This window comes from Manduca sexta, chromosome 1 (assembly GCF_014839805.1).
Source record: "Manduca sexta isolate Smith_Timp_Sample1 chromosome 1, JHU_Msex_v1.0, whole genome shotgun sequence".
Lineage (NCBI taxonomy): Eukaryota > Metazoa > Arthropoda > Insecta > Lepidoptera > Sphingidae > Manduca > Manduca sexta.
The window spans coordinates 4,847,859-4,985,848 of record NC_051115.1 but is presented as its reverse complement, the minus strand read 5'-3'; the positions used below and the strand labels follow the sequence as shown (position 1 = coordinate 4,985,848).

Below are 137,990 nucleotides of genomic sequence, written 5' to 3'. Positions count from 1 at the left end.
AAATACTTAGTCTGGCCATAAATACTGTTACACTTAATTATAAAAAATATTACATTTGAATTTCGAATCTGTCATTTTTATACGATTGTTCATTGTGTTTCTCATTTTGGCGCCAATACATTGTAAAATATTTTGCGATATTAAAATGGTGTGGGGTGATAAAGAGAACCGAATCGCTGTGATAGCATTACACAAAAGTAGGTATGGAGCCAAATGCAATTTTAAAACTCTCCATACACTTGGTATTAGTAAAATGTTTGTGTAGGGCTATTAATAGGTACAATGAGACCTCCTCTGTTTGTGACAGAAAAGATCTGGCCATCACGTAGTGTTCATTACGAAAAGGTGGTCAAAGCAGTAAGGGAAAGAATTCGAAGAAATCCTGTCCGAAAGCAAAAGATTTTATCTCGGGAAATGAAGATAGCACCTAGAACCATGTCGCGTATTTTAAAATATGACTTAGGACTTTGAGCTATAAGAGACGCACTGGCCATTTCTTAACTGATAATTTAAAGAAGAATAGGGTGGTAAAATCGAAACAACTACTGAAGCGGTACAAGGGAGGTCCTGAAAAATTTTGTTTACGGATGAGAAAATTTTACAATTGAGCAACATTTTAACAAACAAAATGACCGTATTTATGCTCAAAGCTCTAAGGAAGCTTCCCAATTAGTCGACAGAGTGCAACGTGGACATTATCCGACTTCAGTGATGGTTTGGTGGGGTGTTAGCTATGAAGGAGTGACTGAGCCATATTTTTGTGAAAAGGTATCAAACATCGGCACAAGTGTATCAAGATACCATTCTTGAGAAGGTAGTTAAGCCCCTTAACATCACCATGTTCAATAACCAAGTATGGTCCTTCCAGCAAGACTCGGCGCCGGGTCATAAAGCTCGGTCCACGCAGTCTTGGTTGGAATCGAACGTTTCGGACTTCATCAGAGCTGAAGACTGGCCGTCGTCTAGTATCTTAATCCGCTGGATTATGATTTGTGGTCAGTTTAGAGTACAGCTTGCTCTAAACGCCATGATAATTTGGAGTCCCTAAAACAATCTATACGATTGGCAGTGAAGAATTTTCCCATGGAAGAGTGCGTGCTTCTATTGATAACTGGCCTCATCGTTTAAAGGACTGTATTGCAGCCAATGGAGACCACTTCGAATAAGCTTTTTATATTTTTAATTGTTTTATATTTATGTATTAAACTGACACACTGTAAAAGTAATAAATGTTATTTGCAGTTAACAATTTTCTTTTTTCTTTATTACAATATTTATGGCAAGACTAGGTAAATCCCATGCCTAAGTTTTCCTAGATATATTTTATTTACAAATATCTTTGTAGTTTCCATCTCTGTTTTACCCCTCTAAGAAAACTTGAGCATACTTGTGTAATAATAAATTTTCGGAAATTAGCAAGGACAGATTAATGAATTTTTTCGTACAGAATATTTAAAATCATTGCCAGATATGTCTTTAAATACTTTTGTATTTATATTTTATTGTAATTGGGTCCACTGTATCGCATTTTTTAATATTTAAAATTTTTACATGTTAGCTAGATTAATTATTTTATTTGGATATATTTTTCTATGTACAATCAGCAAAGTTGGCGGTCGACCACCCTAAGGGTCAAAATAACTTGGCAAATTTGTTTTACTACGTTTGGGAGGCGGGGCTTGGGATCAATTGCATAGATCGATATTAGTCGTTGGCCTGCTGGCTACTTGCAATGACGTTACGTAACACCACCGAACCGCTGCTGAGTGTATAATAGAAAACGAAATTAAAATTGATGCGCGCACGTCTATGCTATGACGATAATTCCTATACTTGTAAGATGCATATCGTCGACGTAAGGAACGTAATAACAAAAATTTATAGTTTGGAGACAATCGCGATTTACAGTGTTTTTATTGTTGTTGAATTTTTGGCATTATTTTTAATAAATGAGAAACGACATTACGTTAATTATTTTATATCATATTATGTGCCTGATTACCTTCTTTTTAACTTTTAACAAACCAAACTTTATGTTGTATTCAAAAATAATCATTTTAAAGCAATTTCCGCCATATTTGTCACAACTATATTTTGTAAGTAAATTATGATTAGCTACTTTTTAAGCCGTTTTTTAGTTTTCGGTCTCTTTAAACCCATAGTCTATAATTAATTTATTCAATGGCTGCATAATATTATGATTGAATTTTGAATCGTAAAATTTAAACTGTTCAGTTTATTCAATTCGTTCAATAATTCATATTATAATAATAAATCATAGTATAATAGATTTCATTATTTGAATTGTTATTTTATTTAATTTCAAAAACTTAGACGGTAACATTTTATTCCAATCTCTGTATTTACAAATATGTATTAACATTAAAGTTAAAATAATTGACCTAAAATTATTAGCTTCTTGGAGATATTGTTTTTTATTTCCTCTTAATGATCTTTTTTTATCTTAAATATGAATAGTTTTTGAGTTAATAACGAAATACCTTTTTTTCATCCTAATTTGAACTATTTAACACCTTTTTGAAGTAGTTAATTGGACTACTTATCGGTATGCAGCGATTATTATTTATTGAATTTGAGGCGAGTTTAAAGATTTTATGTGTAGGCGGTAATATGCTTTTATTAGAGTAATATTGAAAGGCCAACATTTTTATTGCTGCAGATGTTGTTTGAAAAGAATAAATATATCACATAAAAATGGTTTGTTAAAGAGCGCATTTTTATGAATGTTTGTATTGACGCCGGTCTTACGTGGACGCATTTATCGTTAAACTGAGTCTATTGTTATGCTATTGAATTTAGAGGCATTTAAAGATTATAAGTGTAGGCGTTGATTTGAATTCTTATTACAGTAATATTTGCAAGGCTAACATTTTATTGCTGCACATGTCCAGTTTGTAAATTTTAGTTACTTTCTTTGGCAATTATTTAGTTTTCGCTCAGTTAAAACCCAAAGTCTATAATCAACTTACAGTTATTGATTTTTTACCGATTTAATAGCTGCATATTATGATTGAATTTTGAATTATAAAATTACTTAAACAGTTCAGTTTATTTCATTTGTTCAATCATTCACAAAATCATAAATTATTGTTATTCGTTTCATTATTAGAAATTATTATATTTTTTCTCAATTTTTTTATGCTTTTTGAACATTTTATTTACTTTTTAAAGGACATGTCCGTTTTTGTATGGGCGCTGGTTTTTGTTTCGAATAAATTCCAACCAACCTCAAACTTATTGAATAATAATGTGCCAAAAATTAGTAACTTGGAGTCATTACAATAATAAGTTTAGACCCTTCATTGATAAGAAAAATAAGAAAGAAAAGTCATGGCTGAGTAATTCATACAAATAATTTCACGATTCGTCAAAAGATATAACTACCTGTTTTTTTACATAAGTAAGTGTTATTATTATCATTTGCGGATATAAAGGGAAAAAATTTAAAAATAAGAAAATTTGAAAAAATGTTATTCGCAGTAATTATTTTCAGAGATAACTAAACAAGATTTTTGATTACTTAACTTATTTTCGGGATGCCTTCCAAATGTAATAACGTTTATATTTAAAGAGTTCATTTTAAGTGTAATATTTAAAGTAAATATTTTTTTTAAAATCTCACAATCAAATCTTTCAAATAAAATGATTTATTTTAATAGGCTCGTTTTGTGAACCAGTCGATGAGGCTCACGCACATATCGCTACGATATATAATTATCAAAAGTTAAAATCGAATATAGTAGATAATATATTTGCTATACCAACAAATAATGAGATACACATGTAAAATGAAATTTCGTAGAAAGTCCATGTAAATAAAACACATTTTTTTGTTACTTCAGTGATATGATTTAATTGTATTCATTACAAGTTTGATACGCTCAGCAGGCAGGTTGAGTAGAGTGTGCGCTATGGATCGGTTAGCGATGGAGCTCTCATCCGTATCCTAGTGTATCCATCGAGGGACAGTGGTTCTCTGTAATACAATTAAATTATATATTAATTACTAAAATCTATTATTCTAATAATATTTTAACGTAATGACTACAGTGCCAAAATAATAAAATTTATATGGGAGCAGAACGCCAGTGCGGCCGACACAAAATACGTGGGTCAAGTACGAAATAATCCAAATTAAGTAAAAAAAAAAATTAGCTCTGTTTTCCATAATTGCACACATTTTATTGAGATAAAAATCCCAAATTTGCATTAAATCGGATTGTAATTCTACTTTAATTCAGTGCTACATATTATGTAGTTGTAAAAGAAACAATAATAACAGAAACCTCTGGGTTAAACTGGGTGGAACTTAAACGTCTATAAGCGGATCTTACAAACGCGCCGACATAGTTAATTACTCTAGTAAGAAATCATAATACCACTTCTTAAAATCTTTAAACTCGTCTAAATTCAATAAACAATGGACGCCGCTTTCCGATAAAGGCGTCGACGTGGAACCAGGGTTAACAAAAACATAAAAAATGTCGTCCTCTAACAAAGACCCTTTTATGTGAAATCTTTACACTTTTATACTGCACATGTGCAGCAATAAAAATATTGGCTATACAATATTACTGTAATAAAAACAAATTATCGCCTATCAATAAATTATTTATACTCGTCTATATTTTTGGCATTAAATAAAAAATATTAATAAAGGAGATAGAATTTCGGGCGTCGTGACTTCTTTAAATTGGAAATTTCCTCCTTATTTCTTACATATTAATATTTTTTTTTTTTAAGTGCCAATGAACACTAAAGATTATTTTTCTAGACGTCATGTTATCCAAATCGAATGAGCTATCACTCATATTTTTGGATCTTTATAATACATAAATTGACACCTTTTTGAGCTTATTGACTGGACTAAAAGGCTTACCGGCCTGTCTTAATATATTCCCAACATTAAATTAGAGTTTACTATTAAAAGTCGACGGTAAAAGTTACGCTTAATGCTACTGCTGTTTCAATATCGAAAACTCAGAATTTTTAACTGAGATCAAGAAAAGATAGGTAACACCTATAACTATAGTGAGTATACCCGTCGAAGTAGTTTATTTTTGCATTGAGTACTTTTTAGTTTTCCAATTATAATTCTTTTCAATATTTTGACATTTGATTATACGTAAAGCAACTTAAATAACATACTACATAGATTACTACAAGTATGATTAATAGCACTATGTTAATTTTTTGGCAAAAAAAACACACCAATGACTAATCATATTTGACCCTACGATAGATAGGATAACTTAAGGATTAATATAAAATATAATAAGTAGCATATTGAAGTCTGTTTTACACAATTAAAGGAATAAGTATTCATCAAAACTCAATAATATTATAATTATATTTAAAAGAGCTTAAAAGGTGGTCTATGTTGGCTTTAAATATAATTAATTATGATGACCAATAATTAAAAAAGCCATAAACCGCGATTTTCTTAAAACTGCAAAATTTTAAGTATTAGTTCTCTGTGCTGACGATATTTTTCCCTCGCATATTAACGTCCACTAGTTAAAATTAATATTAAAATATTATATAGTATAGTATGACTGATTTACTTACTGTAATATTTAATTCCCGGAATATATAATCCATGGTGCAGTAGTCACATGACGGGTCGGCGACTAAGTAATTAAGAGTCCAGTAAACGAACATAAGTTTACGTAGTGGCAAGATATCGGTGTCCGTAAACGAAAAAATAATTGTGAGCAAAATACTACTGGTACTCAATAGTTGCGTGCGCGTCGTCAACCAGTAAAATACAACTAAAGTAAACAATAATAGTTATCTGCTGTTCCTTTCGCACATCTCCAAAACTGTCGTAATTGGTGAAATATGAGACAGGGGCGTGTCTAAATATCTCGGGACATTAGACCGGTCAAGCAAAATGTGTTTGGAAGTGTACTAGCACCAACTTGTCCGATTGTACACTGTCGCACTGCGACGCCATCTTTCAAAATGGCGTTTGACGTTAAGTTATAAGCAGTTTTCTGCACTTATACATACTTAGACGTAATGTAAAAATCTCAGTATTTTAAAATTAGTATATAAGACAATTGGATTTTTTTTTATATAAAAAAAATATAAAGCCTCTATACTTTTCGACAAAAAAGTTTCTTATTTCGACTTTAATGTTTTTGTATATCTGTTAAAAAACATTTTCGATAAAAAAAAATATGAAAATGCGGTAAAAATGTTTGAAATTAATGTTTTTCTCATATTTATTTTTGATTAATGTCAAAATTATATGATGAGATATATTTATTTTATATTCGGTGCTCATTTATTTTATCTTTAAGTTAGAGATCATGACATATTAGTTTATAATTAACTTGTAAGTATTAACGTAATTGTAAGTACAGACAGTCTCATGGACCGTCGGGGGTCAACCCCAATCTCAAATAAGCATAGGATTCTATGGATTTATTAAAGATAGTACATGTCAATTTAAAAATTGAATTTTGATGCCAGCAATTAACACTGCTAAATCGATTTTTGGCTAATTTCCGTTAGTATACAAAATTATTATTTCTTTATATTTTATAACTTTAAAAAAAGCTTACAAAATCTTTTTTTTTTTGCTGCAAAATGAAGAATTCTTAATGACAAAACGGTCATTAAGAAAGATGTATTATAATTATTATTTTTTTTTTTCACTTTAAATGTCTCTCCAGTAAAGTTGCAATTGTCAAGTTAGCGTAGTGTTAATTGCAGCTATCTATTTGACGTTGTAATTTTTTTCGTGAAAATTATAACCTTTTTAATATTTGTAGTCTTTTGAATAAACAAGACGAAAAATTTGCGGTCAAAATAAATGTATAGATGTAATCTTGTATGACGTAATGTTACGCACTGTTTTTATATATGTATTGTATATTGATATACGTCAATTAATTGTTAATAGTTTTTAAGAAAAATATGTTTTGCCAACACTGTATTATATTTTAAAATCGTATGTTTCAAGTTTTACAACTTGCATAGTAAGATGGGAGTTTTTATCAGATACTGCGCTATCATGTGGTCATTTAAGAACCAAATTTTAATTTCTGAATTCAAAATGACTTACTACCCTGACTAACAAAACTTTAGGTTATTTATTGTCATTAGATTTTTTAAAAAACATCGCCTATACAAATGACTTGCTTATAAGGCAAAAAAACATAATTAGTTTGTTTTCGTTTCACATTTCTAGTCAAGAAATGTCTTAGTATCGAAAATAAATTATTGTATAAAAAAACGATAAAATTTATCAAAATTATAAACAAAATGTGTGTTGAACTTTACGCTGAATTTTTTTTTTATTAGTCCATGAGTGCTTAAAAGTTTTTAATTATTCCATTATATATGTTATTTATGGAGAAGCATTACAGTGTTGGCAAAACGGCCCCAGTTGATTTCTATGTCTTACGAATTTACGAAATACGAATGGATCAGAAAATATTGAAAAAAAAAATGTATTCCTCTTAGATATATGGATGTGACTATTATGAAGAAGTTTCGCATATACTTTTCATCCCTCAGATCAACGATTACTTAAGTACGTGGAGGGGGATGGAAAAAAATATATTTAAGATGTTTTTAAAAAATATACTTATCACGGATCTCAGATTTCATGCGAGATCAACGACGACAGTGGAAATGTTGAAAATTGTATGAATTCATAATGATATATGTTTACGCGAAAGTTAGATATTAAAATTAGACTATTTTTCGGATTTTATCGCGGTTTTTATATTTTCATTTTCTTCCGTTTCGAAGACTTTTCAGCCTTTGTGGTCAAGGGAGAGGGGGGGGGGGGGATCTCGGATATCCGCAGTCTCAGTCAGATGTTACTTGGACAAAATAAAAAGTATGATAAAATCCGAAAAAAATCTTTTTATGTAAATTCGTTGATGAAATTCCTCTTTATTTTGACTCTTCCGTCTCAGCGTGGCGGATACGTGTTTTTCCAAGTGAATCAATGTTTTGACATATTTTGAGTGCACTGCCGTCGTGAATGCGTATGCGTTGCGTACGTGATGTACTTTATACGTTGTATGCATGTTTTTGGAATCACTTGTAATATATTATGTGTCTAAAATTTGAATTTTATTTATGTTGGGGGTGAAAATTGTTTTTTTTGGGATTGTTGTCGATTTTTTATTATTCTAAAATTGTAGAAAAAACACAGATGGTTTTTTGTGTAAAACGCGTGTTTATATATTTTTTTCCGAGATAAATTTACATTAAGCTGTTACGATGTTTCAGAAGGTAGCTTTTTTATTTTAGTCAGTGATTTTTTTTATAGAAATTACGTAAAAATGGAGATTCAATTTCAGATGCCGTTTTTTTTCAAGTTTTACGTTATAAAACTGAAAATCGACCACATTCATGTTTTTTTTTATTTATTGCATATTGAAAAATATTTTCCCCCCCAACAAATGATCCAACGCGAAAATGCAACACAGACGGTCGTTTTTTTTTTATAAAAAATCCAATTTGTATATGTATTTATATTTATTTATGGTACCGTTGTTAAGACAGTTTGTTTTTTTGTTTATTTTTTGTCTGTGCTGCCTTTTTGGCGACGGTTCTGAACATGTTTTTAGGTTTTTTTATTTCTCTATCAACGACCGTCTTCGACTAATGTGTTGCATTTTCTTCTTTTCCCGATCCCCACAACGGCTGCGGTGTCCTTCGACATTCAAACTATAAATAAAAAACACTATACATATTAATATAAAAAAAAAATCGCATATTTTGTTCGCCGATATTATAAAAAAAAACATATTAAATATGGATGATATTCAATACAAATTCGATAATATATTTTTATATTGCAATCAATTAAATAAAACAAAAATATTTCACATTTTCCTAAACATAACACAATCAAACATAACAATAAAAAAACGATATCAAAAAACAAAACCCCGTCGATACACTTGCGCGAAGCAGCTACTTCAGCGCGTCGACGCCTGCGCAGAACGACACGATCATGGACAGCGATTTGTTCGAGCAGATACGAGCCTTCGAGCCGGACGGCCTCGACGACTTCGATATATACAACAACATGAGTATGAAGTGAGGTGAGTGTATATAGGTGAAATTTTATTCATTGTTTAACCAAAACGTATGTACTTAGTGATATACAATATATTTACAGTTGAAAAAAAATACGATAAAAGAAAAATATTGCGACGTGATTTTTAGTGACATCAATAAATTTAAATTAAAAAAATACGAAAAAGGATAAAAACAATAGCGACGTGAGGTAAACTTTACGTTATAGGTAAATGATAGTAAAAATCGAACGTCACTATTTTGTACAATATATTTACAGTGAAAAAATACAAAAAAAAAAGATTAAAAAAATAGCGACGTGAGGTAAACTTCACATTAAAGAAAAAAAAATCTGACGTCGCTGTTTTTTGTATTTTTTCTTTTACTTTCTGAAAAACATGAAAAAAGATAAATCAAGTCCATCGTCGTTTCAATTGTAAACACACATAGTTATTATTTTTAAGTCATTTAAACTCCAGAAATATAACAGTCAATCAATTTTGTGTACAAAAAATCATTTTTTTAAATATTTATTTTTTTAACATTTTTTTTTCAGGTGCCTAACGCGACAAATTTCGTTTATATATGTAAAAGCTTCAGTCAATTAAATGTGCATTGCGGCCGTTTCATTATAATGAAATATAATATATAATGCAGACCCTTAGAATGTCTTAAAAACGCGACTCGCAACTCGATGGTTAATTTTGATGTTTGTGTTTGAGAGATCAATGTGTTTGGCTTCAAACAATCACAAAAACACAGTCGTGTCGTGGTTTTTCGTCACATAAGCACATAGATGTATTTCACACAAACAATATTTCGATAAGCACAATTAACACTACGCTAAACATCAATATGTATGTACTACGTACTACATTTGGCGTTCCGAACATTAACTGTGTTCAACTGATTTGAACTGATATCCATTCAAACTGACTTTAGTATGGTCAATATTGACAGTTTGTGGTTGTGTACGGAGTGGCGCTCATGATATAAAAACTCGAGTCTGAGTGTAAACCTGGATTTGAATAAAAAATATTAGTCAAATTAGTAAAATTATTTGTTGTTCAAGTGAATAAATAGGTTATAACAGTGAAGTTTTGCCATTTTAGTTCAGATTTTGAACAAATAGTTTATATGGACGTTCATATCTATAGAATATACGTCGATGACGCTGAATCGATTATTGGCTAATTTCAGTTAGAAAACAAAATTATTATTTCTTTATGTTTTATAAGCTTACAATTTTTTTTTATGCTGTAATATGAATAATTCTTGTACACAAAACACTCATTAACAAAGCTCTAGTATTATATAATTTATCTTATTTTTCACTTTAAACGTCTCTCCTTTAAAGTTGACATTTCCAAGTTAGCGTAGTGTTAATTGCAACTGTCGTTTTGTTCGTAAAGTTAGACAAACTAGTAAAATTTATATGTTCACATATATCATGACTCATGAAGGGAAACGTTCCAACCCACACGTCTTTAGTTTAAACTTAATCTAAAACGAAAACGCTATATACGTTCAGTCTTACTTATAAACTTGTTTTAGCGTTAAGATGTGGTTAAGAATTGTTTAAACAACTGTCAAAAACATCACCGGTTCCTAGTTTAAACCTTATTAAGCGGCAAGATGGCGGGTTTTGACTTACAGCTGATCGAGTAAATGTTTTAACTAAGCATAGCTTTGCTAAATTTTTATAGTAAGACTGAATATGTATTGCCGTGTTGACCTCTTTCACAATATCTGAGTGAACTTTGATCGTCAAATATACTCGTTTTTACGCGCGGTGTCGCCCACGTAGTTTTTCCGCAAGAAAATGTAGACCACAGCATTCAAATAAAAGTATTTTACAGATTTTATTGCGGTTTTTTATAGTACACCTTGTCACCATGAAGGCTGCAGTCTTCAAAACGTCAGGAGAAAATTATAAAAAACCGCAAATTAGTTTCATTTCAATGTTTTACATTCGCGTAAACATAAAAAATCATTAATCTACAGCAGTCAGGAGTAATGTTGTTTCCGTTTAGTGAAAAAATTCACAAACTACTTTCAGTGATCCTAAATATTACACCTTACAAAAAAAATTTCTTTATATTAGTATAGATAAGGCGACCAAAATAGAAATCAAGCTCCAAAGTAAATGTAATTATAAGAGTTTGTATATTTACTGTTTTATAGGTTCAAAGATGGACATTGTAAAATAGGCGCTTAGTATATTTAAAAAGGGTAGCTTATTATTTGCTATTAAACTAGAAAGTCATGCTGCGCTTGAAGCTTTATTGTTATTTTTTCCTCGTGGAAGTTTCATCGTAAACCATAAACCAATAGTTTTACGTCTGATTTTAACTTGCTACCAATGATAATATATTTATCATAAGTTGGGTTGGAGCGTTTTTTTTAAACTTCATAAAAATACTATTTACAAATTCTAGCTCTGTTTAGTATTTTAGGTATCACTTTATACTATAACGTAATATTACGTTCACAGTTTATTAGTGTTACCACTCTATTGACGTATATATAAGTCAAACTATTTACTAATAAAAAAAATGTTATATCCTACTGGATTTCTACATAGTTATGGCGGCCGCGTTTATTTTCTATGCATTTTGTGCCATAGTCGCTTTCCTTTTGTTGTGCAAACTCTGTTAATACACCGGCGTTTTTTAAATAAGAATGAAATAAAAACGCCAATTCTGTCGATTTAAAAAACGCATTCTTTTGCGTTTTTCCACCGATTTTAAAAACGCCAGTGCATATAAATATATAAAAAAGCTATTAGTTGTAACAGAACTTATGAATATATAGTAATAGTTGTAGAATCAGTCATTTTGTAGTGCTTGGTCGGTTTATTGAACGCTTGTGGTTATCGGTGATACAATTGAAAAATAATTTGAATTTGATTATATTGGGTAGTTGGAACTTATACAGGGTCATTTTGGCATTGCGTTACTAAATGAAACTACATACCTATCTACTTAGAAATAACAGTACAATAAGCTACTTGAGGCGTACATGTAGAATAAACAAGTGTAAGTTTCGAACAAAATAAATATAATACAAAAGTAATTTTAATTTTACGCGTCCTAATGCCCCTACTAATACTCTAAGAGAATTCGTTGCAGTAGCAACATCATACTTTCAATCAGAAATACACCCACACATACGCCATATTTGCATTAAATTACAAAATGATAAAAAAATCGGAAAACTAAAGCCAGGATTTTTCGTGGAAATATTAGTTATTAATGGATGATTTTTGTCACAATGTCAGCAAAAGTGAAGACGAGTATGTGGTTTAATTTAGTAACGCAGTGTCAAAATGATCTCGTATAAGTAGGTACTCCATAATATCATATTGTTTTTAATTATTACGCGGGTAGTAGTAAAACCTTTGTGGTTGATTCAGTTCCCAGTGTCATTCAGTGACTTATTTTTTATTTTTTCGGGACAGTATGTGCACTTCTTCCCGGCGCCCATGTACCTACCCTTTCATAAACATAAGCGTGAATATAAACCGACTGGTGTTAACAAAGTAGGTTTTACAATCATATATACCACGAACTACTGTACCTTGACTTAAAACGGGCATTCTTCGAACAATAATGATCGCCTCTAGACAATAATGTGATATATCGATTTTTTATGTTTTTCAACTATAAAAACAATGACTTTAGTGCCGAAACATTTTTATTTTAATTAAATATAAAAAAACACAGTTTTTGTAAAATTAATATCGAATTCATATCCCAAGGGCACACACCTCTGACTTTTCTAAAAATCATGTGTGTATTCTTTGTGAATTTATCGTTCGCTTTAACGGTGAAGGAAAACATCGTGAGGAAACCTGCACATCTGAGAAGTTCCTCTGTAGGAATTTCGAAGGTGTGTGAAGTCTACCAATCCGCGCTAGGCCAGCGTGGTGGACTAAGGCCTATTCCCTCTCAGTAGTGTCGGAGGCCCGTGCTCAGCAGTGGGCAAGTATATAATACAGGGCTGATATTATTATTATTATATCGAATACAGTTATCATTATAAAAAAAAATATCAGGACAATCATTGTTGAAGTAAAGAAGCGCTTTGATCACTGTATATTCGGTTCCAACATAATTGTGTCGACTGAGGGGTAATCATCTCTCGTCAGTCGACATTCTATTGGACTCCACTCTTACCATCAGGTGCGGTGTGGTCACTTTACCGTGAACGTAAAAAAATCCTACGTTTAAATTATACTTGATGCAGGCTTCTCAGGTACGTAGGCTTCCTCACGATGATTTCCTTCACCGTCAAATAAAAAAATAATAAAAAAAAAAATACGATACTATTATTTAGTGGAAAAATGCCCGTTTTTAAGATTTTACTTCGCAGTTAAGAGAAATATATATCTTGTATTCTTGATGTATTTTTTTTTTGTTGTAATTGCTAATTTTACAAACTTTAGTTGTGTTAATTAGATTTTATTTTACATTAAGGTGCCATGTTTACAAGAAAACTTTATTTCAGTTTCAAAGTGTTTTAGGTATTTTTTTTATACTTAATATGAAAAAAAAATGTTTGTAAAGGCATTAAAAAAGCTCTGTCTTTGCCTTATAAAAAAATCAGCCTTAATATTATTAGTACTAAATATGAAAAAAAAAATCAATTTGTAAATGATTCTTTTAAGAGGGCATTAAAAAGGTATTCTTTGCCATAAAAAATTACAAATTATGGATCTTGTTAAAAAACAACTTGACAAGTTGGTATATAATGGTAAAAAAAAAAACATATTTTTTTCTATTCCCCATTATTATTATTTTTTTACTTAAAACACTTTGAAACTGTTCGACATTGAAATATTATTATAAAAAGCTGCTATACCACAATAAAAGTATATTTTTAATTTTTATAAATTCAAAATATTGTGTCATATATTTTCATTGTACTTTATAATTAGATTTAAGACGAATTGCAATTATTAAATGTTAGAATAAGATATTGTGTAGCTGTATTATTCGGTATTATGAAAAATGCCCGGATTTTTCACATTAATTGCACCGAATTTATTTTGGGATCAGTTTGCATACATTCGGTTTCAAAAAGCAAGTTTGTATCGACCGGAGTGGTCATTTCTTATCAGTCGATAATTTAGATCATTTACCATCAGGTACAGTGGGTGCAGTTTCAAAAATATATGAAGTCTTGCAAATTATGTCGAGTTTAATATTTGCTACTTTGCCTTATTGATGTTTTGTAGCTTATAGCTTTTGCTATGATTTGATTGACAATTGTGTACTGTTTCACTTTTAAATATTGATAAAAATAGAACCAGAGATCTAAGATTATATAGAGTGGACATTGGGAAGATTTTCTTACAAAAATTTTGCGCTCATGCAATGGCAGCATTCACCGTGAAATAGCAAAACACTAATGTAAAATACATTGAATATTTCCATATCATGATTTGCACGTTTTTAGTGCGAATATTACTATGTTTTTGTATTAATATCTAAGGACGCTGTGACATTTCAAATAAGACGACTTATTAACTTGGTAATATTTGGAGCACTTTGTTCCTAATGTCCGCTCTATAACTATACTATTATGTCTTTGTTTAGAATATTCTGGTTCTTAGATGTAATATTTCGGATTTCAAAATCATTGACGAATTGTGAATCTAGTGGCCTTTAATAGTGTCCTTAAATTTTAAATTGAAATTCACGGCGTGCGAATCATAGTTCTTTGCGTAAATTGTTTGGCGAAATCAGTTTTGTAAATTTAGATCTGATATTCGACATGTAGTTTTCCCACCCATGGATAGATGGCGTTGTATATAAGTTCGCATCCGTAGACCTAAGTGACCTAACTCGAAATTTATATAATTGTTGATTTTATTAAAAAATGACCTTTCATCTCCGCCAGGTGGCGTTTTAAGGAGTAGTCGTGTGAGAATTTGCCCATTCTTTTAAATTCAAAAAATATAGTCAAAAGTGCTTAAATGACCTTCCAGAGCATGCTCTATAACCCTATGACGAGAATAAGAACTACTATCTATCTAACAGCAATTAGTACAGAAAAGAAGCCTTGCTGTGAAAATAGCATTAAAATCCGATAAGAAATGAGGCAGTAATTCTTATTTCAAATATTGCTACGTGCAAGAGTGGGGATGTCGCTCCATCTCTTTCTTTCACACGCATCGAATTTCCGATGACGTCACATGCAAGTATTTCGTCGCTTTTCTGCTGACACTCACCCCTACTACCTAATTTCATTGGCTTATAACTTGTATATTTGTCACCAGGTTTTAATGATTTCTTGTTTTAAAATTTATACGACGTACATATTTTATAAAAGTTATAAATAAAGTTACAAATACCCTATTCACGGCCGTCTATATTATTTTCATATTTTTTTTATTCGTTTCCCATAAATTATCTTTGAGTTAGGTAATCTTAGTTCTAAGGGTTGTTTTGGCGCGCGAGATAGGCACACGTCCTATCTTGCTCATTTAGATCACATTCAAGAAACACATACGACTATGTTTCGCAAACCGTCAATTATAGCTCATTTCATCCATGAAGACGCTTCCCATCCAAGAGCAGGGGTGTTGCGGGGTAAGGGGACTGATTCAATCCTCAACCCCGACAGCATCCGCCGTAGTGCGCGTGCGCACTCGCGGCACGCACACTAAGCGATTAGGGAAAGTAGCGGGGCGCTTCATAGATGAAATGATCTATAATGACTATAATTAAATATCTCGTTACATTTTGTCTTAAATACAGTAATAAAATAGATTTAAATTTCTGTAATGCTGTATAGTTTGTGACATTTACAGCCACAACACTGAAAACAAAGAATTGTCGATTGACTGTTGGATTTTGTTACAATTGAATTCTGTTAAATATTTGCACAGCTGTTTTTTATTAACGGACCCCGCAGTCAACGAGGGAAACCTAATGGGATACTGGAATCCCCCGGCTTAGCTGCAGGGCGCTGGAGGAAAGTTTGGAGGGGATATCTGGGGAAAAAAGTATGGGGGAAGGAAAAGGAACCTTCTTAAGATGGGAGGGGAGAAGACCAGGAAGTGTTCATGAGCGCTGACTTTGGGTATTAGACAAGACTAAGAGTCAATTCGTACTAGCGCAGAGTTAACGCGCATTAAAGCGTAAATTTAGGCTCTAAGCCAAATTAGACCAGCTTGGCGGATTGGTTTCCTCGAGGCGACTGACTCGCTGGGTTCAAAGGGTCGGGGGTGCCCCTTAGCCCTCGATGGCGAAGGCTTGTAGGTGCTTAAGCCGCTCCAAGCGGCTTCAGGATGGCGAGGGAAGGATTGCGCTAAAGGCTTTAAAGGGAGTATTTTATTTTTTTAATCTAAAATAGACTCGCCTTTGACCGCTATCGCATGATAAGCGATGCAGTCTAAGATGAAGCACGTTGCCCAGAAACCGATACTCGCGACATGAATAGCCCTAAATTGTATTTATGTGGAAATAGACACGGCGGTAGGGAATTTCAGCAATTTGGCTCGGAGTGCCCGAATAGCGAAAGCCGGTCCTGTTTAACCACATTAAATATATCGATGGCTCCTATGTAAACTATCGTATCTAAAAAAAAACGTGTGTCCGAACTTATGTACGCATGTAAGAAGTTATACTTTGACGCAACAAGATAAAAATCATTCAAAAAAATTATCCTTCGCGTTATCCTATGTTTGTGTAGAAAACGTCACTAGTAATATAAAAAAGTATTTAATACGTTGAAAGAAAGTTTTATTATAGCGCATTATCTAGTTAAATAAATTTTGTTTAACATCATAAAATAATTGTTTTTTCGGACTTTAATAGTTATTTGTATCTATTATTAATTTATTTGCACACTTACTACATATTAAATAATAATGTAATAATTTAACTAATGACTAGCTAATTTTATGGTTGCGGTTTTTCGTGGAGGTGTGCGCGTGTATTGTGGATATTTACTCTCATAATTTTTCCCTAACGCGCCAAAAGTATAAAATAAAATTAAATGAAGAATTTTTGTGAATGAGATTAGTAGTACTTAAATAACGAAAAACTAAAAAAGTGTAAATCGCTATTTTTTCACATACGATTCTTTACTTCGGAGTCATCGATATAGGAAATCGTAAGTAGATGCACTACGTAAAACAAATGTGTGCCGCGGCCTTTATTACGCTCTAAGGTGAATTTAATTTTGCTATTAGACATTTTAAATTTGATTTATCATAAGATGCCATAACAGTAGCGTAGCTTGCCATAGACGGGCCCTATAAATATATTTGTTGGGGGCTTTTCAGGGCCAGGGTACAGGGAATGTTTGCCGGCAAACATGACATTCCGATGCTTCAGGGGTTAATGTTAGTATGGGCCAACAGGTCCCAAAGCTCTGGGGCCTCACATCTCTGATACGGCGTTAGCTACGACCCTGCGTCGTAAATCATTTCCCATCTATACTTTAATTAGAAACTTTTTTGTTTATTTTCCACCACGATATAATTAAAATAAAATGTAAACTTTACAACTGTCGATCGACAATCCATAGTTTTCAATAAGCAATCCAATCACAATTTCCAATATGATTCCGAGAATGAACCAATCAAAATAACTCTTTTGTAATGTCAAAAAATTTCGTTCCGATTGGTTCATTTTTGAATATCGAAAAAATCGGTTGGGATATTTATTCAAAATGGCGGTTTAATGTGTGCACCGTACGCCCCGTGCTTTCAAAGCTTTGTCTACCGCTTTATAAATGTTATTGTTCGTGTAGCGATTATAATAAATATAATGATTGTTTATATTTGTTTTATTTTACATTTGTATCAACCCTTTATTATACTGGTGGAGATGAATTAATTATTTTTTTGAAAGACATAGTTGGTTAATATCTCTATAAAAAATTACATAGATGCCATCCTTATATGTATCCCATATATCGCTATATATGTACTACGTACTAGATTTGGCGTTCCGAACATTCACTGTGTTCAACTGAATTGAACTGCAATCCATTCATACTGACTTTAGTGTGGTCAATATTGACAGCTTGTGGTTGTGTACGGAGTGACGCTCATGATATAAGAACTCGAGTGTAAGTGTAAACCAGGATTTGAATAAAGAATATTAGCCAAATAAGTAAAATTATTTGTTGTTCAAGTGAATAAATAGGTTATAACAGTGACGTTTTGGTTGCCATTTTAATTCAGATTTTGAACAAATAGTTTATATGGACGTTCGTGTCTATAGAATACACGTCAATGATCTCATACCATTCATTTATATTTAATTGCAATTTACATACAGGATCATTTTGACATTGCGTTACTAAATGAAACTACATACTTATCTATTTGGAAATAACACTTTACAATAAGTTACTTGAGCCGTAGATGTAAAATAAAAAAGTGTAAGTTTCGAACAAAAAAATATTAGTACAATGAATTTTAATTTTACGCGCTCTAATGCCACTACTACTATAAAAGAATTCATTTCAGTAGCAACATCATACTTTCAGTCAGAAATAAACTCACACACACGTCATATTCGCATTAAACTACGAAATGACTAAAAAATCAGAAAACTAAATCCAGGATTTTTGGTAAAAATATTCGTTATTAAAGAATGATTTTTGGCACAATGTCAGCAAAGGTGAAGACGAATATGTGGTTTCATTTAGTAACGCAATGTCTAAATGACCCTGTATAAATATATATCGGCGGACTTAACATCGAAAGCACTGTCCCAGTCAATCCTGGGATGGTATAGAGATAACCAAGGTAGGTGCATTAAGGTAACCTGAGAGGGTTGTGCACTCATATGGAAATTTAAATTAATTTATTCCTTATTTTACGAGCATATAAATGAACTGCTCTAAACAACAATAAAAAACGAATTGTATTTTTTTTCTCCTCTCCTTGTAGTCTTTATCTTAAACTGATTTTGAAAAGAGCAACACCAGTTTCTTGCCCGTTCTATGGTGAGAACTGCACTTACTGATGGTAGAGTTAATATTGACGGAATCTTAATAATGTATAACATTTTACGGATTCAAATAAATGATTTCATTTCATTTCACAACTTGATATTTAAACGGCTTTAAGCAGAGTTCTATGCTATGGTAAGCGGTCATTAGGAAGATTGTCATTTCCTATATTAGTGTATTATCTATGATTGTCATACAAAAATTTTGCCGACCATTGACGTATATTCTATAGACATGAACGTCCATATAAACTGTTTGTTCAACTGAACTAAAATGGCAAAACGTCGCTGTTATAATCTATTTATTCACTTGAACAGCAAATAATTTTACTTATTTGACTATTGTTTATTCACATCCAGGTTTACACTTAGACCCGAGTTCTTATATCATGAGCGCTCCCCACACAACCACAAGCTGTTAATATTGACCATACTAGTCAGTTTGAATGGATTGCAGTTCAATTCAGTTGAACACAGTGAATGTTCGGAACGCCAAATCTAGCACGTAGTACATATATATCGATGGCTGTGACGAATCAAATAGAGCCTTCTAATAGGGAGTGATTTTATGGAAAATCCAATCTCTATATATCATTTCTATATATTGTTACGCGCCGCTATCCTAGCCGATGACATCAGGCATTTCCGGAAGTATTCGGTTGCTCGGCTGGCAGAAGAGAAGATATGTCACGCGGCGACTATTCTATTCTCTCTGGTTGAACGTTGTCAAAAAATGTCTAAAATTGTATTCTGTAATTATTTTGCTTATATAATGTTTACTGTAAAAAGAGCGTTTATCACTATTTTCTGTTTTCGTGCGTTGATACTTAAAAGCCATCTTAGCTACTGCTTTTGGTGCCGGTTCGTAATTGAATGTAAAACAAATAAAAAACACTTCGAGTAATAAGATTTATTAAAACAGTTACATGATTCTAATATCTACAATAACAATAAGGAATGTTAACGTACAGTCAGACACAATAACATCGAATTCAAAATTTACAAACAAAACTTTTTTTTTAAGGAGTCTAAACCTTTTGAAGTTAGATTTGATCAGATATTTTTTTGTTGACTGTACTTACATAGTCTAGGCCTGTAGTAACGGCAAGATTAATAAAAAATAACTTTAAAAACTATAGAAAGAAAGTATATCTATAAATCGAATATACATATTACAAAGATGTCAAATTAATAAAACAATATAAATTTATTAAAAAATCAGATGCAATTGTTATTTTAACTCAGTATTATGCATATCTTGACCGGGAATATAAAAAACCTCATGTTATGATTTTTTTTTACTGCTTTGAATGACGAGTTTGCCGTTCGCCTGATGGTAAGCGATACCTATAAACATTAGAAACACCAACACCTTGAATTACAAAGTGTTTGGTATTCCACTGCGCTCGCCATCCTGAGACATGAGATGTTAATTATTATATCCATTAGTTACACTGGCTACAATGCATCTGGAGCCAATTTCTAAATACAAAGCAAAAATCACAAAGCAGGATTTTTATTTTCCTGGTCAAACTATTTTTTTAAACTGAAACAAATATTAATATAATAATGGATACTAATATTTCAGAGTTAGATATTCAAAGTGATATAGGTACATAATTATTTACTTCGCATTACTGAGCGAACATATGCTAACATTTGCTATAAGTATTCGACAGTAAATACATATTAAGAATGATTTATATAAAATTATTTTTTATATAAAAACAAATGTAGGTAGATATTGTAACCAAAGAGTTTTAAGATAATAGAGCGGACATTGGGAATATTGTCATACAAAAAATTTGCACTTATGATTACTCAATCTACTGTGAAATAGCAAAACAATGTAAAATACTTCATATTTTTTCCATATTGATTTGCACGTTTTTAAATGGGAATATTAGCATATTTTCTGTAAATATGTTTTTGTATTAATATCTAAGGACGCTGACATCTTGTCACACGGACATTTCAAATAAGACGACTTATTACCAATCGGTAATAACTTTTGGTGCAAAAATTTGTTCCTGACAGGTCTATGACTATACTGTTTAATATTTTTGATTGTTTTAACTTTTCGGATTACCAACTCCTCAGTTCTTGAGACCACGAAGACTATAAAGTCTTCGAAACGTTGGGAGAAAATTTTATATAATGGACCGAATTTTTCAATTGGAACCAGTAATTCCTGACATGAGCTCATTAAAACTCTTCAGTTTTATATAATAGTATGAATTATCTAGTTGTAAACGTCCCTATCCTTGAGGTTAAAACGCCTCCTTAGATCATGATTTTGTCACCCGTATTGCTGTGGAAGGAAGTGGACAACTATTCCAACTCGTTATCTTTCTATTTGATTAATTTCGTTTCAGGATAATGACAAGTGTTCCCTGAGCCTCGGCGAGCTTCACTGCTCGGTGTCATGCGTGCCACTGCTGATCCTCACAGGAGTTGTAGTGTGAGGACAGGAATGTCACTCTTATATAATAGTATGGAAATATAAATAAATCATTGAAAAATTTCCTTATAAACTCAACAAAATTAATTAATTAATTAATTTAACAATGTACGCATTACTTTAATGAATGTTTTGTACTCCTTTAAGTTGGTTGTGCATCAGAATGTGACCATCGTTATACTACTTTTGTGAAAAATTCAATGTATAATCTGCTGGAGAACCAATCTATCAACAAAATTTATATCTACAAAATTCACTATCGAGTACTATTTCCATAATATGTTTTTACTGTCCAGTACTATCTCTATATTACTGCCGAATATTGTAATTTAGTTTACAAGTTTAGTTACATAGTTGCTCGGGAACAGCCCCGTCATGCCGCGAAGTTCACCTGAAATGACAGATGATTTAGTATTAAGAATTTTAGAAAAATAATACCAAGACACCAGCATTATTTACTTAAAAATTCAAATATTTCCTAAACAAATTGCTAGGATAAAAAGTATCCTATGTGTTAATTCAGGACATGTCTATCCGTATGTAAAATTTCATCCAAATCCGTTTAGTTGTTGTTGGTAACAAACATCCAAACATATTTTATTAGAAAGAAGAAAGAAGTTTATTGTTGGAACAAAATTAAAACTTTAAAACACAAAATTTTACATAACATAAACACTTATTGCACCAATAATTGGCCTTCCATTCAGCTATACACGGTCATTTTGACATTGCGTTACTAAATGAAACCATATACTCGTCTTCACCTTTGCTGACATTATGCCAAAAATCATCCTTTAATAACTAACATTTTCACCAAAAATCCTGGTTTTAGTTTTCTGATTTTTTGATCATTTTGTAGTTTAATGCGATGACGTGTGTGTGAGTGTATTTCTGACTGCAAGTATGATGTCCAACGAATTCTCTTAGAGTAATAGTAGTGGCATTAGGGCGCGTAAAATTAAAATCACTTTTTATTAATATTTATTGCGTTCGTTACACTTTTGATTTTACATCTACGGCTCAAGTAACTTATTGTAGTGTTATTTCCAAGTAGATAAGTATGTGGTATTATTTAGTAACGCGATGTCAAAATGACCTTGTATACTGAACACCTATGTAACACTGCAGCGCTGGTAAGTATAATATACTAGCTTGTGCTCGCGGCTTCGTCCGCGTGAAGGAGTTTTCCGGGATAAAAGTACCAATTTTCCCGGGATAGTAGCCTATAACCTTCTCTGGGTCTTATACTATCTCCATACCAAATTTTGCTTTCTTATACCACGTCTTATGTCCCGCCCCGTTCCCGTGGGAACGGGATAAAAAGTATCCTATGTCCGTCTCCTGGTTCTAAGCTACCTCTCCACAATTTTCAGCTACATCAGTTCATCTCTTCTTGAGTTATAAATAGTGTAACTAACACCACTTTCTTTTATATATGTAGATGTCATTGTTCCTTACCTTGCCACCACGCGGGGTCCTGGCTGCGGTCGGTGACTGCGATGATGTCGTCTTTGTCGAAGCTCAACTCGTCCGCGTTCTGCGCTGTGTACGGGTACAGCGCTATCACCTGCGAGCGAAATAAAATGAGGGTAACCTAAGATGTTTTTATTACATAGATACGTCGTCCGAGCTCAATACTGGCAAGACGAAAGTAAGGTAATTGCCCGACTTGACAGCCAATGAGCGTGCGGCACTAACGTTGTTACGTAACTGTCGATGTATATATCCTTTTCTAACGAATGTATGCTGCATCTTTTTGTTCCTTCTTCGAGCCAATTTGTAATTATGTATAGTAAATAGTGCGCCGTTTTTATGTGACATTTTGTTAGTGTATGACGCGTCCATTTGTAAAACGTCATTGAGGGTAACTATATTTAATGTATAAAGTGATTTCATGACATGAATAATATTACTGTACAATTCATTATTATAACATTGTAGCACCAATGTAGATAACATATAGTGTTACATAAAATTGAGCTATTTTGTGCCTGTGTAATACCTTTGTCACTTTCTGTTTATGGAGTAACTGTGTACACACGTGGGGGTCGATTTTTGTAGATCTGAATTATAATGATACCAACTATAACACAATAAAGATTTGATATGATTTTCTCACCTTATAAAATATATAAAATCATTGACGGTATATAGACATGAACGTCCATATAAACTATTTGTTCAAAAACTGAAATAAAATGGTAAAACGTCACTGTTATAACCTATTTATTCACTCGAACAACAAATCATTTTACTTATTTGACTAATATTTTTTATTCAAATCCAGGTTTACACTTAGACTCGAGTTCTTACATCATGACTCCGTACACAACCACAAGCTGTCAATATTGACCATACTAAAGTCAGTTTGAATGGATTGCAGTTCAATTCAGTTGAACACAGTGAATGTTCAGAACGTCAAATCTAGTACATAGTACATATATATCGATGTATAAAATGCTTTATTCATGACGTAGGCGAACATAATTGCACTTATGATAAGGTACATGAAAATACTTAATTATTATTTTAAATAAAGCTTATATAAATAGACACTTTATATTGGACATAAAATAAATAGTATAGTAAGTATTTGTTCAATGAAAATTTCCAAAAATTATGAAATATAAATAAAGGGAAAACCATTAATTATCTTTTCAAATTATTACCAACTTTTAAATCTTTTTTTTGCAATATAAGTTAAAATTTACATACAACAGTAAGAAAGTGATTTCCTGAAGACCGAATGTATTTTTTTTGCCCGAAGACCGAAGCCGAATTTGGTCGGACACTACAATAACTATGGTCAATAGAAATCACTAGATGACACACTTCTTACTAATTTAGTATACATATAAGAATGACGTATGCAATTTTATATTACCTTATCGATGACAGTTTCCGCCGGAAGCGTGTCCATCTTGGACAGCACGGGTGTCGTGCGACCGGAAGTCCGTCCTGATGACTGCAACACCTGTATAAATACATTGACACGGTTATTGAAGAGTAAATGTAATATTTACGATAGCATATTTAAGCTCCTGTGTCTTTTTGGTTATCGATACAGACCCTGCGGTTAACACAGGGGGGGAAAGCGAATGGCATACTAGAATCCCCCGGCTTAACGACTGCAGGGCTCTGGAGGAAAGTTGGAAGAGGAAAATAGGAAGGAAAAGTTGAGGAAGTTGACCATCTTAGGATGGGAGCGGAGAAGGAAGCGAATTGTTCGTGTGCCCTCATAGGCATCAATGTGTGAAGAGAGCAAGACAAATATTGACAGTTACTCAGTGTCCTTACAGTATTTATAATTTTAAGAAGATAAGCATAGGTTTCATTTAGTAATGAAAAGTCAAAATGACTATGTTTTATTTATGTTTTGGATTTCCAAGGTCTTATTAGTTGCTTTGGCAGCTCTTGTGATAGGCAGAAGTATATTTTACTAGCTGACCCGACAGACGTTGTCCCGTCTTAACTATGAATTTGCAGCGCGCATTCTGTCAATCGCTGACAGTTATTTCAAACAATTGACAGTTATATAAGTTATATAAGAACCGTCTCCTGACAATAACAAGCACAACAAAACAATAATAGTGAATTCGCTCCAGCCGTTCACGCGTGATGGCGTGACCAAGGGAAATAGGGATTCATTTTTATATATATATAGATTCTCCTTTTTTTATGATATAAGTAAAAATGAGTATACAATGCACCCGATAAGCATTACTGCCCATGCAATACCACATAGAAATGCCTTGTAATCCAAATTTTAAATATTGCGACGTGCACGAGTGGGGATATCGCTACATCTCTTTCTTTCATAATGCCCGCTGACGTCACATGCCAGTATTTCGTCCCTTTTCCGTTGACACTCACCCCTAACTAATTTCAATGGCTTACAACTTGTATATTTTTAAACAGATTTCAATTTCTTATGATTTCGTCTACGTACATATTTTATAAAAGTTACCTGTCAAATACCCTATTGGTTTCATAATTTTGTTTTTTTTTTGCAGAGAAACCTGAGTTAAATACTTCATCTGTACTTACCTTAACATAGCTTGCAGGGAACCACCCGACCTGTCTGTTCCGACCCTTCGCTTGCAACTCGCCTTCCCACCAACCACTATCAGCCTTCTTCCTCACCACCAACAACTGCCCTTTTTGGAGGGAAAGTTGTTCGGCACTAGAAAAACAAAATCTTAATTATTGATCCCTTACGTCGGGAGAAAACCAAAATATTAAAACCGCGATAAAATCCGATATATCATTTAATTGTAATGTCTAATTCGCGTAAACATAAGAAACCATTATGATCCCTAACTAACTGAAGTTAGGTCACGGCGGTCGATTTCAACGAGGGTCAATCAGGTACACAAGCTATTGGGTCGCTTTCTACATCATGAGACGGAAGATAGTCGAAAAGTAGGTGCCCTGGTTAAACCTCTACTTATTACTGGTAGAGGAGTAGTACGATTTTGAGGTCCCGGGTCAAGTCAAAATAATCGTGACTTGGTTTTTCCATCTTAAAAATTACTCAGTCGCAGCTCGGAGTCAGGAAGTCGGTGTGATATCCGCGTGCCTCGGCACGTAAAGCCGTTGGCCCTGATCTCTCTCCGGTCATGTCGTCTCACCGGACTATGAGAAGGAACAGAGAGTGCTTGTGTATCGCACACACTCGTGCACTATAATATCTCCTGCTGATCTCTCTCCGGTCATGTCGTCTCACCGGACTATGAGAAGGAACAGAGAGTGCTTGTGTATCGCACACACTCGTGCACTATAATATCTCCTGCTGATCTCTCTCCGGTCATGTCGTCTCACCGGACTATGAGAAGGAACAGAGAGTGCTTGTGTATTGCACACACTCGTGCACTATAATATCTCCTGCTGATCTCTCTCCGGTCATGTCGTCTCACCGGACTATGAGAAGGAACAGAGAGTGCTTGTGTATCGCACACACTCGTGCACTATAATATCTCCTGCTGATCTCTCTCCGGTCATGTCGTCTCACCGGACTATGAGAAGGAACAGAGAGTGCTTGTGTATTGCACACACTCGTGCACTATAATATCTCCTGCTGATCTCTCTCCGGTCATGTCGTCTCACCGGACTATGAGAAGGAACAGAGAGTGCTTGTGTATCGCACACACTCGTGCACTATAATATCTCCTGCTGATCTCTCTCCGGTCATGTCGTCTCACCGGACTATGAGAAGGAACAGAGAGTGCTTGTGTATCGCACACACTCGTGCACTATAATATCTCCTGTTGATCTCTCTCCGGTCATGTCGTCTCACCGGACTATGAGAAGGAACAGAGAGTGCTTGTGTATTGCACACACTCGTGCACTATAATATCTCCTGCTGATCTCTCTCCGGTCATGTCGTCTCACCGGACTATGAGAAGGAACAGAGAGTGCTTGTGTATCGCACACACTCGTGCACTATAATATCTCCTGCTGATCTCTCTCCGGTCATGTCGTCTCACCGGACTATGAGAAGGAACAGAGAGTGCTTGTGTATCGCACACACTCGTGCACTATAATATCTCCTGCTGATCTCTCTCCGGTCATGTCGTCTCACCGGACTATGAGAAAGAACAGAGAGTGCTTGTGTATTGCACACACTCGTGCACTATATTATCTCCTGCTGATCTCCGTTGAGATTGGCCGTTGCAGCCGAAAATCATTCAATCATTATGACGATTTTTTTTTTAAATTATATTTATTTAAGTCGATGCATTAAAGAAACGAATTTAAAATGGCGGCTTGTACTTGCGTTGACAGATAGTACAGTTAGCATATACAATTTCAGGTCCAAGATATTTTTAAATTTAATAATGTTTAAATACCATTCAATAATAAAAATGATTATTAATGAATATTACTTTTACTAATATATTAATATTACTTATGAGACGGTCCTTCACCGGAATCATCAAATTACAGGGGTTCTCTCGCCACATTTCTTAATTTTTAACAAAACTCAACAACAATAATAATAATATCAGCCCTGTATTATATACTGTCCCACTGTTGGGCACGGGCCTCCTCTACTGAGAGGGATTAGGCCTTAGTCCACCACGCTGGCCTAGTGCGGATTGGTAGACTTCACACACCTTCGAAATTCCTATAAAGAACTTCTCAGGTATGCAGGTTTCCTCACGATGTTTTCCTTCACCGTTAAAGCGATCGATAAATTCACAAAGAATACACACATGATTTTAGAAAAGTCAGAGGTGTGTACCCTTGGGATTTGAACCTGCGGACATTCGCCTTGGCAGTTCGTTCCACACCCAACTAGGCTATCGCCGCTATACAATAACAAACAATGGATAAATAAAAGAAAATTATAACAACTAATTTATAACAAAAATCACTGAGCGCGTCAAGAAAGCATAAAAGCAAATCAAAATTGATTATTTTTCTGCTTACGGTACACATGTGAGTGAGTGTAGACGGCACTAGTGTACAAGCGAGGGTACATGATAAGCGCCGCCATTTTAGATTCGTTTCTTTAATGAACCAAGTTATACAGTCCACCCACCTAGTAGCAGTGTAGCTGGCTATAGCCTGCGCTATCTCGTTCTTCCGACGTCCCGTGGCGGAATCCCGGCCCGAGTCCCGGCGTCCCGCGCCAGTCACGGACCCCGGGCGTGGTTGAGGCGCGGCGGCCGCGCTGTCCGTGATCGCAGCTACTTCAGACGAGATCGGGGTGGAGGACTTCTGTTCCTGTAAGTAAATAAGGGGCCGTTCAAGTATTACGTAACGCAATCTGGTTGGAAGAGGGGCCATGTAAAACGTTACGATGCATTACAGGCGCGGGAGGGGGGGTTCGTACAAAACGTTATGTAACATTGCTTTTTTATTCTAAAATAACGAAGGTATTTTAGTGTTACCATAGAACATTTTAGTGAGGGTATCTGTAACATTTTTTGCTATAAAAACACTGAGCGTTTGACAGATCGAGTTAGTTGCTCGGTTGGTTGGTGAGATATTTGCGGAAGTATTTCTGTAGTCAGTGATATTTCTTTTTATTTTAATCAAATTCGAATCAGTTTTCTAACGTTAGCTATATTCCGGTGCTTTGCGAAATAAAAATGTTATTTTTGTTGCCCCTAAGTAGGTATTTCATCTGTTTACTAATAATACTGGTTGCAGGTTTCATATGTGCGAGTCCACCTGGGTAGGTACCGACGCAATGTCTATTTCTGCCAAGCAGTGTGTAGTCACTGTTGTAGGTTTGAAGGACATTGTAGCCAGTGTAACTTCTGGACATAATAATTAACATCTCATGTCTCAGACGAGCGCAGTGGAATACCAAACACTTTGTAATTGAAGGTGTTTGTGTTTCTACTGTTTATCGTCGTATCGCTGCAGCATACGGTTCACCTAATGGTAAATTGTTCCAGAAGGCATAAACATACGTTGCCAGCATTTTATAATAATAATATCAGCCCTGTATTATATACTGTCCCACTGCTGCACGGGCCACCTCTACTACTGAGATCTAGATCTTAGTCCACCACGCTGTAGTGCGGATAGACCTCACACACACTCAAAATCCTATAGAGAACTTCTCAGGTATGTAGGTTTCCTCACGATGTTTTCCATCTCCGTTAAAGCAAGCGATAATTCACAAATACACATAACTTTAGAAAAATCATAGGTGTGTTTGAGATTTGAACTTGCGAACATACGTGTCAGCAGTCCGTTCCACAACCAACTAGGCTATTACCGCATACAAAGGCCTCTTAGGCCGACAATACATTAACTGTACTCATTAGATATAAGTATACTAAAACCTTAAGGGGTGAATAAATAGTCCGATAAGTATAATACTTTCAGGGGTGAATAAAATAAGGGGCGAATGCTGTACAGCAATACTCACTAATATCGGCGGCGATGCGGCTGACGGTGCGGGGGCGATGGGCGCGGCGGTGGCGGGGGCGGGAGACGACCACGCGGGGGTCGACACCGATTCGCTCTGTTAGGGGCCAATTGTTAATTTTAGATAGCTTTTGGGAGCAAGTAAGCAAAGGGGTCGTGAAATGTGAGGATATGTTAGTAAAACAATTTGTACAAAAATAAAATTTAGGGGCCCAATAGTTGCTTTTAGGGACGAATAAGGAAGAGTGGATCGTGTAAAGGGGTCGTGTAATGTAAGAATAGGTTAGTAAAACAATTCGTACAAAAATAAAATTTAGGGGCCCAATAGTTGCTTTTAGGGACGAATAAGGAAGAGTGGATCGTGTAAAAAAGCCGTGTCATGTAAGAATAGGTTAATAAAACAACAATTTGTACAAAAATAAAATTTAGGAGCCAATAGTTGCCTTTAGGGGCAAATTAGAAAGACTGGATCGGGTAAATAGGGACGGGTAATGTGAGAAAATATTAGTAAATAGTTTATACAATAATAAAACTTAGAGGCGAATAGCCACCTTTAGGGGCAAATTAGAAAGACTGGATCGGGTAAATAGGGACGGGTAATTTGAGAAAATATTAGTAAATAGTTTATACAATAATAAAACTTAGAGGCGAATAGCCACCTTTAGGGGCAAATTAGAAAGACTGGGTCGGGTAAATAGGGATGGGTAATGTGAGAAAATATTAGTAAAAGAGTTCATACAATAATAAAACTTAGAGGCGAAGTCACCTTTAGGGGCAAATTAGAAAGACTGGGTCGGGTAAATAGGGACGGGTAATGTGGGAAAATATGTTAATAAAACAATTTACACTAAAATGAAACTTAGGGGCAAAAACAAAAACCAGATCAGATACAAAAAGTCGGGTTAATGTGAAACTGTAGCATTGGTTACTTAATAATAACAAAATTATAAAAAAAAAATAACTTGAGCCGAAAAGTCACCTTTAGGGGTGAATAAGAAAGAACGGATACATTGAAAAGAGGCAAATTAATGAGTTAATGTAGTATTTGCTTCACAGTACACATATTTTACACAGATAACAATTTAAATACATAGTTAAAATGAGACTAAAATAAACATTAAAATAATGTGTGTAAATATTCGCACCTCCCTCGCGGCTCCGATATTATAAATAAGTCTATGATTGTCGACATGATGATTGCCACTGCCGCTGTCTACCCTCATAGTGGTTTTGAGAGATGAAAACTCCAATATCACTATGAGAATGGTCAGAGACAATGTATTTATTATTCTTTACGTTGGTTGATATGTAGATCTAAGTTGGCGCGAAGTGGCAATGTTGCTGTTGAGTTTCATAATGTCGGTGAATGGGTTGCTGTCCAATTTTGATCACCATTGCCGCTGTCTACCCTCATAGTGGTTTTGGGAGGTACAAACTGTCCAATATCACTATGAGAATGGTCAGAGACAATGTATTTCTCTCTTCTTTATGTTGGTTGATGTGTAGATCTAAGTTGGCGCGAAGTGGCAAGCTTGCTGTTGAGTTTCATAATGGCGGTGAATGGGTTGCTGTCCAATTTTGATCACCACTGCCGCTGTCTACCCTCATAGTGGTTTTGGGAGGTACAAACTGTCCAATATCACTATGAGAATGGTCAGAGACAATGTATTTCTCTCTTCTTTATGTTGGTTGATGTGTAGATCTAAATTGGCGCGAAGTGGCAAGCTTGCTGTTGAGTTTCATAATGGCGGTGAATGGGTTGCTGTCCAATTTTGATCACCACTGCCGCTGTCTACCCTCATAGTGGTTTTGGGAGGTACAAACTGTCCAATATCACTATGAGAATGGTCAGAGACAATGTATTTCTCTCTTCTTTATGTTGGTTGATGTGTAGATCTAAGTTGGCGCGAAGTGGCAAGCTTGCTGTTGAGTTTCATAATGGCGGTGAATGGGTTGCTGTCCAATTTTGATCACCACTGCCGCTGTCTACCCTCATAGTGGTTTTGGGAGGTACAAACTGTCCAATATCACTATGAGAATGGTCAAGACAATGTATTTCTCTCTTCTTTATGTTGGTTGATGTGTAGATCTAAGTTGGCGCGAAGTGGCAAGCTTGCTGTTGAGTTTCATAATGGCGGTGAATGGGTTGCTGTCCAATTTTGATCACCACTGCCGCTGTCTACCCTCATAGTGGTTTTGGGAGGTACAAACTGTCCAATATCACTATGAGAATGGTCAGAGACAATGTATTTCTCTCTTCTTTATGTTGGTTGATGTGTAGATCTAAGTTGGCGCGAAGTGGCAAGTTTGCTGTTGAGTTTCATAATGACGGTGAATGGGTTGCTGTCCAATTTTGATCACCACTGCCGCTGTCTACCCTCATAGTGGTTTTGGGAGGTACAAACTGTCCAATATCACTATGAGGATGGTCAGAGACAATGTATTTATTCTTCTTTACGTTGGCTTAAATGTAGACCTTGGTTGACGCGAAGTGGCAAGCTTGCTGTTGAGTTTCGCAATGTCGGTGAATGGGTTGCTGTCCAATTTTGATCACCACTGCCGCTGTCTACCCTCATAGTGGTTTTGGGAGGTACAAACTGTCCAATATCACTATGAGAATGGGCAGAGACAATGTGTTTATTCTTTTTTTACTAAGATCTAAAGTCTTGTTGTGTTTCGATATTTCGTTGAATAGTTTCTGTCAAATCTCTACTGCTGTTTTCCTTCAATTTTGTAGTTAAAATTATCTAATAACATTATGAAGATGGTTAGAAACAAATCATTCATTAATCCAATTTAGCGTGAAAGTTAACAAGTTATATTTTGATTATTTAAAATATTGAAGAAAATTTAATAACAGTAGGAAATGCAAACAAAAAAATCTTTCGTCCATAATAAATAAGGGGTGAAATCTGCCCTGATTTAATAAGTGGTGAAAACGAAGTATTACAGAATAATATAACGATGCCTTAAATATACTACAGTATGATGATTTTATTTATGATTTCTCAGGAGCGTATACATTTGTTAAGCATAAAAATTATGTTAAAAATATGAGGTCGATGATGGGAGAAAAGATTTTTGAACTGAATCTAACACGAAACTTGTGTGTACAGACCCTATATCTATAACCCTGTTTTAAGTCTCTATATAAGTACGCTTAGTGGCAGAATATATTTTATATCCGCCTGCATAGCGACCGTACACAAGGTGTGAAAACCCGCCATAGTGGCCACGTAAGCATTCCGGGATCAGTGTATATCCGGTTCCAACATAATTGTATCGACTTAGGGATAATCATCTCTCGTCAGTCGACATTATATTGGATCCTATATACCATCAGGCGCAGTCACTTTGCCCTACCAGTATACAGTATAGAAAATCAATAAGGGGCCGTTCAAGTATTACGTAACACAATTTTTGAAGATTTTTGACCCCTCCATGTAACGCGCCGTAACGTTTTCCTGAACACCCCCCCAAAAAGTTATGTAACTCAAAAATTTAATCGCAAAATACCGAAAAATTTCTAAAATACCATTATTGTTTTTAAATAAAAAATTCAATTTTACATAACGCGTTGTACGAACTCTCCCGCGCCTGTTACGCATCGTAACGTTTTACAAGATCCCTCCTCCAAATTGCGTTACGTAACACTCGAACGGCCCCTAAGGGAGTCCATACCTGCGCTGGGGGCGACGCGGTAGGTTCAGGAGCGGGTTGCGCTGCAGGCGGTTGCGGCGAAGTGGGTGACTGCGGCTGTGGTTCCGGAGCTTCAGGGATGGTTGCAGGAATTGAGGATGGCTGGTCTGCCGACACGGGTTCCCCTGTCGTGTCTTTAGTTACGTAGTTAGAGGGGAAGATGCCGGTCCTGCGAAGGATTATAGAGTTGAAATAAAACATGCAACTACTGAGAGGAATGACTTAGTCCACCACGCTGTAGGGCGGGCAGACTTCACACACCCACAAAATTCCTATTGATAAGTTTTCAGGTATGCAGGTTTCCTCACGATGTTTTCCGTGACCGTTAAGGCAAGCGATAATTAAGGAAGAATACACACATAATTAGAAAAGTCAGAGGTGTGTTTGGGTTTTGAACTTGCGGACAATCGTCTCGGCAGTCCATTCCACACCCATCTAAGCACTAGCTTGCAAATTTAAAAAATCATCAAAATCGGTTCATCCAGTCAAAAGTTCTGAGGTACATAAAAAAAATATAGTCGAATTGAGAACCTTCCCCCTTTTTGAAGTCGGTTAAAAATACCCATCCAATTATGTTCAACAAACCTTCCTGAATTTACGTTATTTCTTATATATTAACATAGTTTGGGTCTCGCTGTAATTCGTTTTTAGTGCTATTAAGGTAATTATAATATTGTATGAGAAGAACTTATTGTTTTTGGCATATAAATAAATAAAAAGAAATCTAAAAACAACATCCTCAAATCTGTTACCTGATGCCGATCCTGCCGGTCCACCAGTCACCATCGCGTCTCATGACCTCGATCCTCTCACCAGCCTCGAAGGTGAGGTCCCCAGGCTCCGTGGACACGTACGGATATGCTGCTATGTAGAAGTCTCCACCTTCTGGGGAAACATTTCTTCATTAATCCAACTTTTAAAGAATAGAGGCTAATTTGCAATGGCACAATAGATGCAATATCCCTAATTTCAAAATTTTCGTCTTTTAAAGAATAGAGGCTAATATGCAATGGCACAATAGATGCAACGTCCCCAATTTCCACGATTTCGTTAGATGATTTGAGACTTTCCCGCCTTCACACCACTACAACTCCTGTAAGGATCAGCAGTGGCACGCATGACACCGAGCGGTGAAGCTCGCCGAGTCTCAGGGGACACTTGTCAATGTACCGCAACGAAATTAATCAAATAGATAGGGAGGAGTTGGAAATATTAATTGTCCACTTCCCTCCATAGCAATGTGGGTGACAAAATCATTATCTAAGGAGGCGTTTTAACCTCAAGGATAGGGAAGTTTACAACTAGATAAAGAAGAAGATGATTTGTAAGATCCATTCACTATATTTCAAAATCGACTGCCACTGAAGGAAGAATACAAACCGAACGCCTTTTCACCTAGCGTGTTCCGTCCCATAACGTGATAGCGAACCTATCGCCGCCGTATCACTTCGGCAGCCCATTCAAAGCTTTTGAAATATAAATATTAATTTTTACTGCACTGCAATTAAACCTTTACCCTTTAGTTGCACTGATTTACTATTTTCCTAACGCGAATGGGCTATAGTTAAGAATAGAACCTGTAGAAACGAATTTTGCACGTTGACAACTATTGGACATATCCAAGCTAAGGCAATCACCTCATCATTATTAGCTGGTGGTAAAATATTGTATGCGCCCGAATAGTGACTAGGTAATCTAATAGGTAAACCTAGGGGCCCATGTAAGTGTATCGCGTTCCGGGATAAGCCTGTGTATATCCGGTTCCAACTGGCCGGCATAATAGTGTCGAGTGGCGAAAACAGTTGTCATCGTCATATGTGAAGGTAAATAACGCGCACATGATACGACTCCTCAATTGATTATTTTACCTACAAAACAGTTTGACGAATGAACCAAAAGCATTTTTGGAGACGATTTTGGCTATTGCCACAAGATAGGTGCCAATGATATTTTTATTTACATATAAATTAAATACGAAAAAGAAATCTTTTTTAATGTTAAATATTCTTTTTTATAATTTGGTGACGAAACGAGATCAAATATTACATATAATTATTGAATTAACGAATGAAAGCGACACAGCAATGAAGATAAGGAATGTAAATGTATGGTGTACATGGTTGCTGTCAAGTATTGATCATTGCTGTCAATCTTCTCTATAATTATAATGGCAGGTTTCACTGCCCAATATCACTATAAGAATGCAAAGTATTCTTTCATTAAATGAAAGAATGTAAAATAAAACGTAACTAAAAAAATATAAACTCGCTGAATTAATATTTGCCACTGCCGCTGTCTACCCTCATAGTGGTTTTGGGGGGTGAAAACTGTCCAATATCACTATGAGAATGGCCAGAGACAATGTATTCATTCTTCTTTACGTTTGTTGATACGTAGATCTTGATTGACGCAAAGTGGCAAGCTTGCTGTTGAGATTCGCAATGTCGCGAATGGGTTGCTGTCCAATTTTGTTCACCACTGCCGCTGTCTAGCCTCATAGTGGTTTTGGGAGGTACAAACTGTCCAATATCACTATGAGAATGGTCAGAGACAATGTATTTATTCTTCTTTACGTTGGCTGATATGTAGATCTAAATTGGCGTGAAATGACAGTCATGCTGTTGAGTTTCGTAATGTCGGTGAATGGTCGCTGTCAAATTTTGATTGCCACTGCCGCTGTCTACCCTCATAGTGGTTTTGGGAGGTAAAAACTGTCCAATATCACTATGAGAATGGCCAGAAAGACAATGTATTCATTCTTCTTTACGTTTGTTGATACGTAGATCTTGATTGACGCAAAGTGGCAAGCTTGCTGTTGAGTTTCGCAATGTCAGTGAATGGGTTGCTGTCCAATTTTGTTCACCACTGCCGCTGTCTACCCTCATAGTGGTTTTGACAGATAAAAAACTGCCCAACATCATTATGAGGATGGCCAGAGACAATGTATTTATTCTTCTAATGTTCTTGATTGTTTCTTGAATCTTGGTCACCACTGTCGTTGCCTATTTTCATAATACTACTGACAGGAAGCAATGCCCAATATCACTGAGGATGGTCACTGACAGGTTGTACGTCATTTAATCAGTGTGTATCAAAATATAAATTTCGCTGTTAGATAACAATAACAGAGCAAATAAAATAGGAAAGTTATTGTAAACCCACAATAGTACAAATAAACATTAACCCCCTCATTCAAAGACGTTATTTATCTAAGGACGGAGCATTGCTGACAGCTTGCTTTTTGTTCAGCTTTGTTTATCTGACAGCCAACTAGATTAAAGTCGTATCTCAATATTAGCCAATCACAACGGCCCTATGTCTACGCACTGCGAAGGCTGCCATGCCGTCAGCACTGAGAAACAGACTTGTTATCACAGGAATGCTCTGTCCTTCGATAAAAAACGTCTATGAATAAGGGGGTAATAATATACACATTTATCAAAATAAAACTAGCTTTCATATTTTATCGCGTACAAAACTGCTATGATCTACTATACACGAAGGCTAAAATTGTGATATAAAAAAATCAGAAAATTTGTTCTTTTTCAATATCTAAAATACGTATCGGCATAACAAAATCCTGATACACATCTAAACTACAAGTAAACTACATAAAAATATGACTTGCAAACGTCACAGATGAATCTAGAAACATTTATCAATTATCATTCGCTTTAACAAGCAGCGATAACTTAGTTGGTTGTGGAACGGACTGCCGAGACGAATGATCGCAGGTTCAAATCCCAAGGGCACACACCTCTGACTTTTCTAAAAAAATATGTGTGTATTCTATGTGAATTATCACTTGCTTTAACGGTGAAGGAAAACACCGTGAGGAAACCTGCATACCTGAGAAATTCTCTATAGGAATTTTCGAGGGTGTGTGAAGTCTACCAATCCGACTAGGCCAGCGTGGTGGACTAAGGTCTAACCCCTCTCAGTAGTAGAGGAGGCCCGTGCCCAACAGTGGGACAGTAATATAGGGTTGATATTATTCGCTTTAACGGTGAAGGAAAACATAGTGAGTAAACTTATGTATCTAAGAATTATCCATAAAGTTTCGGGGTTATGTGAAGTCTGCCCGCACTACAGCGTGGTGGACTAAGGTCTTTAAATCTCCTTGTAGAGGAGGCCCAGCAGTAGACAGAATACAGGGCTGAGTAGGTATTAGTTGAAACTATAGGAGTTTCGAAGACTGATTAATGTGACTGACGAATACTTATTGTGTGTGTGTTCAAATGAATTGAACTGCAATCTATTCAAACTGACTTTAGTGTGGTCAATATTGACAGCTTGTGGTTGTGTACGGAGTGGCGCTCGTGATATGAGAACTGGAGTGTAAGTGTTATCCTGGATGTGAATAAAAATATTAGTCAAGCAAGTAAAATTATGTTGGTCAAGTGAATAAATAGGTTATAACAGTGACGTTTTGGTTGTGATTTTAGTTCAGGTTTTGAACAAATAGTTTATATGAACGTTCGTGTCTATAGAATATACGCCAATGCCAAAGGCTATTTATATGTTTAAACACTTTATTGTACGTCAATTCTCATAGAAAAGTAAATATACAATAGATTATGAACAGAGGGAAAGTAAAAATGGCGGTGTTATCGCAAATGACGATTTCTTCCAGACTACCTATCCATTTTTGAGAAGTGTGATGGGGAAGCAAACATGGTTGCTGGCAGTAGAATTAATTAGTCATGTTTCATCTCCTTATTTCAACTTATAAACCGCACGCCATCTTCGTTTATAATTTCACTTTTATTTTGCTACATCGGTTGTAAACGTCAATTAGTTTAAAATTATAACCTTATGTATTGAAGAACAAACTATATTTACTTATAATTTGGTGTGTTTCATTAACACTACATTAAGCTATAATATAACGCAATGAAAACCATTGGTGGACCTAAAAAAATAAGAAAGGACCCATAGCCTAGGTGGATAAAATTGACAAAGGTCGCAGGAGTTTGCTGGACGCAAGCCGCTTCTAAGAGGTTGAAAAAAATCTTTAGGAGTGGCCGGTGCTCAGCTATGCACTTACTGCGAGGAGACGTTGATTGAAAAGGAGCTAATATATAATAATTCACAAAGTAATATTATAAAGATTAAAAAACATATAACATTACATATCGTTATGTTATTAACGAAATTCTTCCCATAAAAATAATTTTAACAATGCTAATAATAAGGTAGATGACAACTTTTTTTAAAATACATTTTCAAAATCTATCAGATTAAGAATTTTCTAAATCCATTACAAATATGAATAAGTTAATACGGTTTTTAAACTAATTTTGATACTAATTAACACAGATAAATTTCTTTTTCATATACTATTGTTACATATAAAATTATGTCAAAAATAAAATATAGAAAACTACTCTATTTGTAAAGGTGTTAAACATTTTATAAGTATTCTACAATTTAAAAAAAAACTTCAATCATGTCACAAATTCTTTACATATTAAAAAATTACCTTTAAATCAATACGTGCATACAATGCATTCGAATAAACGAGACTAAGGAATAAGGATTATTATGTCTCCTTGCTCGATATTTTAGACGCAAATGATTTACATAACCTACATTGAAGCATTTATAAAATAAACACAAAATGGATTTTCTACAAACCGATGCCTACAGTCTACTGTCGCTGTTGTTGTCTATCTTAATATTACTTGCATATAAAACTTCAAAGCGTACTGAAACCTAACCTAGACTTATCGATGGTTGTAAAGATTTCATTTAAAAAAAAAATAACATGATTTATTCATCACGTAGGCGAACATAGTTGCGCTTTTAAGTCAAGGTATATGAGAATATTTAATTATTACTTAAATAAAGTCGCTTACATAACTAGACATTTTATATTGGCCATAAAATAAATGAAAGACTACAAAGTAAACAAACAAGCCAGCTAGGGCAAGAAAGATATAAAATATGTATTATTTATAGGCCCACTTATTATAAATATTTCTTACCTAATTATACGTGGACTTAACTACGTTATATAAAGACAAAAGTATACATTTATGAAAAATCAATTACAATTGTGGCGATAACAGTAGTCTTGATAAACGACAATTAATTGTGGAATAAATTGGCAATAGGCAGGTTTTGTTTTATAAGACATATACACATGCATGCATATACAAGTCTCAAAAACAATATATTTTACTATGACAAAAGCACAAAACAATGTGTAGAATGGATGGTATATCTGGTCGCTGTCACATCTTGATCGCCACTGCCGTTAACAATTCCCATAATGATACTGGTCGTTTATAATAACCAAATATCACTATGAAAAGAGTCACCGACAATATTTTTCTTCATGATTACGTTTCTTCAGACTGATGCGACGTAGAATATTTGATGTAATTTCTTCAGATGATGAAAAAAATATGTCTTTCAAATTATATATAATATACATATTTCGAGCACAAATAATACAATAAAAGCACAAAACAATGTGTAAAATGGATGGTATATCTGGTCGCTGTCAAATCTTGATCGCCACTGCCGTTAACAATTCCTATAGTGATATTGGTCATGGCCGATAAACAATATAACTATAAAAAGAGTCACCGACAGTATTTTTCTTCATAGCTTATTTTCTCCAGACTGATGCGACGTATCGGTTTTGATGTAATTTCTTCAAAAGACAATAAATGACACAAGGCTTTCATAATATTCGTAATATTATACACATTTCGACTACAAATAATACGATAAAAACACAAAATAATGTGTAGAATGGATGGTATCTCTGGTCGCTGTCAAATCTTGATCGCCACTGCCGTTAACAATTCCCATAATGATACTGGTCGTTTATAATAACCAAATATCACTATGAAAAGAGTCACCGACAGTATTTTCCTTCATGATTACGTTTCTTCAGACTGATGCAACGTAGAATTTTTGAAGTAATTTCTTCAGGATATAATGAACGACACATGTCTTTCGGATTGTACAGAATAATATTACACATTTCGAACAAAAATAATAAGATAAAAACAGAAAACAATGTGTAGAATGGATGGCATCTCTGCTCGCTGTCAAATCTTGATCGCCACTGTCGTTAACAATTCCCATAATGATACTGGTCGTTAATATTAACCAAATATCACTATGAAAAGCGTCACCGACAATATTTTTCTTCATAACTTCTTTTCTCCACACTGATGCGACGTATCAGTTTTGAAGTAATTTCTTCAGAAGATGATGAAAAAAATATGTCTTTCAAATTATATATAATATACATATTTCGAGCACAAATAATATAGTAAAAGCACAAAACAATGTGTAGAATGGATGGTATCTGGTCGCTGTCACATCTTGATCGCCACGGCCGTTAACAATTCTCATAATGATACTGGTCGTTAATAATAACCAAATATCACTATGACAAGAGTCACCGACAGTATTTTTCTTCATGATTACGTTTCTCCCGACTGATGCGACGTAGAATTTTTGATGCAATTTCTTCAGATGATAATGAACGACACATGTTTTTCAGAATGTACAAAATAATATACACATTTCGAACACATATAATAAGATAAAAAAAAATACAAAGCAATGCATTTACCCTTGTATCGATTTTCTTTCAACGGATGGTATCTCTGGTCGCTGTCAAATGTTGATCACCACTGCCGTTAACAATCTCCATAATGATCTTGGTAGTTGAAACTGCCCAATATCACTATGAGAAGACTCACCGACAATATCTTACTTCTTGATTAGTAACGCCATAGATTTCGAATGCAAATGGAGTTTTGAGGTAGCATTTCTTCGGTACATAACAATAACAGTCGAAAGAAATTGGTATCTATGGTTGCTGTCAACTATTGATCGCCACTGTCGTTGACCGACCTCATAATATTTGACAACATGATCCAATTATTATGAGTCAGGCCACCGACAATGATGTCCTGTGTAGCACTCGATAATTAAACGCAGCTCAAAACCTGTTGATAAATTACTGTTTTTCCACCCGGATATTGTTACGTTGAACAAGGAAAGTTCTAGAACACATTAATACATTACATTTAATCCTTGATCATCGATCTTTTCTATGGAGGGTGGACAATTAATATTTCCAACTCCCTATCTTCCATTTGATTTATTTCGTTGCGGGATATTAACAGAATAAATATTATTTTTCACTTTTAACATAAATATTTTACGACAATGTCAAAAGAACAATAGATTAGAAGAATCAGATTGAGCCACTAAATAGCAGAGCTTTCGACAAGCATGTTTCCTGTCTCTCTTTGCATTAGAGTTCAATATCGTACGTCACATAAGCTCAACCCTTTCGTGTTTACAAAGTAAATACAATAAAAAACATAAAAAATGACATATAAAACACATTCAATTCCTGTAAAATACATAACAATACACAAAAATATTAGCAATACAATAAAAAACGCAATGTATATACCAACACGTGAAAAAAAATTGTACTCCTTTTAAGTACTGCGCGCACAGAGGAGTGAGAATTGACATCATTTGGCATGATTAAAGCTCGTACAGAGAAGTGCTGAAAAATAACATTTATGTATAACTAGCTGACCCGACAGACGTTGTCCTGTCTTAACTATGTATGCACGCGCGCATTCTGTCGATCGCTGACAGTTATTTCCAACCACTGACAGTTGTGTAAAATTAATATTGTCGTTAAGTTTTCTTAAATTTTCTAATTTTCCGCGCAATTTTTTGATTTTTTTCTTTCATAAGAACCTTCTCCTGGCAATGACAAGCACAACAAAATAAAATAGTGAATTTGGTCCAGCCGTTCACGCGTGATGGCGTGACCAAGGGAAATAGGGATTCATTTTTATATATATAGATATTTTTTACATATATATCAAATTCTATAGTCGAATTTCTACCACTGGACGATGAATGTTTTAAAATCAATTAATGGATTACACAGGGTAGTATAATCAAAATAATATAAAAATGATTTAATATCAAGAGTAGGTAGTACTATACTACATAATACAATAATAACAGCCCTGTATTATATACTGCCCACTGCTGGGCCTTAAAGGGTTTAGTTGGTCCACCACGCTATAGTGCGGACAGACTTCATATACCTTAAAAAATCATGTATAGAATTTTTAAATATATGTTTCCTAACGACGTTTCCTTCACCGTTAAAGCGAACAATAATTGATAAGTATACAAGTAACTTCGAAAAGCTAGAGGCGTGTACGTTGGGTTTTGAACCTCCAGATCTTTGTCTCTGGCAGTACGTAAATTCATGGACCAGGCAAACTATCTAAGTACGAAATCCGAAAAATTAAAAAAAAAAAACTGAAGATTACTATTTTCAGTATTATTATTATTAGTAATAGTTCGCCTCTATACAATGTGTACAAAGTGTAAAATAAAAATAGATAAAGAAAATAAAATAAAAAAAAAAAATATTAGACCCGGCACACTATCTAAAAAAACAAAAGAAAGATAAAAAAAATTAAATTCATTTATTTTTTCACAATTGGAAGACATTGTAGATCCAATTTTTTATATAAATTTACTAAATTAATTTGAAGAACGGTGGTAAAAGATAGAGGGATGACTTAGCGATTGTATAAGGGTATACCTTAAGGTATGGAACCCTATACACACAATTTGATACAAAAAAATACATGTTATAATATAAGACAGTTTTACAAGCCCAATAATATAATTGATTAAATTTGATGAAAAATATACAACATTATGAAAAAAATTGTTCATGTAACAATACAATTTTAATTTAAAATTAGCAATATTTTTGCGCAATAGACATTATTTTATGACGAAAAAAACTCAATTTCGTACATACACATACACATACATACACAATATTACAAAAAAATATGACAATTATATGATGCAAAAAACTCCATTTTATAAATTTTGTAGTAACAAATTTAAAAAAAAACTTACTTTTATGTTGCTGCCTATAACGAACAAAAATAAGTAAAAAAATGTTTCTCTTTTATAAAAAAAACTTTTTCATTCGCAACACAGTTTTGACATTTTATTATGACAGTTTTAATTTAAAAAACACAAACATGCATTTTTTATGACGATACATAATGCAATGTATAAATTATATCGACGTAAATGCTTTTTATATATTACCACTGTCGAGTAACAATATTGTAGAGTTTTGTACAAGTGTTTGAATATTATTTATTAATTTATTTGCTTATTACACACAAAACAGGTTACAATCATGTAGTCAACACATAAAATTTATGAAAAAAGAATGATATGAATATGAAATGATTAGGTATGGAAATGATATGAATTTTGAATTATTTTAACACGCATCTAAAAAATCCACAATTACACCGGCCTACTTGAGTGCATCTTCAGAACCTAAGACCATCTAGAAAGAATGCGACACGTGCTCATTGCTTCGAACAAAATATTTGGTCACATTCTATCATATATATAATAATATCAGCCTTGAATTATATACTATCCCACTGCTAGTGAGGGATTAGGCCTTAGTCCACCATGCTGGCCTAGTTCGGATTGGTAGACTTCACACACCTTCGAAATTCCTATAGAGAACTTCTCAGATGTGCAGGTTTCCTCACGATGTTTTCCTTCACCGTTAAAGCGAACGATAACTTCACAAAGAATACACACATGATTTTAGAAAAGTCAGAGGTGTGTGCCCTTGGGATTTGAACCTGCGGACATTCGTCTTGGCAGTCCGTTCCATACCCAACTAGGCTATCGCCGCTTTAACTACTTTTTTTTTAATTACTTCTTACAAACATCAAAACATTTCACAAACTTTTGCTTTTATAATAGTAAGAATATATACGTGTCCAAACAATTAACCTTTACCTTAGTTAAACAATGAGAATAAACCAAACGTAGTGCGTTGCTACCACTGTAAAATAGACGCTACGTGAGTGGAAATAAGGATGGATTTCGACTTACCGACTGCAGGCATAGCGCCACCGAGGTCATTGGACACTTCCGGTTCGGGTACTTCTGCTATACCTGGAACAAAGCGGGACTAAATAAGTTCATCGAAGGGGTAATAATAATACCAGCCCTGTATTATATACTTGTCCACTGCTGAGCACGGGCCTCCTCTACTACTGAGAGGGATTAGGCCTTAGTCCACCACGCTGGCCTAGTGCGGATTGGTAGACTTCACACACCTTCGAAATTCTTATAGAGAACTTCTCAGATGTGCAGGTTTCTTCACGATGTTTTCCTTCACCGTTAAAGCAAACGATAAATTCACAAAGAATACACTCATAATTTTTAGAAAAATTCAGAGGTGTGTCTGGTATGCCCTTGGGATTTGAACCTGCAGACATTCGTCTCGGCAGTCCGTTCCGCACCCAACTATGCTATCGCCGCTACATCGAAGGGGTAAGCAAAGGCGCAACTAGCGCTTCAACTTCTGTTTATTCCGTCTCATAATCTGAACAAAATCTTGACATGCTTAAAGTCAATGGTTCACTAGTCATTAAACAGTATAGCTAGCTATAGACCGGACACCAAGTAGTTTATAATTATTATGTTCCAACCTATTTGTTTATATATTTTTATTTATTATACTTTACTGTACACCAAGGACATAGATAATAGTACAAGAAAAGAGAAAAAAATACAAATGGCGGTCTTATTGCACAAGGCAATCTCTTACAGACAAACATGGGATGAATATAAGCGAAAACGGAATCAATTTTTGGTGTTTTGTTCTTAAAAAAAAAGAAAAAAAACACTATCAAAATATACGGAGCTCTCGATGAATGGTCCTAATTCATAATTAGCATAAAAAAAATTGTCGAATTGGAATCTCCTCCTTTTTTGATGTCGGTTAGTTATAGGTTGACTCGAGACTTTGTCAATAGTGAGAACTCACCTTCCAATTGAGTTTTGATCTCCATGGGCTCCACCATGTCGGTGGTGTATGATGATGGGGTGTTTATGTCTTCCACGTAGGACTCCGGGAACCAGCCCGATTGGCCTGTGGGGAAAAAAGGTTAGAAAAGTTGAGTTTTTTTTCTCTTTTTTCTTCTGCGTAAGTGATTTTTGTGCAATATGATTAAGATAATCTTGTTAATTTGAAAACTGTGTTAACAGTGTAAAAAATATTTTGAAAATAAAAGCTTGGTATTTTGCTACTTTGAAAACTGTGATCAGGTTTTTCAGATTTAAAAAAAAAACTTTTTTCATGTAAGAAGTTAATATATTTGTATGTGTATTATTTTTTTCATGAATAAAAAAAAAATCGACAAACAGATTGAATAATTATAACTCAATTCATTATTATAGTTAGCAGGACATTATGTACTGCACGTAATATTAATTAAAGTAAAGCCAAAGGAAAATGATTAATAGAAATATTTTTTTTTTTGCAATCGTTGGGACGCATTCCGATATATCTGAATCGGAACTGGTTCCGATTAGTTCGGAACTGCTCTGATCTCCACGTATTTGATTTTCAATAAACGATCCCAATCTCAATCTCCAATCCGATTCCGAGAACGTATCAATCAAAATCAATTGTAAACGTGTCCAAAAATATTTTCTGATTGGTCCATTTTTGAGATAGAAAAAAGCGATTTTGACCGTGTATTGGCTTTGTATTGAAAATGTCGGTGAGTAGTAATCATCATCTCAGCCACAGGAAGTCCACTGCTGAGCATAGGCCTCCCCCAAGGACCTCCACGTCGACCTGTGGGAAGCGGCCCCGAGTAGTAATAGATAGTAAATATATGGCAAGTGTGCGCGGTCTCGTCACCCCGCGCGGTGCCCCAGCGCCAGCCGGGCTCTGCGTCGCCGCGCGGCGGGCGCGCGTCGGCCACCAGGTCGCCGGGCTGCAGGCTCAGCTCGTCCGCCGTGCGCGCCGAGAACTCGTACACGCAGCGCCAGCGCGCCGCGCCCGCGCCCGCCGCCACCCCCGCCACCCCCGCCACCGCCGCCACCCCCGCCGCCACTGTCTCCGTCGCTGGACAACAATGATATAATAATATCAGCCCTGTATATACTGTCCCACTGCTGCACGGGCCTCCGACACTACTGAGAGCGATTAGGCCTTACTCCACCACGCTGTAGTGCGGGTAGACTTCACACATCTACGAAATTCCTATAGAGAACTTCTCAGATGTGCAGGTTTCCTCATGATGTTTCCCTTCACCGTTATAATGATATAGGATCATATTTTTTTTTTTCATTTTTATTTGTCCACCAACAATTGTTAACACTATAATTGTGAATTAAATATAAAAACTAATACAATTAAGTTGCGCAAATGTAACAATTATTTAAAGGTTGGCACAATATGCACAAATTAAAAGCTTAAGGAAACAAAATATCTATATATATAAAAATGAATCCCTATATCCCTTAGTCACGCCATCACGCGAGAACGGCTGGACCGATTTCACTATTTTTTTTGTTGTGTTTGTTATTGTCAGGAGACGGTTCTTATGAAAGAAAAAATTCAAAAATTTGCGCGGAAAATTAGAAAATTAAAGAAAACTTAACGACAATATTAATTTTATATAACTGTCAATTGTTTGAAATAACTGTCAGCAATCGACAGAATGCGCGCTGCAAATTCATAGTTAAGACAGGACAACGTCTGTCGGGTCAACTAGTATTAAATATATCTACCACGAGCAAAATTTAAAAACGATGCGAAATTTTGAATTTGTTCATCTTCTGTGACTGTACAATGTACATAACTCGACCCTCGCTTAAATGACGTCACAGAGTCGTCAAATGTCGACACTAAATCGTAAGACTAGTAAAACCTACCTTGTAACAATAGCAATAACGCCTTCTTTGCCTTGAGAAATAATCATCTACTGTAGAATGTTTACTGCTGAACATGGACCCTCAAAGACTTCCAGATCGAGCTATTGGAAGCGACCTCCTGCCAGTCATCTGTCCTCGTGGGTGGACATGAAAGATATCACAGTACGTACCGGTGGTGCTGGGCGCGTCGCCCCACGCGTCCTCGGCGGGCGTGTCCCACGTGTCATTGGTCGGGCCCCACTCTGCTTCTGTAAGAAAAAAATATATCATAATTTCAGCCCTGTATTACTGTCCCACTGCTGGGCCTCCTCTACTACTGAAAGGGATTAGACCTTAGTCCACCACGCTGTAGTGCGGGCAGACTTCACACACCCTCGAAAATTTCTAATAGAGAATTTTTCAGGTATGCAGGTTTCCTCACGATGTTTTCCTTCACCGTTAAAGCAAGCGATAATTCACAAATATAGACATAATTTTTTTTTTAGAAAAATCAGAGGTGTTTGCCCACAGGATTTGAACCTGCGGACATTAGTCTAGGCAGTCCGTTGCACAACCAACTGGGCTATCGCCGCTTATCAGTCATTGTTAGAGAAGTACTCTATAAAAAATATTGTTTTGAATGACGAGATAAGCTTGCCGTTCGCCTGATGGTAAGCGATACCTATAAACAGCAGAAACACTAACACCTTGAATTACAAAGTGTTTGGTATTTAGCGGTCGTCTGAGACATGAGATGTTAATTATCATGTCCAGTAGTTCAGTGGGCAAAAATCTTCAAAAATTGCGTTACGTAATACTTGAACGGCTCCTTGTGTGCGGTCGCTATCCGAGCGGATATACGTCCTACCAAAACACATCATTATGCATGTCCGTTAGTACAGCGGTGACAGATCCATGCCGGATGCTCACCTGCAGCAGGCCAGGCACTCTCTGCGGGCGCGGTCCTCCTCTCCATGTACTCCTTCCGCCTCTCCTCGTACAACTCCCAAACCTTCTGACACTTGTCCGTGAGCGAGTCGACGGTCGCGTTCAGCTCGGACAGTTGCGACTTGTTGTTCTCCAGGTCGGACTTTTTCGTTTCGACGATAGCTCGGGCCGCTTCCACCTGGACGGATAATAATAATAATAATAATAATAATAATATCAGCCCTATATTATATACTTGCCCACTGCTGAGCACGGGCCTCCTCTACTACTGAGAGGGATTAGGCCTTAGTCCACCACGCTGTAGTGCGGATTGGTAGACTTCACACACCTTCGAAATTCCTATAGAAAACTTCTCAAATGTGCAGGTTTCCTCACGATGTTTTCCTTCACCGTTAAAGCGAACGATAAATTCACAAAGAATACACACATGATTTTAGAAAAGTCAGAGGTGTGTGCCTTTGGTATTTGAACCTGCGGACATTCGTCTCGGCAGTCCGTTCCACTCCCAACTAGGCTATCGCCGCTTAGGCTATCCTGGACGGATAACCGGGCTCAAATTTATTATTGTTTGTTTTTTGATTATAATTTGTGGAATATTGGTTTCTTATGTTTACGCGAATTAATTTTCTCACAACGTTTCGAAGAATTTGCATCCTTCGTAGTCACGGGGGGCCCACGAAAGCTGCAAACTCTAACCTTTTTATTCATAGACATTATTTATCTAAGGACGGAGCATTACTGTGATAACAAGTCTGTTTCTCAGTGCTGACGGCATGGCAGCCTTCACAGTGCGTAGACATAGAGCCGTTGTGATTGACTAATATTGAGACACAACTTGAATCTAGTTGGCTGTCAGATAAACAAAGCTGAGAAACAGACTTGTTATCACAGTAATGCTCCGTCCTTAGATAAATAACGACTATGAATAGGGGGGTAACTCTTAACATTTATATTTCTAACTTCTAATTATTTTTTAAAAATTTTGGCAATTAATGACATCACTCGTTAGCGTATTTAAAAGATATTCAATGGATTAAATATATAATTACAAAAAATACATGAAGATTTGTGTATACTAATATTGTAATTATTTCATAGAAATTGACTTAAAAAATCAAACATTATGTTTAGTACTGCCTAAACTAGACCGCCTCGGTGGAGTAGTTGCTTTACAGTACCACTACAGCGCTGCGGTCTCGGGTTCGATTCCCGGGCCGAGCAAAGTAATATTGACTTTCTCCTCAATATATGCCCATTTATGCCTACCTTCTCTCTCAGTTGTTTGAGGGTAATTTCCATCATATTCAGTTTGCCGTCCTCGCCAGCGCCTTCGGAAGCTTTAGCCTGCAATATAATTGTCACAATGATTATGACAAAATTGATACGAGATTATGACAAAATTGATAATGATTATGACAAAGGTGGTAGCGATTATAACAAAATTGATTGAGATTATATAGTCATCAAACATAGAGTGATCATTCTTATAAATTAGTAATCAAAATTATGACTTATAGCGTCACCTTGGCGTCCAATTCGGCCTTCTCTTTGTTGAGTGCAATCTGCTTGGCATTAAGCTCTTTAACCTTCGCCTTGAGCTGTTGCATCTCCGCCATACTGGCATCACGGTCCGACCTGGAGAATATAACGCAGGACAAAATTCCTCAAATGGCATATGCGTACGAGAGGATGGTAGGATAGTCACGGGATGGCAGCTTGTTCCTCGGTAGGAGATAAGGGCGAAAGTTGCACCGACCCCACAACGCAGTTGTATACGAATGTGGCACCTACGCTTCATAGAAGTCTGATCACAAGAGTTGCGTTGATCCCACACAGTAGTGGCACATGGGAGAATGTATTGCGCCGGCTATACATCGAAGTAAGGAAGAAAGTAGAACGGGTATTGTGTTGACCCCAAATCTACGTTGTGTCGACCTTGAAAATGTGCCGATTCCACACTGCATAATCAGCGCCGACCTCAGACTAGAGAAAATAGCGCCGACCCCACACTGGATAAGTAACCCCAACCCCAGACCAGTTAAAATAGCGCCAACCCCACACTGAATAAGTAGCGTCGACCCCAAACTAGATAAAATAGCGCCGACCCCACAGCCATCACTCACCGCATCCCATCGATGGTGCACTTAGCGGCGGCGACCGCCGTCCTGGTGTCCCTGATCTCGGAGGCCAGGTTGGTGGAGCGCACGCTCTCGGCGCTGAGCTGCGCGGACAGGTTCTGCACCTGCGCCTTCAGGCTGAGCACCTTGGTCTGCTCCTCGGTGCGCATCGCTTCCAACTCGCGAGTCCTGGGAGGAAAAACTTTACTGGTTGTAGGTCTCTCGAATGTTAGAGTCCGCCTGGGTAGGTACCACCACAATGTCTATCTCTACCGCCAAGCAGTTGTGTGTGGTCACTGTTGTGTTCCGGTTTGAAGGACAATGTAGCCAGTGTAGCTACTGGACTAAATGTCTCAGAATGGTGGGCGCAGTAGAATACCAAACAATACTTTGAAATTCATGGTGGGCGGTCGTATCTCTTACCATCAGACGAACTGCAGGTTTCCTTACTATGTTTTACTTCACCGTTAAAGCAAGCGATAATTCATAAAAAATACACACAATTTTTTTTAAAAAGTCAGACATGCGGACATTAGTCTGGGCAGTCCGTTCCACACCCAACTAGGCTATCGCCACTATATATAAAACTAATTACTCAACATACCTCTTCTTCTCCCACTCGAGTTGGCACTGCCTCTCCATCTCTTTTCTTGCAGCTTCGCGTTTCTCCTGTGATATTTAATGTTGATTATAATCAATTGTTCCTTAAGTCGTTGAAAGCAACGACCTAATTAGGTCTTCATTGCCAATCTATCCAGTTGCGGCTTAAAAAGGGGAGAAAGGGGACCCCACTCTACTTACCATCAGATACTTGGTAACTGTGCCGTGCATGTATGTATAATTAAATCTTAGATTTGGATAATAGTTACCTCTCGTTTTAAACTTATCTCTCAAAGATATTTCTCAATTCAACTTTGGTGGAAAGTTATATCTCGATTTTTAGTTAGATCTGACGGAAAATTATTTCCAGTTTTAACTCTTTTTGGTAGAAAGTATTTATATAACTCGAGATCTACTAGAACTTACTAATTAACTACTTACGAGGATATTTATTTCTCGATTTCAACTTAGATTGGGTGAAAGGTTATTTCTCGATTGAACTCAGTTTTTAAGAAATGATTTATACGTACTGTTTATATAGAAATTATCAGACAAATTGCAGGTCTTAATAAAAATAATTCTAATCTTGCAATTCTATATTTCGGTAACGCCCTATAAAATAGAGATGCATTATTGTGTTTCACTGAATAATATATAACATACCTGTTCCTCTTTCTGCTTCCGAAGCAACTCCTCTTGCTCCCTCTTCTGCGCTTCTAAACGCAGCTTCTCTCTCTTCTCTGCTTCTTCGCGCTCTTTTCGCTCTCGTTCCGCCTAGAAAACTTCTATAATCAACTTCTGCAGACATTTCTTAGACATCTAAGTTCTATGCACGAAAAATAGAGACGAGCTAGCTCTAATTGTAGGTTTGTATAATTATAAAATGTAGATTGATATTGTAACTTTGACTTTTCGGATTACCAACACCTCAGTTGACTATGAAGCCTGGTAAGTGGAGTGGGGTCCAAAAGAATGTTGGCTGACGAGATTTGATTACCTCTCGACAGTCGACACAATTATGCTGGTGTTTGACCGGATATACACAGGATGATCCCGGAACGTTTACGTGGGCCACTATGGCGGGTTTTAACACCTCGTGTACGGTCGCTATCCGGGCGGATATAAAATATATACTACCACCAGCAAATATGAGTTGGCTTACATTCATGCAAATCTATTGAAAGTACTACATACTGCTGGCTCACTATTAGAAGGTACTATGTTAATTTTAATGTTGTAATTTTTTTTTATACTTTCACAGACTTTTTTTTAAATTTCGCGGAGGAGGTGCATTACAACTATCGCCCAGGCATCGAGGTTATATTGAGGTCTGCGTGTCTTAAGACCCCTATCAATATTATCTGCCTACAGATAGGTGAAGTCAAGCCAACATTCTAGTATTTAGTATCAAACCAGAAAAATTTTCGTGGACCCCCATTTTTCGGTCACGCCTACGTAGACCCCCGTGGACCTCGGGGGTCAAACTGAACCCCTTTGGGAAAGATTTACAGTATAATACTTGGGAGCGATTTGTTGTATTTATTTATTTAACCTTGTTATAATGAGCCAGCGATATTTGAGCAACTAAGGTGAGGAATAATAATATCATCTATAACTAAAAGTGCCTACAGCCTACTTCAAATACCTACTTTATACTGGATGAAGTGGGACAAAATTACACAAAATTTCGTTGCCTTCGTATTTGATTCAATTTTTGATATACGCACTAATTGACTACTACACCTGATGGTTAGTAGAGTGGGTAATAGAATGCCGACTGAGGAAAGATTACCCATCGGCAGTCGACACAATTATGCCGGCCTGTTGGAACCAGATATACACAGGCTGGTCCCGGTACACAACCCGCGAATGTTACTACTTTTAACACCTTGTATACGGTCACTATCCGGGCGGATATAAAATATATCCCACCAGCAAAAGCAAAACGGTATATCGTCATCTCTTTTTCGCGCGCATCGTTGTCGCTGATGACGTCATTTGCCTGTATTACGCCTCTTTTCTATTATGTCTTCTACGAAATTTTAAAGGATTATGATTTTACCGGATTATTATCATTCTTTTTGTGTTCGATTTCATATGACATAAACACTTGATTAAAGTAAAAAAATGGTCAAATGATATACATGTACTACGTACAGTATGCGATAGAATAATATATAAACGGTTAAATTAGTTCTTGTTAATCTACAGAAAAAAATTTAGAGAGAATATACTTCATACAATCCATCCAGTATATCCGTCGATTTCAATAAACGAGAAGGCTATCTTTGGACCAATCAGATTTTATTGCTTTGAATGACGAGACGAGCTTGCCGTTCGCCTGATGATAAGCGATACGACCGATAAACACTAACACCTTGAATTACAAAGTGTTTGGTATTCCACCGCGCTCGCCATGCTGAGACATGTGTTAAGTCTCATTATGTCCAGTAGTTAGACTGGCTGCAATGTTCAAACCGGGACACAACAGTGACTACACACTGCTTGTCAGAAATAGACATTGCGGTGGTACCTACCCAGGCGGACTCACATATGAGAGACCTACTACCAGTAAAGCATAAACTTTGTTTAACACGTTTACAGATGGAATTTTATTGGATTAGTCTTACACCCGAGCCGAAATATAAGGATTGATCCATAGATAGCGACAGGGATCGTTCATAGATACCGACTGTGAATAAGTTACCTCTGCTTCCTTGAATGCGTTAACAAAATTATTGTATTTTGAATTAAAATTTTAAACGTTGATAATAATTTTAAGGCTCATTTGGATGGAGCAAATATTGCTAGCAATAATCGCATGTAATTATTGCTTAAAAAAGTTATCCGGTCTGAACACGCTCAATAGCGAGACAATTCTCGCCTATGATTATAATACGATTTTTTTTTATATTCTAAACGAAAATTTCTAGCAATACTTTCGGGCGATAATTGCTAGCAATAATTGCGTTTACTGCTACTTAACAGTTAGTTTGTTTTTTGCATACAAAAATAGTCATAGTACAAAAAGATCATACACGGGCATCTTTTTGTACCTTAACAAAAATATCACCCTATTTTGAACTGGCAAGTGGCCCTATTGCATTATTAGGCATTATTATCTATGACTTTTGCCATCTCACAAGTATTTCATTGATACCTTTACTAAAAAAAAACATGGAGAGAAAATCAATAAACTCTCTGAAGGCGGTTTGGACTGCAACATCGGAGTGTTTTTTTTTTTCTTGAAAATATCCAAATTACGGAAAAAGTAGTAATGTGATGGAGCAAGGTCCGGGGAATGCGGTGAATGTCGCACACATTCCAATTGCAGGTCGTCTAGTTTAATGGCCGTCTGTTGTGCAGTTTGCGTTGCCAGTTAAATGCATTACCGTATATTCTATAGACACGAACGTCCATATAAACTATTTGTTCAAAATCTGAACTAAAATGGCAAAAGGTCACTGTTATAACCTATTTATTCACTTGAATAACAAATAATTTTACTTATTTAATTAATAATTTTCATTCACATCCTGGTTTGCACTGAGACTCGCGTTTTTATATTACAAGCGCCAATCCGTACACAACCAAAAACATCAATATTGACACCATGCTAAAATCAGTTTGAATGGATTACAGTTCAGTTCAGTTGAACACAATGAATGTTCGGAACGCCAAATCTAGTACATAGTACATATTATATAACGAGGGTTAAATGCATTTAAAAATTTGAATTTGGAATTCTTAACCAAAGAGGAGATAATTCAGATCAAAGTGGCCAGTGCGATAAAACACCAATTTCACATGTAAAGACTTAATATGAAAAAATAAAACGGAAAAACACTTTTTCGTAATTTTTTATATATGGCCTTTGGCAGAAGCTCCACAGAAAGCAGGTCGAGCGACAATAGATAAAAAAAAATATATATATTTTTACAATAGATACTCATTCTGGAGTACCTCAAGGATCGAATTTGGGGCCACTTTTATTTAATGTATTCATAAATGATATTCCGGAAGTGTTCTCCTACTCTAATTGTTACCTATTTGCTGATGATCTCAAAATTTCTCGTGTCATTAATGACTTTGAAGACTCTATACTATTACAATCTGATCTTAATAAATTGTATGACTGGTGCATAACTAATAAAATGTTTCTTAATCCTGCGAAATGTTGTCATATCAAGTTTACATTAAAACGTAACAAAGTGAACACCACTTATAGCATTGCTGGTGAAATCTTAAATGAAGTACCCCAAGTTCGTGATCTAGGTGTGGTTGTAGATACTAAGCTTAAATTTACTAATCATATTGATAATATTATTGACCTTGCCTATAAATCACTAGGATTTGTTATAAGAAATGGTAAAGAATTTAAGAATAAATCTACTACCCTAATGTTGTATAACAGTTATGTAAGAAGCAGATTGGAATATTGTAGTGGTGTGTGGAGTCCAGTTTATAAAGTTCATTGTGATCGGATTGAGAGAATACAAAAAAAGTTATTAAGACATTTAGCTTATAGATTTAGGCCACCCAAACATGTCAAAACTTACACTGATAAAATTAAATACTTTGAAATGCAAACCTTGAAAGACAGACGTGATCAACTTAATTTGATGCTTTTGTATAAAATAGTCAACGGTGATATAGATTGTCCACCTCTTCTCAATAAATTCTCTCTTAATGTACCTACTAAAATCCCTAGATATCCACGTCCCTTATTTAATTGTAGATTCAGCCGAACTAACCTTGGTAGCCACTCGCCTATCCCTCGCTTATCCCGATTATATAACCGAATTGTAGAAAAATCTGATTGTATTGACATATTTAATGACTCGCTTCCTATCTTCAAAAAGAAAATATTGAACTCGCTTGTTGAAACCTAAATTTAGTTTTATATTCAGTCTTATATTTAGAATATACTGCACTTATGGTGCAGCCAATTGTTAATTGTTATGTATTTAAAATGTTCATGCTGTGACAGCCTGTAATTGAAACAGCACTGCAGAAATTACTTACCGAATTTTTAAAAAAAAAAAACTATGTAAGGTGTATGTTTTGTTGGCTGTTCAAATAAATAAATAAATAAAAAAAAACAAAATAAAAATCTCACGCACCTTCTCTTTCATCTGAGCGTCTGCCAGCTGCGACCGTCTCCTCTCCAGCTCGGCCTGACCTCGCGCCATGTTCTCCCTTCTTCGCTCTTCGTATGACTTCGCACTGGCGGTGGAACTTACCGATTCACGTCTAGAATTAATTTAAGGGCATTGTAATTAGACCAGGCCATAGCCTAGTTGGTTGTGGAACGGACTGCCGAGACAAATGTCCGTAGGTTCATAACCCAAGCACACCTATGACTTTTCTAAAGTTATTTGTGTATTTGTGAATCATCGCTTGCTTTATCGGTGATGGAAAACATGGTGAGGAAACCTGCATACCTGAGAAGTTCTCACTGCACTGCAGAGCACGAGCCTCCTCTACTACTGAGAGGCATTAGGCCTTAGTCCACCACGCTATAGTGCGGGCAGACTTCACACACCCTCAAAATTCCTATAGGTAACTACTCAGGTATGCAGGTTTCCTCACGATGTTTTCTTTCACCGTTAAAGCAAGCGATAATTCACAAAGAATACAGACATCATTTTAGAAAAGTTAGGGGACATTCTTCTCGGCAGTCCGTTCCACATCCAACTAGGCTACCGCTGTTTCACATATGAAAAGGACTTATAAAACTCAAAAAATAAAAATAAATAACCAAGTCTATATCGGGTTTATCATTCAATAGCTATAAAAACGAATAACTCATATTTTTAGGTCGATTCAATCATTTTTTTTATAGCATGGTAGTGACCCCGCTGTACCTGATGGTAAGTGAAGTGGGTCCAATAGAACGTCGACTGACGAGAGATGATTACCCCTCAGTCGACACAATTATGTTGGAACCGGGTATACACAGGCTGATCCCGGAACGTTTACGTATGCCACTATGGCGGGTTTTAACACCTTGTGTACGGTCGCTATCCGGGCGGATATAAAATATATCCTACCACCAGCAAAATTTGCTAATTTTGTCTACACAATGAGTGAATCGGTCAGACTAACCTATTTTCACATACTCAATAACTGAAATCTATAATGTTAAACACATACATAAGTATACATAATAATTATTTAAATCATATCAGCATAAAAATTTTACTCGTAATAGGTAGATATTAAACAATAGTATTTTGCAGGTCATTATTGTAACATAAAAAAATATCGATAACACAAATCGATAAATTCACAACACCAGATCAATAGTCAGAAATAGTAAAGGTTTGCGTCAACAGATGGCGCTTTTAACAATTTATGTAAACTCCTAGAATCGTCGGAGACAAAATTGTATGACACGCTGTGACATATTGTGACACGGACGTTTCATATATCGTCGGTTACTGCAAGAACTCATTAACTGACAAATACAAAAGTATGCATTAAGCCACTTTTAGTTTAAGTTATATTGTTTTCTCTATATCATCTTAGATATAATTTTTATTATTAAAATCAAGTGAGTATGTAAAATATTATATTATGTTCAATTTATAAGCTATACTTGATGATTTTTTTCAATTAGTGAGTTCTTGCAGTAAGCCGACGACATGACAACGACTTATTACTAATTGGTAATAAAATTTTGAACACTTTTGTCCTGATATCCAGTCTATAACTTACTATACTGTTATCTTTGGCTTTAATTCTTTTTCTTTCCATCTTCTTTCTTGATTTTCGCTTCGTTTCTTCATAAAAGTCGTTGTTCGTCAATGTCGCTAATGATCCCCACAATGCTGCAGGCAGAAAGCACTGCTAGTCGTAGGTGACGCTGACAGTGGTGGGTTACACTGTCAGTAGCAGATTGACTGCCAGCGGCATTATGAGGATCGCCAGCAACATTGTCCCATGATGAGAGTCCACAATTACAAAGAGTTCTAAAATTATATAGAGCGCACATTGGGAAGATTGTCATACAAAAAGTTAATTTAGTATTTTCTTCTTAGAATTTATATGTAGTACAATTCAGGGCTTTTTTGCGGGGGCACGTGGAGGCGCTCAATGCCCAGAAAAGGAAATTTCGAAAATACCAAAAAAAAATGCCATTAAAAAGTATAGGAAGGGTACAAAAAATTATGGACTTACTACTTTTGAGAATTAACGTGCCCTCAAAAGAGAAATGACAAAAAATGGCCTGACGTACACAGTTAATAAAAAAAGAACAAAAAATGCCAAATACGACATTAAGCTGAAAATTACCATCCATTTAGGTGACATTATGACTATGATACCTTTATTTTACAATACCTTGATTTGTTCCCAGAATTTTGGAATATAAAATATAGCTGAAAACAGGTATAATCTTTAAATATATAAATGAACTAGCTTTTGCCCGCGGCTCCGCCCGCGTTATAAAGTTTTTCAGGCTAAAGTTTTCCGTTATAAAAGTAGTAGTTTCCCGGGAGCCTCTCAAACTGTCTCCATACCAAATTTCATCTTAATACGTTGGGTAGTTTTTGAGTTTAACACGTTCAGGCAGACAGATGCAACGGGGGACTTTGTTTTATAATATATTTTTTAGAACTTTTTAAGAGGAATAATCCCGTCATACATCATTGTTGCATAACTTTAACTGTTTACGCAGCGCACGCAACGGAAGCTCTCAAAACTAATAATTTTTCCCCGTTTTTGCAACATGTTTCATTACTGCTCCGCTCCTATTGGTCATAGCGTGATGATATATACTCCATAGTACTCCACGAACAAAGAACTATCCAACACAAAAATATTTTTTCAGTTTGAACCGGTAGTTCCTGAGATTAGCCATTACTGCTCCGCTCCTATTGGTCATAGCGTGATGATATATAGCCTATAGCACTACACTAATAAAGAGCTATCCAACACAAAAAGAATTTTTTAGTTTGGACCGGTAGTTCCTGAGATTAGCCATTACTGCCCCGCTCCTATTGGGTATAGCGTGATGATATATAGCCTATAGCACTCCACGAACAAAGGGCTATCCAACGCAAAAAGAATTTTTCAATTTGGACTGGTAGTTCCTGAGATTAGCGCGTTCAAACAAACAAACAAACAAACAAACAAACAAACTCTTCAGCTTTATATAATAGTATAGAAGTATAGATATCATAATAATATTCTTTAATTTCTTTAAGATTTTTTTTACACATCCTTATTTTTCATCCTATTTTTTTTATGGATATTTAATAATTTCCGCCTTGATTCTTCTATAAAATACTTTAACTCTTCATTTTTTCTATTTTTTTTAAGTATCTTCAATCATTTTGTTTTATGTTCTTTACTCAATTTTCAATATTAGCGCGACGTGCGCATTGGGAAGTTCGCCAATGACCATACAGTGATATGATTAGGATAGACGTGTTAATTAGGCAATGGTTAGTTTTATACTTCCTTATTACAATGACTGTATACGTCTCAAAACTGATTATTTAAGCGCCCCAGTATACACTTCGAACAGCGTTGAGGTTGAGTCTCGGATCAGCCCCTTACCTTACCACCCCTGTTCTAAAGATGGGGATCTTAATGAATGAAATCACCTACATTTATACAGCGACCCGCCTTTTTGAAAGTTGGGGCTCTTAATGAATGCAATGACCTACAATTATACAGCGACACCCCTTTTTGAAAGTTGGGGCTCTTCATGAATGCAATGACCTACACTTATACAGCGACACCCCTTTTTGAAAATTGGGCTTCTTCATGAATGCAAAGACCTACACTTATACAGCGACACCCCTTTTTGAAAGTTGGGGCTCTTAATGAATGCAATGACCTACACTTATACAGCGACACCCCTTTTTGAAAATTGGGCTTCTTCATGAATGCAAAGACCTACACTTATACAGCGACACCCCTTTTTGAAAGTTGGGGCTCTTAATGAATGCAATGACCTACACTTATACAGCGACACCCCTTTTTGAAAATTGGGCTTCTTCATGAATGCAAAGACCTACACTTACACAGCGACACCCCTTTTTGAAAGTTGGGGCTCTTCATGAATGCAATGACCTACACTTATACAGCGACACCCCTTTTTGAAAATTGGGCTTCTTCATGAATGCAAAGACCTACACTTATACAGCGACACCCCTTTTTGAAAGTTGGGGCTCTTAATGAATGCAATGACCTACACTTATACAGCGACACCCCTTTTTGAAAATTGGGCTTCTTCATGAATGCAAAGACCTACACTTATACAGCGACACCCCTTTTTGTAAATTGGGCTTCTTCATGAATGAATTGACCTATATTTATGCACAAGGCACGAACTAAACACATCACTGTATAACTTACCTGAATGTGGGCGGGATGAGTTCTAGCGGCAACTTGGCCGGCACCGGCTCGCCTTGCGTCGCCTTCTCGCACAAATACATAGCTAATACAAATTCTTCGCAACCTGAGAACAAATAATTACATTACGTCATAATTTCCGTGCTTTCCGGCGTTTTTGCCATGCCTAATGTAATCAAATCTAACAGCTCATGTGATAGGACCCTTTTTATCCGTGGTGCTTAATAACTAGCTTATCTAGTTGTAAACGTCCCTATCCTTGAGGTTAAAACGCCTCCTTAGTTCATTATTTTGTCTCCCGCATTGCTATGGAAGTGTACAATTAATATTTCCAACTCCTCCCTATCTATTTGATTGATTTCGTTGCGGGGTAATGACAAGTGTTCCCTGAGACTCGGCGAGCTTCACCGCTCGGTGTCGGTGGCTGATCCTTACAGGTGTTGTAGTGGTGTGACGGCGACAAAGTCTCTATTATGTCTTTATATAATAAAATTGTAACAGGCCGATGTCTGTACATTATAGATATTGAAGATAAACTGATATGGAGGGGTCATTATTAGAACAGACGCCAAAAGTGTGTGTGTATGTGCGTGTAAGTGTGCTTGCGTGGGTGCGCGCGCGTGTGTTTGTGATTGTGTGTGTGTGTGTTTTTTGGTTTTACATGTATGTTCGTGTGTGTTTGCGAATTGTGTTAAAATTATTTTATTCATTTATTTAATAATAGACACACAAACGATTTACCACAGAAAAATACATATGAAGGATCCACAATATAAGGTACTTATTCTAGGTGACAAATCTTTACAGGTGTATACAACACTATTGGCTAAATATTTTTTTGTATAACAGAAAATTTAAATAACATATAAATTATCATTTATAAAAAAAAAATGCAAACTTAAAATCTTTCAAAAGTACAAAACTATAAGTTAGCGTAATTAAATTTGAAATGTTAAATAAAAATGATGTGACCACGTATAAGGAGCACTCACCGAGCTTCCCGTCGGAGTCGAGGTCGGCGAGCGCCCATATCTGCGCGAGGGTGTGCTGCGGCAGGCGCGACTGCAGCATGATGGAGCGCGCCTGCGCACCCGACACCGAGCCGGACTTGGCGCGGTCTGTCGCGTTGAACAGCTGCGTGTACCTGATGCGGTCAATAGACTAGACTAGAATATTGAGACTAGACGGAATTTGCGTGCTTTCCGGCGTTTTCGCCATGCCTATTGTGATCAAATCTAACAGCTCATGTGATAGGACCATTTCTTTTAATTTTATCCGTGGTGCTTTATAACTAGCTTGTCTAGTTGTAAACCCTATCCTTGGGGTTAAAACGCCTGCTTAGATCATGATTTTGTCTCCCGCTTTGCTGTGGAGGGAAATGGACAACCATTCCAACTCGTTATCTTTCTGTTTGATTAATTTCGTTGCGGGATAATGACAAGTGTCCCCTGAGACTCGGCGAGCTTCACCGCTCGGTGTCATGCGTGCCACTGCTGATCCTCACAGGAGTTGTAGTGGTGTGAGGACGGGAAAGTCTCATGTATTAAGACTTCTTTTTTTATGAGATCACGGCAAAGTGACCCCTCTGTACCTGATGGTAAGTGGAGTTGAGTCCAATAGAACGTCGACTGACGAAAGACCCCTCAGTCGACACAATTATGTTGGAGCCGGATATATACAGGCTGATCACGGAACGCTATCACACTGGTCTAGCCCACAAGGCTGTTTGGGGATCGAACGTGAGACCTCAGCAGGCGTACATACCACTACGCCATTTAGGCAGTCAATAAACATTATAACGATTTGTTTTTAATGGTGCAAAATGTCTGTACACCTTTGCCTACATCTAACGGTCCATGATCACACTGGCTTACAAGACCGTTGTTCAGGAATCGAACCCAACAAACAACAAACAAAGGCGTACAAACAACTACGCCACCGATGCAGTCAATATTTTTATTATACCGTTTTTTTTAATAGTGCAAAATGTCTACTCCTTTGCTTGCATTTGCAAAGAAAACGGAATGTTTTTAAATATACTCACTTCAGTTTCTGTGACTGCGGTACGCCCCATTCGGCGGGCGGGGGGCTCATGACCCCCATGGGTACTTCGGTCGGACTCGCCACCACGGAGCCTGGAACGAGGGCGATCATTAACCCATTTACCAGCGGAATGTTTGCCGGCAAACATGACAGCTACATGACAGTTACATGACATTACGCGTGTCACGGGAATATGACCTTATTATTTACTAAATAATAAGGTTATTTTTCATATTCCGGTGACACGCGTAATGTCATGTACCTGTCATGTTTGCAGGCAAACATTCCGCTGGTAAATGGGTTAACTCCTTCTGTCTATCAACCATTCACAGCATTTATCCCTGAAGGGGTAAGCAGAGGCGCAACCAACCCATTTTTCACCAAGTGTTTCGTCCCATGATGTGATAGGGGGTGAGCTTATCGCTGCTGATATAATATCAGCCCTGTATTATATACTGTCCCACTGTTCGCCCAGGCCCAATTAGGCCTTAGTCCACCACATTGGCCTAGTGTGGATTGGTAGACTTCACAGACCCTCGAAATTTTTTATGAATACTTCTCAGGTATGCAGGTTTCCTCACGATGTTGCCCTTCACCATTGAAGCAAGCGATAATTCACAAAGAATACACACATAATTTTTAGAAAAGTCAGAGGTGTGTGCCCTTGGAATTTGAATCTGCGGACATTCGTCTCGGCAGTCCGTTCCACACCCAACTAGGCTATCGCCGCTATATCACTTAGCCCGAGCCGGGATTCGAACCCAGGACCTGGAGCGCTGCCGTACAGCACACGAAGTACAAATACGCCACCGAGGCAGTCAAAACAACGTAAGGTATACAATGAATTAAAACACATCCATCTTCAAAGAGGTAGATTGAGGCGCAACTAGTAAACCCACTTTCCACCTTGCAGTCCGTCCATGATGTGATAGCGAGCCTATCGCCACATCTAGCACAAATTGAGTAGGAAAACCCAATATTTCCCAGACCCGAGAATCAAACCCGAGACCTCAGCAATCCTACCTTAAAACATACTACACCGAAGTCGAAATAAATACAACAATCAAATCTATATGAAACCAACTGACCTGGTTTTGACAGCACTTCGTTCTTCACAGCGGTTATTGGTGTGGAGGTGATAGGCTGGCTTGCAATCGAAGCCGCAGTCACTTGGGGAGGGCTGCTAATCAAAGACCCGGTAGCCGGCTGAGACGATGGTATTACAGGGGTTGGACCCATTAACGGCGGCGACTGTACCATCGGAGCCGCCTGTGCAGGCTGAGTTTGCATCATCGGAGCCATAGGGGTCGTATTTAAAGGTGCCGAGCTGATTAGGGGCTGAGTTGATTGAGGGGTCGAACTCAAAGATTGGTTCGGTATTAACGGCTGCGATGACATAATAGGGGCTCCGATCAGGGGCTGTGTGCTCATTAGGGGCTGACTTGTCGAAACTAGGGGCTGGGTGTCGATAAGTGACTGAGACAGCGGTTTAACACCGGAAATCAAATCAGGCACGCTTGGCTTAGCTGGTTGCATTAGGGGTTGGATTAGGGGCGTCGTGTTTACTAGGGGCTGTGAGCTGAAATCGCCTAGTAACGACTGGTTGGATTGGCTTGGCAAGCCGGCGATTAGGGGCTGCGGAGGTAATGCCGGCATGGCAGGGACGGATGGCATGGGCGGCATGGCCGGCATGACGGGAGCGGATGGCATAGGGGGCATGGCTGGCATGGGAGGGATCGGCGGCTTCGCTGGCGGAGTAAATGGTTTCTGAGCACCTGTAAACAAAATTAATGTTTAGTTAACAACAAATATTATTTGCACAATATATCATACTAGCTTTTGCTCGCGGCTTCGCACGCGTGAAGAAGTTTTCCGGGATAAAAGTTCCGCTATATATTTTCCCGGGATAGAAAGTAGCCTATAAGCTTCCCCGGGTCTTAAACTATCTTCATATGAAACTTCATAAAAATCCGTTCAGTAGATTTTGAGAAAATCGATAATATACATACAGACAGAAATGGCTCACTATTTTGGTCATTGTAGCTTTCACATAAAAGGTAGATATATGGGCCACCGCGGAGTTTTAGTTGGTATGCGTGCGTTGTATATAGGTTAGGGACTCGGCCCGGCGGTCGCCTGAAGGCGGCTCATCGCCGGGTCGTAAGGCACGGTGACCCAAACATAACCGCTCAGTCATCCCCCCCCCCCCCCGCCCCAAGGCTGGGCGGTAGCCATAAGGCACTTTCTCCGCGAAAACAAAAAAAAAAAGATAAGTATGTGGTTTCATTTAGTAACGCGATGTAAAAATGTCTTATATTTTTTTACGCCTGAATGACGAGATGAGCTTTCTGTTCGACATCTACCAGATCTAATAGAATAAAAATAAGATAACTCACCGGTAGGACTCAAAGAAGCGACGAGGGAGGGCGGCAAGGTCTTCGGCACTTCAATGCCGTGGAGCTTTAGATTAATTATCTGGAACAAATAACATTTATTCAAGGATCATTGTCTCCGCGCGGATAGCGACTACGAATCTTTCGTAGCCGAATTTCGGCCACGGCGGCCAATCTCAACGGAAATCAGCAGGAGATATTATAGTGCACGAGTGTGTGCAATACACAAGCACTCTCTGTTCCTTCTCATAGTCCGGTGAGACGACATGACCGGAGAGAGATCAGCAGGAGATATTATAGTGCACGAGTGTGTGCAATACACAAGCACTCTGTTCCTTCTCATAGTCCGGTGAGACGACATGACCGGAGAGAGATCAGCAGGAGATATTATAGTGCACGAGTGTGTGCGATACACAAGCACTCTCTGTTCCTTCTCATAGTCCGGTGAGACGACATGACCGGAGAGAGATCAGCAGGAGATATTATAGTGCACGAGTGTGTGCGATACACAAGCACTCTCTGTTCCTTCTCATAGTCCGGTGAGACGACATGACCGGAGAGAGATCAGCAGGAGATATTATAGTGCACGAGTGTGTGCAATACACAAGCACTCTCTGTTCCTTCTCATAGTCCGGTGAGACGACATGACCGTAGAGAGATCAGCAGGAGATATTATAGTGCACGAGTGTGTGCAATACACAAGCACTCTCTGTTCCTTCTCATAGTCCGGTGAGACGTCATGACCCGAGAGAGATCAGTAGGAGATATTATAGTGCACGAGTGTGTGCAATACACAAGCACTCTCTGTTCCTTCTCATAGTCCGGTGAGACGACATGACCGGAGAGAGATCAGCAGGAGATATTATAGTGCACGAGTGTGTGCAATACACAAGCACTCTCTGTTCCTTCTCATAGTCCGGTGAGACGTCATGACCCGAGAGAGATCAGCAGGAGATATTATAGTGCACGAGTGTGTGCAATACACAAGCACTCTCTGTTCCTTCTCATAGTCCGGTGAGACGTCATGACCCGAGAGAGATCAGCAGGAGATATTATAGTGCACGAGTGTGTGCAATACACAAGCACTCTCTGTTCCTTCTCATAGTCTGGTGAAACGACATGACCGGAGAGAGATCAGCAGGAGATATTATAGTGCACGAGTGTGTGCAATACACAAGCACTCTCTGTTCCTTCTCATAGTCCGGTGAGACGTCATGACCCGAGAGAGATCAGCAGGAGATATTATAGTGCACGAGTGTGTGCAATACACAAGCACTCTCTGTTCCTTCTCATAGTCCGGTGAGACGTCATGACCCGAGAGAGATCAGCAGGAGATATTATAGTGCACGAGTGTGTGCAATACACAAGCACTCTCTGTTCCTTCTCATAGTCCGGTGAGACGTCATGACCCGAGAGAGATCAGCAGGAGATATTATAGTGCACGAGTGTGTGCAATACACAAGCACTCTCTGTTCCTTCTCATAGTCCGGTGAGACGTCATGACCCGAGAGAGATCAGCAGGAGATATTATAGTGCACGAGTGTGTGCGATACACAAGCACTCTCTGTTCCTTCTCATAGTCCGGTGAGACGACATGACCGGAGAGAGATCAGCAGGAGATATTATAGTGCACGAGTGTGTGCGATACACAAGCACTCTCTGTTCCTTCTCATAGTCCGGTGAGACGACATGACCGGAGAGAGATCAGCAGGAGATATTATAGTGCACGAGTGTGTGCAATACACAAGCACTCTCTGTTCCTTCTCATAGTCCGGTGAGACGACATGACCGGAGAGAGATCAGCAGGAGATATTATAGTGCACGAGTGTGTGCGATACACAAGCACTCTCTGTTCCTTCTCATAGTCCGGTGAGACGACATGACCGGAGAGAGATCAGCAGGAGATATTATAGTGCACGAGTGTGTGCAATACACAAGCACTCTCTGTTCCTTCTCATAGTCCGGTGAGACGTCATGACCCGAGAGAGATCAGCAGGAGATATTATAGTGCACGAGTGTGTGCGATACACAAGCACTCTCTGTTCCTTCTCATAGTCCGATGAGACGACAATAAATAACATACTGATCCGAGTTGCAACTGAGTAATTTTTTAGATGGAAAACCCGTTACAATTATTTTTGGTCCGACCCGGGAGTCGAACCCATGACCTCAGCGCCAGAATCGTACTCATATCACGTACGCATTACAACTAAGTTACCTTGGGGGGGGGGATTTAGAAAACAAAAAGTACACGTCGAATTGGAAACTTCCTCCTTTTTAAAAGTCGGTTAAATATTACATACACAATCACGCTTTGTACCCCCAAGGAGAAGATAGCCAGAGGCAACTAATGCACTCATTTTTCGCCGCGCCTATTCCGTCTCATGATAAGATATGGGACAAGCCTGTCGCCGGGCAGATACCGAGTAAAAAAAAACAAAAATAACTTTACCCGACTCGCGCATCGAACCCGAGACCTAAGCACCGCAGTCGTACCGTAATACAACGCCACCGAGACATTAAAAAAACTGTTCAAACTATAGTAGAAAAACCATCGATATATATATACTGCGTACTAGATTTGGCGTTCCGAACATTCACTGTGAACTGAATTGAACTGCAATCCATTCAAACTGACTTTAGTATGGTCAATATTGCTTGTGATTGTGTACGGAGTGACGCTCATAATATAAGAACTCGAGTCTAAGTGTAAACCAGGATGTTAATAAAAAATATTAGTCAAATAAGTAAAATTATTCGTCGTTTAAGTGAATAAATAGGTTATAACAGTGACGTTTACTATTTTATTTCAGATTTTGAATAAACAGTTTATATGGACGTTCGTGTCTATAGAATATACGTCGATGGTGCCACTGCTGATCCTTACAAAAGTTGTAGTGGGCTAAGATGTTTTTATTACATAGATACGTTGTCCGAGCTCAATACTGGCAAAACGAAAGCAAGGTAATTGCCCGACATTCACTTAGTCAACCTCCAACCACTGTCGCCGCTAGTCGGCTTACTAACTTTTTGCATTATTATAAATAAAATGCCTTCCTGTGTTTTTAGACGATGTACATATCATACTCTAACTGTGAATGAAAAAAACGTTTAATTTCATACGTTAGTAATAAGTATACACTATTTACTTAACTTATTTTTTACTAATAAATGCATTTTATTCGACTGTCATGGCGAGGGGCCGGTCGACGCTCGGGTCCACTCGGGTACACTCGGGCCCGCTCGGACCGTATCAATGCGAGCCGCTAGGGCTGTGACTATAGTAAATACTGCGCTGTTTTTATGTGCAATTTTGTTAGTGTATGACGCGTCTATTTGTAAAACGTCATTGGTAGTGGGTGTAAAAGTGAAAGTATTCACACTAACCTTGCATGCTATAGAGAACTCCTTCAAATCCAACTTGCCATCAGCATTGGTGTCGGCCAGAGACCAGATCTGGCCCAGGATAGGCGGGGGTAGTTGCGACTGGAACAATTTTTTTTGTTATTGCATTTGAATGGCGATACGAGATAATAAAACCGCCCATAAACATCACTCCACTACGCACATGAGACGTTACCATGTTAACGTCGAAATCAAATTTGTTTTCGTATTTTATCGCGTTTTTTTTTTATAATTATCTTCTTACCCCTTATTCATAGACGTTATTTATCTAAGGACGGAGCATTGCTGTGATAAGTCTGTTTCTCAGCTTTGTTTATCTGATAGCTTGTTGTTTATTCAGCTTTGTTCTCAGCTTTGTTTATCTGACAGCCAACTAGATTCAAGTTGTATCTCAATATTAGTCAATCACAACGGCCCTATGTCTACGCACTGCGAAGACTGCCATGCCGTCAGCGCTGAGAAACAGACTTGTTATCACAGCAAAGATAGAGCTTAGATAAATAACTTCTATGGATAAAGGGGTAAATTTGTAAACTGTGAAACGTCTGGCAAGGGCCTTCACTACTGAGAGGGATTAGGCCTTAGTCCACCACCCTGGCCTAGTGTGGATTGGCAGACTTCACACGCCCTCAATATTCTTCTTCTCAGATACGCAGGTTTCTTCACAATGTTGTCCTTTACCGTCATAGTAAGCGATAATTCACAAAGAATACCCCATAATTCTACATTATAATTGAGAGGGTATGTGAAAGAAAACGTTAATTGCCAAAATACACTTTATTTAAATGAGTATTAGTATATAATATAGGTAGTCTCAATAACCCAACACAAGTACATGCAGAGACTTAATCAAGTGCACTCCAGGGGACGCTGCCTCCCTCCCCTGCCTCCCCTGTCCGTTGCAACAGCGCAACATCGCTGAACGCTAGCGAGCGGGCCACGCCCTGATCGATACGACCAGACAAATTCAACATAAATACGATATTGTCTATCACAACTGAATACAGAAATCAAGAAACAGGAAACTTTAAGTGCCAAAATAAACTTAAATTCAATGAGCATAGGTATATAATATAGCTAGATCCAATAACTCAACACGAGAACGTAGAAGGGTAGGTAATCAAACAACCTCCAGGGGAGGCTGCTTCCCAATAACCCAACACAAGTACATGCAGAGACTTAATCAAATGCACTCCAGGGGACGCTGCCTCCCTCCCCTGCCTCCCCTGGCCGATGCAACAGCGCAGCATCGCTGACCGCTAGCGAGGGAGACACACCCTAATCAATACGTCCAGACAGATTCAATATAGTTACGATACAGTCTACAGGAATCAAATTAAAGGAGGGGAAATAGAATAAACTTTATTGAAAGGGTATAAGGTTTCAATTTTATTATTACAAAATATCAATTAATACGCCGAGACGGATTCCACATAGATACGTGAATATCTATAGGAGCCAACGGGAGAGTGGAAACAGTGCCAAATGAACTTTATGAATATGAATATAGGATTCATTTTTGATGTATTATTGAGAATCCCGATTAATATTAGCAGACAGACTCAATAGATAGGAGAGACTATCAGCTATAAAACCAAGTTATATAAACGCTGTAGCGTATGGCATAATGAAACTTGTGTATATTGATGTAGGTTTCATTTTTCAAGCTTTTAGTTAAATTGCAATATTTGTATGTATGCTCAGGTCAAAACTAGAAAATTAATTTTAAGATGAATTTTGCACACACTTTTAGTTAAGATGACAATGCAATCAACTAGTAATGTACTTAAATGTTTTTAATATTCTTTTAAATAACAAGACTTGTAGATATTATGTAACGATTATACTGTGATAAAATAAATAAATAAAATGCATGGCTAGCTAAGTGAAAACTCTCGAAACTTAATATAACGACATATAATTTGTATTTTATGATAAGCAATCCTAATAACTCATTAAAAGAACTTATCAAACAGACAGGGGAAGAAGCTTCCCTCCCCTGCCACCACTATCCGTTGCAACAGCATCGCTGACCGCTAGCGAGCGGGCCACGCCCTGATCGATATGACGAGACAAATTCAATGTAGATACGATACTACTATAACAAACTGAATATAGGGAATAGAACACTTTAAGTGCCAAAATGAACTTTATTAATTTGAGCATAGGTATATAATATAGCTAGACTAAATAAATTAACACGAGTACATAAAAGGTACGTAATCAAATAACCTCCAGGGGAGGCTGCTTCCCCTGTCCAATGCAACAGCGCAGCATCGCTGACCACTAGCGAGGGGGATACGCCCTAATCGATACGACCAGACAAATTCAACATAAATATGATACTATCTATACCTGAATACAGAAAACAGAAAACTTTAAGTGCCAAAATGAGCTTTATTTAAATGAGCATTGGTATATAATATAGCGAGATCCAATAACTCAACACAAGTTCGTAAAAAGAGACATAATCAAATACACTCCAGGGGAGGCTGCCTGTCTCCCCTGTCGGATGCAATAGCGCAGCATCGCTGACCGCAAGCGAGCGGGCCACGCCCTGATCGATACGAGCGGACAGATTCAATATGGATACGTACAACTAATTCCTGTAGGAGCTAAATGCAGGAGAGGATGCGCAATATTGCTATATTGAAGTTTATTAACTTTTCTAAATGTGTGTATGTACAAACTATCGCTTGCTTTAACGGTGAAGGAAAACATCGTGAGGAAACCTGCATACCTGAAAAATTCTCTATAGGAATTTTGAGGGTGTGTGAAGTCTGCCCGCACTACAGCGTGGTGGACTAAGGCCTAATCCCTCTCAATAGAGGAGGCCTAGCAGTGGGACAGTATATAATACAGGACTGATATTTAAATGTAAACATGTTTTATTATTACAAAATCCCGATCAATACGACCAGACCGATTCAATATAAATACGCAAAGCTAATTTCTATAGAAACCCAATACAGAGAAGGCGTATATTGCCAAAACGAACTTTATTTAAATATGCGTAGGTTTCATTTTATTATTACAAAATCCCGATCAATACGACCAGACAGATTCAATATAAACACGCAAAGCTAATTTCTATAGAATCGGAATGCAGGGGAGAAGGCGTATTACTGCCAAAACGAATTCTATTGAAATATGCATAGATTCCAAATTAATATTACAATAACCCAACCAAATCGTGCAGAGAAAGATTAATAAATAATGATATTTAATGTACTGTCAATACGTGCAGACGGACGGCATACGAGCGAAAACTGAGAAAAGGCATATTGAACGCTGTGCATAAAGATGTAAGGCTCATTTTTATTAATCATGCGTAATGTCGTTCCTTTAGTTTATAAATTGCATAAGTCAAAAAATATAATTTTATAGAACTAAATAAAAAAACAAAAAAGAAAACATCGCGCAACATCATTTTTAAATATCTAGTAGTATTGTTCGGTGTGTACTCAGATTTTTTAAGATTATAATTAAATTGCATAAGTCAAAAAAATCTTATTATGTTGAAAACAAAAAACAGCGCGATATAATATTTTTTTATTTTAATATCTATTGAATTTGTTCGGCGTGAACTCATTTTTTTTATATTGTAATTTGCCTAATATAGAAATCAAACCTAGATTTCACCATAAGGCAAAAATCATGAACGTAGAAAACACAAAAGATATAATGGAACGAGCGGAAATAACAACAAAAAATATTTTTGTATTCAGACACGATTTTTACCTTCCCTGTCCGGCAATCGAACCCATAACATCGCGATAGAGCAAAAAGCATACAATACAAAATTATTTCACAAAAACCAAATGCAAATAAAAATCACACGGAAGTGTTTCGCAAAACAAATGAAATTATATAAACACAATAAATAACATACAACGTGATTATAGTAATTTTGGAACCAAAATGTGGTTAATTAGAATAATTTGTAAGACCAAAAAATTTATGAATATATTGGTATTTTTTTAAACTCTAATATTAATACAGAATTTATCTACCATTTTACATCCCGGGATTTGAACCGGAGACCACGGCAGTCATACCGCAATACAAATACGCGAGATAATTACTTGACAAAATCTTACGTCGTGAATTATTTTTTTATTTACATTAACGCTTACATTTTAATGAGCTAAAAAAATTTTTTTTGGATCTACCACCTTGAATCACTGAGATGACAATGTTATACAAATATATTAGTTTTACTTTACTCGAGATAACATCAGTTGCACCCATTTTCCGCTGTGTGTATTCCACCCACACATTTGATGGGGGCGAGCCTATCGCCATATTGGCTACAAATTCCAGACTCCGAGCTGATATCGAGTCTAAAACCCAACATCCCTTTGCCCTACCCGGGAATCAAATCCGCGTACTAAGCAATGCAGTCTACTTTAATACAACCATCATACCGCAATGATAAATGAACCGCCCAAACATTTTATTTGAGTCTCTATCCTAATAAAACTATCATACCGAAATGATAAATCAACCGTCCAAAAAATTTTTGTCAAATCGCAAAAATGCCGCAAAAGATAACTCAAAATAGATCACCTATCTATCGCTGGAGACAAAAGTATTTTTTCTATTAATTTGACACAGCTCCGAAGCATAATCGATTACCATCAGATGCAGTGACACTTCGCCGTGCCATAGATTAAAAAAAAAAGTAATTAAAAAAAAAAAAAGAAAAATCGCATAGCTACAAACGAAGCAACAAATGCCGTATACATCATTTCAATATACCATACCATTCTTTACTTTTTTTTTTTCAACAGGCCGGCATAATTGTGTCGACTGAGGGGTAATCATCTCTCGTCAGTCGACATACTATTGGACCCTATTTACCATCAGGTGCAGAGCACTTTGCCGTGCGCATAAAAAAATATGGATGCGCGGCCTATTTTAAAGGATCAGGGAATAGGGAACAATTTAAACTCTACCAACCCCATCACATCAAGGATTGTGCATATCAGGGCCTGAATCGTCTTAGCAGGAGCCTTCTTACAGTGAGCAATAAAGGCTAGTTTTCTTTAAAGGAAAAAGGATTAGCAAAGGAACAAGGATTAGGGGTTTGTGGTCTTACCTGCAGCATGAACCGCTTCGCTTGCTCCCCGGTGAGGTTGCCGTTGACGGGGCCCAGGTTCCGGAAGTGCTCAGCGAACTTGACATGCTCGTGCTGCTGGATCACCCAGGGGTCGGCCATCGTATCTGCGCAGAGAGGGGATGATGAAAAAACAGAAAAAAATCTAGATAAAATGAGGTTTTGTAAGACGAAGAGAAATAAAAAAAAAAGGTTTATAATTTAGTTTAAATATAGAAGAGAAAAAAAGAGGTTTTAAATAAAAAAGTTCAATAATATACGTTACCTGATACATGATTTGAATTTCGTACGCCCTTCTAACATTAATCTTACTTTCAAATAATCTATCCAAATTACTTTTAAAGGCAAAGGAATTTAATTTATACATTTTGTAAGATTTTAAAATTAATAAATAATTATGTTGCGACACGTCTGCCCGCCAGCCCAGCCCAGCCCGTAATGCCTAGCCGTCTAGGTCCCGGGTTTGGTCTATCGTTATAACTGAGTATGCGCGGGTAGCATTATTGATCTCGACTGCATCCCCGGTGCAGCCCATAATAGCCGATGTATGACGAATGCTCTCGAATCTGGGCAGGTATCGGGGAGCGGGGGAAGGGGGGATAAGAGGTATCTATGGTGTGTCCCAGCCACACCCTTTAGGAGATGTAATCATCTATTATAAATACGAATACATTTATTGCTTTGAATCGCCATCGCCTCATGTTAAGCGATACGACCGATAAACAGTAGAAACACCAACACATTGAATTACAAAGTGTTTGGTATTCCACTGCGCTCGCCATCCTGAGACATGAGATGTTAAGTCTTATTATATCCAGTACTTACACTGGCTACATTATCCTAACCGGAACACAACAGTGACTACACACTGCTTGGCGGCAGAAATAGACATTGCGGTGGAACCTACCCATGCGGACTCTCATGTGAGAGATTTAGCAGTACACACAAATAAGTCTTGGGATATATTTTATATTCGCCCGGATATCGACCGTACACAAGGTGTTAAAACCCGTCATAGTGGTCCACTAATGTCGCGTTCCAGGATCAGTGTATATCCGGTTCCAACAGGCATAATTGTGTCGACTGCGGGGTGATTATCGTCAGTCGACTTTCTATTGGACCCGATTCCACTTACCATCAGGTGTAGTGGGGTGGTGGCCGTGACAGCAAATAAATACTGCCATTGTCCTTCTAAAAACGAAGCCTATGTTACGTCCTTTCCATGTGCCAAATTTCATCCAAATCCGTTCACCGTCTTCAGCGTTTACAACTCACAATCAAAACATCATAAAATCTCGCATTGACATTCGTATTCGGCTTAGCCTGAAGGTTTCCGGGATATTTCTTTTCCGATTTACTTGATATGTATCGTTATATTATGACCAAATTACACAAAATCACTATAAATTGTAGCCTGTGTGTTATTCTGATGTATACCCATTTTTACTGTAAAGTTTCATCCAAATCCGTTCAGTAGTTTTTTCGTGAAAGAGGAACAAACATACATACATACATCCTCACAAACTTTCGCATTTATAATATTAGTGCGATAGATTTCATCTCCTGCAGGGTGTGGCCGATACACACCATAGCTACCTCTTACCCTCCCTCCCCCGTTCCCCCGATACCTGCCCGCAATCGAGACCGTTCGTCATACTTCGGCTATTATTGACTGCAACGGTTAAGCTAAATTCACTGAAAACTTTTTTTCAGTGAATTTAGCTTTTTATATTCACTAATCCTCATTGGTAGGTTTCTCATGTGAGAGTCCGCCTGGGTAGGTACCACCGCAATGTCTATTTCTGTCAAGCAGTGTGTAGTCGCTGTTGTGTTCCGGTTAGGATAATGTAGCCAGTGGACTGGACATAATGAGACTCAACATCTCGTGTCTCAGGATGTCGAACGCAGTGGAATAGCAAACAATACTCTGTAATTCAAGGTGTTGGCGTTTCTAATGTTTATCGGTCGTATCGCTTACCATTAGGCGAACGGCAAGCTCGTCTCGTCATTCAAAGCAATAAAAAACTAAAATAACCCTGCATAGAATATCATATAGAGAAAATTAATCAGATAAACGATCCCTAAACGATTAGCCAAAAAAGAAACTGATACGGACACGGATCTTTTTTCTCCCTCGGATATCCGCGGATACCGATATCCGATATATCACTACATATATTTCAATAACAACGCCATCTAGATTAAAATTCGCGAAACTTTCAACAACGCCATCTAGTTGAGAATATCTGAACGAAATGTACAAAGGATTTATAAAACACCTTGTGTAGGCGAATTATTGGGTAAGAAATTGTTTGTGGAAATACATATCTATACATATTATATGACAATTCCCTTTCTGTCTGGCTGTTATTGATTTTCTCAAAATGTACTGAATGGCTTTTATGAAATTTGGTATGGAGATAGTTTAAGACCCTGGGAAGGTTACTTTTATTCCGGAAAACTCGTTCACGCGGGCGAAGCCGCCAGCAAAAGCTAGTATATATGTCAAAAATTAATCTCTATTCACCTTGGTCACATTATGACTTGAGTAAGACTTAACTGATTTAATTTAATGTTTTTAATAATACTTTGTAGAAAGTTCATATGGAAAGAAATATTTTAAAACTGCACAGAAATTGTAAAATTTTAGGATACTAACTCTTTTAACTTCACGCTGATATAAAACATTTTTTTGGATTAAATCGCAGTTTTTTGTTATATCATAATTTCTTCCTGACGTTTCAAAGACTGCAACCTTCATGGTCTTGGGCAGACTGAGGTGTTAGTCGTCCAAAAAGTCAGTTACAATATCTACCTACATTTTAGCTGTTGAGTCATATTTTAATTACTCCTTAGGTTGATTTGCGAGGCTATTGACATTAAAAAACATCTGAATATCAATAAAGAATTTCAAGAGAGATTACATTAAATAAATCAGAACCCAAAGGACCGTCTGCCAGACTTCAAGACACTGTGAGCTCATTCTGCATTTATCCATCATAACGATAAAAAAATTATATTGACACGAAAGGCAATCATATCTAAGTGACAAATATACTGAAAATGAATTATATAAATATTTTGAATCATAATTTTTCTCTACATCGTTTGATCTAGGTTTTGTAGGTGTAGGACAATTTTAATAACATTAGACTATATCTTTATAAAATAAAAAGTTTAATTGTTATGACTTTTCATATTAAAACAAAATCTTTAAAACACTCTACTCAAAAATTTACTGATTGTCGCTTAGATATTTGCGATTGCGATTGCCTTTTAATTATCTATATAATTGTAAAATATAAGTAGATATTGTTACTTTAACTTTTCATACAACCTAAATATGTCTACCTTGTGATCACGAAGGCTTCTAATTCTTCAAAACGTCAAGAGAAAATTATAATATAAAAACTGCTCTATAAAATTATTTTAATCCAACATCTAAAATTCACCTAAACAAAAGAAATCATTATACATATAATCCAAAAAATACTATCATTTTGATACATCTATATTATTATATAAATTTTATATAATTTCAAGAACTACCAAATGGTCTTTAAATTTTTTCACTAATAAGAAGCTACATTACTTCAGAGTGATATAGGCTAATTTTTATCCCAGGAAAACATTTATTCTGGAAAAACTGTTGCATGGAGTGATGCACGCTAAATATTTGTTTTTTTTTTTATGAAACATTTAACATGTTTGCGGACTCTACCACTTGTGCGGGCATACTACATTGACACAGTACAGTGCGGGTGTGCATGCCTGTTATCGCACACTATCATCGGCACTCATCTTGAGTGGTTTAAAATTTGCTTATGTGACATAGTATTGGGTATTTTACATGTGACACAAGGTACATCCAATAAAAAAACAGTTCTAAAACAATTAATATTTACCAGCAACAGTTAGTCATATATTTTTAAGTTACACTTATACTATTTTCTTGTTTCAAGTTTTTAACTATACACAGTATTCAATAGTCTTAATTTATTTTAATCCGCACTTTAAGTAATTAACTAGTATAAGGGCGCAATATTTAGGAATACAATCTAGTTTTTATACTTGTATATTTTATAATTAACTTTAATTTTGATCATAATCTCTTTTGTGTCTTCATTTTAATTAATAAAATAAAAAATTTGGATTTCAACTTGAAATTTCATGGGCAATGAACGATCTGATATAAATAATATTTTTTATTTGAATGTCATAGTATGTTGTGTCAAATGAAAATTTTAATTATGACAGAATCAAGTTCTGTCCTAGAACGTGTTAATACCCACTTCTCTGCAACACTGCTCTGATGGCCTGGGTTCGAATCCCACATCAAGCAGTTATAGTGGGTTTCTTCTGCCCTGACTCCTAAACTGTACCAATAGCAATACATTTGCTCCCCCTCACATTACAGAACCAAAACACAATTAGTGGAAAGTGGGTACTCAGGTTACATCTCCACCTACCCCTTTGGCGATAAAGGCGTGAGGGTATATGTATTCATAAGAGGGCGGAAACGATATAATGCCCGTAAAATGTAACTTAGAAATATCATACAATACATATTTAAATGTAGGTAGGTATAAAGAGTATGCTTATTGAATATTTAAATTCAACACTACAGTTACACTATAGGGTTTGGATAAAAGAACTCTTTATATCCAATAGCATAACCAGAAATAAATATCACTAATAAAGTCAATACTCCCAGTACAGGAAGCGTAAAACTAGGGAAATTGTAATAAAAAGTTGGCTTTGCTTCACGTAAGGTTTAAAAATATAAAACCCAATGAAAATTAAGTCGTCGAATGAGATTTAAGAGTCAGAAAGTTTCCTATATCGACTAAACCCACCCAGACTGAGAAAGGAAGTCATTTTTACGAGGATTTGTTGATGAAATGTTATCTTTTACGTAGTTCGTGTAATGTATTATAGTTGGTACTCACTTGTGCTTCAATACAGAGTCGCTGAAGATAACTGAACGCCTCCTAAAATTTAAAATAGTTTTAAATTTCGGAAGATAGAGAAAATCTCAGTGCGATTTATTGATTTTCGAGCAACTGTCAAACTCAATTTTTTGCGATTGGCAACAGAAGTTACGTTCGGAAACAAAAATCTTTTTTGCACAAAAAAAGTTCAACCTCTTTGGCATTGCGTCATAAACTTAAGTACTTTACCCGGTTTTGGTTCCTTTAATTTATGCGTAGATATAAGGTAGGGCAGAATAAGATAAAGCGACTTAGCAGACAATATCTTTGCCTTTTCTGTTTTTGTGTAGACATGACGAATGGCATAGACCTGCTTTACATATATTTCAAGGAATTTCGAGTAAATTGAGTTCTGCAGTATTTGCTATTAGGAAGATCAGAAATTTAACGGACGTGACTAAGGAAACGTTAGTATATTTTGCTTTCCACATCATTACGTCACAAAACGTCTCATGTGTACCTTTTTATAATATTGACATCATAGGTAACAGACAATCTTCATGACATATTTTATAGTGTATATTTTATATTGTACTCCTTAACATCAATTTGGGAAAGATGACCGACCGCTCATTTTGTTGCGCCAGCTATTAAATTTATAATTAAATTATAGTGACCGCGATTTATGTCAAAAATATGAAAAATAAAACAACAAAATTATGTTTGTAAATGTAGGCGTATGCACGCTGTACACCGTTTCATAATTTTTATGGATGTTCTTGTATTTAGTATTGATTTTTTTTTGATAAATTTTAGTAGTTCTCAAATACTTTTATTTGGATTTTCACCTCACTTTTACGGTGATGTGCGTGTACCAGCTTCTATAATTAATTAGACTTTGTATACAAAAGACTTGTAAAAAAAAAATACAAAAGGCTGGTAGGTTAACTAGGTTAGGGCTTTTATCGTCCTCACAGGTGTGGATCGCGACGCGTTCCTCCCTTTATTTTTATTAAGACTATTTCTTCTTTCCTGCCGGCGCAAGCTGGCTTCCTTGTTTACTTTTTAGACTTTAATATATTTTATGTCTAACATAAACTGTCTTTTGTTTATATAAGCGACTTTATTTAAGTAATAAATATATATTCTTATGTACCTTGACTTGTCATAAGTGCAATTATGTTTGCCTACGTGATGAATAAAGCATTTTATTTTATTTTACTATGCCTTCTATAACCGGCACAATCGTTTTAGGTGTCTCAGATTTTTTCAAGCCTTAATAAACTACGGGCAGAGCCGCGTGTAAATGTTAATAGTGACATAATTTTACAATTATTGGAGGTAAAACTCTTAAGTTAAAGTCTTTTATAAATCATAGAGCTACTTACAACGACTAAACAAGTATAAAACACTGAGCGGCAATAATTTTCTATCAATGTTTTATATTCTCTTAAATTGGCGTTATACTAATCAATCACGTGAACACACTGTATTATTTTTTTAAAGCTGTACATTTGTTCATTCTGGCAACACATTGTCCGATTGTTACCATGCATTTCTGAACGAAAATTCACTGTCAAAATTATGTTATTGATAAGACGAAAATTGCATTCAAAAATGTGAACAAATTAATCTTATGACAACCAACACGAAATAATTATTTCTTACAAAATACTAAAAACAAATATATATTTTATGTTAAATTTTATTACTAAGCTATGTCTAGGCATATCTCGCTAGAACATACCGCGCAGGTCACAAAATATTGATTTTAATCATTCGAAAATTCTAGTCAAAATGCATTCTGCTAGAACTTCCGAACGCGCAAGTACGTGACCATGTTGTATTCAAACACGATCACAGGGATTGAACAGCTTTTCAATATGACTAAAACAATAGATAACGTAAACCCAAACGTTTACGACAAGGGTTCAGAAAGAGTAATAACTGATGCGGATCGCGATGAAAATATTGTTGACGAGTTTGATCGGCGGGAAATATTCGACATGATACGAAACATAAATGACCCTGAGCATCCTCTAACATTGGAAGAATTAAAGGTTGTTGAAGAAGATGGCGTGTTCCTAGACAACCAGAATAACAGTATTCTCATTAAATTCACCCCCACGATCCCTCATTGCAGCATGGCAACTTTAATTGGTAAGTTTTTCGTAAATTTGTAACCTTAGTAATTGTCTTAGAAATATCTAGAATGTGTTGTACTAATAGTGTTATATACGTAAAGAAGGCCATGGATCAATACTTGAGGTATGAACAGCGCATGCGCGGAACCCTATAGGGTGGTTTTCAAAATTCAGTTGACCAGTTTCTCTTGAGCTTAGTAACAGTAAAGTAACTTCTTGTTTGACTCAAATCTACAGTCAGTATATCAATTAAATAATAGTGAAGAAGAGTTTGGACAGATATTGGTGGCCCTAAAAGACCCGAGGCCCCATGTGAAAGCAAAAAAGTTCACTGGATTTAAGTTTCATCAGTAAGATCGTAAAAAAGGTCCTCTAAGGCACTGCGCAAAGCCCTAGTAAGGGCGAGGCCCTTCTCCTCCTAAGGCCACCTCTGTGGACAGATCTATTGCTGTAAAAGTTCAACAATAGGTGTTTAGTCAGTTTAGTAATACTACTAATTTGGGTAGAAGTATTGTTATTCATCTTGACTGTGTTACCGTAACCATTAGGTAAGTGCAATGTAGGTAAATATAGTTTATTTATTCATTTCATCCAAATTATTCAGCAATTGAGCAAATTTTGCAAACATTTCGACTTTTGCACAAAGTATTTGGCACGCTTAATATAAGAACTCTAATTACTCGTAAGTGTAAACCTGGATTTGTATAAAAAATATTTATCAAATGAGTAAAATTATTTGTTGTTCAAGTGAATAAATAGGTTATGACAGTGACGTTTTGGTTGCCATGTTAGTTCAGATTATGAACAAATAGTTATATGGATGTTCGTGTCTATAGAATATATGTCAATGATTAGTATGAATAAACAGTTGTATAGAAAACCAAGCAACCTCTGACTTTCAATTTAAACTGCACTCTATCTGCCTACAATTAAATCATTATTTACAATATAACCTCTCCCACCAGGCCTATCCATACGCGTGCAGCTTCTCCGAGCGCTCCCCACGAGGTTCAAGGTCACCGTACAAGTCACAGAAGGTACCCATGCTTCAGAAGATGCTGTCAACAAGCAGCTTGCTGACAAGGAGAGGGTCGCAGCAGCACTGGAGAATTCCAACCTCCTTGCCATTATCAACCAATGTATTATGGCCAAGAACTTATGATGATAGATGATAATTTATATTTGTAAAATTTGAATTGGAAAATTCCAGAGATGAAAGTAGACACCTTAATCTGTCTCAGATATTAAAGTGTCAATTGGAAAAAACTTAAACACACCCTAATGTCTGATATATTGCCAAAAGATGAATGATAATGGACTAAAATTGGCCTCTGAAATGTGATGAGAAAACCAGGGGCGAATCTATATCCCCTATATTGCTATGGGATGAAGGATAAGTACCCTAAAGGTAACACACTATAGGGTATCCTATGTTTGATGGTATACATTATTTTATAAGTAACTGAAAATAATACGAAAAAGAAATTCTTTTAAATCAGCATGAAAATTGGTTGAAAAATAAAGCAGTTATTCATACTTGTAATATTGTTGAGTGCAAAAGTTGACGCGTGGTTGGGTTATCGCGCTATCTCTTTCACGCACACATCGATATACGCGGTGACGTCACAGTTTGTATTACTTTATTATCGAGTGGATTTTGAAAATTCTTTTTACATTACATTTTGGATGACATACATTTTGATAAATGTATTTAAAAATAAGTAAACTACCCTATGTTTTCAATTTTTTTTTCCACATGATTCGACTTATCTTTATTTGGTTTTGTTGCTAATATTTTATCAATAGTGTTTCGCATAGGGTGAGTGGGGAGGACGAGGTTCCGCTATCAACCACCCTATTAGGGATGGTCTAACCAAACCATTACTTCCGATCAAAGACCAGCTTATACTAAACCTTACAAATGGATCTTAAGTGAAATGTTGAATTTAAAAAAAGAAGGGAGTATTGATAGACAATGAGAGATTACTATAAATTGTACTTAATAACAACTCGATAGATAATGCAATGCTTAAACAGTATGTAAGGTTACTTCAGTGACCCATTTTGACCTATATCGAACATGTTAGAGCTGTCAAAAGATTAATAAAAATAGACTTTATTTTATGCCCATTTAAGTTGCTCTTAAAGTGCTGCCTACAGCCGCTTATCAGTTTTTGTTCTCTGTATCGGACTCCGCAGTCTACAGCCGAGGAAACTTGCGAATGGTATTCTGGAATCCCCAGATTTAGCGGCTGCAGGGTCATGAAGGAAATTTGAGGTGATATCTAGGCAAGGGAAGTGTGGGGAAAGAAAAGGAATCGTTTTAGGATAGGCAGAGGGGTGGCCAGGAAACGTTCGCGTGCCCTCATAGGCCTCAATGTGTACATCCATGAGGTATACACAATTAACTGTGTGCCTAGAGCGACAAATGTCTCCCGTGCGGGCAGGCGGTTTGGAGACCGAGAGTAAGGATTGCTTAGGGGCGTATGCCGTCAGGGGGTTGGTTGTAAAAACGAAACCAAATTGTTTTTGTAAAATATTTAAAATGTGTGTTAGTCAATCCCAAATTGGGATGCTATATGTCGCTTTTTTAGAACCCTTATTTGAAATTAGAAAAGTGTGCTGCTTTTTTTCTTATGTTTTTAATGTAAATAAAATTTGTAAACTATGTAGATTTTTGTTTTTTTTTTTTTATTTTGGGATTTGATTTAATTTGTCTCCTTGGTTTTTAGTTGATATGAATTGAGGACCTGGAGGCCCATTTTTAGAATTGTTGATGGGGACACTTTTTTCTTTCCTTTATTGAGTCAAAAGATTTGTAGTGTGTTTCTCAATCGAGGCGCCCGGGGGGAATTTCTGTTACGGAGACGTAGCTCGCAACCCCCTCCTCCTGAAAGTAAAATGGTGCAAGTTGTGTGCACAAATGGGGAAAGTTAGGAGGGGAGGGTAGAGGAAAGATAGGAGCTGTCTTTTAGTATAGGCGAAGAGGACAGGAAGGGAAATGTCCGCGAATACACTGAACTGTGTGCCTAGGGCCGCGACAAATGTCCCCCGTGCGGGCGAGCCTTCAGTGTGGAGACCGAGCGCACGAGAATTGCCCAGAGAGGGAGAAAAACAAACTGACACTACCTATTTGCACACATACTTATCCCTTCTTGGCAACGAGATTGAAGTATGTTGCACCTACACACATTGTGGTAGGTCATGGGAACATCGTTGTGAGAGGATGATTTTCGTTGTATATTGTGCTCCGCGCACATTAAATAATTATTCCGGGATAAAAAGTTCGCTCTATGTGTTCCCGGGATTAAATAGAGCCTGTATTTTAAGTGAGACCTCTAGGAATACGTCGGTGAAAACTGCATTTCGTCCGAATGAAGAAGTTTACTAGGATAAAAGTCCCGCTATATATCTTCCCGGGTAGAAAGTCTATAACCTTCCCAGGGTCTTAAACTATCTCCACACCAAATCTCATGAAAATCCGTTCAGTAAATTGTTGAGAAAATCGATAACATACAGACAGACAGAAAAGGGGACTTTGTTTTATAATATGTATAACTATAGATGTTGTTGATAGTTGAGTTTTTTAGTTAATCCTTCAGGGCTTCAGCATTTTTTTTCTGGCGGCAATTCTATTAGATTTGAGACCATCACAGATTTCTTTTAGAGTTACCTCTAATGCCATAATTAAGTGAATTATTAAAATAAATCCCTTGTGATAAAACAACGGAGCTGGGAAGTATTTAACATTTTTCAAGCACTTATTGTACTTATAAACTAATAATAACTTTTCGCAGTAGTATAACGCTCGTAGATATTATTTTCATTAGTTACAAAAGTCATAGAACAAGTATACACAAGAAATAAAAACAAACCGATTCTAAATAGCAGTATCTTAAGATGCTGACTTATTTGACAACGTATCAGCTGATGTCGCACTTAGAGCCAAACAGAATTGCATCTATTCATACTGTCCTCGTTTTAATAAAGAATCTAAGTGGTAGAGCCACGCTGTATACAGCACGACTGGGCCGGCTCGACCGGGGTGGTACCACTGTCTCACAGAATACCGGCGTGAAGTGCTTGTCGCGTTTCGTTCGGTGAGTGAGTTTGCCGGTGCCCAATACCGACCCGCTAGCGTATAATTATTTCATTTATTATATTATTTATTAATTAATTTACTAAAATTATTATTCAGTTAAAATTTTTCATTTACTCAATACATTCGCTTCTCTAAGTTTGCAAAGCAGTGCCATGCAGTACTTTGTTTAAAGTTCTAACTGACATTGCTACTGGGCCATCGTTTGTCAGAAAAGCGATTGCCCTACTCAAATAAAATCTATTTAAAACTCTTCTAATGCTATCGGGTCGGTTTATAACCCTTAAATGTAATTAAGGTTAGAACTTTTAATTATTTTTATGGGTCAAAATAACACCCTCTAATTTATAAAAAAGTTGGGTTAATCAATTTGTCCCTTTCTATCTTATATCGTAAGATATTAGAGTGAGAGGGAAATACGTATAACACGATAATAAATATAAATTAGGGGGAAAAAAATTGGTGTTTATTATTACATTCGTAATCGAGGCAAAATTATTTAAACGTATGTACACTGTCATTGTTTTATTTTGTGGCATTACGTCTTAAATTCCTTTGCCGAGATTATGGATTCATGCTATAAAAATGCGCTGAAAGAACATATTGAAGTTAATATTTTTTTTTAAAAGATATGAACAATATACACATAGCGCGCGTGGCTGTGCGTTTCTTAACGCGCCAAAACGAGCGCTTTTTAAAAAGGGAATATTCGGATATTCTATATCGGAATATTTTCTTCGTATGTTGTTTGTATCTATGAAATTATTTGTAAGCAACCGAGAGTAAAATTTTTAATTCTTAGATGCAGTGGGTAGGCTTTGAACGTAGTGTTTCGATGTTTAATCTCAATTTTTGAATCTCGATGTTAGCAGAAATATATAATCTCGTAGTGATAATGTGTTTTATTTGTGTACCCTTGTTTTTATAAAGGTTTTGAAAAACAAAATTTGCGTGATGCCATCTTTAGTACACTAAAAATTCAAAACACATACACACCTTTTATTAATGGACAGGCTAAGATGTTTTTATTACATAGATACGTTGTCCGAGCTCAATACTGGCAAGACGAAAGTAAGGTAATTGCCAGACATTCACTTAGTCAACCTCCAGCCATTGTCGCGGCTAGTCGGCTTACTAACTTTTTGTATTTTTATAAATAAAATGCCTTCCTGTGTTTCTAGACGATGTACAAATTATACTCCAAATGTGAATGAAAAGACGTTTAATTTCATACGTTAGTAATAAGTAAGTATACACTATTTAACTTATTTTTTAAGAAATAAACGCATTTTATTCGACTGTCATGGCGACGAGGTGGTCGACGCTCGGGTCCATTCGGGCACACTCGGGCCGTATCAATGCGAGCCGCTAGGGCTGTGACTGTGACTGCGCTGTTTTTATATGCATTTTTGTTAGTGTATGACGCGTCTATTTGTAAAACGTCATTGCTCACACTGCTATTTGCTGGTGGTAGGATATATTTTACATCCGCTCAGGTAGCTACCACTGTACACAAGGTGTTAAACCCAGTGTTGCGCCTATGCCTTCCCATTCGGGGATAAAAGGCATGAGTTTGTGAGTATATGTTTTTTTTTATATGGGCTACTCCACCTGATGGTAAGTGGAGTGCGGTCCAATAGAATGTCGACTGACGAGAGATGATTACCCCTCAGTCGACACAATTATGTCAGAACCGAATATATGTACACAGGCTGATCCCGGAACGCGACACTTTCGTGGGCCACTACGGCGGGTTTTAACACCTTGTACAGACTAAGGTATACTGATAAAGTAACCTTTAAAACGAAAAGCTAAGAGTTACTTCCCTACTCAGATCATAATAAAAACAAAATAGCAACATAACTTTATTGAACAAGAAAACGACACAATACAGAATCTAAGGGTGCAGCTGTTGAGGAAAGGCTGAACGTTCTTCTAACCTGCTTGTAGGGGTGCGGGACCTACATCGCTGTGAACAAAAAAATATTCGAATTGAGAACCTCTTTTTTTGAAGTCGGTTAAACGTTTGCTTTAGACCATACGACTGAAGTAAAACTTCTTTAGTTCCATCTATATATAATAAAATTATGTTAAAAGATACTATATTATTGCCCCTCTAACTTTCTTGTCCCTACAGTAGTAATGAAAATTTACAAAAATTATGAGATATAAATAAAGGGAGGACCATGAATTATCTTTTCTAGTTTTTGCCAACATGTAATATTTAAAATCCCTTTTTTTGCAACGGCCCCTAAGGAGTGGTTGAATGAACTTACCTTTCTATAATCCGACTCCGCAATGACCGGTGTCAGTAGCTCCACGCGCTTTAGCGGCGTATCGTCCATTTCATGCACAACTTTATACACCGCCGAGTTCTGAAGTACGTGGTCTAAGGACGGCTCCGGTTTTTCGTATTTCATGAAGTTGATCCTGCGAAATTACGTTGATTAGTTTGGTGCTGATCCCAGTTATGGCAAAATGTTCCAACTCCAAAATAGTTAATATTTCATGAAATGTTCAGCGAAATTCGTCGATTTATTTCGCACCGTTAAAACTAAGGTGACTCGTGAAAAGACGATTTTTTGGAAGCGAATAAAAAATTTTTAAGTTAGTTTTAGAAAAGCTTTAAAACGTTCCTTAGATTTATTAAGTATTGGAAATAGTTTTAGTTATTTTGTTAATTGATTTAATTTTATTTTATTGGTGTCATTAGTATTATTAAATTTAGAGTTAGATTATATTGTTAGATATAAATGTATTGGCCAAGTGCTTTAACTATAAAATTTAACTATTTTTCGGACGGATCAACCCCCCCCCCCCCTCCCCCCCTGAACACTAAGGCTGCAGTCTTCGAATTGTCTGGAGAAACCTAAAATATTAAAACCGCGATAAAACCCGAAAAATAGATTAGTTTAATGTCTAACAGTCGCGTAAACAAGAGAAATCATGCTTTAATTTTCATAAAATTTGTAATAAATAAAAGGCAGTCGTCTAAAGTGCGACTCTCCGTTTTTATTCATTAATTTTGCCTTTTTCTCATCATAGGGTTATAGATCTTTGGAAAGTCGCTTTTTAACGAAATCAGAAAATATAAATGTTTAATTAGGTCACTTTAGTTCAGATGCGATTTATATCTCACAAAATTATGAACTGATCCACACTTTTTTATCAGACAAATTTAGCTGAAACAATTTACAATCCTCAAATTAATAGTTGGTACATTTTAATATATCGGTCTAATTAAGCGAGATTGTAAAGACTTGTCTGCTATTGTCTTAATGTTATGTAGTGATATGGTGTTATTTATTTACTTAAAGTGATTTTGAAAAGAGCAACACCAGAGTTTCTTGCCCGTTCTTCTCTGGTGAGAACTACACGAACTGGTGGTAGAGTTAATATTGACGGAATCTAAGTAATGTATAACATTTTACAGGTTCTAATAAATCATTTCATTTCATTTCAAATAAATCATTTTATTTGATCAAAACTTCATGGTAAACATGGGACTCAGCTTTTGATGTAATTTCTAACGGTCTATATTTAGGTGATATAATATTATTATCCAACTTCAAAAAGGAGGTTGTTTTATTGGAACACGGCAATGTGACCCCACTGCACCTAACTTAGTAAAATCAATGATGCTTTTTAAAAAAAGTTTTTGACTATAACGGAATGTTTTAACTTGTTTAGAATCGAAGTATTTATAGGTTTCAGCTTTACAATCTCGCTAACAAATGTTGTATAGTAAATAGGGAGAAATATTTACATTTTGATACGTTTTGATTTTTGTATCTGGATCGAAGGACCAAATTTGTAGGTTATAAAATTTTAACAGCATTAATATACGTATTAATTTAATAACCAAAGGGTTATATATAATGTAAATATTTCTCATTTTTATAAGATAGTTGTGACGTGTATCAAATTATAAGCAGCGTGAAAAAACAATTAAGCAGGCCGGCATAATTAAGCCGACCGTCTGAGGATGATCTTTTGACGGTCAACATGTTTTTGGACATCTCTTCACTTACCATCAGTTACGAGGTTAGATTGCCTTCGATAATACCAATGTTTAGTCAAAATATTTTGATACTAAAACTGATAGGTGTATTCTATGGTGCGTGATTTGATTTAATGTTCGTATGAAATGTACTGAAAAGTAACTGAATATTGAAACGTGAACATATAAGCAGAGGCGGCTTTACCTATTGTGCAGGATGTGCGCTGCACGCGGGCGCAGTGTGTTAGAGGGCGCCACACACCTTCAAACAGACATGCGTCGACACTGGCGCTCTCTAACAACCTGCGCCCGCGCTAAGGCCGGCGAGCGGCTTCTTTACACAATAACTTTTGATTTAATATTATCAAAATTAAAGATTACATTGTCTCCTAATGGGCCCCAGGGAATTTCTCGCACATGGGCGGCACATGAGCTAGAGCCGCCTCTTCATATAAAACATGCTTCACACAAACAATAATGCATTTGTAGCCTGACGAGGTAAAAAACCAACTTCGCACCTTTGCGTCAGTACAATATATTAGTTCATATTTTACAACAGGTTTTTTATTTTCCTGGTCAAGCTATAGACAAACGTAGCCTTTAAACACTACCAGCATCAGTCACTATTCGATATGCTATTTGGTAACTTGTTAAAAGTTACCCCACGACAATTCAAAGATGGTGGCAGATTGACATTTTGAATAATCCTTCGTGAAAAACCAGAGCAAAGGATAACTAACTATATCTATTCAACAGTAGATATAGTTAGTTATAGACCGAACATCAGCGCCAAATTTGTGCTCCAAAAGTAATTACCAATTGGTAATAAGTCGCTGTCATATATGAAATGTCCGTGTCACAAGACGTCACAACGTGTCAAACAATTTTGTATTTGACAATTTTAGGAATAACATACGACCGCATAATGAATATGAATGATTATAAACAATTCACTCACTTCAATTATATTATCATATATGGATACCAACTTCTCCCGTAGAGTGTGAAAGTCGACCAAATGACAGTTCGACTCCCTGGAATATTTTAACATATGTGGAAATGTTCAATATTGGCTAAAATATAGATTTATGAATAATAAAATATTTATCTCTTTTACTTCCGCCCTAACTCTCTAACGTCTTAATGTTTTTTTACCATTTTCCCTGCGTAGTCCGCACTCATTCATTCTTAACATTAATTCTCTCTCTTTCCTCCTAGCTTATTTCACCACTTTGTCCATTTCACTCACATTCGATCTATATCTGTCTTCATTTTACTTACGTTCCATTTTACACATCTTTTGCCGCCATTTTGGATTTTTATAATTGTTTTCAAATTATAGCGGCATTTCATAAATATTTGGTATTATTATAATACTTATAATACTATCAGCTCAATATTAATATACTGTCCCACTGTTGGGCACAGGCCTCCTCTACTATTAGGAGAAATTAGGACGTAGTCCGTACTCTACCACGCTAGCCTAGTGCAGGTTGGTAGAAAATTCAAAATTCCTATAGAAAACTTCTCAGGTATGCAGGTTTCCTCACTATGTTTTCCTTCACCGTTAATCAAGCGATAATTAATAAAGAATAGACACATAACTTTAGAAAAGTCAGAGGTGAGTGCCCTTGGGTTGTGGACATTCGTCTCGGTAGTCCGTTCCACTCCCAACTAAGCTATCGCATGAATTGGGCTTAGAAAAATGTAAATAGATAATTAAGTCCCGCATTATCCTATAAGATACAAATATAGTGTTGTTGAAGATACATGGGCATTTTCGATTACTAGATCCACAAATATTCACGCATCATTCAAACAATAATATTATACTATGAAGCAATAATTAATTTCACGAAAAATATCAATATTACCTATAATTTTCATTATGTAATAAATGTTAGATATATTTTCAAATAAATTCGTAAAAAATAGGTACATTTAGAATAGGCAAAGGAATCAAACCGTACAGCCTATAATTAGAATGTTTACGTACCTATACTTCCTACAGAACGATTTGGTGTTCCCCCACGGCCAGATCTGGTTCAACATGTCAATCTGCCACCGCGGCACACATGCAAACAAACAAACAGACGTATACGCACACGGACGGACAAACATATAACTCTATATACACTACAGCTAAGACTCTATATTTTAGGTAAAATATACATAACTAAAACAAAAATAATATTGTTACATAAAAAAAAGGGTTGTTTTTTATATGTTCCTTTGCTAGGCTGCAGAACTAAATATACAGTTTTAAAATATTATAATATTTTATCCATGATTAAAAAATGGAAGCGGTTCAACAGTTTGGATTGCTTTTTTCATATATTTTTTTTTATCAAATAATTGATACCAAACATTTTACTAAGGTACAGAATAATTATACTATATTTTTATGATTACAAAATGTACATAATAAGCAACCATAATATACATTTTTTTCTTTTGGATGTACTGCTATTTTTTATAAGTGCAAGAGATAGCACCAATATTATTTGCTGAAAGTGTAAAACTTTTCTAATTTAGCCCGAATTAAGTCTTTAAGAGAAAAGCAAAAGCAATTGCTATTATATATTTTGTTTTTAGAGCCTTCGTAGAAAAATGGCGGCAAATTCTAATTTCGGCGCCTAAATCAATCGCTTCTTGCTCTGTTTTAGGTTTTTAAAATCCTTACAGACATGCATATACAACAAGAACTAAACTAACAGATTTACAGATTACAATAGACGGCACAACAATACATAATTATATAAAATACATAATATACAAATATGACGCAACGTAAACATATAAGAAATAAATGAGTACAAAATACAGGTGCAACTTAAATTACTTGAAACGTGAAACGGAACGTTACAATTATAAATTTCAAATGGATTCGAAATTTAAATAATTTTATCGGTTTTACAAAATACTTCAAACGAAACAATAAAGTTTAATGAAGATTTGTAAACTTAACGAAATATCCAGTGTTTTTAATACTAATTATAACTTTCTATATTCTTATTATAAAAATGATATTTTACATGACTTCATAACAATACAGAAATATTCAATAAACAATACATTTACGTGCATATATTTATGTAATTTATTATTATGTACATGATTATGTGTGTTCGGCGATGCGTTTGTCAAATCTTGTGTCAATTAAAAAAAAAAACAGCAAAGAGGAGCGCTGATCAGAGAAAACACTGCCCGTCATTATATTTTTTTAAAACATAACATTAGTAGTACTCAGTGCAAAAATCAAACGACTTACTATAGAGGGATATTGAAATAGCAGTAACAATCAACATTTAAAAAAAAAATATCATAACATACCAATCATTTTTACTTCAACAATAATTCACAGTACGAAAAACAAACGATTGCCACAATTTAAAAGTTATAAAGTAAAAATGATATTTTTGATTAACTTTTATGTTCGAGTTGATAGAAGACTCCAGTTAAATGGTTTTAAGTTATTGAGATCGGTTAGAATTTGCTGTTAAGCGAATATATATTTCTAAAATTGAAATTAAGTCCTGATTATTCTCTCCTTTCCTTCTATAACTTGGGTGGTAGGATATATATTTTATATCCGCCCGGATAGCGACCGAACACAAGGTGTTCAAACCTGCCATATTGGGGTTAGTGTGTCGCGTTCCGGTATCAGCCTGTGTATATTCAATTCCAACAGGCCGGCATAAGTATGTTGACTGCCGAGGAATACTTAATTTGTTGCGTCAATCGACATTCTATTAGACCCCATTCCACTTACCATCAGGTGCAGTAGGAGACTTTGCCGTCCCCTCATGAACATTAAATAAAAAAATAACTCAACGTGTCTAATTTTTTTTATTTTATTTTTTATTCTTCCTCTTTGGCAAAGTGCAGTTTGCGCATCTGCCAGTGTTCGCGTTTTTTTTTTTTGGACATTTAATAAAATATATTGCATCATGTGTCATATTTACTGTTGTATATACTGAATGTTATGTTTTCTTAGTAGTAGCTTTTTTTAAAGCAAATATGTTGGATACCAATACGAAGCACAAGATTTAACAACCGCCATGTTATGAGATGACAAACCTTCCATATGTGCTGATGTCCTGAGCGGATGGAGACCTAAAATGAGGCGTTCAAATGATATTACTTATTATAAATTAAACAATAAAATGGGCGAGAAAAATATCTTCTCAAATTATGTTATCCTACATAACTATATTGTTTTATTTCAGTAGAGGTTACAAAATGTATACAAACTTTTTTATTTCTAAGCAACGACGGAATCCTTAGAAAATAACTCTCGTTAATTAAATCCAAAAATATATACAAACTTTTCTTAGAGACTCGAAGAAATCATCAGAAAATTGCAGACATAGCTTTCGCCTAATAATTGAGCAAATTTCAGACGGTGCTTTGGCTTTATTACTTAAGATAATTATTTAGAGACATGGCTCCGGCCTTTAAATTTTAATAAATATTCTAAATGACTCTAGCTAATATCATGCTTGTATAGACGCAAAACATAAATTGTTTTTTTTTTATTTTTATACGGACTATATTTGTATTATTATTAATGATATATTGAACACATTAGTTTGTTTCCATTTAACGTAACGTCTATTGAAATAAATTAATTAATGAATACCTATAGTATAATATATTGTATTTTTCTCTCTTTTTACAAAGTTCTCCCCTCCGAAAAGTCTTAATTTTATAAAAATATTTTAGTAAAATCTGCTTTTTATTCATATATTTTGTAAAGGAAAAATAAAACGTAAATTTCGAATAAATTTTGGCAAACAATATTTTGTTTTAATCTGCCATTTTATTGAGCACTACGAAGAATAATACAAAGTTAATGTCAATTTACATTTTATTTTTCATTCCTCAACTAAGGCGTAATATTATTAATTTTTTTTTTTATTTTAATGTAAAAGATCAATGATGAATGAAATAAAAATGACCAAGGAACTCTTTTTGTTGCCTAAAAAAAAAAAAACATAATTTTTTGATTCACCGAAGTCTACAAGACTAAATATTTGAATTTTATTATTTAGCTAATTTTTATCCCAAAACACTCCCGCGTGTAAAAGGTTTTCGGGATAAAAGTCCTTCTTTTATTTTCCTGAGACATGGAGTAGTTTTAGCGTGATGCGCGTACAAACATACAGACAGACGAATTCTCAAAAGTGTTTTAGCTTCTGTCGCTCTAACAAAGACTCCATTAATTCTCAATATCCATAATGCTGACATCAGCCCCTTATAATTATATTAAATAATTAATTTAATCTTGTAAACTTAGTAACCTTAAACGTCACAAACATAAAATAAATACCCCAAAACTTTCCCCTGGATCAATTCGGATTGGGCCTGAATGGTCTCCGCAATAGCCTGTTCGTCGTACGTCCTCCATCTTCGGCCAGCAGGCAGAACCCGACGGCGCTCTTCGGGGTCCAGTGGACCGAATTTCGGCTGTGGTTTGTTCGGACGTGGTGTCGACATCTGGGACCTTGTTTCGTTCTCGTATTGCTGCATTAACTCCTAAGTTAGGTTAGGTTGGGTTAGAAATCGTAGTTCTCTAATAAGAGACGGGCCGTGTCAGGCGGCAACGCGCAGGGCCGGTTGCGAACTACTTCGATAACCGTTGGAGGAAACTATCCCTAAGTGTGATGTTGCTGTGACGATTTCTCTTAGAGTAGTACATAAGGGCGCGTAAAATTATTTTTTATTGATACCTTAAATTAACCTTCTTTATAAGACGGTTAATGTAAGTATTACTCTTTTGTTTACTATTTATTTTGGAGTTTGACTTTTTTATTTTGTCGCTTTATATTCTATTCGATGATTATCGTCTACTTTAACATAATAAATTGAATTTATCACCTATTAATTTTGACTTAACCAAAAAATGCCATTTGAATAAGATTACCTTCCTCTGCTTCTCAGATTTCCTCTCCTCTTCCAATCTCGCTTCCTCTTCCCTCCTCCTAGCTTCGTACTCTTCGGGAGTCAAAATCTCCGGAGGTGGCATCTGTTGATTCATTTGATTTTGCTCTTGCTGTTCCCCATTCTGTTGTATTTGCTGAGTTTCTATGTTCTGCTCTTGTTGCATATTTTCGACAATTTGCTCTTTCACTTGAGATTCTAGAATATAATTTTGACATAATGATTTCTTATGTTTACGCGAATGTTAGACATTGAAATTAAACTAATTTTCGGATTCTATCGCGGTTTTAGTATTTCCCGACGTTTCGAAGACTTTGCAGCCTTCATGAGAGTCCCCCCCGTGACCATGAAGGCTACAAAGTCTTCGAAACGTCGGGAAATACTAAAACCGCGATAGAATCCGAAAATTAGTTTAATTTCAATAATTTTGACATGTAACTGGAGCGAGCTCGGATATATTTGTTATGTTAAGTTTCCATTCGTGTTAGATAATTTATTTTTATAAATATTTATTAAATAATCGATATTATGTTACTCATTTCCGGAGATGAAATGTGGGTAAATTTGTGCTAAAATTCCGGAATTACGAAATTTCGGATTGCATGCCCTAATTACGAGTCTACCTTATTGCTTCTTCATATTCAATGTCTTTTCTAAAAATAAATGTACCTTCATATCTCTCATAGCTCTGCGTCTCCATTCGCTGTTCCATTTCCATCTTCTGGATGTTTTCCTGCATCTGCTCCATGTTCTGCTGCATTTGCTGCATACCCTGGATTATTTGATTTCAGTAAGTAATGAAAATACGTTAAGTACAAGAGACTAGGGATTGCAATCCGGTACAAACTTAAATCCGGCCGGATTCAGCCGGAATCACGAGAATTCCGCCGGATCCGGCCGGATCCCGATTAGTATTTTGGGTGTGCAATATAGCGCATATTTCTAACTTCATGGCATAATATAAGGAATAATCTACGGGGAAAAATAGAAACGATTTTGTGCGAAAATCAACTCTTATTTATTTATAATTATTATCAGTCAGTTATTATATAATAATCAGTCTCAAAGATTACAAACAACAGTGAATTATTTATGGTTTAAATTAAGTTAAACCCGTTCATAAAAACTAAATTAAATCATCATCATATTCTTCTATAATCCAAATTAAAATTTCCAAAATCAACAGCTTATGGATACTATACCCATGCATTCATTACAGCACAGATCACTTTTCTTGTTGGAAATACGCTCTTAGAAAACAAATTGTATTAATAGTATCATCCTTTAGCCTACTTCTCAAGGAACTGCAAATATAACCAGCGGCCGAAAAAGCCCTTTCAGCTTCAACACTGGTTGGTTTCACTAAAGTCAAAAGTCATATATTAGAGACAAGTATTTCCCTCTATCTCCTTCAGTTTCATAAGCGCTCATTTCTTTCTTAAGTTTTTTAGTACTTTCGCACGGTTTTAATAAGAGAAATTACGTTTTTCTTAATATATCGGATCCGGCCACCGGATCCGGTGATATTGGTGGATCCGGTAGGCAACGAAAACGTACCGGATCCGCCGGATTACCGGATCCGCCGGACCGGATTGCAATCCCTACAAGAGACCGACAGTAAAAACCAGTCCTATTACTAAACTTAGAATAAGTAGGTGATTAAAATAGTAAATTGTTTGGCATGTACAAGATGGTTAAGCCGTCCGCCTAATAATCAACAGCAATGACAACATTAATAATTGTGATAATACTGGAAGTATATTATTTTTCTTAATATTATATTTATGGCAAAGTGACTCCGCCGTACCTGATGGTAAGTGAAGTGGTTTTAAATAGTGTCTAATAACGAGACATGATTACCCCTAACTAGTTGTCACAATTATGCCGGCCAGTTGAAACTGGATATACATTATGGTGGGTTTTACACCTTAGGGCTGTCGTTATCTGGAGTATGAAGTCAATGCAAGACTAAAGCAAAATAATTGTTGAAGGTAATACCTGATGGCTAAAGTTGAGGAGTTGTCTGGTGACCAGGTCGAGGGTCTGCTGTATGACCCCCGGGAGCTGCGCGAGCGCCGCCAGCTGAGCGCGCATTTGAGCTAGCTGCTGCTCTAAGGGCGCGTTGGGGTCTGTGAACAATACAAGATCGCCTACCATTAACGAAGTAAAGTTCTAAAGACTTCAAGACACTGTGAGCTCATACTGTGTAGATTGGACCACCTACAACTAAAAATTTAAAAAAAGTTGTATATTTGTAAAATGTAGGTAGATGTTGTAACTTTGACTTTACGGATGAACAACACCTCAGTCCCCTCCGTGACCACGAAGGCTGCAAAGTCTTCGAAACGTCATGAGAAAAGTAAAATATTAAAACCGCGATAAAATCCGTAAAATAGTTTAATTTAGAAGTAAAGTTCGTTAATATAAAACAATTTTTCCAAATTTTATCACGGTTTTATACAATTAATACGTAGATATTGTAACTGACTTTTCGGATGACCAACACCTCAGATCCATTGACCACGAAGGCTGCAGTCATCGAAACAGCGGGAGAAAAGGATAATAAAAAAGCCCGGGACTAGGAAGTTGGCGATGTGATACACCATGAAAGCACGTAAAGCCGTTGGTGCTGATCTCTCTCTGGTCATGTCTCATCGGACTATGAGAAGGAACAGAGAGTGCTTAGGGGCCGTTCAAGTATTAAGTAACGCAATTTTTGAAGATTTTTGACCCCATGTAACGCGCCGTAACGTTTTCCTGAACGCCCCCCCCCCCCTCCAAAAGTTATGTAACTTTAAACAATTCTGTTTGTTTAAAATAAAAAAAGCAATGTTACATAACGCTTTGTACGAGATCCCGCCCCTGTAACGCATCGTAACGTTTTATAAGAGCCCCCTCCCTCCAAATTGCGTTACGTAATACTTGAACGGCCCCTTACTTATTGCGCACACTTGTGAATTATACTTAGTCTGGCCATAAATACTGTTACACTTAATTATAAAAAAATATTACATTTGAATTTCGAATCTGTCATTTTTATACGATTGTTCATTGTGTTTTCTCATTTTGGCGCCAATACATTGTAAAATATTTTGCGATATTAAAATGGTGTGGGGTGATAAAGAGAACCGAATCGCTGTGATAGCATTACACAAAGTAGGTATGGAGCCAAATGCAATTTTTAAAACTCTCCATACACTTGGTATTAGTAAAATGTTTGTGTACCGGGCTATTAATAGGTACAATGAGACCTCCTCTGTTTGTGACAGAAAAGATCTGGCCGTCCACGTAGTGTTCGTACGAAAAAGGTGGTCAAAGCAGTAAGGGAAAGAATTCGAAGAAATCCTGTCCGAAAGCAAAAGATTTTATCTCGGGAAATGAAGATAGCACCTAGAACCATGTCGCGTATTTTAAAAGATGACTTAGGACTTGCAGCCTATAAGAGACGCACTGGCCATTTCTTAACTGATAATTTAAAGAAGAATAGGGTGGTAAAATCGAAACAACTACTGAAGCGGTACGCAAAGGGAGGTCACAGAAAAATTTTGTTTACGGATGAGAAAATTTTTACAATTGAGCAACATTTTAACAAACAAAATGACCGTATTTATGCTCAAAGCTCTAAGGAAGCTTCCCAATTAGTCGACAGAGTGCAACGTGGACATTATCCGACTTCAGTGATGGTTTGGTGGGGTGTTAGCTATGAAGGAGTGACTGAGCCATTTTTTTGTGAAAAAGGTATCAAAACATCGGCACAAGTGTATCAAGATACCATTCTTGAGAAGGTAGTTAAGCCCCTTAACATCACCATGTTCAATAACCAAGTATGGTCCTTCCAGCAAGACTCGGCGCCGGGTCATAAAGCTCGGTCCACGCAGTCTTGGTTGGAATCGAACGTTTCGGACTTCATCAGAGCTGAAGACTGGCCGTCGTCTAGTCCCGATCTTAATCCGCTGGATTATGATTTGTGGTCAGTTTTAGAGAGTACAGCTTGCTCTAAACGCCATGATAATTTGGAGTCCCTAAAACAATCTATACGATTGGCAGTGAAGAATTTTCCCATGGAAAGAGTGCGTGCTTCTATTGATAACTGGCCTCATCGTTTAAAGGACTGTATTGCAGCCAATGGAGACCACTTCGAATAAGCTTTTTATATTTTTAATTGTTTTATATTTATGTATTAAACTGACACACTGTAAAAGTAATAAATGTTATTTGCAGTTAACAATTTTCTTTTTTCTTTATTACAATATTTATGGCAAGACTAGGTATATGCGTGGCAGAGATCAGCCACGCAGGCCTGAGATTGGCTACCGTGGTCGAAATTCAGCTAAGAGGGAATCAATTTATATTATAAACTCTGTTAGTACTAACCAACCATACTCTGCACGCTCCTCGTGAGTTGCTCAGCAAGCTTATTTTCATCCATATTCATTGTCTCTTCTACCGTTGGTACTTCCTCTGGTACTTGTGGTATCTCTGGTGGTTGTGGTAGTTCAACCTCTTGTAGCTGGATTACTGGTGGTGGTAGCGGTTCGTCGGGTGGCAAAGGTAGACCTGTAAACAAGACAGCTGGTGGTAGGATATATTTTATATCCGCCCGAATAGCGACCGTACACAAGGTGTTAAAACCCGCCATAGTGGCCCACATGTGTCGCGTTCCGGGATCAGCCTGTGTATATCCGGTTCCAACATAATTGTGTCGACTGTCGAGGGGTAATCATCTCTCGTCAGTCCACATTCTATTGGACCCCACTCCACTTACCATCAGGTGCATTGGGGTCACTTATCGTCCCCGTATACAAAAAAATCTACAATCAAATCTTATTATTAAGTAAAACCCTAAAGGTCCAAAAGCTCATACCAGTATCTTCCAAATCCGGGACCTCACTTTCAGGCAACGGGTCAACAGCTTCCAAGAACTCTGGACCTTCTTCGGGGATCAGGATGGGCTCTTCTGGTTCTATAGGCGGTAGAGACGCTTCGATCTCAGCTCTTTGTTCCCACGGGAGAGGGCCGGTGTCGAAATCCTGTTGAATAATACGTGCCCGCTATATAATAATATAATATCAGCCCTGTATTATATACGCTCCCACTGTTGGGCACGGGCCTCCTTTACTACTGAGAGTGATTAGGCCTTAGTCGCTGGCCTAGTGCGGATTGGTAGACTTCACACACCCTCGAAATTCCTATCGAGAACTTCTTAAGTATGCAGGTTTCCTCGCGATTTTTCCCTTCATCGTTAAAGCAAGCGATAATTCACAAAGAATACACACATATTTTTTTAGAAAACTCGGAGGTGTTGTAGGTGGCCCACTATATACACGGTGGATTTTTAGTAACGCTAGCTACCGTAACCGCTGTAACTATCCCTGAGGTAATTCTTATGTGCAGGGTCTCAACACCGAATGCCTGCACGGGTGGACAAATACTTATTTATTTGGTTTTTATTGGTTTTGAAGGCGGTATAATTTTTTGTATAAAAGTTTTTTTTTGCTTTCTGTGTTAGTAAAAATCAGGACATCATCAATACGTTCAGGACATCATTTTTAGAGTTTTCTTATGTATCTCCAAAGTTAAGGGTCCAACAACAATTAAATTTATATGGAACCACACCAGCTTTCAAATAAAAGGAAGAGCATCTATACCAGTTCTCACAGTCAAAGGTTCTGAAGTAACAAACATAAAAAAATACAATGGAATTGAGAACCCCCTCCTTATTTTGAAGTCGGTTAAAAAACTGTGTACTGACCTAATATTAAGCACCTCCCCTACTACTGAGAGGTTTGGACCTTTATAATAATATACTTGTTTTCTGAGGAGTTCCAATGCTGTAACTATGTCGTATATGACCATATAAGGCTTCCTCCGCGGACCAACTGCGGGAAAGCGCCCAACAGGCTTACGCTTTGAATAACAGTCCAGGGTGTAAGCGGGGGTTGGGGGGTTGCGGGGGTACGCGCATTATAGCGGGCCGCTCGCGCGTCGCCAGTTGGAAAGTATCTTCTATGCAACGCGCATGCGTTTCGGCTAGCGCTCGCGTCCCGCGTTCCGACTCACGCGCCATTTTGTAATTACGGATGATTTTAAATGTCTGTAACTGGTTGATTTTATACTTAATAAAAGCTTTTGTTTAATTCAATTATACCAAAGTGTTATCATTAAGCCCACGTCGTGCTACAAGTAATAATAATAATATTTTTATTTCTCCATAGTTTCCACAAATGTTACATAATAGCTGTGGTGACTGGTGCCTGATCTAAGATTGCATTGTGTTTAAGGTCACCAGAAATAATTTTTAGTGTAAAATTCTCGCGATACGTTTTGGAGTACGTAGTCGATATATTAATCCAAGACCAAGGGCCGTATTGCTGTCCTTCAATTAGTATACCCGTGATTACAAAAGGACGGATATATTTCTGTAGATGTGGGCCCGTTGTCCTTATTAATTTTTTATATATTCTTTCTTTCTAGTCTCCTTGATTACTCGGTGTTTGCACCAATTTACTTCTCAATATAAAATCTCTATAGTATAGTGACTTAATTATAATAATTCTATTTTTCCCATGTCTATGGACTTGATAAATTTAAATGCATTTGCAAACAAAAATATTTTTTACGAGTCGCCATATTTTATACTGGCGAGGGGCCCTTTACATAAATTTGCCACGGGCCTTTACGGATGTAGTTATAATAATAATATCAGCCCTGTATTATATATTGTCCCAGAGCTGCACGGGCCTCCTCTACTACTGAGGGATCAGGCCTTAGTCCACCACGCTGTAGTGCGGATTGCTAGACTTCACACACCCTCAAAATTCTTACAGAACCCTCAGGTATGCAGGTTTCCTCACGATGTTTTCATTCACCGTTAAAACAAGCTATTATTCACAAATACACATAAAACTTTAGAAAGGTCAGAGGTACGTTTGGGTTTTGAACTTACGGATATTCGTCTCGGCAGTCCGTTCAACTGCCAATTATCGTCGCCTTTTAAAATGTATTGGTCACTTTGAATTCCCATTGATTCTTTGTTAGGGATTTGATTCATAAATAACAATATTATGTTACGCGCCGTTATCCTAGCCGATAGCATCGGGCATTTCCGGAAGTATTCGGCTGCGCGGGCAGGCTGGTAGAAGAGATATGTCACGCGGCGACTATTCTATTATTCTCCCTACTTTGCACGTAGTCAAAAAATGTCTAAAATTGTATACTGTAATTTTCTTTTGCTAATATAATGTTTAATACTGTAAAAAAAGCGTTTAACAATTGTTTATTGACTTGTAAAAATGTGTACCTTGAATGTATTTAAAAATAAGTTAAGACACAAGATCCACGTATCCTCAGACAATCAGCATAGTTATGCCTAAATAATTGCTTCACGTTCCGCTTGAAGTACCCCAAGTTATAGGAAGGAGGGAACACGTGTGCTGGCATACCATTTCACAAACTGATGCGGCACAGATATAAATTACCGAACCTTTTGATTCGCGCCGAGATGGAAGGAACCACCGACCTGTGGTGACGCAAGCCAGCACGCGTGGTAATACGTAGTAGAACTATATTAAAGACAACAATAGAGCTGTATGAACAGATAAGCAGTGAAAGCGACGTATGGAATAGTTTCTATAGTTTTTGTGAGATTTTTAAGACAGATGTTTTTATTCTTTAAAGATATATATTCTGCAAATATGGGTAAATAACGATGATCAAACACAAGATTCTTCAGAGCAACCATATTTAAACAAAAGATGATATGCGAAATTCTTTTGTGATTCAAAATTTTATTATAGCATATTATAGCTACCATTACTTGGAGGGTGAGTGGAACGGTTATGTTGTTTCACCGGTCTTACGGACCAATGTCATTAGGGAGTACAGCGTCTGAGCGAGCATTGGACCGAGTCCCTAACCCCTGTATACCACCAGCACCAACCAAAACCAGCGGTGGCCTTCGACGCATACTGGACAGCCCGGGATATCTTGTTTCAAATCAGGTGAGCCTAGGGTAACCATTTATAAATGAAAGAATGCCTGTCGATTATGCTTAAAATACCAATCTTCCAGAAAATTCCTGTCATAGTAAAAAGCTGTAGGTTTAAAAGTAAAAGACAATAGATAGACAAGTATTTATTAATCAATTTTTTTTTATTTATGTTTTTTTCTATACGTGTACGTCAAAGTGACCCCACTGCGCTTGATGTATATACAGGGTCATTTTGACGTTGCATTACTAAATGAAACCACATTTAGTAACGTGGAACTTATCTACTTGGAAATAACACTTTACAATAAGTTACTTGAGCCGTAAATGTAAAATAAAAGAGTAAGTTTCGAACAAAATAAATTGTTATGCGCCGCTATCCTAGCCAATGACATCGGGCGTTTCCGGAAGTATTCGGCTGCGCGCGCTGGCAGAAGAGAAGATATGTCACGCGGCAACTATTCTATTCAGTGATTCTATTATTTTTTTTTGGTTGGACGTTGTAAAAAAAATGTCTAAAATTGTATTCTGTAATTATTTTGCTAATATAATGTTTACTGTAAAAAGAGCGTTTTAACAAAATATTAAAAAGTAATTTTAATTTTACGCGTCCTAATGCCACTACTACTACTCTAAGAGAATTCGTCGCAGCGACATCATACTTTCAGTCAGAAATACTCTCACACGCACCATATTTGCATTAAACTACAAAATGATGAATATAAAACCGTAATTTTTGGCAAAATGTCAGCAAAGGTGAAGACGAGTATGTGGTTTCATTTAGTAACGCAATGTCAAAATGACCCTGTATATACTGTACTCATAAAACAAAAATATACGCTTGCTAAGATCTAGCGACCCAAAATCCGCATTTGATATTCATGAAATTTTCTTCCCTAGAATAACAAGGACTTTTTCTCAATTAAAAATTAACATTATGAACTCCAAACATATTATCGTAACCGTCCTTACCTATACGAAAGAAATATTATAATTATTTATACAAAATATGGGAAGTTTATATACTTACCTATAGATAACATAAAGTTAGAAAATAAATGTAATGTGTAGTGCTCGATAGTAACGTAAATGCATCGCATTTATTATAGTACATATTTTAATATTCCCAATACTGAAAAGGCCATAAGATTTATTTGAAAACCATATTTTGTAAGTTGATATAAGAACTAGTGTAAGACTTTAATTAATATTATTATCTACCAATAAACAGCGGCGATAGCCTAGTTGGGTGTGGAACGGACTGCCAAGACGAATGTCCGCAGGTTCAAATCCCAAGGGCACACGCCTCTGACTTTTCTAAAATCATGTGTGTATTCTTTGTGAATTTATCGTCGCTTTAACGGTGAAGGAAAACATCGTGAGGAAACCTGCACATCGAGAAGTTCTCTATTAATTTCGAAGGTGTGTGAAGTCTACCAACCCGCACTAGGCCAGCGTGGTGGACTAAGGCCTAATCCCTCTCAGTAGTAGAGGAGGCCCGTGCTCAGCAGTGGGCGAGTGTATAATACAGGGCTGATATTATTATAATAAATTGCTTGCCGTGAAAACTGTGAAACCTGTAACTGTTACAATGATTCTTGCAAATAAATAAAAAATAAAAAAAAGCTGAACACAATTAATCTTGTCTGTTAGCTGACACACCGATAAGGGCCTCATAGTATTATTCTAATTGGCGTTAGGCTATTCGATGCGTTTTTTTATTGCTTTGAATGACGAGACGAGCTTGCCGTTCGCCTGATGGTAAGCGATACCTATAAACAGTAGAAACACCAACACCATGAATTACAATGTGTTTGGTATTCCACTGCGCTCGTCTGAGACATGAGATGTTAATTATTATGTCCAGTAGTTACACTGGCTATAATGTAAATTATCTAACACATAGGATAGATGTCTCGGCGTCTATACAAGAATTCCTACGTAGTTTAGTTTGTAATATTACTTAAAACAGACGTCCAAAACGTATTTTTTTTTAAAAATGATGCAGAAATCTATCGTTATCTATAATGTATATATATATAAAAATGAATCCCTATTTTCCTTGGTCACGGCATCACGAGTGAAAGGCTGGACCAATTTCACTATTTTTTTTTTGTTGTGTTTGTTATTGTCAGGGGAAGGTCCTTATGAAAGAAAAAATTCAAAAAATTGCGCGGCAAATTAGAAAATTTAAGAAAACTTTACGAAACTGTGAATTTTATATAACTGTCAATTGTTTGAAATAACAGTCAGCGATTGACAGAATGCGCGGTGCAAAGTTTTAGTTAAGACGAGACAACGTCTGTCGGGTCACCTAGTTTAAATATATAAAAGAAAGTCGTGTTAGTTACACTATTTATAACTCCAGAACGGCTGAACCGATTTTGCTGAAATTTGGGAGGAAAGTAGCTTAGAACCAGGAGACGGACATAGGATACTTTTTACTATTATATAAAGCTAAATTGTTTGTTTGTTTGATCGTGCTAATCTCAGGAACTACCGGTTCGAACTGAAAAAATATTTTAGTGTTGGATACCCTACTTATCGAGAAAGGCTATAGGCTATATATCATCAAGCTATGATCAAAAGGAGCAGCACGCGGGCGAAGCCGCGAGCAAAAGCTAGTAAATATATAAACCTATAATTAATGAGTTATGTACATTATTTACAAAAGGAATTTAAGAAAAATACTCTCAGTTGGACAATTTATTACTTAAAACATATTGGGATAACAAATAACTTAAATTAGTTATACAGGAGCGGTAAAATAGGATTTATTTATAGTATGATAGGTAATTAAAAGGTTTATTTCTAAATAACATATTAACATTAAATGGTTACTTAACCTTCTTCAACATCATTTAAATTAAGAAATAAAGGAAGAAAGTATATTTTTGTACCTTAGGTTCTCAGATTATAAATAGAATTAAATAACTTTGGCGCCATTTTGAAAAAGGCGGGAATATAAAATTAATATTATAATTATTCGTCAATACATACGTATACCAATCATTATTTTAGCAATATCATTTTATAAACGATATTATATTAATGAAAATGAGTAAACATTTTTTTAAACATGTTATAATTCAAGATACAATATAACCTTTTTTCAAGATGGCGGAGCGTATAGAGAACCTAAGTATACAACTTGACACAATAAATCAGGATCTATCACACAAAAATGCCAAATCTAGAATAAAAATCATCTTAAAAATACTTTTCACACATTAAAGGAGTATGCAGTTATCTGGATTCTTAATTTTTTCTATTTATTTTCTTAAGTTACGAGCAAAGGAAGTAAGGATTTTACAGCCCTGATTATTTGTTAGTTTAACAACTTATTTTAACTTTCAGTCAAAGGTTTTAAGTCTTACAGTCAAATATTTTAATTTACCTCTGGTTTGTAATCCGGAGCTACTTTTGGTTTTGGCTGTTTGACAATTTTCACTTTGTACGGTTCCTGTAACAAAACAAAATAACATTTAGTATATACTAATATTCCTTTTATATCTCCTATTCTATATTTATTAGACGCCTGCAAGGAAATTAGTGTCTCACAAAGTTTTCCAAACATTACACAACCACGCGACTTCTTCAACAGTAATCGTTATATTTCAGTCAATTTACATAAAACCGTAATGTACTATTAACTTAAACCTTCCTCAAGAATTGCACTACCTTTTAATAAAAACCGTACAAAATCCGTTCAGTAGATTTTGAGAAAGTCGTTCACATACAGAAAAAAAGCGGCGATAGCCTAGTTGGTTGTGGAACGGACTGCCGAGACGAATGTCCGCAAGTTCAAATCCCAAGGGCACACACTTCAAAAAAATGATGTGTGTATTTTTTGTGAATTATCGCTTGCTTTAACGGTGAAGGAACACATCGTGAGAAAACCTGAAATTTTCGAGGGTGTGTGAAGTCTACCAACCAGCCAGGCCAGCGTGATGGACTAAGGCCTATTCCCTCTCATTAGTAGAGGAGACCAACAGTGGGACAGTATATAATACAGGGTTGATATTATTATCATTGTTTACATACAGGCAGATAGGTTTTGGGAATTTAATTTTATAAGTAATATGTATAGATAGTGACAAACTACCTACAGACTAAACTATCGTAAGATTTATATATAAATTTAAAAGGTAAATAACTATGAAACCCTATTACAACTATTAGGTAACTATTAATCAATATTATTACTATTTAATTTACATTAAGGCAATATGATTCAAAGTTAATTTTGTAAGTTTAATATGTAACTAATCAAGTAATGTGTTTGTTAAGTAAGAATATTACTGAAAACGAGCGTGTCTCGCCTTCAAACTTAAAAGTTTGGGGAGTATATTATACTGTAAGCATTTGTATTCTCATGATAAATAAATAAATATAAAATTCAAGGTGTTGGATGTGTCTACTCTTTATCGGTCGTATCGCTTACCATCAGGCGAACGGCAAGCTCGTCTCGTCATTCAAAGCAATAAAAGGTGTATTCGGCGAAGACCAGACTAGAAGTAGGATCGTATAAGGCAAAAGGGCCACGAAAATATAGTTATTTTTTTATTTAAGCTGCGTAAACGGCGAAGCTATTTCTTGTTGTCCAGCCCTATATGCTACAGGGAATGGTGTCTGTGCAGTTAAACTAAAACAGTAGGGCTTCTACTGGCATTTTTGGGCTTGTAAATGAATGAATCCCTTCTTGCAGAATTTCGGCCACGGCGGCCAATCTCAATGGAGTTCAGCAGGAGATATTATAGTGCACGAGTGTGTGCAATACACAAGCACTCTCTGTTCCTTCTCATAGTCCGGTGAGACGACATGACAGGAGAGAGATCAGCAGGAGATATTATAGTGCACGCGTGTGTGCGATACACAAGCACTCTCTGTTCCTTCTCATAGTCCGGTGAGACGACATGATCGGAGAGAGATCAGCAGGAGATATTATAGTGTACGAGTGTGTGCAATACACAAGCACTCTCTGTTCCTTCTCATAGTCCGGTGAGACGACATGACCGGAGAGAGATCAGCAGGAGATATTATAGTGCACAAGTGTGTGCGATACACAAGCACTCTCTGTTCCTTCACTCTCACAGTCCGGTAAGACGGCTAGCTGATATAACCGGAATCTGGGCTGGTATAATTAATATAATATTAATAATATCAGCCCTGTATTATATACTGTCTCATTGCTGCACGGGCCTACTCTACTATTGAAAGGGTTAAAGCCTTAGTCCACCACGCTGTAGTGCGGGCCGACTTCACACACCTTCAAAATTCTTATATAGAACTTCTCAGGTATGCAGGTTTCCTCAGGATGTTTTCCTTCACCGAAAGCAAGCGATAATTCACAAATACACACATAACTTTAGAAAAGTCAAAGATGCATTTGGGTTTTGAACCTGCTGACATTCGTCTCTGCAGTCCGTTCCACAACCAACTAGGCTATCGAGATAGCCTAGTTAAATAATTCTATACAAACAAATATTATATAAAAGTTAGTTATCAGCAAATAAAAACAAATTAATTTTAGTCTAAGCTTTCTAATCTAACAAAACAAAGCAATATTTACCTAAAGACGTCTTCTCTGCACAACCAACTTCTAAATACTAACAAAATCTATTTGAAATAAATGCCAAATTGATCATTGAACGTCGGCCAAATTCCCGATCACAAGAATAAGGAAGATAAATACATCGAGCATCAAAATAAATAATAAAATAAATATAGACAATAAATAATGCATGGTATGTATTGGTTGAAGTGGTGACGAAGTGGCGACTGGCAATACTGCTATAAATAATTGATTGAAGGTTTTAGCTGACAGTAAGGTATTTTTTATCGCAAGGTTTTTTTCGTGCACGACAAAGTGACGCATTACATAATGATTTCTTATGTTTACGCGATTGTTAGACATTAAAATAAAACTAAATTTTCTGCATAGATCGGACCACCAATAGCAAAAAATTACACACATCATCACGCATTTATCTCCGAAGGGGTATGTAGAAGTGCAAGCAAGGCACCCACTTTTCGCCGAGTGTGTTCCGGCCCAGGATGTGATTAGTATATATTGTAGTGTTTTGTGCGACAACGTGTTAGCAATGAAAGGCGCAATACGAGACTGACTATTTATTAAAAAATTCACAACCACCCGCCGTTACAATGTATGAGATATACCATTCTTCCCTCTTTAGTACAAACATAATTATTGACAAATACAATGACCGTAGGGAAGCAGTACTAGTTACAATTAATGACAATAAAATTTGTCTCCTTATTTTTATACATACACTCATACTTACAATACTGTATTATTTGTATATTACATGATTCTACACTTATATTACATATAGCAGCTACGAATACTACTAACTAAGTAAACATTAACGACAAAATGACACTGAAGGTTATTTAATTCTTTAATTTTTTATTTTATTAATATAAGTTTACACAATTATTTTTTTTGTTATGATTCGAAACCATACCTTTTTACTGGCCTACGAATTCGTTTGAGCGGTATATTATTCGTCACCGCTCCCTCTACGACATTCTCATGAGTCGAAGATGGCGAGGAGTTTGCTAACTCAGCCGACTGCGACTCGGTCTCATGCTCCAAATCAGATGCATCATCCTCACCATCTGACTGTTGTGCCTCTTGTTGGTCACCGTTGCCGCAATCAACGGTTACAAGTGAACTAGACGATTCGCCATAGCCGTAGTCGGCGGAGTCTGAATCAGACTGCTCGTTGTTTCTACGTAACTGATCTACGTGTTTTTTCAAAAAACTATTATCGAATTTAATATAATAAGTTAAAGGACCAATACGATCATATATTTGCCCTTTTTCCCAAGTGAATTTATTATTTCTAAATAGTTTAAAATAAACCTTATCTCCTACATTAAATTCTCGTTCTTTGCCGTTTTTATATTTAATCTGATTCCTTTGCCTTTGTTTAATTAATTCCCTAGCACTCGGACGCAATAAATCGAAGGTAGTACGTACTTGTCTGCCTAATAATAATTCTACTGGAGATTTTCCCGTTACGCTGTGCGGTGTTGATCTATAAACAAACAAAAAGTATTCCAATGCTGTATCCAAGTTTTTATTTTCATATAATGCCTTTTTTAAAGCGTTTTTAGTAATTTTCACAGCGTTTTCAGCTGCCCCGTTACTGCTGGGTTTATACGGTGTAGTCGTAATATGTGAAATATTAAATTTAACCATAAAGTTTTTGAATTCTTTGCTATTAAACGAAGGTCCGTTATCTGAAACTACCTCGTATGGTAAGCCGAAATGACCAAATAGATGAAATAGTTTGGATATAGTTGATTTAGCCGAAGTATTTGGCACCTTATAAGTCTCGATCCATTTTGAATGCGCATCGATAATGACTAAGTAGTATATTGTATTTCCCGAAATGGTGAAAAAATCGACATGTAATCGATACCAGGGTTCCTGAGGCCAGGCCCAGGGGTGTAACGACGCGGCGCGGGGCGCGGCCCGCTGGCGCGCGCACACGTCGCACGCGCTGCACAAACGCTCAATGTCACCGTCGATACCTGGCCAATAAACATAACTCCGCGCTAAATTTTTACACTTCACGATACCTTGATGCGTATCATGTAATTGATTTAATATCACTTTCCGTAAAGTATTTGGTATAACCACCCTATGACCGTATAAAATACATCCCTGTTCTAAACTAAGAAACTGCTTAATTTTATAATAGTTTTTCAATTCTCCGTCTACACAATACTGCCAATTCGTTTTAATACAATTCATCAACTTTTGTAATATATTATCGCATGTTGTATGTTTACGTATTTCTTTAAAATCCAGCGGACTAATATTTTGAACAAAATTTATATATGAGTCAATTCTAGTGTACTCTTCCTTTTCCGGAACTGGCAAACGAGATAAACAGTCTGCTACGCAATTATGTTTCGACGTTATACATTTTACTTGGTAGTTATACGCACCTAATATGACCGCCCAACGCTGAAGCCGACTGGCAGCCATTAACGGGACACCTTTATTTTCATTAAAAATACAAGCCAACGGCTTACAATCGGTCACTAAAGTGAACTTCCGACCGTAAATGTAGTCATGGAATTTAGTGACACCAAATATAATCGCTAGACCTTCACGACAAATTTGTGCATAGTTTTGTTCAGCTACCGACAATGTTCGCGAGGCGTGCTGCACCGGCCTCTCTAGTCCGTCAGCAGAACGTTGCGACAGGACGGCGGCCACCCCGCGCGGGGACGCGTCGCACGTCACCGTAATAGGCAGCTGTGGATCAAAATGCGCCAAAATTGAATTACTCTTCATTGCATTTTTAACACATTTAAACGCATCCTCACACGATTGACTCCACGTAAATTTATTACCCTTCTTTAATAAGTCATAGAGGGGACTTAGCACGTGGCTTAAATTTCTCACAAACTTCCCATAATAATTTACTAGACCTAAAAACGCTTTTAGTTCTCTGATATTTGTAGGCACGGGTGTTTTAGTTAACGCGTCCACTTTTCTGCGATCCGTATGCAAACCGTTAGAGTCGATAACATGACCTAAATAAGAAATTGATTTTTGAAAAAATGTACATTTCTCAGGGGCCACTCGCAAACCGCTGTCGGATAGGATTTTAAATACCAATAATATTTTTTCCCATAATTTATCCCTGTTTACATCACAAATTGTTAAATCGTCAAGATAACACGTCACCCGCGGAATCCTAAATAGTTTGTCCATAATTCTTTGAAATTTATTTGGTGCGCATTTGATGCCAAATGGTAGGCGATTAAAACAATACATACCCTGATGTGTTACAATCGTACATAACTTTCTAGACGGGTTGTCTAAAACAAACTGTAAATATGCATTACTAAGATCAATTTTAGCGAAAATAACTCCACCTTCGAGAGCAGCAAAAATATCATCAATACGCGGAATTGGATATTTATCGTCCAATAACACTGGGTTCAAAGTAGTTTTAAAATCACCGCATAATCGTACCTGTCCATTCTTTTTTAGTACGGGCACAATGGGTGTCCCCCACTCGCTCCACTCCACGGGCGTGATGATATTTTCGCGTTGCAGCCGCTGTAGCTCCGCCTCGACGGCGGGCCGCAGCGCGTGAGGCACAGGTCGAGCACGCCGCCACACCGGCACACTACCCTCCGATACCGCCAGACTAATCTCACTTTTGTTAAATGTACCTATACCCGCTTTGAACACGTTAGGATAACGTTTCACTAATATATCCACGGCATCTTTGGAATTAGAGGGTGACTGTGATTCTATATTATTAATTTGTTTAAATGATGGAAATAGTACACCAAACGCGCGCATCCAATCACGTCCCAATAACGATGGGCTAAAATTATTATCAATAACTATGAGACATAAATTATTCTTCACAAGATTATTAATTTCTACACAACAAATTAGTTTACCTTTCGATTTCACCTTTTGCCCACTATACATTTTTAAATTTGATTTATACGGTTGCAATACATACTGATCGAAGCATTCCTTAAAAGTCTTATAAGATATAACACTGACTGCTGAGCCGGTATCACCTTCAAAAATTATCGGCACGCTATTCACTTTTACTTTGATGGTCCATCTTTTGTCCACTTCGTCATCACTTAGTTGATAAACGTTCAACACACCCCCGTCATCGGAGTCTGACGACGACCCCGATTCCGGCATATCACAAACACCGTGTACTGATTTTTGTTTCCGAAATCGACACACTTTAGCTATGTGACCCTTTTTTCCGCATACATAACACTCGCTGTGTATAAAAGAGCACTTGTCCTGCCGATGCCTCCCGTCACACCGGTGACATCGCTGCGCAGTGCCAGCAGCGCCGCTGGCTCCCCGGTTGATGTGTTGCATGCGGGCACGAGCGCGCGCCCGGCCCCCGGCGCCGGGGGAGCGCGGCACACCCACTGCATGCAACGGCTCGTCCGCACGAGCATGACCGGCCTCCGCTGCCGGTCCCGCGTCTCGTATCGCCGCTTCCAGCGACAATGCCAGCTCCATTGCCCGCGACAAAGTTAACTCGTCGTCTTTTTCCGTCATAATCCGTTGACGAATGCGTTCGTTTGAGATCCCATACACAAATTGATCTCGAAGGTTCTCTTTTAAACTCTCAGGCGTTGAAAATTTGCACGATTTGCTAAGTTTCTTTAGTTGTACTAAGTATTCATTAATTGATTGGCCGTCAACTTGTTTGCATGATCTAAAAAGCATTCTCTCCGCAATAATGGAACGCTTCGGCGACAGATGTTCTTCGACTAGCTTCTCAATTTTATCGATACTGACCTTTTCGGGTTTTTCGGGGTAACACAGGTCTATGATGAGGTCTAATGCTTCGGTTCCGACTATTGCAACGAGATATTTGGATTGGTCTGCTACTTTAATCTCGTGAATAGTAAACCACGTTTTCACTCGGGTCATGTAAGTCGACCACCGATCCACATGCACTTTAAACTCCTTCAGACTGCCGAAATCAGGTATTCCTCTCTCTCCCATGATGACTACTTGTAACCAATGATACTTAATACGCGATTAATGGGTTCCTCGTCGCCAAATAGTATATATTGTAGTGTTTTGTGCGACAACGTGTTAGCAATGAAAGGCGCAATACGAGACTGACTATTTATTAAAAAATTCACAACCACCCGCCGTTACAATGTATGAGATATACCAGTGATAGCGAGCCTATCGCCATATCGGGCACAAATTCCAGACTCCGGGCTGATATTGAGCAAAAAAACCCAAATAAAAATTTTAAAAGTTGTATAATATGAAAATTTAGGTAGATATTGTATCTTTGACTTTGCCGATGACAAACACCTCAGTCCGCCGTGACCACGAAGGCTGTAAAGCCTTCGAAACGTTGGGAGATAATTATAATATAAACAACCGCTATAATATCCGTAAAATAGTTTTATTTTGATGATCCCACTGGACCTGATGGTAAGAGGAGTGGAGTCTAATGTTGACTGATGAGAGATGGTTACTCCTCTGCAGTCAAATTATACTATTAGAACCGAATACACAGGCAGATTCGGAAGCGCGATACACTTACGTGTGCCACTATGGCGGGTTTTAACACCTTGTGTACGGTCGCTATCCGGGTGGATATAAAATATATCCTACCACCAGCAGCAAGACAATACCTGTACGGAGATTGGCCGAATTTGTCCAGCTCGTATTGTTGTCAAGAGCTACCAAGAAAAATATAATCAATGATATATTTTATTGCTTTGAAGGACGAGACGCTTGCCATTCGCCTGATGGTACGCGATACGAACATCATAAACAGCAGAAACATCAACACCTTGAATTACAAAGTATTGTTCGGTATTCCATGGCGCCCGCCATCCTGTGACATGAGATGTGAGGTCTTAATATGTTCTGTAATTACATTGGCTACAATGTCCTTCAAACCGGTACTCAATAGTGACTACACACTACTGCTTGCAGAAATAAACGTTGCGGTGGTACCTACCCAGGCGGACTCTCACATATATAACCTACCACTAGTGAAATCTACGATCATAATTTTAATATTACCTTTTTTTAATATTACCTTTATTTCCTCCTCTTCTCCCTCAATATATCCATAGTACCCGAACCTCGCGCGCGGCACCGGCCGCTTCGGCTTTTGCAAGAACGTAGTCCACCTCTTCTCTTCTTTCTTCTTCTTCATTTCTTCCATCGCTAACTCTTCGTTTAAGGCCCGAAGTACTTCGGAGTTTTCTAAAGACTTTACGAGTGGTTTCAAAGGCTGCACTTCGGGAACATCTTCTGGGCGATGCATGTGGGAAGACAGGACTCTGGAGAGGCTGTAAAATATTGTAAGTGTTAACTTTCAAGGGCTGAAGGTCATTTTTAGGGTAACGTATTACAAAAGGAACTTCAGTCTCCTTTAAAATTACAATGACGCAAATGTAAATAACCGTTAAATTGACTTTATAGTCCACAATTTTGAAGTGACAAACTAACGAATGCAACATCGACTTTCCGTAATTACACGAATTTTTTATTGTAATTTTAAAGGTAAGTTTTATAGGATCACTTTGTTATTCGTCTGTCTCTTAAGGTTCTTTTTTCTCAGGAGCGCGTAGAGGTATCAATTTGATATCAAATACTCGAGACTACATCCCCTTTCAGCTGTAAAAATATCAATTTTGTATGTCAACGCGATCAAAAGATGTGACCGTGTATGTCGCGTCTTCTGCAATTTTACAAAGGAATCAAACCCAAGATTTAACCTAGAATCATAAATTTTGTGATTATCTACTGTCCCTTTCAGATTAGAAAAAATCAAACTTGTAAAGCAACAAGAATAAAATATATGACCGTTTATATATCATATTTGCGATTTCACTAAGAAATCAAAATTTACAGGATACTTTGCGTTGATCTTAAATCATGAAATTGAACAAAGGCAATATAAAATACCAATTTGGGAACACATGTAATTTAATGTATTCTTGTGACACGCACCTTTGACCTTTCTAAAATTATATGTGCATTATTTGTGAACTCTCCTTTGCTTTAATGGCGAAGGAAAATATCGTGAGAAAACCTGCATACCTGAGAAGTTCTCTATAGGAATTTTGAGGGTGTGTAAAGTCTACCAAACCCACACTACAGCGTGGTGGACTAAGGCCTAATCCCTTTCAATAGAGGAGGCTCGTACAGCAGTGGGATTCTATATAATACAGGACTGATATTATTCTTATACTCAGCCGAGAACAAGCTTCTAAATGGCAATACACGCTCGGTTTATTAAATAGTTCAATACATTAAATGCCTACTTAAGATCCTACTGAAAGGAGAGTTTAATTTATTTATACGGCACTACGATACCCAATTGTCGTTCTAGTGTAATGATTTCTTATGTTTACGCAAATGTTAGACATTGAAATTAAACTAATTTTCGGACTTCTTATATCGGACAAACAAAAAGAAATATAGGGACCCGCGTAAAAGAACATATAGCTGACGTGAAACACCGACGCTCGACGAAGTCTGCAGTCACTGAACACTCTGAAGGAGGCGCCAATCATTATCTGCGACTAGACAAGCCACAAATCCTCGCCAAAGAACACCGATTCCTGCCCAGGATGATTCGCGAGGCTATTGAAATTAAAAAAACATCCTAATTTCAATAGGGAAGATGGTTGGAAGCTTGCACAAGCCTGGGATCCAGTTCTACATTTAATTAAATCGGAACCCAAAAGACCGGCTGCCAGACTTCAAGACACTGTGAGCTCATTCTGCGTAGATCGGACCAACAGCAAAAATTTAAAAAAAGTTGTATAATTGTAAAATGTGAGTAGATATTATAACTTTGACTTTACGGATGAACAACACTTCAGTCCCCCCCGTGACAATGAACGCTGCAAAATCTTCGAAACGTCGGGAGAAAAATAAAATACTAACAACGATAGAATCCGAAAATTAGTTTAATTTCAATGTCGTTCTAGTGGGTATTCTGAGTTAAATCTGCCTTTTGAAATCGGCTAGGAAAGATTCTGAGTTAAATTAGCCTTTTGAAATCGGCTAAGAAAACATCATATACAAAAGTGTATTTGCGTTGAACCTAGGGGTGGGGGCAGCCTTCTACCCCCCACCAGCCTACGCCCAAGGCTGCACTTTCAAGGGACGATCAATAATTGCACGCATGCACCGCGCAGTGAAGCTCAGCGAGTCTAGAAATTTCTATGTTGCTTTCCGCAACGAAATTTATAGTTATTTGCCTTTTTAGGTACGTAAATGTGTAAAAAAGGGCATTTTTCTAGATGTTATACAATTTTATGGAGGGTTAAAAGGCTAATTGACTTTTTAGTTACATATTTAAAATCTGCACTTTTTTCTATGTTTTTTTAACTTAGTTAAATTTTTTAGGAAAAACGTCCCTTAAGAAAATTAGCATTTCAATCGTAGATATATATTATACAGCATGTAAGGTTATTGGAGGGACATGTAAGGAGGTTATTCAGTTTTCACCTCTCAAATCAGTACTATTATATAGAAAATAAAAGTATTTAACGGATTCTTTCGCGGTTTTTACATTATTATTTTAGCTGTTGACGGTCCGATTAAAATTTTAAAAAGGTGTATATTTGTAAAATGTAGTTAGATATTGTAACTTTGACTTTACGGATGACCAACACCTCAGTCCCCCCCGTGACCATGAAGGCTGCAAAGTCTTCGAAACGTCGGGAGAAAATAGTAATATAAAAACCGCGAAAAAATCCGTTAAATACTTTTATTTTCAATTTCTAACATTCGCGTAAACATAAGAAGTCATTACTATTATACAGATCTGAAGAGTTTGTTTGAACGCGCTAATCTCAGAAACTACTGGTTCGATTTGAAAAATTCTTTTAGTGTCGGATATTTCATTTATCGAAGAATGCTTTGGGTTATATAACATCACGCTATGACTAATAGGAGCGGAGCATCAATCAAAAATGTTGCAAAAATAGGAAAAAAACATTCCTTTTGAAAGCTTCCATTGCGTGCGCTGCGTAAACAGTCAAAGTTATGTAACAACCATGTATAACGGAATTGTTACTCTTTAAAAAGTTCTAAAAAATATAATAATTATAAAACAAAGTCTCCCGCCGCATTTGCCTGTCTGAACACGATAAACTCAAAACTACACAAGTGATTTCCATGAAATTTGCTATGGAGATAGTTTAAATCCAGTTCTACATTTAATTTAATCGGAATCCAAAAGACCAGCTGCCAGACTTCAAGACACTGTGAGCTCATTCTGCGTAGATCGGACCACCAACAGCTAAAATTAGCAGCAGCATTAGCAGGGTACCCCCGGTGATAACTACGGCAGTTCCCAACAAAAAAAAAATTTTTAGTGCACGAGTTGCGGACGGATTAAAAAATTTATGAATACTTAATATAAAAAAAAAAATTATAGGTTTTTTGAACATCTGATATTATTAAAATAAGTATTCCTTATTAAATTGTTTATTGAAGAATAAATTGCGAATTAAAATGATGTGTACTTTAGGTGCAAATTAAAATGATGTGTACTTTACTATATCCACATTGTAGAAGAAAATACTAATAAAAATTAAACTATTTTTCGGATTTTATCGCGGTTTTTATATTTTAATTTTTTCCCCACGAAGTCCGCAGTCGCTGAACACTCTAAAGGAGGCTCAAATCATAATCTGCGACTAGACGCTACAAATCCTTACCAGAGAACATCCATGCCTGTCTAGGATGATTCGCGAGACTATTTAAATAATAAAAAAAAAACGAATTTTAATAGTGAATATGGTTGAAAGCTTGCACAAGGGATTCAGTTCTACATTTAATTAAATCGGAACCTAAAAGACCGGCTGTCAAGACTTCAAGACACTGTGAACTTATTGTGCGTAGATCGGACCACCAACAGCAAAAATTTAAAAAGTTGTATAATTGTAAAATGTAGGTAGATATTGTAACTTTGACTTTGCGGATGACCTACACCTCAGTCCCCCCCGTGACCAAGAAGGCTGTAGTCTTCGAAACGTCGGGAGAAAATTAAAATAATTAAAACCGCGATAAAATCCGAAAAATTGCTTAATTTTAAGTTATTGTTTTACGATACTCTCAACGAGTAATATCGGTAAGTAGTTTTTGCTAATGGAATATATTTTATATCCGCCCGGATAGCGACCGTACACAAGGTGTTAAAACCCGCCATAGTAGCCACGTGTGTCGCGTTACGGGATCAGCCTGTGCCTATTCGGTTCCAACAGATATAATTTTATCGACTGAAGGGTAATCATCTCTCTTCAATAGGGGACCGTCCTGTGTTTGATTTTGTACATTATTCTATATGTAATGGTTAATAATACGAAAAAGAAACCCTCGTGCGAAAACTGCATTAAAATTGGTTAAAAAATGAGCCAGTAATTCATATTTCAAGTATTACTATGTGCCAAAGTGGGCACGAAGTGGGGATATCGCTTCATCCCTTTCTTTCGCACGCGTCGTAATGCCCGATGACGTCACACGTGGGTATTGCGCCTCTTTTCTGTTACTCGTTCCTTATCCCTTCTACCGAAATTGAAAGACTTATAACTTGTTGATATTTTACCAGATTTAAATAATTCTTTCTGTGATAATTTATGTAACGTAAATATGTGATAATAACAAAGAACAAAAATGAGTCCGGTCTCCTATTGACATTTTATTGGACCCCACTCCTTACCATCAGGTGCAGTGGGGTCACATTCCCTTGACCGAAAAACAATTAATGAAAGATCCTGTATTTGACAAATCATGGCGTATAAAGGTACAGAACTTATTAAGAACAAACTATAACAAACTGCATGAATGAGTTGATTGCTTTTTGTTTTTTTTACACCCCTGTGCTGTCCATTCCGTTTTATACTTACCTAAAAAGTTTTAAGATAATATAGAGCATACATTGGGAAGATTGTCATACAAAAATTTTGCGCTGATGTGATGGTTACTTAATCTACCGAGAAATGCCAAATACCATTGGGATATATTCCTTTCTTTTTCATATCGTTTGCACGTTTTTAAATAGACGTTCAAAGCGCAAATAAGAGAACCTCTTCAGTAATCATTAAATAATTCACAAATACTCAATAAATGTAAAAATGATCTCTACTAACTATTTGTCGACAAAATTTTCTATAATGAACTAATTCATGTTTTTAAAATAAGTTTGATGGATATTATCTCGTTCGAAAAGTATTGTTTTTGAGACATACGGCGCGCGAATGCGTAAACGCTCTTAATATGATTTTGTATTAATATCTAAGGACGCTGACATTTTGCAACACGGATATTTCAAATAAACCGACTTATTACCAATTAGTAATAACTTTTGGAACACAAATTTGGTCCTGACGGTCTATAACTATACTGTTTAATGCTTTTGTCCTGGTTTTCACGAAGGTTTATTTAAAATGTCACTCTGCCGCCATCTTAGAATTGTCGAACGGTAACTTTTATCATTTTTTTTATCGACTAGTTATAGGATACCATATCGAATAGTAACAGTTGCTGGTAGCGTTTAAAAGCAACGTTTGTGTATAGCCTGACCAGGAAAATAAAAAACCTGTTGTAAAATATGGACTAATTTCTTGTAAAAAGTTCGATTTTTCCTGTTACTGTTTAATGTTTTTATGCTTATCAAAGACGTTTACAAATAGACGCGTCATAGACTAACAAAATTGCAGTTAAAAACAGCGCAGTATTTACTATAGTCACATACTTGTGCAACCCTAGCAGCTCGCATTGTCACGGCCCGTGTGGCCCCGAGTGAGCCCGAGTGCGCCCGAGTGGGCCCGAGCGTGTCCACTGCCCCGTCGCCATGACAGTCGAATAAAATGCATTTATTAGTTAAAAAATAAGTTAAATAGTGGAAACTTATTATTAATGTATGCAATGAAACGTTTATTTCATTCAAAATTGGAGTATAATTTGTACATCGTCTAAAAACACAAGAACGCATTTTATTTATAAAAATACAAAAGTTAGTAAGCCTAGCCGCGACAGTGGTTGAAAGTTGACTAAGTGAATGTCGGGCAATTACCTTGCTTTCGTCTTGCTAGTATTGAGCGTGGACAACGTATCTATGTAATAAAAACATCTTAGATGCTTACCCCATGACGTGAGCTTCTCTCAACATATCGGACTCTCCTGATGCTATTTCTGCAACCGTCTCGTGCGGCAGGCCGGGCTTTCCTAACGCTTCTGAAAATTTTATATAAAATTCATTATATACCATAACCACAGCCTTTGAATGCTAATATTATATTTACTGGTGGTAGGTCTCTCATATGTGAGAGTCCGCTTGAGTAGGCACCACCGCAATGTCTATTTCTACCGCCAAATAGCGGTGTTTAGTTACTGCTGTGTTCCGGTTTGACATTGTAGCCAGTATATAACTACCGGACATAATGAGACTTAACATCTCATGTCTCAGGATGGCGAGCGCAGTGGAAACTAAACAATACTTTGTAATTCAAGTTGATGGTGTTTCTACTGTTTGTCGGTCGTATCGCTTACCATCAGGCGAACGGCAAGCTCGTCTCGTCATTCAAAGCAATAAAATATGTATGTAGTTTAGAAATGAATCTTTAGAAATATGTTAGCATTTACTATCAAGCGAGTGGCTCCTTCATTTGTTAATAATGTAAGAAGTCTTACTTGCAACTTCTTCATCCACTACTGCGTCTTCCAGTCCGTCTACTATGCCTTGGATGGTGCCCAAAGGCTCGCCAGTGTCCGTTACATACATTTTAGAGTCCCTTCCGTCGGTTGATTCTGGTTCCTGTTGAATAATACAGGGTCATTTTGACATTGTATAAATGAAACCATACTCATCATTATAATATCAGCCCTGTATTATATACTTGCCCACTGCTGAGCACGGGCCTCCTCTACTACGGAGGGGGATTAGGCCTTAGTCCACCACGCTGACCTAGTGAGGATTGGTAGACTTCACACACCTTCGAAATTCCTACAGAGAACTTCTCAGATGTGTAGGTTTCCTCACGATGTTTTCCTTCACCGTTAAAGCAAACGATAAATTCACAAAGAATACACACATGATTTTTTAGAAAAGTCAGAGGTGTGTGCCCTTGGAATTTGAACCTGCGGACATTCGTCTTGGCAGTCCGTTCGACACCCAACTAGATTATCGCCGGTCGTATCGCTTACGATCAGGCGAACGGCAAGTTCGTCTCCTCATTCAAAGCAATAAAAAAAACAGCCACACGAAGTCTACTGGTGAATATACACCTCCGCTAAAAAAATTCTAAGCGAACCCGTCACATGCGGCCTGCATATTGGAAAATACATAAATGCACTTCTTACAAATATTATTTAAAGATAAAACTATATTTACCAGTACTGGCGGCACCGGTGTACTCCTTTGGGACCTTACAGCTTCAGGGTCGAACTTCACTGGCTTAATCAGTTTCAGATAATCAACATCCTCTTCCTTCCCTATTTTCTTGGCGAATTCAGTTTTAGTTATTTCTACAGATTCAGATCTTTTTTCGCTTTCTTTCTTCTCTGTCGTTTCTGTCTTTACTTCTTTTTCTGCTGGTGTTTCCTTTTCAGCTTTTTCTGTTTCAACTTTAACCGATTCTTCTTCTACCTTTTCTGCAAGTTTTTCCACTTCTTTAGCAATCGCTTCTAATTCTCTATCCCCTTCATCTTTTTCGCCTTTCTCTACTGTAGTTTCAATTTCAACAGATTCTTTTATTTCAGTTTTGATTTCTTTAGTTTCAGTCATTTTGATAGTGACGATGTCTTCCGGTTTGGTGTCGGAAATTACTTCCTTAGATTCTATAACTTCTTTAATTTCCTCTTCTTTGAGTTCAGTTATTTCTACAGACCCTGAATCTTTAGGTTTTTCTTCTTCAACATCTTCATTTTGTTCCTGAACTATACCCATATTCTCTTCATTAACACCATTTTTAACGACTGTTTCACTCTCCTTCGCCGCGTCTCCATTCAACATATTAAGTTCCTCTGTCGTATCAACTTTATCAACTGACTCGTCCTCTTCCGCTACTTCTCCATTTTGTTTTACCCTTTCTCCGTTAATTTTAACTTCTTCTCCATTCTCTATGATTTCTTTTGATTCGACTTTAACTTCTCTTACATCTCCATTTTCTATTATGGTCGTTTTTTGTTCCACAGTCGTCTTTTTTATATGAGTTTCTTCTGTTACATGTTTTTTCGGTTCAATGCCCATTTCCTCTTTGTACTCTTCTATGTTTTTGATAGTTTCGTCTATCGCTGATGCTAAGAGGGAAGATTTTCTTTTCATTTCTCGTATCTCCTCCTAGACAGAAAATTTTATTTATTTTTCGAATTCTACAAAAAATTAATAAGAGCTAAGTTTTTTAGGCTGTTTCTATGAATCTACGTAGGTAGTATGAAATGTAGCATAATCGTTTTATGAAAATGGAATTGTCTTGATCAAAGATAATAATATGTAGTATGTATTATATGTAGATATGAAACATAAATATTGTGCCGAAAATGATTTTTAATAACAAAGATTTAAGGTCGAAGTTATCTAAAACCTCGAAATATATGAATGTATAAATCCAGAATATGCTACATTCGCAACTCACCCTTCTTTTTCGGGGACGTTCTGCACCCCCTCTTAATCCAGGCTTAACGTACTTTGGGGAAGAAGGCTGGCTTCCTGGCGAGGTAGGGGGGGTGGGTAGGGGAGGATCATAAATTATACGAGGTTCTATTACTGCCTCAATATGAGGGATCAGACCTTTCTTAACTATATGAGGATCTTCTTTCTTCACAACTTTTGGGAGAGTGATGTCCTGTTTAACAACTTTCGGTTCTGGTGGAACTGGAGTAGTACCACGGCTCTTTGGCAGCGGTATTTCCAGTCTGAAGACATATTCATCTACTAATGGCGTTGGTGGTTGCGTAGATGGGGTTGAAGGTTCGCTCTTTTCGCTTGAAGTTTCTGATACCATCACTTGTGTCTGAGACAGCTTTCCTGAGAAAGATGCCTCCTGGATCATGCCCTGTTGATGCATTTCGCTGCTTCGGGACATTTCTTGGGATGAGTACTTTGATTCGCTTTCCATTGACATTTGTTCAGCCTGATCGACTTCTAATACTTGATGCTTGATCATTTTAAGACTTGCTGATTCGTCTGTAGAAGTTTCTGCTTTAAATCCACTCACAGCACGTTCATCTGCAATAGCATCCGCCTTAAAACCACTTATAGCACGTTTTTCCTCTACTACCGTTTTGGTCATTTCCATCTCTTGTTCCATGACAGCCGAAGTTCTAGATGCTTCTACCTCTAAAAATTTGGCCTTTTGTATCCTCTGCTCATTCATAGAAGCTGTTTGTTCTATTTCTAAAGACTTAGCCACTTGCATTTTTTGCTCGCTCATAGATAGTTCTTTGTATTCTTTATCTGATTCGACAGTGATTTCTGTTATTTGTACACCAGTGTCGCGTTCTTCTGTAACTATATCGTCGGCTTCTGTGACGTCATATTTAACAACTTTCAACTCAGCAAATTCATCTAGGATAGTCGGCACTCGTTTGCCCACTTTAGCTTTGTCCATCTTTACCATGACGTCTGATGTGTTAGCCTTTTCCTCCTTCTGTTCAAGGACCTTCAATTCTGATATGTCGTCTTTGATTGCCTGTACTTCTTCTATGACGACTGCAGAACCCCTTGCTTCGGCCAGAGATGCTTTCACGTCTACGCCTTTTATGTCTGCAACTTCGAGTTGAGAAAGTTCATCTACTTCTGTTTCTACCTTTGTTACCTCTAATGCAGGTTGTTGTTCAATAATCGATTGCGAAATATCCACAGCTTTCTCTTGCTTTATTTCCAATTCAGCGATTTCATCTTGCGTTGTTTCTACTTTAGCAACTACGAGTGCAGCGGTTTGTTCGATAAGAGATTGTTTGACATCCACAGTCTTTTCTTTAGTGATCTGAAGTTCTTCAATCTCCCCTTTAGATGCCTCCACTTCTGCTACTTGAAGTGCGGCTGTCTGTTCAATGATCATTTTGGATGCATCTACAGCTTTTTCTTTTGTAATACTCAGTTCCCCTATTTCTTCCTTCGAAGCCTCTACTTCAGCAACTTGAAGTGCCGCTGTTTGCTCAATCAAAGTTTGTGATACGTCAACAGGTTTTTCCTTAATTATTTCAAGTTCAGCAATTTCATCTTTAGTTGATTTTATTTCGGAAACTTCAATTGCGGCTTGTTCCACTAACGATTGTGAAACTGCGACGGGTTTGGGAGTGGGTATTTCTAGTTCTTTTATTTCATGTTTAGTTGATTTAACCTCAGCTACTTGCAGTGCAGCTCTTTGTTCGATTATCTTCTTGGAAGCATCAACAGACTTTTCTTTAACAATTTCCAGTTCTTGAACTTCATCTCTACTAGCTTTTACTTCAGATACTTGAAGTGCTGCTTGTTCCACTAAAGATTGTGAAACTGCGACGGGTTTAGGTGTGGTTGTATGCAATTCTTTAATTTCATGTTTAGTTGATTTCACCTCAGCTACTTGCAGCGCAGCTCTTTGTTCAATTATCTTTTTGGAAGCATCAACGGTTTTTTCTCTAACAATTTCCAGTTCTGAAACTTCATCTCTACTAGCCTTTACTTCAGATATTTGAAGTGCTGCTTGTTCCACCAAAGATTGTGACACAGCAACAGGTTTTGGGGTGGTTGTGTGTAATTCTTTAATTTCATGTTTAGTTGATTTCACCTCAGCTACTTGCAGTGCACCTCTTTGTTCAATTATCTTCTTTGAAGCATCAACGGCTTTCTCTGTTGTTATTTTCAGTTCTGAAACTTCATCTTTCGCTGCTTTAATTTCAGATACCTGAACTGCAGCTGTCTGTTCAATTATTTTTTTAGAAGCATCAGCTGCTTTTTGCTTTGTTATTTGCAATTCAGAAACCTCGTCTTTAGTTGACTTTACCTCGGAAACTTGAATTGCTGACTGTTTGACCAAAGTTTGTGACACTTCAGCGGGTTTAGGAGCTGGAGTACGGAACTCCTTAATTTCATGTTTAGTCGATTTTACTTCAGCTACTTGCAATGCTCCTCTTTGTTCGATTATCTTCTTTGACACTTCAGCAGGTTTTTCTCTCGTTATTTTGAGCTCCTTCATTTCGTCTTTCCTAGTTTCTACAGCTGACACTTGAATGGCTTTTTGTTCAATAATCTTAGGAATCGCATCGACTGTCTTTTGCTTTTTAACTTCTAATTTCGACATTTCATCACGCGTTGATTCCACTTGTAGTACTTCTAAAGCTGACTTTTGCGTAACAAGTGATTCGACTACTTCCTTAGCCTTTTCCTTAGTAATTTTCAAATCGGCGAATTCGACTTTTTTTGGCTGTACTTGAGTCACTTTCACAGCAGCACGGTGCTCAGTAATTGATGTTCGTGCATCATACATTTGTTGCTTTTTGACATGTAGTTCCTTCATTTCATCCCTAATTGCATCCACTTGTAAGACTTCTAAAGCAGCTTTCTGGTCTACAAGAGACCTCACAACCTCTTTAGCTTTCTCCTTAGTTGTTCTTAAATCTGTGAGTTGATGTCTAGTCGATTCCACAGTTGATACTTTAATAGCTTTTTGTTCTACGATGGAGCGAGATGCATCAAATGTCTTTTGATTTTTGATATCAAGTTTAGGCACTTCTGTTGTTGGCTGTACTTGAGTAACCTGTACAGCACGTTGTTCCATTATTGACTTTCGAGCGTCAAACGTTTGTTGCTTTACAACTGGCAATGGTCTTACATCCCTTGTTGTCTCAACTTGTAATACTTCTAAGGCAGCTTTTTGATCTACTAGCGATTTAATTACTTCCACAGCTTCTTTCTTACTTATCTTAAAATCAGATACTTGTTCTTTAGCAACTGTTGATACGAGTGGTATTGGTTTAACAATCTTTGGCTGCACAACAGGCTGAATATATTTTTTATAATCAAACATTTTTTGTGTAGATTTATCAACCATTTCAGTTTTTTTGGTAACCATTTCCTTCTGTTTGAAAGTGACTGATCGTTGTGGAGCAACTGTTGCCTTGTATACTGGCGGTGGCGGAGGTATAAACCTTTTCTTATATTCTTCTTCATAACGACTACTTTCCTTTAGCATAATAACTTCTTCTAATAAACGTTTGTTTTCAATAAACTCTTCAACTTTTTGCACTGCGTCGTGTAAGAGGTTTCTGTGGGAATATTGCTGTTGCTCGAAGCTCGTCGCCATCTCTTTCCTCCTCCTCATTTCTAGCAATTCTTCTTCCTTTCTCTTCATTTCCATGCGTTCTCTTTCTATTCTCATCATTTCTAACCTCTGTTGTTCTTGCCTCTGCATTTCTAATCTCCTTTCTTGTTCTCGTCTCTGCATTTCCATCCTCTCTTGTTCCCTTCTCTGCATTTCAACTCTTTGTTGTTCCCGTCGCTGCATTTCAATTCTTTCCTGTTCCCGTCGCTGCATTTCAATTCTCTCCTGTTCTTGTCTCTGCATTTCTAACCTTCTTTCTTCTTCACGCCTCTGTATTTCCATTCTTTCTTGTTCGCGTCTCTGCATTTCCATTCTTTCCTGTTTCTGTCTCTGTTCTTCCCATTTCTGCATTTCTATTCTCTCTTGTTCCTGCCTCTGCTTTTCAATTCTCTCCTGTTCCCGTCGCTGCATTTCCCGCATCTCTTGTTCCCTTTTTTGCCTTTCAATTCTCTCCTGTTCTTGTCTTTGCATTTCTAATCTCTTTTCTTCTTCATGTCTCTGTATTTCTATTCTTTCTTGTTCCCGTCTCTGCATTTCCATCCTTTCTTGTTCTTGCCTCTGTTTTTCCATTCTCTCTTGTTCTTGTCTCTGAATTTCTAATTTCTTTTCCTCTTCCTTTCTTATTATTTGCATTCTCTCTTCTTCCCTCCTATGCATCTCTATTCTTTCATATTCTTCGATTTCGGCATCAGTCATTTCACCAGAATGATCCTCGAATACGACATCAGGGTTGGTGTACACATGAGCTTCAACGACGGCTCTGTATGTTTGTCTGCCAGGTTTAGTTTCAGTTGATCTAAACGACCGTGTTTCTTGACGAGTTTCCTTTTGCATTATCTTTTCTTCTAAAACTTCTTCTTTCACAACTTCCTTCATACGCTGCATCTCCTGTTGTCTCTTTTGTTCCAATTCCTTCTTCTGCCTTTCTTCAGCGACTCGCATTTCGGCTCTTTTCATTTCCTCTCTTTCGTATGCTTCTTCTTGTAGCTTCTGCTCTACTCTCCGATCGACTTCCTTTTTGATTCTATCTTCAATTACTTCTCCATCACGTTTCTCTTGTTCCACTCTTAAAGTTTCCTTTAAAGTTTTCTCTATAATAGATCTATCAATTGTCTCCTTATCTTCAATTTTTGAGAAGACAGGCTGAGTTAAAATAAATCTAGACAAAGCTACCATAACATCAGTCAGATGAATAAAGAAGGTTTTTAGAAGTAAGTTGAAATGGTGTGAGTCTACCACACCCTTTATGTTAGGGATTGTTTGCAATCCTAGAGTGTACATTCTCCGTTCAGCTTCCGATTTAAATGTAGTCTGTTTTGTCTCTTTTGATTCCTGGACTTTGGGCTGAACTACTTCTGGATTTTTATATTCAACAGATTCTTTTCGGATATTGACTGATTCGTACTGTTTTTTATCGAAAGATTTAGTTATCGACGGCTGAGGCGGCTCTTCAATCTCGTGTTTGGTCTCAATTTTTCTAGATACTTCAGATACTTTTTCTTTTTCTTCATAACTTTCTGATTGCTTTTCCTTTTTGACGTGAACAGCGGTTTCAGGTGCTTTCTGTTGATCTTCAAGTGTAATTTCAACGATTTCAAATTCTTCAGTCTCCTGAAGAGACAGTTCGGGTTGGACAATGCTATTTCGCTTTTGATTTGACTTTCCTCCTGGAGTTTCTTGTACTGAGTTAGATTTTTTATTTTCTTTACTTTGTTTTTCATAACCTTCGATCCTACGTTCTTGTTTTACTTCTTCACTTTTTATTTCTTCTTTGATTTTTTTCGAAAAGGAAGTATCTTTTTCGCTTTCAAATTCTTTTAAATCTTGTTTTTCATGAGTTTCTTGAAATTCTTCTTTAATTTCAGTTTTTAATTCCTTCTCAGATGCCACCTCTTTAATGATTTCCTTCCGTTCTTCTTTAATAGAAGGTTCAACATCTTTTTGTACTTCCTGTTCTTCGTTAATATCTGTTTTGTGTATTTTAGTATATTCTTCAGTATTAACGCTTTTATATATTTCCTCTTGCTTTGTATCTTCCTGAAAATCTCTTTCTTGTTTTTGTACTTCTTCCACTGGAGCGTTTGAAGAAATGTCTTCCTCGCTAAGTTCATTTGATATTGTCTCCTCTTTCTCTTCCTCTATATCCTCTAAAATATTAGGATACACATACTTTTCTTCCCTTACCTTTTTTTCATAGGTTTCGTGTGCTTCTTCCTCTGCAAAGGTAACAATAGGTGTTTTTTCTTTTATTACTTCATCAGTCGTTTTATCGATTAAATCAACCAATTCTTTAGCGTACTCTGTATCCTTTGTTTCTTTTATTTCAATTGTCTCTTTTGTAGCAGTTTCTTTTTCATCAATCGATACTTCTGTTCTATCGAACTGTTCTTCTGGTGAGAGATTTACTTCATCAAAGCTTTGTTTTACCTCAGTTGATTCTTTTCTTTCATAAGTTCCTTTAGAGAAAATTTCCTTTTTATCGATTGATTCTTTGATATCTTTCACTTCTGTTCTCTCAAAGTGTTCTTTTGGTGAAGGAGTTTCATCGACTGTTTCTTTAATAGCGGTAGTTTCTTTTCTTTCACAAGTTTTGGAAAATGTTTCCTTTTCATCGAACAATGTATTATCATCTTGTGTTTCTTTTCGTTCGTAAGTTTCTTTAGAAAGAGTTTCTCTTTCAGTAATTACATCTTTACCATTTATTTTTTCTTTCTTTTCATACGTGTCTTTAGTTGAGCTTTCTTTTTTATCGACAAATTCCCTGACCTCCTTTTGTTGCTTTTCTAAAGTATCTCTAGGAAGGGTTTCGTCCAGTCTTTCAATTGTTGTTTTAGTTTTTTTCTCTTCAATAACTTCTTTTGTAATCTGTTCAGTGACGGACACGGCTTTTTGTATACTTTCTTTGACGACATTAAGGGCTGCCTCCTCCATTTTCTTTATTTCAATCTCTTCTAGAACTTCTTTCATAAACTTCTTCGCTTCTTGCTTAGCTTTCTCTTCCTTTGCGATTTCTAAAATACTTAATTGACGCTTTTCCTCCGTTTTAGTTTCTTTCATTGCTTTTTTGGCCTTCTTCCTCGCTTTTTCCTCCCTCAAACGCCTTTCTCTTTCCTTCTTCTCGTTTTCAAGAATAAGATTCAACACATCATCACTTACCTCCTTAATAACTTTCCTTTCTATAATATCATCATCTTTCTTTTCAACCTTTTGTTTCTTACCTTCCGGATCGTATTGCTCTGAAACTGGAAGCTTAAATTTCGTCTCAACCGGAATATCTTCCTCTTCCTCAGATTTAGGAAACGGATCCTTATACTCAGGATTCAATAATATAGGACTTTCCAAAGGTGGAACATCTAAAGGTTCAGTGGAGAAGGGACGAAACTTCTGACTAAACGGAGACTCGGATCTGTCAAATTCTAAAGGAGTGGGGATGAAAGGGCTAGGTCCAAACGAGTCAGGGCGAGATTGAGGACGCGTTGGAGGTCCAGGCGTTGGGTCAGACGGCTCAGGGCTCGGCTCAAACTTTTCTAACTTAAATACCTCAGACGGTTCTGATGGTTGGTCTGAATCGGGCTGTTCGTACCGCTCGAATGGGGCCTCTGGGTCCTCCACCACTGGGTCGTATAGACCGCTGGAATAAAACAATAATACGGTATTTGACTATGTTTGGTTTTACGCATTTCTATATATAACAGCAATAAGTACAAAAAATCGTTCTGTGAAAACAGCATTGAAATTCGATAAGAATGTCTCATTGTTTTATTATGTTATTTTACTTCGGACGTGATGTTTAAAGTTAAAACGAATGTAAATCAAAACTCTTAGTTACTATTACGTTATTAACTACAAAAAAAATAGAGCGCTTTCAATAAGAAAGATTAGGATTCAAACGACATAATTACATCTTCCGCTATCAAGAAAAATGTAGATAAATAAAGATATTGACTATATTTACGCAAATATAAACTATAATCGAATAAGTTAATTGCGTATCTTCAAAAATGACTAAGGAATATAAGGAGTGTGCTAAACCCACCCTCCAAGTGGATCCAAAATCTGATAGAAATTTTATTCAAACCAAAAGGATTTAAAAGCCTACTGGCCACAGGATTGATTCATCTCTTTCGCACATTCTGCATCTCAACTTATTAATACAAACACATGCTTATAAGATGTAAAAAAATAAAAACTATACATCTAGGCTGTAGCCTAGACTCTTGAACTAAGTCCTAATATTAAAAGTGAAAATTTTAAAATACCTCTACTTAGACGTTCAACTATACACATTACACGTATCAGTTTAATAAGAAAGGAAAAGTAAGTCTAAAGGGAGTGAGATGGCAACCAATTCTTTAGTTTTTTATCCAATGTGTGGACTTGAAAGTTTACAAATTTCCACTGCATGTGTTGAGGCCAAAAAATTTTCTTTAAACATTTACATTATAATATTTTTTTATGCTTTATATTAATATTAATACTAAGCTAAGTATAAAAAATGTGTAAATTTTACCAATAAAGATCAATAAGAGTATGGGTATAATTACATTATTTCTTTCATTGTTATAATATCTTGAAACGATTATTGCATATAACGAAACGTTGCTTTCAGCCTCTCCACTCATAATTAAGTATTAAAAAAAAGTTAAAAACTATACAGCTCTTTAACACTCCCACTATGAATTATGTCTTAAATAAATGGTTTTTTATCGACAAAATCACGGCATTCGTGTTCAAAATTGGTTTCATAACTTCACTGTTAACTTTCAACCATTTTCAAAAATCGAACACAAGCAAAGCTGAACAGTTTATAATTTCTTTGCCTTTAAAAACACAAACAACTGCATCACGCACTTATTGCTTTGCTCATTTCAAAATTACAACAAACAATAACATAAGTCAATACACTTACTGGCTCCGGTACGCTAAATAATACCGCATTTTCAGAACCGTCTGTCGTTTTGTTAAAAATTGAAATGGATCTAAACGTAAAGCAAGATCGATTGATAATATTGAGAAAGGTCATCACTTATTTTTGTATTAGGCCGTGTATTTTGGCATTGTATCCGGTGTGACTAAGCGAGTACTTCCGATTTATACTTCTAGACCTTGTTTAGATATTTAGGTCAGTATTACAATTTACATTTATCTATTTATATATTTATTGTTTTGTAATTCTATTTTTGTCCCATAATGATTCAATCACGCAGGCATGGCTGTGGATTTCTCGGGCGGATCCAATGTGGTCACCGCCCCAAGGAATAGGGCGAGAAGCTATCCACACGCCCAAAAAAAAAAAATTCGCGCCTTTTACTCGGCAAGGTTTTTTTTGTTTTTTTAGCTCTTAAGTGTTTGGCGCCTTCCATAGGGCATGGCACTGGATACTGCTAAAACGTTAACACATATAATTGTTTTATTTATTTAGTAAGTGGAGTGGGGTCAGAATATCGACTGACGAGTACCATCGCGATGTCTATTTCTGCCGCCAAGCAGCAGTGTGTCACTGCTGCGTTCCGATTAGGACATTGTAGCCAGTGTAACTACTGGACATAATGAGACTTAACATCTCACTTCTCTGGATGGCGAGCGCAGTGGAATACCGAACAAAACTTTGTAATTCAAGGTGTTGGTGTTTCTACTGTTTATGGTCGTATCGCTTGCCATCAGGCGAACGGCAAGCTCGTCTCGTCGTTCAGAGCAATTAAAAAAAAGGTAAACTTCCTGTCAAATAAAACTTACCGCGTCACACGAAGAAGAAGCGCCTCTTTCGCATCATCTATAGCCTGCAGTGCATCCTCATGGGTCAGATCTGCTACCAGCTTCTCACCAATCTTGACCACCACGTCGTCACACTTCAGACCGGCTCGTTCTGCGGGAGATTCCGGGGCGATCTGTATAAAGATATGTTTTGTAGTATTTATATTTCGCTGGTGGTGGATATTGTTGTGTTTAATGATCGTTCGCTTTAACGGTGAAGGAAAACATCGTGAGGAAACCTGCAGATCTGAGATGTTCTCTATAGGAATTTTCGAGGGTGTGTGAAGTCTACCAATCCGCACTACAGCGTGGTGGACTAAGGCCTAATCCCTCTCAGTAGTAGAGGAGGCCCGTATTCAGCAGTGGGCAAGTATATAATACAGGGCTGATATTATATATTTCGCTGGTGGTGGATACACTTTATATTCGCTTGATAGCGATTTTACACCAGCCCCGGGTCTAAGGGGGGGCTAGCCGGGGCCTATACCCCGGGCGGTGAATTCAGAGGAGGGCAAATTCAAACTTGGTAGACGAATAGATAACTCATCATTAACGCAACTTTGACTGAGACTGGGTGCGAAATAATGATAATGACAAAAGTAAAAAAATAGGGTGGAGGAGACATTTTCCAAATTTTGCCCCGCCTCGAGAAAATTCAAGATCCAGACCTGCCTAACACAAGGTGTTAAAACCTGTTATAGTGGCTCACGTGTCGCGTTCCGGGATCAGCCTGTGTATACCCGGTTCCAACAGGTATAATTGTGTCGACTGAGGGGTAATCATCTCTCGTCAGTCGACAGTCTATTGGACCCCACTCCACTTACCATCAGGTACAGGAGTCACTTTGCCGTGCACGTATGAAATAAATAACAAGTAACTACTATAGTTTTTCGATTAAATGTGTTTACATGGAATAATAATAACTGGATGAAAACGAAAATAGTTTTATTTCATCGGAGAAAGTTGTCAATTTCTAAAATGATCTAAGATTATATAGAGAGGACATTGCGAAGATTGTCATAAAAAAATGTTGCTCATGCGATGGTTACTCAATCTACTGGAAAATAGCAAAATACCAATGTAAAATACTTACTTCATATTTTTTCCGTATCGTGATTATCTGTTTTTAATGCGCATTTTAACATATTTGCTGTAAATATGTTTTTGTTTTAATATCTAAGGACGCTGTGACATCATAACGCACATTTCAAATAAGACGACTTATTACCAACTAGCGACCCGCCCCGGCTCCGCACGGGTGCAATGCTGATACTAAATACACTACAGAAAAACTGTGAACGTTGTATATAAAAACATAGCGGCCCGCTCTGGCTTCGCACGGGTATAACATAACAAAATAACAGTATTTCTCCACTATTTAGTGGATGTTATTATACATATAAACCTTCCTCTTGAATCACTCTATCTATTAAAAAAAAAACGCATCAAAATCCGTTGCGTAGTTTTAAAGATTTAAGCATACATAGGGACAGAGAAAGCGACTTTGTTTTATACTATGTAGTGATTGGTAATAACTTTTGGAGCACAGGTACTGATGTCCGCTCTATAACTAACTCGTACTGTTTAATGTCTTTCACAATTTGAGTGATATTTTTGTATGAAAATATCTTTTCGTACATGCTAATTTCCGGAATTGCCTCAGCGCTTTCATTGATCATTTTGCCGATAGTTTAATTAGTTCCAATTTGGAATCATCATCATTTCCGACTGGTAGATGGCGCTGTAATCGAGACCGAGAGATGTAAGACAGTTTTCATAAAATGCGGTTTAGGGTAGGACACCGTCTGCTAGGTGCACTTATCACTACATTGTATAAGTCGCTTTCTCTTTCCCTTTGTATGCTTAAATCTTTAAAACTACGTAACAGATTTTGATGCGGTTTTTTGATAGATAGAGTGATTCAAGAGGAAGGTTTATATGTATAATAATAACATCCATTAAATAGTCAGCATTGCACACGTGCGAAGCCGGGGCGGGTCGCTAGTTTAGAAATAAAAATGAAAATTTAGGACTCTCAACTAAGTAATACGTTTCGTTATGTAAAATTTGCATAATGATGTTAGGTTTACGCGAATATTAGATATTAAATTAAACAATTTTTCAGATTTTATATTTTAGAGTTTTTCCGACGTTTCGAAGACTGATATTATACTTATATATATTAATTCACGCGCGTGAAAACGTTTTCCCGGAATAGAAAGTAAACCATGTCCTTCCCAGGGACTCAAACTATCTCCATACGAAATTTCGTCTAAATCCTTTGGGTGGTTTTTAGCGTTGAGACAGACAGATGCCGTGGGACATTGTTAAATATTTTTTACTACATTTTAAGAGGAACAATACCGTCATACATGATTGTTGCGTAACTTTAACCATTTACGCAGCGCACGCAACGAAAACTCAAAAGGAATAATTTTTCCCCGTTTTCGCATCATTTTTCATTGATGCTCCGCTCCTATAAGCCATAGCGTGATGTAATACAGCCTTCCTCGATAAACAGGCTATTCACACTAAAATATTTTTTCAATTCGAACCAATAGTTCCTGAGATTAGCGCGTTCAAACAAACAAACTCTTCAGCGTTATATAATTGTAAAAAGTATCCTATGTCCGTCTCCTGATTTTAAGCTACCTCCCTACCAATTTTCAGCCAAATCGGTTCATCCGTTCTTGAGTTATAAATAGTGTAAGTAACATAATTTTCTTTTATACATATAGAAAGAAATATAGATTATAAATAAACTTAAAGATTAAAAAATGGAATTGTGAGGAGAAGCAAAACTATTTGCTGCAGTCCAAAACAACTCTTGTTCTAAAATTAGGTCATGTCTAAGTATATGTTTTTGATCTAATTCTGTCCACCTTTTTTTGACACAGGTGCGAAGGTTCATGTTGTAGATAGACTAGGCATTTAGGTTTATTAAAAAATGTCTAATTTTGATTTTTATGTTTTTTGAAGAGAACCTTCTTTCTTTTCATTGTAATTTGAAACTCGATAAACGAAAATGCGTTACGATGTTTGAAAAAGGAACAGCGTTCAACCATCAATATAATTATATGTACTACGTACTAGATCTGGCGTTCCGTGCACCATTTTGTTCGACTCAACTGTACTGCAATCCGTACACCTGACTTTAGTGTGATTTGAACATTGATAGCGTGTGGTTATGTACGGAGGCGCTCATAATATAAGAATTCGAATCTAAATGTAAACCTGGATGTAAATAAAAAATATTAGTCAAATAAGTAAAATTATTTGTTGTTCAAATGAATAAATAGGTTATAACAGTGACGTTTTGGTTGTCATTTGGCGTTCCGAACATTCACTGTGTTTAACTGAATTGAACTGCAATCCATTCAAACTGACTTTAGTATGGTCAATATTGGCAGCTTGTGGTTGAATACGGAGTGACGCTCATGATATAAGAACTCGAGTCTAAGTGTAAACCTTCCCTTGGTCACGCCATCACGCGTGAACGGCTGGACCGATTTCACTATTTTTTGTTGTTGTTGTGTTTGTTATTGTGAGGAGAAGGTTCTTATGAAAGAAAAAAATCAAAAAATTGCGCGGAAAATTAGAAAATTTAAGAAAACTTAACGAAAATATTAATTTTACATAACTGTCGATTGTTAGAAATAACTGTCAGCGATTGACAGAATGCGCGCCGCAATGCCTTTCGCCACTGAACGGTACAGATTTATTACAAACTGTCCGATCACAATCATTTTCGCGACATCTGACATTGTGCCTTGATCAAACATCTATATTGGATATTGGCAGGTCTCGTGGGCCGCGAGCCATACTATGCAGTATGTGGCCTTGCGTAACTTGTGGCTTCGTTGCGCTGTGGACGAATGGTTCACCCATAGTTTACCAATGGTATCAAGCAATTTTAATCATTTATTTTCCAATATATATAAAAACAAAACGAATAAAGAAACACAGTTAACAATATTAGATATAATGCATTCATTTTGCAAGCAGATAGCCTAGTTGGGTGTGGAACGGACTGCCAAGACGAATGTCCGCAGGTTCAAATCCCAATGGCACACACCTCTGACTTTTCTAAAAATCATGTGTGTATTCTTTGTTAATTTATCGTTCGCTTTAACGGTGAAGGAAAACATCGTGAGGAAACCTGCACATCTGAGAAGTTCTCTATAGGAATTTCGAAGGTGTGTGAAGTCTACCAATCCGCACTAGGCCAGCGTGGTGGACTAAGGCCTATTACCTCTCAGTAGTAGAGGAGGCCCGTGCTCAGCAGTGGGCAAGTATATAATACAGGGCTGATATTATTATTATTATTATATTATTTGCTAGCAGACCCCGCAAACGTTCTGCTTTTAAAATTAAACTATTTTTCGGATTTTATCTCGGTGGCGTTGTTGTACTGCATGCGCGGTACGGCAGCGCTCTGAGGTCCTGGGTTCGAATCCCGGGTCGGGTAGTGATATTTGGGTTTTTCTGCTCAATATTAACCCGGAGTCTGAAATTTGTGCCCGATATGGCGATAGGCCCCCTACCACATCATGGGACGGAACACACTCGGCGAAAAGTAGGTGCCCTGGTTGCACCTCTGCATACCCCTTCGGGGATACATGCGTGATGATGTGTGTTTTATATTTAAATATTCTCCCGATTTCTTTTCTCTTTCAGAGTGTTCAGCGACTGCAGACTTCGTAGAGCGTTGATGTTTCATGTCAGCTATGTTCTTTTACGCGCGTATACCACGAAGGCTGCAAAGTCTTCGAAACGGGAGAAAATTAAAATATAAAAACCGCGATAAAATCCGAAAACGATTTTAACCCGTGAAGCATCGGAATGTTTGCCGGCAAACATGACAGCTACATTGACATTTACGTGTGTCACGGGAATATAACCTTATATACTACATAATAAGAACATTCGCGTAAACATAAATCATTATGTTGTTCTGCTATATAAATTGCTAGAGTTTGCTCGCGACTCCGCCCGCGTTAAAGTTTTCCGGGATAGAAAGTAGTCTATGTCCTTCCCAGGGTCTCAAACTATCTCCATACCAAATTTCATCTAAATCCGTTGGGTAGTTTTTGAGTTTATTGCGTTCAGACAGGCAGACAGATGCGGCGGGGACTTTGTTTTATAATAAACTAGCTTTTGCTCGCGGTTTCCTCCGCGTGAAGAAGTTTTCCAGGATAAAAGTCCTGCTATATATTTTCTCGGGATATAAAGTAGCTTATAACCTTCCCAGCTATCTCCATACGAAACATCATCCAAATCCGTTCAGTAGTTTTTTCGTGAAAGAAGAACAAACATACATACATCCTCATAAACTTTCGCATTTACAATATTAGTATTATTTTTTTAGAACTTATTAAGCGGAACAATTTCATACATGTTTGTTGTGATGTTTTCTTTCACCGTTAAAACAAACGATAGTTCACAAAGAACAAACACAACTTTAGAAAAGTCAAAGGTGTGTTTGGATTCATCACCGTTCCATTAGCAACTAACCTATTGCCACTTATTCGGACTTTAATTATTACAAATATCAAGCAATATTTTTATACATGGTGAGTAGGGGACAGATATACGCACGGGGAGGACGGATCACACGCCTTAACACGTTCACTGCGAACACATTATATGTAAACTTTATACTGGTGCGTTATGGGGCAGTTCTGACCCAAACAGGACTTATTTTCAGTGCGTCGTGAGGTCAAATTAACCTCTCCTAAACTTCTGGATATAAATATTTTTTATTACAGTTAGGTACACAGTACCGAGTTTTTTGCATTCAGGAATGCTAGTTCGACATCCTGGCAACTTACAACTAGCAGCGCCTTTAGCTCGCATCTTTAGTTTGTGCTAAACAGAGGGTACAATTTGTGGTGTCATATTGACCCCACAACGCACTGAAGCTATCGAAATACTAGTGATGGGAAACACTAAAATCTATACTTCTAAGCGGTAGGTATTGAAATAAAATACTCATTTACAATTAATAACTGTATTTTATAAAAATGTATTATTTTTATGCTCTATATTAAAACACAGAACAAAAAGTAAAGTAAATAACAGAACATGCATAGTACATAGCCCCACATGCACATGCTATAAAACGGTTTTAGTTTCAGCTGCAAAACCAAGGTCAGTAGTGAATATTATTATAGTCAAACTCAATCTCATAGTTTAGAGTAGCGTAGCATAGCAAAGCTAATGCTTCAACATTTTTACGTATTTTTTTCACTTAGTTTAGAGAGCGACGTGACGGCCTCCCCTGTATTGCACAGCGCATCACTAATGGCGCGGGCGCACCATCCAGTGCGGGTGTGGGGTGCAGAAGGTGGGGGGTCATACTGACCACACGCCGCACTGGAGAGAAATACTTATCGTTAGGTGCGGGAGAGGTCAAATTGACC

General features: G+C 36.7%; 4 protein-coding genes across 6 annotated transcripts in view; 2 read left to right on the top strand and 2 right to left on the bottom strand.

The window, feature by feature from the left end:
* The window catches only part of LOC115451759 (signal transducer and activator of transcription 5B), a 67,867-nt gene extending 57,178 nt beyond the window's left edge, over positions 1-10,689 (top strand). For all 3 annotated transcript variants that reach the window (XM_037436417.1, XM_037436412.1, XM_037436415.1), the window contains exons 21-22: positions 8,965-9,095; positions 9,626-10,689. In XM_037436417.1, the coding sequence (XP_037292314.1) occupies positions 8,965-9,094 (130 nt within the window). In that variant the 3' untranslated portion in view covers position 9,095; positions 9,626-10,689. The remainder of the gene's footprint in view (positions 1-8,964; positions 9,096-9,625) is intronic.
* A 9,252-nt stretch (positions 10,690-19,941) lies between these two features.
* LOC115450630 (intersectin-2) lies at positions 19,942-77,947 on the bottom strand. Its single transcript, XM_037443885.1, has 27 exons — positions 77,816-77,947; positions 72,849-72,973; positions 67,730-67,828; positions 64,346-64,424; positions 63,038-63,724; positions 61,951-62,041; positions 60,899-61,050; positions 59,910-60,012; positions 55,664-55,793; positions 51,204-51,314; positions 50,545-50,609; positions 49,947-50,129; positions 49,347-49,458; positions 49,090-49,167; positions 47,806-48,001; positions 47,067-47,144; positions 45,878-46,084; positions 44,996-45,100; positions 44,056-44,118; positions 33,846-33,978; positions 33,076-33,262; positions 29,396-29,491; positions 28,052-28,236; positions 25,555-25,690; positions 24,392-24,481; positions 22,966-23,074; positions 19,942-21,898 (listed from the first exon to the last, which is right to left on the bottom strand). Exons 2-27 carry the CDS (start codon positions 72,966-72,968, stop codon positions 21,837-21,839), a joined length of 3,657 nt encoding a protein of 1,218 aa, XP_037299782.1. The 5' UTR covers positions 72,969-72,973; positions 77,816-77,947; the 3' UTR covers positions 19,942-21,836.
* Positions 77,948-79,595: 1,648 nt separating this feature from the next.
* LOC115450632 (MIP18 family protein galla-2) lies at positions 79,596-84,933 on the top strand. The gene is made up of 2 exons (XM_030178689.2): positions 79,596-79,957; positions 80,907-84,933. The coding sequence occupies exons 1-2, from the start codon at positions 79,636-79,638 to the stop codon at positions 81,101-81,103; spliced, it is 519 nt and encodes a 172-aa protein (XP_030034549.1). The 5' UTR covers positions 79,596-79,635; the 3' UTR covers positions 81,104-84,933.
* A 957-nt stretch (positions 84,934-85,890) lies between these two features.
* On the bottom strand, positions 85,891-129,314 carry LOC115450635 (trichohyalin). The gene is made up of 15 exons (XM_037447440.1): positions 122,146-129,314; positions 120,903-121,850; positions 120,203-120,326; positions 119,656-119,746; positions 113,583-113,838; positions 105,368-105,433; positions 98,848-99,013; positions 98,358-98,540; positions 95,982-96,112; positions 94,653-94,755; positions 93,967-94,181; positions 93,373-93,578; positions 92,121-92,156; positions 86,317-86,470; positions 85,891-86,009 (listed from the first exon to the last, which is right to left on the bottom strand). Exons 1-15 carry the CDS (start codon positions 128,869-128,871, stop codon positions 85,938-85,940), a joined length of 9,477 nt encoding a protein of 3,158 aa, XP_037303337.1. The 5' UTR covers positions 128,872-129,314; the 3' UTR covers positions 85,891-85,937.
* Between the last annotated feature and the right edge of the window lie 8,676 nt (positions 129,315-137,990).

What these genes read in the sequence shown, in the direction of transcription:
- LOC115450630 (XM_037443885.1), bottom strand. Translation starts at nt 72,968, where the DNA reads ATGGCCGACCCCTGGGTGATCCAGCAGCACGAGCATGTCAAGTTCGCT. An exon ending in CGCTTCTTTGAGTCCTACCG is followed by an intron (nt 63,725 to 64,345) that starts GTGAGTTATCTT and finishes TTTTGTTTACAG; the next exon opens with GTGCTCAGAAACCATTTACT. An exon ending in TGGCGCTATGCCTGCAGTCG is followed by an intron (nt 33,979 to 44,055) that starts GTAAGTCGAAAT and finishes ATGTTTCCCCAG; the next exon opens with AAGGTGGAGACTTCTACATA.
- LOC115450632 (XM_030178689.2), top strand. Translation starts at nt 79,636, where the DNA reads ATGTTGTATTCAAACACGATCACAGGGATTGAACAGCTTTTCAATATG. An exon ending in CAGCATGGCAACTTTAATTG is followed by an intron (nt 79,958 to 80,906) that starts GTAAGTTTTTCG and finishes CTCTCCCACCAG; the next exon opens with GCCTATCCATACGCGTGCAG.
- LOC115450635 (XM_037447440.1), bottom strand. Translation starts at nt 128,871, where the DNA reads ATGAAAGAAACTAAAACGGAGGAAAAGCGTCAATTAAGTATTTTAGAA. An exon ending in AACGTCCCCGAAAAAGAAGG is followed by an intron (nt 121,851 to 122,145) that starts GTGAGTTGCGAA and finishes TTTTCTGTCTAG; the next exon opens with GAGGAGATACGAGAAATGAA. An exon ending in GACATCAGCACATATGGAAG is followed by an intron (nt 86,471 to 92,120) that starts GTTTGTCATCTC and finishes GTAATTTCGCAG; the next exon opens with GATCAACTTCATGAAATACG.